The sequence below is a fragment of the Pinus tabuliformis genome, chromosome 3_2, assembly GCF_031772625.1.
Source record: "Pinus tabuliformis cultivar Carrire ecotype Pingquan chromosome 3_2, CPIR1, whole genome shotgun sequence".
Taxonomy (NCBI): domain Eukaryota; kingdom Viridiplantae; phylum Streptophyta; class Pinopsida; order Pinales; family Pinaceae; genus Pinus; species Pinus tabuliformis.
The window spans coordinates 1050503747-1050647925 of record NC_142302.1 but is presented as its reverse complement, the minus strand read 5'-3'; the positions used below and the strand labels follow the sequence as shown (position 1 = coordinate 1050647925).

The 144179-nt window shown below is 37.0% G+C and overlaps 1 protein-coding gene and 1 pseudogene across 1 annotated transcript; both read left to right on the top strand.

Moving 5' to 3' along the window:
- The first annotated feature begins 67979 nt into the window (after positions 1-67979).
- On the top strand, positions 67980-128024 carry LOC149184207 (ABC subfamily C protein). The gene is given in 6 exon segments (XM_089415267.1): positions 67980-68190; positions 95936-96006; positions 127529-127599; positions 127601-127643; positions 127646-127692; positions 127694-128024. Coding segments are annotated over 6 exon segments (774 nt in total).
- Positions 128025-128160: 136 nt separating this feature from the next.
- LOC149184206 (uncharacterized) lies at positions 128161-131743 on the top strand (annotated as a pseudogene).
- Positions 131744-144179: the final 12436 nt, after the last annotated feature.

Sequence of the window (144179 nt, the reverse complement as noted above, 5' to 3'; positions counted from 1 at the left end):
AGGAAAAACTTAAAGGAGATAAATAACTTGAAATGAACTGAAAGCAAAGAACCACTTTCTAATGGCATTAGTCACTACTCATGTTGCTGCAAATAAAAAGATAAGAAAATCACTTCAAAGACCAATGATAATGTTTATCTCTTCCTAACTCTCTGCTTCTAACACATAGTACTGTGTAAAACACGATTAGGAAGTAGCTAAAGACAAATCTAAGAAATGATAAAGCTCTAAATGACAAATTATAACACTACTATGCCTTTCTCCAACATACTGCTTCCTACATACATGGTTATGTGTAACAAGTGGAAAAAGAGTTAGTGTTATAAGCCAAGACTACTTCAAAACAAGCTGTAATTCATTAGTATTCTGCTCTCTTAAAGATAAACAATTCATGATAAAGAGACCATTAATCAGTTAGCATACAACTTGTGAAACTAAACTAAAAGCTAACTAGAAAACAGAGTAAAAGGGCAGCACTATGAATATGACAACTACAACTACCACTAGATATAAAGAAAATACACAAGCACACACACAATCCCGGGTTAAAAACCTGCAGAAAAACAAATCTGATCAGTCAAAGTAAAGGCTGCAAATGAAATAGAAATAAAAATAAATCAAGCTGTACATATTTCAAGAAAAGGAAATGCTGAATGTAAAATAAGGAAATTGCAAGAATATAAACATGAAATACTATACAAGGGCTGTCATGAACGGGGGCCCTCCATCCATAAAACCCAAAGAAGACTCAGATGCTTGAAAACGTCAACACAGCACTGTTTTCTATTACTCCATATGCAGAAATATACAGTCAAGAGTGCTAGAACAGCACTATAAAAACAGAGTCTTGAGATGCACTAAAATTATAACAAGTACATAAAACAGAGCAGCTAAAAAGTAACATTAAGCGTACGCAGACGCAAGTTTTTATAGGCGTCTGAAAGATGGCCTAATGCGTAAAGCTAAAACTGAAAAATAACTAATCTGTCATGCGTAATAAAGGTTCAGCAACACGTCATAAGCCTCGTGGATGAGCTGGAGGTTCTGGTCGTCATGGGAATTGAATCCAGAGTTGGATTATGTCCCCCACAACCTGCGTAACACGGACAAATCACCGTTTGCACTGACGTGACCCAACAGCTTACGCATCACCGTTAAGCTGCCTTTGTTGACCGTGGCTTGACCCTCGTTGACCGGAGGTGTAGATGATGTGGCTGGCCGAACCAATAGCACAGGAACCTCGAGCACCTTTATTCCCACGTGCCCATGTGGTTCGTTTTGCAAAATGACACGTGGAACCTTGAGATTAACAAAAAGGCTGCGGAATCATCAGATGGCTGCGGAATCGCTGAATGGCTGCGGAATTGCCAGACAGCTGCGGAATCTCTGTAAATATGTCAAAATCTAAACAAAACAGTCACACATTAGCAAAGTTCACTTGATCATGCTTAAAGACATCTAATGTAATGATCTGGGTAGGTTTACAATGAAAATGAGGCAAAAGAGAGGGATAAGTGAGGAAAAACTGTAGGTAATAATGGATGATGAGGTGCAAGTTAGAGGCTCTACAGATGCTTCAATGGGAGGCATTGCTAGAGCACATTCCTCGCTAAGAGGGAGTGTTTCTTTCTGGTAGCATCAAATGTGCTCGAAGTTTCAAATTTTGCAAGGAGGCTTGGGCACATGTATTCCAAAGAACCCAGAAAGCGTTTTTGGAAATTCCACCCGGAGACAGTTTTATTAAAATAATTAATTATCTTCAATGGGTCCCTAAGTCTAAACTTTGGAAATTAAAATAATTAATGGGTATTAATCTAACTGTGGGTGTAACTTCTAGAATAAGATGAGGATCGAGAAGAAATGATATTAGCCATTTATTAGCTTCTAATATGGGTTGTTGAATGTCAACGAGGAGATTATTTAAGGAGGCTTGAGGGTCATTTGGAAGACACAGAGAGAGTTGATCAGTCAAATAGAATTGTTGAAGCTAGAGGCAACACAGTGATTTGTAGTGATCACACAGAGAGGGGTAGACGGAGTTTTGGCTGGAGGATATTCTCCAAAGAAAGGTATAATCATAAGAGATGAAGAGATACACACAAAGGAGGTATCGCATAGGGTAACGAGGGTGACGTAGAGCCATAAAGGGCTCACGCAGGCCCCACACAGAGCAACGTAGAAGTTCAAGTTTGTTGAGGAGGCTGGCGTTTCTGAGCCAAAAGGGCTGGAAAAGGCTTCTGAGGGAAAATTTATTCTCAATTGAGCTAACGCAAGGCTTTAGAGGCTAATCCAGGTCCCACGTAGGGGCAACGTAGAAGTAGTCAGGGAACTTGTGTAGCACTGTGCAACTCACCTTTGAAATTTTCTCAAATTTGCACCTAACTCATGACTTTCCTTCTTCGATGTATTACAATTCCCTTAGATCCTTGAGAATGGAATTTGGAGGTAGGGATATTGTATATTCCTTTATTTAAATTGTTGTGGAAAATTGCTTCTTTCCTGCAGAATTAGGGTTTACTATTTGCAAGCTCTTATTTCAGTAGTGTTTTTGCTTTCCTTGCAAGTTAGAATATGTGTGCTTTCAATTCATTGTAGATAGAATAGTTTGCCTTATTTATTTCACATAACCTAGGATTTCTTTCTATTTTGCATTTCCTACAATTTCATTTCTTCTTGTGCCATAGAATAATTATATTGGTCTGTGTACAACTAGATTTCACCTCAATACTTCCACTTGCATAAAATTCAACAAAGGGAAGAGATAGTTCGTGTTGCACATATAATTTTGACCCCTCTTAATTTTTACAAACCTTGGGTTGATAATTAAAGTTGAAACCTTTTGGAGTTGCAACATTGTTGCTACAATATTGAGGGTCACCACTTTTTGGCGCCATTGTCAGGGAGGTGTTAAAGTATGTATTATCTTTTTCTTTAGTTGCTATTCTCTCTCTCTCCTATAAAAAGGAAAAAAAAAGCTACTAACATCTTATTTTAAAAGAATATTTACAAAAAATAAAATTTACAACTCTTTCTTTTTTTCCTTGAAGAATTAGGGATAAAACATGAAAAATATTACCTTCCACTAGCGTCCAACCTCTCTTGGTTGATTGTATCCTCTTGCCCTATCCACAACGACTAGTGAGTCCCTTTTCGGTGAGAAAACAAGGATATCTAAGGAGCTTGAAAAAGGAGAAAGACCTTCACATTCCACCAATACCATGGGTAACAACAGAAAACCAGAAGTGTTCAAATTTCCCATCAGAGAAATAGATGGAGAATCTAAAATGAAAAATATTAGTCCATCTATCCTACCACACTTCTCTAGTTTGATTTCATAAGATCCTCACACTTTCATGTTTGATTTTTTTGTAGCATGTGGAGATTATGACTATATAATTGATGAGAAGAAGCTCAAGTTTTTCCCTTCTACCCATAATTATGTAGCCCTTTGATGCATCATGAGCTTATAAGGAGACATCATCACCACATGGGAGAAAATGTAAAAACATTCAATAACAAGTACCAAAATTATTCTATAGAAAGGGATACCAAAAAATAGATATTCATAAATCTCCTTCTTTTCCCTTCCAAGACTTGCAATATTTCTTCAGGTGTCCTTTCTTCCCACATTTCCAGCACACTATCCCCAATCTGGACTTGGATCTGCCTTTTCTTGACTTACTGCGATATCCTGGGCTCTTTCCTCTTTCCATTTTTCTTCCCCTAGTCTCTACAGTCAAAGCATTACCTGATGTCTCACCGGAGCTTTTCCATCGCATTTCCTCGCTAAGGATTGCACCGACAACATCATCAAACTTTAAAGTACTAGATCCAGAGACAGAGTTACTAATGGCCATAACTAAACCATTCCAACTTTCTGGCAATGAGCATAGAAATAACAGAGCCCTAACTTCATCATCAAAAGTTACCCCTACAGAACTTAACTGACTTGTAACTATATTAAAATCATTTAAATGATCAGCAACATATCCACCCTCTAACATATTCATATTAAATAAACACTTCATAAGAAATACCTTATTTGAGGCCGAGGGTTTTTCATATAGTTTGGTCAATGCTGAAATTAAACCCTCTGTTGTTGTTTCCTTTGAAATATTAAACGCTACCGACGCCGCTAGGCACAGCCGTATTGTTCCAAGTGCCTTTCTGTCGAGAATATCCCATTCTGTGTCTGTCATACTCGTCAGCTTCTTTGTCTTTCCGCTCAATGGTAGGTACAGATCTCTCTGATACAGATAATATTCCATCTGCATCTTCCATAGCTGGTAGTTTTGGCCATTGAATTTTTCGACCCTAAACCTACCATCTTCCGCCATTTCTCCCACTCGAACCAGGAACCCTTCTCTCCTGCAAGTTTATCAGCCAAATAGACCTTCGGCTCTGATACTAGTTGTTAGAAAATTATATATTACAAAGCAATGGAACACATAAAATATCACAGAAATATAAACACAGAAAACGCATAAAATAAGAAAGACAAAGATATACGTGGTTCACCCAGTTTGGGCTACGTCCACGGAGAAACAACCAATCCTTCTTTCATTATATTATCCAGCAAACTGAAGAGATACAACCTACAGCAGATCCACTATAACTCCCTCTTCGCTCTCAATCTCCTCTCTTTTCTTCACTCCGAATACAGATACACATAGATGCAATACAATTCCCTCATATATAGCGAGGAGTTTCCTTCTAGGGCAAAAAACCCTAAATTAAACATAACTTCTACCGTCAGATCATCCGCCTAATGACCAGCCCAGATTGACTAGAAATTACTATACTTTTACATGGGAATTTTAGATCTATTTTTAGCTTCGGGGGCGCTGCCCCCGAACCCTCGTCGGGGGACCGCTGGCCCTTGCACCCCCCCCGTGTGGAGGGGTGTACAGTCTTCTGGGGTATACATCCGGCTGAAACCTTTGAATACAGAAGATAATCAGGCTCCACACCCAACAACGACTATATAATTGATGAGAAGAAGCTCAAATTTTTCCCTTCTACCCTTAATGGTGTAGCCCTTTGATGCATCATGAGCTTAGAAGGAGACATCATCACCACATGGGAGAAAATGTTAAAACATTCAATAACAAGTACCAAAATTATTTTATAGAAAGGGATACCAAAAATTAGATATTCATAATGTTCCAAGGAGAAAATGAGTCTCTAGAATATTTTGAGGAAAGATTCCAGATGAGTTACAGAATGGCACATAATGGCACCTTGGATCTAGACTCCTTAAATAAAGCCCTACTGCAAGGACTCAGGGAAGAACTAATGAAAAAAATCAACCTACTAGACAATGAAGACATAGAAATTTTGTTATGATGATATCAAAACGATATCAAAATCATTCAATCGTTCCTAGAAAAAGAGGTAGAGTAAACAAAAGCTCAGTAAGTCCCTCTTCCTCCTCCTTAATTACTAAAAATGGGATAGGAGGTATGCTAGAGGATTTGAATACCAAAATATTTCATACGTTTTCCATGTACATGGACACCCTATGAATAAAGAGAAAACAAGAGGAAGCATAAAAGGCATTAGCCATATTCTATCCTCAATCCACTAAAATTCATATTAGGAAGGAATTTCCTTTGAATATCATATAAATATGTTATGTATGTGAGGAAAATCATTCCATTGATGAAGTGTCCATCATTGTTGGGTTTGAAGGTTATATACTAGGGAGCATAAGGGAGCATAAAGTAGTTATGCTTTGCCAACCAAAAGAGGCCACAAGCCCCTAATTATATATAACAAAGTATCGACTTCCCCTATCCTTTAAATGCTAATTTCGTTGCTCATTATCAACCTTGGTATCCTCCTAACCCTTAAGCTTGGCCTATGCCCACTCCTTATCCATATCCTCCTCAAAATGTTACTCCTACCTTCTAGCCATACCCAACAAAACCTCCTTAGTGGGGTAATCCATCACAAGGATGAAGGTCTCAAGTGGCCTAACCACCTACTCTAATTCCTCCTCAATAATCTCAGGCACCCAAAATCATTCCTCCAAATAAACCATAGATGATTTCCCAACCCCTTGAAGGCTGGAAATTATTTGCCTCAACATCGGGGAATACCACCCAGTCGGGAACTTAAGACAACTATGTTTCCGTTGGAATTGGTGGCTTCAACTGGGGATAAAGGGACCAATTTCCCGTTAAATAAATATAAATGAATAATGAAAATAAAATGAGAATAATGGAGTGATTTAAAACTAAATATGATATTAATAAATAAACTTATTCTATGTATATCCCAAGAGAATATCTCTTTATATGTGATTCATAAAAAGATTTCACAAAGCATGCAACAATATAGATCATTAAACACTTTATGAAAAGAAAACAGATAAGATAAACTAAATTAATTAAATAGTTAATTAATTTAGTTGGTTAAAACTAATCACATATAAGATCTCGTTATTTCATATACAATCACAAATGATACAATCCTACACATCAATAGTGACAATGTCTGATTGTTTGCAAAAGCATACATATAATGAAACAACTTATAAGAAATTCACTATCTATCTCAATGAAACATAGCAGCAATATAAAGATAATAGTACCTGATACATCAAGACTCTACTCATGAAAAAGATAGCTTTCGGTTCAGCTTCTTCAATTAGATAACTTTGGAATAAACAATAGTGCAAGTTCAAAGTTGTCTATAAAAAATTCAGAACCCCTTTCTAAAGACATGAGAGGGGTTTAAATAGTCTATTAATATTACAAAATAGTAAAATAAAAATAAAATTCTTCAAAAAAGATCCAACAAACTAAGCTAAGATAAAGAAAAGATAAATATAGCATTATGCTGTAACAAGAAATTCATGACTGTGCTGCAGGCTGATTCTCCATTCGTTTTGTGAGTCCACATATGTACGTCATTGGCTTCAGTTGGGTGGATGAATCGGTTGCATGCGCATCTGCGCTGTAAATACTACATTGCTAAGTGCTGGAAGAAGTTGAGCTGTTGCATTAGAAAGACACCTTAACACAAACCATTGATTATGTGTCTTTATCAAGAAATGCCAATAACTCTAAAGGTTTACTTTTGATAAACTTTGGATGTCTTCAACCTTTTTCTTTTATGTTTCCTGCCATGACTTCTTTAGAGTTTTGACATTTGGTAAGGTGTCCTTTGGGCATTCTTGTATTAGATTGGCCTGCAATAAGTTATCGCTGATATATTCAGTGAAATTAGAAGAAATATTTTTGGCTCTGATGATAGCCATTTATGCTTGCTTCATCTTTATGTCCCAGTCACCGAAAACGATATCTTTTTGAGATTCTTCAATTTGAGGAAGATCAGTTGATCTTCCTTCAGCACTATCTTGCCAATCTATATGCTCAAAGATTTTCTCATCAACTTCTTCATAGAATTTCCTCAGATCGGACAACTGGTTAACCAAAGAATCACTGGTCTTACACAAATCATGAATTAAAGTTAATTTATGACAAAAGATAACATGTTGTTTAGAAAGGAGTGTATCCAGTTCTCCTGCTTCTTTTTGAACTTCATTTATTTCTGGGTTTTCTTTCAACTGGTTAATCTTTTGTTGTAGTTGTTGTACCTGTGCATCTTTATCTTTGATTTCAAATTCAAATTGTAGTTTCAAGTCATTGAAACTTTTTTGTAATTCGGCAAGGTTTTCTTGCCATTGTTTCTCAATCACTTGCCTTTCATTATGGAGACTTTGTTCTAATTGAACAATCCTTTGGTCCTTTTCCTTCATAAGAAGTTGAATTTCTACTACTTTATCAATAGTAGCACTAGCATAAGCTCCTACAAACTGTGAAAGTCTGTTTAATTCTTCATCAGGGGTTGTTTGGGCTCCTTTCCAGAGAACTTGAAAAGGAGTCTCGTTTGAAACTAATGCTTGTGCATGTTCCATGTTCTCTTCTTTCTTGACCTTCTCATAACTGCTTTGTGTTTTGGACTGTAAAACACATCCAAAGGAGGGATTTCTTCAATTTTTAGAACTATCTCTCGCATAGGAAATATTGGGATAATTTATATATCTTACACAACAATAGTTTTATCGGGAGCCTCAATAGTGAATGAGGTTGTACCTTCAGTTTGTGGAATCTGCACTGTTTCTTTGTTGATTGTAGTGTTTACATCCTGAGTTTCCATTAGGAAACCAGCTCACAAAAAGATAGAAAAGATAGATCAAAGCCTTAGAATTCAGCCTCTTCGAGGGGACAATCTCCTTTACATTACACAAATGAACAATTCTTGGATGATACAAATGACAAGACCTCCTTTCTATATATAGGAGTCTAAGGGGTCATAATATAATCAGGGACGACATAACAATAATAATGTAAGGGCACAATAATAACAATAAGGGATACAATGACAATAGTAATGGGGGAATCACTAGTATTATAGGGGCCTAACATGCCCCTCTCCTTCCGAAAAGCGTTGTCCTCAACGCTTGAGTAGTTCTAGATGCTTTTGTATAAAATTCTCGTCCTCCCATGTGGAATCTTCAGCGGATAAGTTCTTCCACTTGATGAGATACTCCAAAATTGATCGATTTTGTAGCTGCCGCGTTCTTATTTCTGTCACTGCTTATGGTTCCAATATGATTTTTCCTTCCTCGTCAAGTTCTGGAAATATTGTTTGAACTGGGAGCTTGTCACCTATAACCTTATTTAAGCATGAAACATGGAAAATTGGGTGCACTTGGGAAGCTGCAGGAAGCTCCAATTTGTATGCCATAGTACCAATCTTTTGCAACACCTTGTACGAACCATAATACTTTGGTGATAATTTATTATCCTTCTTAGCTTGCTTGAGGGACATTTGTTTATATGGTTTTAGCGTAGGAATACCCAATCACCTACATCAAAACTTCTTTTGCTGCGATGTTGATCTACCTGTTGTTTCATTCTATTTTGCGCCAATGTGAGGTTATCCTTTAAGAGTTGGAGAACTTGTTGTTGATGCTCGATGTGATGTTCCACTGCTTGAACCTTAGGATTTTCTCTTAAATTTGATGTGATGGATGGTGGATGATATCCATAAAGTGCCATAAATGGGGTAATTTTTGCTACAATATGGAAGGAAGTGTTATACCACCATTCAGCCAGAGGCAACCATTTGACCCATTGTGTCTGTTTATTAGATACAAAGCAAGGAAGATATCCTTCCAAACATTTGTTTTCTATCTCAGTTTTCCCATCAGATTGAGGATGATGAGATGAGTTACTAGCAAACTAAGTACCGAGACAAGAAAATAATTTTGTCCAAAAATTTCCAGTGAAAATGGGATCTCTATCACTTACAATAATCTTTGGGTTTCCACGTAGCTTTTGAATTGTTTCCAAAAATGCAGTAGAAACTGTACTGGATTTAAATGGATGTGATAATGTACAAAAGTGTGCATACTTGGTAAGTTTGTCAACTACCACCATGATGACACTCTTTCCTTCGGACTTAGGTAAACCTGTGATAAAATCCATTGAAACTTCCTCCCAACTTGGCTTGGAATGGATAAAGGTTGTAATAGGCTGGGGTCTTAATTGTTTCAATTTTATTTTGTTGGCAAACCAAACATTCCGCCCCAAACTTTTGAATATCTGATTTAAGGCCATCCCAAAAAAATTCCTTCTTAACCCTGTGGTAAGTTTTTAAAAATCCTGAGTGCCCTCCTAAGGGAGAAGTGTGCAATTCCATAAGAATCTTTTGTTTGAGTTGGGAATTCTTACATAGGTATAAGCGATCTTTGTGCTATAACGAATCATTTTTCCAGCTAAATGTATAAGATGTATTGGGATCTTGCTGTAGCTTTCGAATGAGTGCCCACACTTCTTCGTCATCCTTCCATTCCTCCCTTGCTTAATTTATCCAATCTGGTTGGATAATAGAAATGGCGCACAACAATGCTTCTACATCCTCATCCTTTCCTGAGAGTGCATCTACCACAACATTTTGCTTCCCTTTTTTGTAGATGATTTCAAAGTCATAACCCAACATCTTTGTGATCCATTTTTGTTTCTCTTTAGAGGATAATCTTTGTTCTAAAAAGTATTCAAGACTATCATGATCCGTTTTTACCTTGAAGTGTCTTCCCATTAGGTAAGGTCACCATTTCTTAAGTGCATGTAGTATTGCCAACATTTCCTTCTCATAAATAGCTTTGTGTAAATACTTTCCCTTGATTGGACGACTTTAGAAAGTAATGGGTCTTTCATATTGCATTAAAACAACACCAATTCCATTTCATAAAGCATCACATTCCACAATAAAGCCTTTTGTGAACTTCGGCATAGCTAAGACCGGTGCTTGGCACATTGCCTCTTTAAGATGTTCGAAGGCCTTTGTTGCTTCTGGAGTCCATGAAAATGCATCTTTCTTCAATAATGTTGTTAGAGGTGCTGCTCTTCTCCCATAATTCTTAACAAACTTGTGATAATACCCCGTCAACCCGAGAAATCCTCGCAGATGCTTTATGGATGTGGGGATTTTCCATTCCTTAATGGCTTTAATTTTGCTAGGGTCTACCTTAACACCTTCATGAGATACAATATGACCCATATATTCCACCTCTTGTACTCCAAAGAAACATTTGGAGCTTTTTGCATATAATTGTTTCCCCTCCAATAGTTTGAGCACCCTTTCAACATGTTCAACATGATCCTTCCAAGACTTGTTGTAGATTACTATATCATCAAAAAATATTAACACAAATTTTCTAAGGAAGGGTTTGAAAATGGAATTCATCAAACCTTGAAATGTAGAAGGTGCATTGGTAAGGCCAAAAGGCATGACCAAAAACTCATAATGACCCTCATGAGTTCTAAATGTTGTTTTCGAAATGTCTTCAGTCTTCATTCTGATTTGATGGTATCCTAAACGAAGACCCAACTTGGTGAAGCAAATTGATCCATGCAATTTGTAGGAATTTACAGGGTAAGTTCCTCATAAAGAATACCAAAAGGACACCGCTCACAACCAGATCTCAAATCAATACACCAGTATTTTTGACGTGGTTAAAACCCTCAGAGTGCAAGGAGGGAAACAGTCCACGGCCTGTCCCAACGTGGGTACAGACAATTTATTAATCAAAGAATGAAAATTTACATAAGCTTCTCTCATGCACGGATTACCCGAACAATGACCCTCCATGCGCTTTAAATAGAACTCATGGACCAATCGGGTGTCAAGCCACGGATCAAGTGTCGGTAATACCGAGGTGAGAGTGAACCGTCGGATCACTACATATCGTGACCGTCGGATTGTAAGTTACAAAATGTACAACGGTAAAGAAACACACTTTACCTAACTCTAACCTAACTCTATACTAGACCAAGTTGAACTTAACTATATCCTATGTGTCGGAATATCCTAACATCCCCCCTTAAGAACAACTTGGGATAGGATTGAAGGATTTACAAATATGACACAATAGGAGAAGGAAGGAGGCACTAGAGCCTATCCCCCCTTAGTGACAACTTCCTGAACTCCAAGCATATATCGAAGTTTAGTGAACTTCGCCTCTGTGAGAGCCTTTGTGAAGATGTCTGCAACCTGATCATCTGTTGGACAATATTGCACTTCAAGAACATGGTCATGAATGAGCTTTCTGATGAAGTGCATGTGTAGTTCAATGTGTTTGCTGCGCTGATGCTGGACTGGATCTTTGCATAGCTGAATGGCACTTTGATTATCACACCAAAGTGTGGTTGGATGCTGCTGCTCAAAGCCAAACTCTGATAGGATCTGACGAAGCCACAAGGCTTCCTTACTAGCTTCCACGGCACCACGATACTCTGCTTCTGCTGACGAAAGAGAAATGGCAGCCTGTTTCTTACAAGCCCATGTAATAGGTCCTGAACCAAGAGTGAAGACATAACCGGCAGTAGACTTCCGATCATCAAGGTCACCAGCCCAATCAGAATCAGTGAAACCAACTAACAGAGGAGCTGCTTTGGCACTGTAATGAATCCCAAACTGTACTGTACCTCGAACATAACGAAGTATTCTTTTAGCTGCTTTCCAATGACTTTCACGGGGGTTTTGCATAAAACGAGCAACAAGGCCAACAGCAAAGGAAAGATCAGGACGAGTATGGGTTAAATACAAGAGTTTTCCGACAAGTTGACGGTATAAGGTAGCATCAACTTCAGGAGAAGTACAAGAGACTGAAAGTTTGACTCCAGACTGAAAGGGAGAAGGGGCTGGCTTACAGTCTTCCATGTGAAAATGACGAAGAATATCACAAGCATACTTGGACTGGGAAAGGAAAATACCCTCTTGGGATTGCAAGACTTGAAGACCGAGAAAATAGTGTAAGTGTCCTAAGTCTGTCATTTCAAATTTCTTTTTAAGGCTGGACTTCACATGGTTTATAAGGTTGGGATCACTACCAGTAAGAATAAGATCATCAACATAAAGAACAAGGATGATAAGAGAGTTGCCCACTTTCTTGGTGTAGACAGTATTGTCAGAATGACACCTAGAAAAGCCAGATTCTAAAAGAAAGCTATCCATTTTGGCATACCAAGCCGAGGAGCTTGCTTGAGGCCATAAAGGGATTTCTTAAGTCGACAAACGAGGCTGGAGTCTGTTTGTATGAAGCCAATGGGTTGTTCCATATAGATTTCTTCCTGCAAGTCCCCATGCAAGAAGGCAGATTTAACATCCATTTGATGGACTTCCCATTTTAAAGAGGCAGCAAGGGAAAGAACAAGGCGGATAGAGTTCATTTTGGCAACTGGAGAGAAGGTTTCAGTGTAGTCAATGCCTTCAACCTGTGAAAAGCCCTTAGCAACTAGACGAGCTTTATGTTTATCAACTTTCCCATCTGGTCCATACTTGGTTCTGTAAACCCATTTGCATCTAACAAGTTTGCGTCCCTTTGGTAGAGGAACAAGATCCCATGTATCATTTGTCATCAATGAATGATATTCTTCATTCATAGCTGCTTCCCAATGTGGATGGCCTGAAGCTTCTGCAAAAGTGTCAGGATCATGATTTACTGGAGCTTGAGCCAGTAAAGAAGAGGCTCTTTCAAACTGAGAACGTGTACGTCGCTGATCTGTAGGATCACCGGCAAGATCACCTGCTGCATCCCGAGTAGCACGGACCCATCTTGGAAGTTGAGGATCCTGAGAAGGTGGGGAGGATTATCATCCTCGCTTTCATCATCAGAAGAAGAAATGTTTTCAAAGATAGAAGAGATAGGAAGAGGTGGCACATCCGCCGGACTAGGCTCGCAGGCCGATTTATTTTCATCAAATTTTACATCTCTTCTAATGATAACATTTTTGGACTTAAATGGAATAAGTCTATAACCTTTTACATCTTCAGAATATCCAACAAAAGTACATTTCTCACTCTTAGGTTCTAAAGCTTTATGCTTTTCATCTGGAATATGGGCCCATGCTTCACTTCCAAACACACGAAAGTGACTTACATCTGGTTTAATGGAACTCCAAGCTTCTTCTGGAGTGATATTCTCTAGAACCTTAGTAGGAGTGCGATTGATTATATAATTTGCACAATTAATTGCTTCGGCCCAAAAACTAAGACTGAGTCCTTTAGATTGCAGCATACAATTAGCCATTTCCTTTAAGGTGCGATTTTTCCTTTCAGCTACACCATTTTGTTGTGGAGTGTATGGAACAGTATGTTGCATTTGAATTCCATTTTCGGTGCAAAAGTTGATGAATGCATTTTTAACATATTCTCCACCATTATCAGTTCTTAGCTTAAGAATTTGATGTCCAGATTGTTTTTCAACAAATGCTTTGAAGGCCAAAAAGGTGGTAAATACTTCGCTCTTGAGTTTTAAGAAGTATACCCAAGTGCGTCTGGAGAAATCATCAATGAAAGTTAAGAAGTACTTGCAGCCAGAGAATGAAGCAACAGGAAGAGGACCACATAAATCACTGTGCACAAGCTGTAAAGGGGCTGAGGCGTGCCAAGAGGCACGTTTGTCAAAACTGTCCCGATGATGTTTTCCGAGTACACATCCGGAACAAACACCATCTTTGCAAGATACCATAGGAAGACCTGTCACCATATTTTCTTTACATAGATGCTGAAGGGAGCGATAGTTTAAGTGACCAAATCGCTCATGCCAAAGTTTGCTCACTTCATCATTATGAGCAACAAATACTGAGGGAAGATGGGATGACCCAAAGTTGTGAAACTTATACAACCTTTTGGAATCATCAGCAAGACCAGTAGCTAGAATCTGTTTAGGATCTTTTAGATCCTTGATTACAACATCATGAGGTGAAAATTCAACAATTTTACCTTCACCTGAATGAGTTATCTGATAGACAGATAGAAGGTTGCAGGATAAGTTTGGAACACATAATACATCATTAAACTGACCATTGTCTAGATGAACAGTTCCAGTCCCTACAACATTAAGAGATCTATCATCACCAACATATATATTTTTGGTGTTACAATCATTTAAAGAAGAAAACATGGCTTGGTTTTTGGCCATGTGACAAGAGGCTCCAGAATCAATGAGCCACTCATGAGAATGAGAAGAAGAAGAAGATACATTTAATGCATAACCAGACTGAGATGATTGACGATGACATGCAGAAAGTGCCGTTCCGGAAGTTGAAGTTGAAGTAGGCTCCACATGGATGTTATGTTTCTTCATTGCGGCTTCCAAGGCTTCCATCTTCTTAAAGCATTTAGATTCTAAGTGGCCATCTCGATTACAAAAGTTACAATGTCTATCAGTCTTCTTCCATTTGTTTTTATTGGTCTTATCATTTTGCTGAAATGATCTTTCATCTTGAGGCTGAGTTGGTTTAGGACCATTCCTTTGAGGATAAGACTTCTTAGGATTCTTTGAATTTGGTTGCTGCTGGGCGGCTAACGCTTTCGTGGAAGAGTTTCCAAGATTAAGAAGACCAAGGTGTAAGAGTTTTTCTTGTTCTCTTATTAAGGAATCACAAAAGGAGTCAAAGGAAGGGGGCTTGTAGTCTTTGCCTTGACAAATGAAAGCTTCCCTGTAGAATGGAAAGTGGAAACAAATACAGAGTAGGCTGGTCCCAACTTAGTAAGGATGGAATAAATAAGGTTACCATCTTCTTTCTTAACTTTAACACCTTCCAAGAGATATCTAAGGGTCTTGAATTTGGACAAGAAATCTTCAATGCAAGAAAAATTATTAGGATCCAAAGTAAGCAACTCATTTTCAAGTTGATGGGCTCTAATTTCATTTTTAATCCCAAAAACTTTAGCAAGTTTTTCTAATGCTTCATGAGGAGTTTCAATTTCTGCAATGTGGAATCTAAGATCAGGAGAAACAGACATTCCTATCAAACCACGTGCTTGATCTTGTCTATTTTCCCATTTTTCGGCCTTGTCTTCATCTTTGGGTTTCTTCTCTTGGTCTGTGGCTATTCTGAAGAGACCTTTACTTCTAAGTAAATCTCCCATGTAGGCTACCCATTGGAAGTAGTTAGTGCTGTCAAGAATGACTTGGCATGGACTTTCCATTTTTTGAAAAACAACTGAAGCTGAAGATGCTGAAAGTAAGTGGTCCAATGGATAGATCTCGAAAAAATAGGCGGTTTTAAAAAAACGGCTCTGAAAAAGGCTTCCGGATGAAGAAGTTATGGCTTTTTGAAAAAAAATTGTTGACGTTGCCGGCAAAGTGCGCGAATGTGCGGGAATGAAAAAATCCGCCCCCACAAAATGGAGACTTGAACCCAAGACCTCTACTCTCTTAAAAGGTCTTTGAACCAATTGATCTATACAAAATATTTGAGAGAGAGAGAGAGAGAGAGAGAAGGGGGGGGGGGGGGGGGGGGGGGGGGGGGGACCTCGATTTGCGTGCTTGCCTTGGGAAGACTTTTTTCCCTCCCGATCTGAAAAATGACGCAGCTAGGGCTACCGGAAACCTTTTCGCGTGAAACGAAAAGGGGTTCCTCACTGAAACAGATGCTCCGAACGCAACAGAGCAGTCCTCTCGGCCCGAAAGCAGTCAGAAACAGCAGATCTAGGAAACGACAGCCGCATGCAGTTCTACCGGCTTCAGATTTGGATCACCAACGGACGCGGCCCTCAAATAGCTCCGATACCATGTAGGAATTTACAGGGTAAGTTCCTCATAAAGAATACCAAAAGGACACCGCTCACAACCAGATCTCAAATCAATACACCAGTATTTTTGACGTGGTTAAAACCCTCAGAGTGCAAGGAGGGAAACAGTCCACGGCCTGTCCCAACGTGGGTACAGACAATTTATTAATCAAAGAATGAAAATTTACATAAGCTTCTCTCATGCACGGATTACCCGAACAATGACCCTCCATGCGCTTTAAATAGAACTCATGGACCAATCGGGTGTCAAGCCACGGATCAAGTGTTGGTAATACCGAGGTGAGAGTGAACCGTCGGATCACTACATATCGTGACCGTCGGATTGTAAGTTACAAAATGTACAACGGTAAAGAAACACACTTTACCTAACTCTAACCTAACTCTATACTAGACCAAGTTGAACTTAACTATATCCTATGTGTCGGAATATCCTAACACAATTCATCCAATAATTCATCAATGACAGGAATGGGAAATTTATCTTTAATAGTGAGCTTGTTCAGCTCCCTATAATCTGGACACATGTGCCATGATCCATCCTTCTTATGCACCAATACTACTGGAGCAGAGAAAGAACTTTGACTAGGTTGAATTATACCAGCCTCTAGCATTTCTGCAACCATACTTTCAATTTCACTCATTTGGGCATAGGGATATCTATACGACCTGATGTTTGGAGGAACACTTCCTGGAATCAAATGAATAGCATGATCATGATCACAAATAGGTGGGAGACCTTTGGGATTCTTAAATACTTTGGAATGATCGTCCAAGACTTTTTGGAGATCTGGAGAAATAGATGATTTCGATGTGGGAACCTCTAGCGAACATAATTTTGCAATTACACCTCGTTGTTCCTTCTTTAGAAGCTTTGTCATAGCGTTAGAGCTTATTATCTTTCCCAGTTTCCCTATAATACCCCTTAATTCAACTTCCTTTCCTTCCACACAAAATTTCATGAAACTTTCTTGAAAATTAAAGGCTATTGTACCCAAAGATTGTAGCCATTGCACTCCTAGTATAACATCAGCACCACCCATTGGAATGGAAAGCATTGGGCTATTCAATACATATTCTCCCATGGATAGCTTGATATTATGGCACTTTCCAGAGCAATTTATGTTTCCTTCACTTGCAACCATCACTTAGCACTCTGGTGCTAGATATAGGAAGCAATTCAATTCCTTTGCTATCTTACAATGAATAAAATTATGGGTACTTCCCGAATCAATCAACACTATTACCTTTTTCTTCTTGATATGTCCTTCTATCTTGATAGTTTGAGGAGTGTCAATTCCAGCCAATGCATTACAAGATATGGTCAGATTCATTTCTTTTTTATCTAGGGTTTGTTCTTGGAGTATATCCTCTTCTTTTGACATTTCTTGTTCCTTTTCTTCCTCCTCTTCACAATCTATGTAGAATAATTTCTTCTCAGCACACTTATGACCTTTAGTGTATTTGCTATCACAACTGTAACAAATCCCTTTTGCTCTTTTTTCTTCCAATTATTGTGGTGTCAACCTTGTAGGTTGTGGAAGGCTAGGGGCAACAACACTTCCATCTTTATAGTTGTAAGTGGTAGGCTTTCTGGTTGCCATAATTTTGCTTTCCATTTTTCTTGCTAGCCTAGATGCCTTCTCTAATGAATCAGGTTCCCAAAGGTGAACCTCATGTTGGATATTGTCCTTTAAAATCCCTATGAACACATCAATCCTATGCTCCCATGGAATATCTTTTACCCTTATGTTCAATTTTTGGAAGTCCTCAATGTGCTCCATCAATGAACCCTTTTGTTTGAGATTTATCAATTGGCTAAAAAAGGTGTTGCTTTTTGTATCCTCATAATGTGCTAGCATTTCTTCGATAAAAATTGCCCAAGTGACAATTTGTTTACGAGAGAAAAGCCATCCATACCATACAAACTGATTTGGTTCCAAATATAACGTTGCAATCATACCTTTTGTGTGTTTTGCACATTGTGGAAATCGAAAAATTGCTCCATCTATAGTATCCATGTTCAGGGATCCTTGCCATCAAACTTCCTCATATCGATTTTTGGAATATGGTGAGTCTTCAATCCAACATTAGAGTCTATGAAATCCTGATTAACATTTCTTTTGTTCTCATCATGAGTTTCGTTTACTACCCTTTCACCATTAGTGACCATTTCTTGTAGCAACTTATTCAAATTTATCTTCAATTCTTCCATCTTATCATCCATGCCATTAATATTAGCATCCATGCCATCCATCTTAGCTTCCATGCCATCCATCTTAACTTGCATGCCATTCATATGAGCTTCCACGCCATTCATCTTGGCTTCATTTACCTTTAGTGAGAGTGAAATCTATTGTGCTTGGTCTTGTAATTTTGATATATCATGTTGCATTTCTTCTTCTTCTTCACGAGTCATGCTAGAGCTTTCAGGTTGCTTACTAGGTGTTTCCATTTTCTTTCTTCAGGGCATTAATTAATGCTAATAATTCTTCACTATTCCCTTTGAATTTCTTGAAACTAATTTTTCAAACCAATCTTATGCAAAATTTAAAAAAACTACACACCTTTTTTTCACTTTGTAAGAGCTCGACATTGAATATGTTGTATCTCTGTAGCTACGGACCTTGAATATCTGGAAGCTACTCCTATGGTATCCCTTTGAGTCCTCTTCTAACCCCGCAAGTCTGATCAAGATTGGATTCTCCAAGGAAGAGTTATGCCAAATCTCCCACAGTGACCTGATTATAAACTAGCTTAGTAGAGCGAACTTGTACGATGTTCCACGTGTCACTTTTTTGACCTTAGTACCTAAAGCTGATACATAGAAAACTACAGCCCATCTTGTTTCTGAAAATTCTTACGAAATTTCAATCTAATGCTCAAAACAAAAGTTATGACGATTTTCCCTAGGTCATCTGTTTGGAATGTAATTCGGGAGTCTGCAAAAACCCTAACTTTCTCAGATCATATCTCCTCAAATATAGTGTGAAAAGCTCTGAAGTGCGGACCTAAAGTTCAAAAGGATGTCGGCTCAAATGGGTTTTTGTTTTAGCTTCTTAAACGTTGCAGAAAAAATGTTATAGCGAAAATACGATGATGACCCGTTTGGAGCAGCGAAGCCCTAGAATCCAAAGCTCTGATACCAAATGTTAGGAAACTAGCTCACAAAAAGGTAGAAAAGATAGATCAACGCTTTAGAATTCAGCCTCTTCAAGGGGGAAACCTCATTTACATTACACAAATGAACAATTCTTGGTTGATACAAATGACTAAACCTCCCTTCTATATATAGGAGTCTAAGGGGTCGCAATATAATCAAGCCAACATTACTGTAATAACATAAGGGCACAAAAATAACAATACAGGGTTTCTATGGGGCATAATAATAACAATATGGGGACAATAGGGGCACAATAATAACAATAAGGGATACAATGACAATAGTAATGGGGGAATCACTAGTATTATAGGGGCCTAACAATTTCTTCAGTTGATAGGACGCGATTAAATTCCTCCCAAACTTCATCCAATTTATTTTTTTCTTGAACTTTCCTCGTTTTCTCGACAACTAAAGTGGCTATCTCAAAGACTTGAGAAATAATTGGATCCTTTGATGAGGAGGCTGATGTATTTGAAACTTCAAGATTCTGTCAGGAATGTCTTAACAAAACTTCTGGCAAATGGGTTATTCTATGACTACGATATTGATTCAACTCAATCAATTCTTCAGGTTTTAGTCAATTTGCTACTAACTTTTCAACCATGGAATACTCTGGATCCATCCCGAATAAATCATCAAATTTATTAGGCTCGCTTGTGGATTGCCTGATTCTCGCTTGTGTCGTGACATCTTTTATGACCCCATTGGGATCGTATTGTCCATTTGGGATGGTTGGAAAACTTAAAGCATTAATTTGGTCAATTTGAACAAGATCATGTCTGAAATTTTCCAGTGTATATATACCATAAGAGATAGGAAAAGAAGGTCAAGTAGTTTTCTTGGAATCCTTGAGCACTTTATTCAAACCATTCCCAACTATTTGTTATGCAATTTCTTTGGCCAATAATTTATTAAGGACAAAAAGAGGCAAAATATGAGGACTGGAAAGACTGCCAGAAACTCGAATATAAGTAAATGACTCCTCCCCAAACCACCTTCCTAATGACATTAATTCATTATGAGATATTGTAGAAAGTCTGAGCAATGTGTTTCCAAAGACCTCTTAGTGAATGGGGAAAATAATTTCATGACAAATTTTATAAAAATGAGAGTGATACTTGGATTCCCACAAGATATCAAGGTAAACATGAATGGGGGTGGGGTATTGAATTGTCCACTTCCATTCTATATATGGAAAATCATAAGAAAAAAAAAACGTCCATGACATAGGTGCTCATAAAGAAAGGGGGAAGATTTTTATCATTGATATTACGCTTTTGTCTGTAATTGTAGATTTGAGTAGTTAAAGTATTAGATAAATTATTTTCCCAATCCATAATATAACCATCAAAAGAATCCTCTATTAACGGTACCCAATCTTCTAAGAACTTATGTGTATTATGGTAACCGTATAAACGACACATCATAGCAGCAATGAGAGAAAGGGCCAACAATAGAAGCTAATGAATACATACTCCTGTATTTGCGCTTGTGTTTGTTTGGGCCCCTTCTCCATTCTTTGATAAGCTCTGTTGGGTTTTGATTCTCATGCATAAACTTCTGGACAAATTGAGTATCATACTTTTTCTTGCTAGTGGAAAACGATACATTTTCCTCAAATCCTTGACCTTGAATGATCCGATGATTTTCTTTTTCAAAGTTATAAAAGCTTTGTTTGTAATATCCATATGGTCAATGACCCATCTCACCATATCTATATAGGGAAATATTTTGGGACAGGTGGAAATTCTATGCAAAAATGAATTAGCCATATCATTTCATATAGAGCTAGCATCCAGAGTGGGAGCATCTATAGTAGCACTTTTCTTCTCAATTACGTCCTTTGGTTTTTCATCCTCGAATAGTTTGTATACAACCTCCCAAGAGGAGGACCCTGCGTCTGTAGTGTATGTAGTAGCCATAAATAAAGGTGACATCTCGACAACTTCTTCAAGAGGCAAAACTATCTGTGGCTGAATTACAGACTTCTTCTTTGCTTTGATAATCTTGGACATTTCCTTTAAATATTATTTATCGGAATTTACCTATTAAAAAGTAAACAAGGATGAGAGGAAAGAACTCGTGAATGAAAATATTATTTTCAATTGAATGTGAGTTTTAATGAAGAAATGCCTCTACATTACATCAAAATTATAACAAATCGTTTAAAACCTCGAAACTGTAAATCACATAGAGTGACCATGTAATTTTTTAACGTTTGTTCATGTGGCTTTGACACTTGTCACTATATCGGAAAATCACTTTTCGGAAAAACTTTATCGGTGTTTCGGTATCGAGTGATATGAATAGAACCTTGCGACATGCAAACTCCGATATCGCAAGTCATTTGATTGTTTGCAAATCAGAATACGAGATGTCCAATGTCGAAGTGTCAGGACTTGACAGAACACGATATCGGAAATTGACACTTAACATAATGCGATACCGGTTGATGTTACTTGACATAATGAGATATCACTATCGACAAATCACTTATGGTACTTACTTTGAAATCACCGATGTCGATAAAACGATTAGCGTTTCACGTGCGATTTTTAGTGGACCAATTTTTTATAATATTTTTGTTTATTTGTGTAAAAATCCTTTTAAACTTTGATAATTATTTTCAAAGGTTTTATAATAGAAACATAGTTATCGAGGTTTTTTAGACTTTCATATTATTTCCTAAGAAACTATTGAAATGCTTTTAATTCTAAATAAAAATATTACGCTTCGCTATATATACTTTTGAAAGAATTTTTTTCTTTATTTGTTAAAAAAGGTAAAAATATGAAACTTGTCCTATTTTATTAAAACAAGTAAGGATTATTTCCTAAAAATTTAAAGGGTCCCCATTATTTATTCTTCTAAGTCTAAGGATAATGGGGGTTGTTGAGTACTACAACACAACCATATCTTAATCCCAACAATAAGTAGGCTCAACCAGTCTACAATGGAGAAACTACTTACCAAACTTATGTTGTAGAAATATAGGAAATCAACCTTAGGTCTAGGAAGGTCCTTCCAAATGTTCATCCACATCCTCCAATAAATAATCTCAAGGAAGAGAAGGAATAACTTGTACCTCAAGTCACCTAATCAAAACCTCCCTATCATGAAAGGTTGACAACTTGGAATGCACAAGCCCTAGAAGAAGTTGAACTTCTAGGAGAACTAAAAAATCTATGTGTCAAGATCCCTCTCCTTCAATCCATCAAATATGTTCCTATCTACAACAATTTCATTAAGGAGGAATGTCTTAGAAGTATTGGGAGAAAGAAAAAGGATTCCCCTATTATTAATCTCATAAGGAAGCTAGCTGATCTTATGATTGGGAGAGTAATCATACCCAAATATTTAGATCTTGGGATCCCAATAGTAGATGTGCACATTAATGACATTGTAGTTTCAAACACTTTCATTAATATAGGATCCAAAATCAATGTCATTACCAAGGATACCATGCTCAAACTCAACCTCCAAGGATCTATGAGGAGGACCTCTACTATGCTACAACTTGCTAATAGATCCACGGTAGCACCTAAAGGTATCATAGAATATGTAATGGTATCTATTGATTTTTGGAAGAATCCCACTGATATCCTTGTACTTTAACCCAAGAAAAAGTTTAATGGCTACCCACTCATTTTGTGAAGAACCTGGTTAACAATTGTTGATGCATATATCAGTTGTAAGACTGGAAACATGACCATCACAAATGGTCAATCGAGAAAACAACTTGTATTATACCCACCAACTCAACCTCTTGTTGAGGACGAATTTCCTATGTGGGTAGAGGAATAAGGAGAATCTTGCCTCTCATCATCCTACCCTATATGTACATTAGAAACCACCATTAGCAATAGGAAAATTGATGAAGATAATTTAATTGATAAATTTCTACAAAACCAATATATTGTTTCCATGAATATTGATGGCTTAAAAGAGGAATCATATCTATAAGGAAGCCTAGTTGTTCTCAAGATAGTTATTGGGAAAAAAATTAACTATTTGTTATGAGGAAAATAATGTAAAAACAATAGAAATCAACCCCTCTAAAACCTTGAAAATCAACCCCTTTCTCTTAGTTGATCAAGAAAAATAACTTGTCATTGTCTTAAAACAACATATTAATGCATTTGCATGGGACTATAAGGGGATGAAAGGAGTACATCCTTCTGTGTGCACTCACCATATATATTAAGAAGGATCATAAACCCATTTTCTAGCAAGACAAATGAACCCTGCACTAAAATACATTATAAAAGATGAATTACAAAAAGTATTGAATGTAGGATTCATCTATCGAATCTCAAATAGTAAATGGGTGTTTCCCCTAGTTATTGTCCCTAAGAAAATTGGAAAATGGAGAAATTGTGTTGACTACAGAGAACTCAACAAAGCCATTAGGAAATATCGTTTTTTATTTTTCTTTTTTTGATCAAGTTCCTTATGTCCTTGTGAGGAAAATGTTCTTCTCCTTTTTGGATGAGTTCAGTGGGTACAACCAAATCCAGATCAATAATGAAAATCAAGATAAGTTTAGTTTCACATGTCCACATGGAGCTTTTTCTTACATATTTCTCCCATTTGGCTTGTTCAATGTCACTGCCACCTTCCAAAGGGTTGTGCTAAGTATATTCTTTGATCTCATGCATGATTAAGTAGAAATCTATTTGGATGATTTTACACCCTGTTGTCACTCCCAGAGACAACCTCTAGGTTGATAGGAGACCAATGCCTAGGACATATTAATTAGTGTTGTCAAATTTATCTTAAGGAATTGTAGCACCATAGTTTTTACATGTAATTAAAATAATATTGATTCAAACCCGCTCATAAAGATATAATGTATGAACCAACACACACACATGAGTACATAGGAAATGATCCTAGATCAATGGTGGCCAAATCAAATTGAGAGCTTGCAGCAAATAAGTCGTTAAAACATATGTAATGGTAGAGGATAATAGAGGAGAAATCCATCATACATAGCTTAAACATTAATAGTTATGTATATCTAGATTTAGAGAGAAATGAGAGAAATGAAATGTTTATGGAATAGTAAGATACATGGAGCGCTTTTTAAAGACTTAATTTTCACATCAATACAAGCATTATCCATCAATAAACTGATCGAAATGAATCATATACAAGCATTTTTCATCAATAACTTGATCGAAATGAATCTGCATCTAATGAGAAATATGTCCAGCAGCTACGTGACATGAAATTTGTGAAGAATATTTAACATATATGAAAACACAAAGGAAGATGAAGATACTGAAATCCAACAAGTTGGAATCACCAGAAATATCGCATTAATTTTCTGAGAAATGCACATACATCGAGATTCATAACATTACCTTCATGAAACAAGGAAAAGGTCATTTCCAAGAGTTCTTTCCAAAAAATTTGAACCTTATTTAAGTGTTTCTTTCCTCTTTTTATAAGGAGAGGGAGATCTTGAAACACGGTTACAAAATATCTTCATCGAGCTCCAGATGGCTGATCGACTAGTTGTCTTCGCATGCGAAGGCTCTGCCGCCCAAATCATTACAACATATTTAATTCATTTCTTTAAAATACACAAAAGCATAATAATAACAAAATGGAACAACTGAATGATGGCCGAGAAAAATATCTCCATGACATGCCTATGATTACCTCTGATTAGGCCATGCCTTTTACCACAATATTCCTCTTTAGTTACTCAGTCGGTTTGCCTGTCGCTTTCCCCTTAACCGCTTGAATTCCCCACTTTCTAGAGATGGTAGCAATCACATGTGGTGGCTTTAGTGGTGTTCTGGATTCATAGTTGCCAAATCATCCATCTTTTAACACTTTTGCCTTTCACTATCGGAGCCCACTATGTTTGGTAACATTGCCATAATGCAACTTCAGAGTTGCAACTCATCAGAACTTTTCAAACACCAAGTGTTCTAAAGTTTCGACTTCCTCAACCTTCGATATGCCACTATAACTTTATTGTAACCAATCATATGCTACCATGTGTCCTTATTGGAGCCAATCGCATGCTACCATGTGTCTTGCTAGAGGAGAGAGAAAAGGGCCCATCAACCTTTGGCTTCACAATGAAATCCTTCATTATTCCTATATCGATGTTCCCTGACGCTTTCTAACACTATCGACATATTATCATATCACAATTTTTTAAAGGTTCTCACTTTAAGAAGCTATGATTCTAGGATACGCCGATGTTCTAATGTGTTGATGCTCCTCTAACCTCCGATATTGTGATGTGTCGATATGTCGGACCTCCGACATTGCGATGCGCCAATATCTCAAACCTCTGATATGCGATCTCCAACATTGCGATGCACCGATATGCCAGAACTTCAATATAAAACCTCTAATATTGCGATGCGCCGATATGTGACCTCTGATATGTTATCTTCGATATTCCTTCTTTCCTAAGGGTTCAAAACCTTGAAACTTCGGCGGACCATATCTTTTGATCCAGGAGTCCATTTTTGGACTTCCACATATCATTGGAAAGCTTGTTCAGAGCACTTTCTACTAGAGAGGGTCCGATGTAGGCATTGATTCCTTCTATAGCCTGGAAGATGAATGCAATATTCTCTTCTCTTTTGCATTCTTTTGACATCATTTGGCACCATTCGAGCAATTTTGTAGTAAGTGATAACATTGGATCCAATTAGGGACAGTGCCTTGCTAGCAAGGTGCTGAGAACTTGCAGACTAGTAGCCTTATCCATTGGGCATGGATTCATTTTATTCAAGTATATTAAAACAAAAACTTAAACATAGAGAGCTGAAAGTATTATTGATATTTTATAGTGGCTCACCGGTATGTACAATGGGTGAGAAACGAACCTCTTAGTGCTAGAAGTAAATATTGAGGAATTGCCCATTTACAACAATCTCAAACATTTCACCCTCCAAGTTTTCCAGCAAGAAATTATTGTTTCCATTTGCCTCATTAATATTGAAGGGTCCAAAACATAAGGAATCAAATTTGTTATGTTTCCCTTTGTCTTCTCTTCTTACATCCCACCTTGAAACTAGGTTTCCTGACTGGAGAGGTTTTTCCTTAGCCTTCTTATTGAACAAATATTTCATTTTCTATTGGTAGTTGATTAACTTGTGGTTTTAACTTCTCTCTTTTCTCCTTCTTCAACATCTCCATGATACCTTGCACTATCTCTGCATAGTTGGTTATAAATCTCCTAAGGAAATTAATCTTTCCCAAGAACACTTGGACCTCTTTTTTATTTATAGGTAGGAAAATATGGTTGATGACTTCCACATGCCTAATTTGTTAATCATCTTCGAACACCTGCCAGTGTCTCACATTATCAGGCACTGAGGGTATGTACCTAACTTCGACTTCATATCTAAGAAGTGGATTTTGTGGTGGCTTAAAATTACTGGCAGCTATAGCCAAGGAGTCGGCCATTCGATTTCCTTCCCTGGGTAAGAATTAGACATTAAAATACAGGAATAAGTTGTCCATTAAATCCAAAACCTCATTTATATAAGCCCTTAACCTGGGGTGCTTAGTTTGACATTGGTTCTTGATTTTCTTTACCACCAGTTCTGAGTCTCCAAACACAGTCAGGCATTCAATATTCAAATTCCTCGTTGCTTGCAGGCCTAGTAGTAATGCCTCATACTCTGCCACATTATTGGTTTCCACAAGGAATAAAGCTACCCTATGGAGATATCAACAACACTCCCGCTCCATTTCCTTCCTTAGAATTAGCACCATCAAAATACAACTTCCAGACTTTGCTACAATCTCTGAGCTGCTGATCTAATTTGGTTGCTGGTTGTACCTATGTTTCTTCTAAAATAAAATCATCTTCTTCTAGTAGTAAGCAAGAGAGATCCCTTTCTTTCCCATACATAGGAGAATTATTTGGGCAATCATCTTTCGTAATTGTTTTAATGAACCTTGATTCCCTATACAATCATCTTTCTTCTCCACCAAAGATAGGGATGGTAGCATAGGTAAGATCCATCTTGATGGAACCTCCAATCTTTGATCCCCAAGATATGGACAAAATCATACTGAACCTTGCAGGGATATCAGCTACTACAATGTCCATTACTACACTTTTTATTGGGATCTGGGCCAAATTCACCACTAAGTCCTTTATCATTCCCAAGCACTTTACCCTCTTAGAGTCAAAAGAGTAGAGATCTTTGTATGGTCTGGTTATCTACAGACCTAGTTGCTCCATTACTAACAGTGGCATCAAATTATGAGAAGCGTCTAATTCCAACATGCAGTTATGGAGCAAGAGGTCATGTACTACTAGAGTAACATAAAAAGGTGTTGTGGAGGGATCTTGTTCTTCAACATGGGGTCCAAATATGACCATTGGCCTTTCTTCTTGGAGGTTTAAACTATCATGTGATTGGACTGAAGTAGATGGAAACATGAACTGGGAAACTTGGGCCTTATAGGTGGTTTGTTTCAAGAGCCTAGATAACGGGACTGGAATTTTGACTTTCTCAAGCTCTTTTTGAAGATTAAAGATAGCAGGGTCTTTTTCTACAATGCTAATTTCTACCAACTCTTTTTATTTTTCATAGATGGGCCTAGAAGGGGGAGGTGACTTCTCTTCTTTGAGGACTTCGCGATTATGGTAGTTTGGATCTGAGGACTCCTTCTTTAGATATAATTTTTTGGGATTCAACTGCGTTAAGAAATTCATTCATCTATGACCATTTCCATGAGAGGTAGTTGTAACTAACTAATTTCTCATGATTTTTGAATAGTCCACCTAGCACTCATTGCATCAGGTGATGCTCACATGGGTGAAGAAGTTGGATTGAAACTAGTGAAATGAATCACATGTCATCAATCGTCACTTCCGGGGCTTGCACCCGGTAACCAAGACTTCCCGGGAGGTCACCCATCCAAGATCATCTTTGGCTCAAGCACGCTTAACTGTGGAGTTTTCCACACAATCAAGCCCACTTAGCTTGCTACCCCATTTGCAAAACCTTAGCAAGAATTGTGCGTCATGAACCATTCAAGTAGAGCTCCCTTCACTCTTATGTATTTAAGTATTGAGGGTCTTTCGCAGTGCATTATATTAAATATCATTTTTTGGGATTCAACTGCGTTAATAAAGTCATTCATCTATGACCATTTCCATGAGAGGTAGTCGTAACTGACTAATTTCTCATGATTTTTGAATAGTCCACTTAACACTCAGTGGAGCGGGTGATGCTCACAGGGGTGAAGAAGTGGGATTAAAACTAGCGAAATGAATCACATAGCTAATGTCAATCATCACTTCTGGGGCTTACACCCAGTAACCAGGAATTCCCAGGAGGTCACCCATCCTAGATTGCCTCTGGCTCAAGCATGCTTAACTGTCGATTTTTCCCCACAATCAAGCCCACTTAGCTCGCTACCCCATTTTCGAAAGGATGGGGAAACCTACTTGGAAGGATGAAATTCCCCTCCAACCTCAAGTGAATTTCGATCCATTTGAGAAGTGGGTCATGGACTTCATTGATCACATTGGCCTCCCAAGTGAGAAAAATAAGTACATCATCATGCGTACTGACTGCCCAGCCAAGTGAGCTAAAGTGAAGGAAGTGAAAGCCACTTGGAAGGATGAAATTCCCCTCCAACCTTAGGTGAATTTCAATCCATTTGAGAAGTGGGCCATGAAATTCATTGATCACATTGGCCTCCCATCCAAGAAAAAGAAGTACATAAGCATGCATACTTACTACTTGGCCAAGTGAGCTAAAGTGAAGGAAGTGAAAGCAACAACAAAAATAAAAGTGTCGAGTTTCTGAGGGAGAATATATTCTATCTGTTCGGTTATCTAAGAGAGATGATAATAAACCAAGGCTCCTAGTTCACCTCTGATATGATCGAGGGGATAATGAAGTAGCACCACATCTGAAATTGAAAGTCTACTCCATATTACCCTCAATAAAATGGACAAGTGGAGGTTACCAATAGAGCATTGGAGATAATTTTGACCAGGGTAATCAATAACAACAGAAAGGACTAGGCATAAAGACTTGTTGAGGCCGCTTGGTTTTACAAAAGCACCTGGAAGACCACTACTGGATTTATGCCCTATGAGGTAGTGTACGACAAGAAGGATTTTCTCTCAATTGAATTTGAGTATGTTTGGAGGCAAGTTTTGGGTTGGTGGAATTGCAATAGCCCAACATAGGTTTTGTAGCAGGTGTAGGTAAAGGAAGTAGAAACAACATGCTGGAATGCATGGATATGGTATAATGTGCAATGTTAGTATACAAGGGAGAGTTTCATAGTCAACAATGGCACATAATCGAAGGAGCGGCTAGGTGGGAGTTGCTAAGTTCGAAAGTATCAATGCACATGTTTTGATTTTGGCTAGTATAACAATGACAATTTTTATGACCATGGTAAACCATTACCATGGATTTACCTAGGTATTTCCCATGGTATTTTAAATTATGTAATTGAGTATAAATCGACATGATCCAACAAGATTGGGGTTGGTTGGCTCGTTACTCAGTTGGGTATTAGATTGATGATTGTAAATGTGTAATGTTGAACTAAGCTAGTGAGAGGAGAGGAATATTATGGTGAGGTTATATGTATTATATCTAGCACTATTTTTGGTAATGATAATGAATGGATGGAGTTATACATGTTTTTTGTCCCTTGTTTGCATGATTATTTTATTATGAATTTTGAATTGTGTGTTTTTTGCGATATTAATGTTTGAATGGATGTGTTTTCTTTCAAAGAGTAATTAATGCACACCTTTCTTTAAAATTCTCATTGTTGATAATGTTCCACATTTGCTTCAATTATTTGTAAGCAAGTTTCATACGTAAAGAAGAGTTTAGGCATGGTAAAATGATAGCCCAAAATAGATTCTCATTCCCCTTACAACTATTGAAATTTGGTTCTCGCAGTCCCCATAGGTGCCTAGGGTGAGACCTTTGTTGGAAATAATACTGGGGGGGGGGGGTGAATCAGTATTATCAAATTATTTTCAATATATCCTCCTGATTTATACTTTAATTTATTCTTCAGATATTGATCATTAATTTGTTGTCAGTACCATATAATAATGAGAATGAACAAGAAAAACAGATAGTCACACCAAAGAACACCAGATATAAGGTGGAAACCCAATGTGGGTGAAAACCACCTGCTGCAATATGTCTCTATCTTTTTTCAATTAGAAACTTCTTTTACAATGATTTTGTACTAGTGCAGTCCTTTACCAGTACGTAGGCTGCAACTTGCAGAGAGCTACAACTCTCTCTCATTTTCCAGTCTCTCCTGGAAGGGAGCTACAACCCCCTTTGCTCTTTTACTTCTTTAAGGACCACGTTTCATTAATTTTCAGACTGGATCCAAGAAGATCAAATAATCATCAAGTACATGCAAATCACCCAATCTCCTTATACAATCAACCAATGAATCACCCAACTTCTCAGAATGCTGTAAACAGAAAAGTAATACCAAAAATCTAAACCCAGAACTCTGCAGCAATAGATAAAAGATAGCCAAAAAATGTTTCAAGATAGGTCTGCAACTTCACCAATAGAGGCCTGCGAATATCCGCAGCTCTTCTGTGTCTAAACTGCGCAGATCCGCACTGGTCGGTCTTCTGCTCTGCGTATCTCCGCACCACTCGTTCTGCTTCCCTACGTACTTCTGCTCAGATCCGCACCTACACTGTCTGCCAGACAGCGTACCTCCGCAACTGGTTCTTCTGTTTCTCTACGTACCTCCGCACTGTGCCTTCTTCTGCGCTGTGTACCTCGCACCGCACCTTCTGCTGCGCTACGTACCCTCACACTATGCCTTCTCTTGCACTGCGTACCCCCGCACTCACGCCATGAATCGCCTGCGAACCTCTGATTAGGGCCAAATTAACAGTCCTCCAATGTGCTACAGATAGTCAGATCCACAGATCTGATCATGCGCCTGAGAGATCACGACATATCAATAGATTCGCCTTAAGATTTCTCCTTGATTTAGATCTAGCTTTTAAAACCAATCACCCAAAATTTCAGATCTTAAGATATTCAAATTTCACAAGTGTCTAGCCAAATGATCTCCTTTCCTTTTTATAGGCTAGGCCTTTGCTCAAACCATGGTCCAAAACCATCATAAACCAATACAAGGGATCCAAAACAGGGGTTCAATAGTTTAGATGTTATACCACGGGCCAAAACCATAGGATCATGAATGATGGGCTAAATACCACGAGCCAAACATAAGAAACCCCATGTGAGTGCGCTTCTCTGCATTGGAGTGAGTGAACTGGGGGATTGAACCTTATGAACGGATAACCTGCGGGTATGACCGCACTTCCTGGACGAAGAACCTGCGGGCCTGCACCTTTTGAACGATGCACCTGCGAACCTCTTATTTTCCATCATTTTGAGAGCCTGAACAGAGTTTTTCCACTTGAGTGAGTTGCCATCAAGTACAACACCTGTACCATAGAGCCAAACCAGAATCATAATGCCAACAATCTCCCCCTTTGGACTTGATGGCAACCTCAAGATCCTCAACGTCATTCTCCCCCTTTGACATCAAGGGCAAAGGGTTATGCTCCCCCTGAGAACATGCTCCCCCTGACTATAAACCAGATCTGCAAAAGGAAAGAAATTTCTTCAAGAAGAACCATAATCCACCAAACACCATAAATGACCATGAAAGAGATAGAGACATATTGCAGCAATATTCAGATCAGCATCCATGATCTCCTTCTGTACTTCCTCCAAGATCTTCTACCATAATGCCAACAATGCATTATATGCTCCCCCTGAACCTGTGCCATTCGATCTTCGACCAATCCGCAACCCAGCAAATGTACGCGTATACCCCATATGAAACTTGCGTACAACCAACAATGAGATTCAACAACAAGATGATGCATCAACAACCCCCAGCTTTTGCCTGAGGTATTCAAAGGTCTCCCTGGGCAATGGTTTGGTGAGTATATCAGCAACTTGTTCCTTAGAAGGAACATACTCCAACTTGACCTTTTGTTCAAGCACTTGTTCCCTGAGAAAGTGATACTTGATCGGTATGTGCTTGGTCTTTGAATGCATGACTGGGTTCTTTGAAATGCTGATTGCACTTGTATTATCACATAAGATGGAGATAGGTGGTGTACAAGTGATTTGAAAATCCTGCAAGCTCTGCATCATCCAAAGGAGTTGAGTGCAGCAAGATGCAGTAGCCACATATTCCGCTTTAGCTATAGATAAAGCAATCGAACTCTGTTTCTTGCTGAACCAAGATACTAATCTGGAACCCATAAAGAATGCACCACCACTTGTGCTCTTCCTGTCATCCACGCTTCCGGCCCAATCTGCATCTGCATAAGCATGAAGTGTGAGATCTATATCTCTAGGATACCATAAGCCATAGTTTTGAGTTCCTTGAAGGTACTTGAAATTTCTCTTCACTGCCTGAAGATGAGTTTCCTTTGGATTTTCCTGAAATCTTCCAACTATTCCCACTACATGCATGATGTTTGGTCGAGTACCTGTCAAATAAAGTAGACTTCCAATCATAGATCTGTAGGTTGGTTGATGAACTGCTGCTGATTCATCATTTGCACTAAGACTGCATCCTGTAACCATAGGGGTACATACTGGTTTCGAATCTTCCATGCCATACTTCTTCAAAATCTGCTTGAGGTACTTGGTTTGAGACAAGAAGATACCGCCTTCATTTTGTTGGATTTAAAATCCAAGAAAGCATGTCAGTTCTCCAAGCAAGGACATTTCGAATTCTTTCTGCATCACCAAGGCAAAGCTTTGACTCATAGCTTCTTCATTGCTGCCAAAGATAATATCATCTACATACACAACAAGTATTAGCAATTTGTCATTTTCAATTTTTATATAAAGATTGCTATCTGCTGATCCTTTTGAAAAACCTTGTTGATGAAGGTATTTGTCCAAACGGTAGTACCAAGCCCTTGGAGCCTATTTAAGACCATAGAGAGCCTTTTTCAGTCTGCATACAAGATTTGGATCATTCCCAAGAATGAAACCATCTGGCTGCTCAATGTATACTTCTTCTTCTAAGTCTCCATTCAGAAAAGATGATTTCACGTCCATTTGAAATAATTTGAACTTTTGAAAGCTTGAGAGAGCAAGGAACATTCGGATGGCCTCAAGTCTTGCAACAGGAGCAAAAGTTTCTTCAAAATCTATTCCTTCTTGTTGGGCATACCCTTTACAAACAAGTCTGGCCTTGTTTCTAATTACTTCCCCATTTTCATTCAACTTATTTTTGAAGATCCATTTTGTCCCTATGAAATTCTTATCCTTTGGTCTAGGAACCAACTCCCAAATGTTGTTCTTTTCGATCTGCTCAAGTTCTTCATCCATTGCTTTGACCCAACATTCATCTTTGCATGCCTCTCTTACATTTTGTGGTTCAGTGGAGGAGAGTAATGCCAAATAGCTTGAAGCTTCTGCAATTGTTCTTCTTGTTTGTACGCCTGCGTCCTTTTGTCCCAAAATTTGAGATTCTGGATGATTCTTCTGAACATACCTAGATGGAGTCTTCTCTTCTATCCTTATATGTTCCTCTCGTGCCTCTTGAGGCTCTTCTTCATCATCTATCTGATTTGGAGAGTAGTCTTCAGTCTCTTCGATATTTTCATGATTTACCTGCCTAGGGATGTATCCTTTTTCATCAACCACTACATCAATGTTGTCAACAATTCTTCCAAGTCTTTTATTGTAACACTTATATGCTTTGCTATGGGGAGAGTAACCAAGGAGAATGCCTTCATCTACTCTAGGTTCAAGTTTGCCAAGCTATTCATCAGTACTCTTAATATAGCATTTGCTCCCAAAATTTTTGAAATGCTTTACCAAAGGAGTCTCACCATACCAGAGCTCATGCGGAGTTTGAGTGTTGTTCACTTGGACATTTGTTTTGTTGAGAATAACAACCGCAGCAAATGCAACTTCACCCCAGAAGGTTGCGGGAGTTCCAGACTCATCAAGCATAGCACGAGCCATTTGTTGAACCGTTCTGTTCATCCTTTCCACCACTCCATTTTGCTGAGGAGTCCTAGCTGTAGAGAATTCCCTTCTTATTATATGTTTTTCACAGAAATCGAAAAATTCATTTGAGGTAAACTCCCCTCCTCTGTCAGACCTGAGGCACTTAATTTTGTAATCTGATTCATTTTCAACCAAGGCTTTGAAAGATTTGAATTTTTCGAATGCTTCATCCTTGTGTTTCATGAGTCCCAACCAAACCATCCTGGAGAAGTCGTCAATGAATAATATGAAGTATTCTTCTCCTCGAGGTGACCTTGTCCTGAATGGACCACATACATCTGTATGGACTAGTTCAAGAGGCCTGCTGGCTGATCCTTCCTTCTCAGGGAAGTTAGTTCTGGTTTGCTTACCAAACTGACATGATTTTCATATGGTGTTGTCTGGAATTTTGATATCTGTAAGACCACGAACTGCCTGGTATTTGCATGCTTTCCTTATTTGTGAAAAGCTTATATGCTGTTGAGTCTTGAAAATGTCATTCATTTTGCATTATACTTTCACTATTATGTCCATTATATCACCTCCATTTCACCTCCATTTCACTACTATGTCACCACATTCATCCCACTTTCATTATCATTGGGCCACCTTTATGTTTTTTCAATATTTATTATTTCTAAGCCTTTTAAGTGAATTTGTGGTTAAACATTAGAAAATAATGTGCATATGCTTATACCTAACAAATGGGTTGAGGTTGTTGACATGTGTAGGTTGAAAGGAGGCTTCTAGAAGACCCTTATGTGGCACTCTAAGGCCAAATTCGAATTTGGTTGGAAAGAATCATGGGATCATGAGGATATGTGTCACATCTCCTAATTGTATTGTAACTCTAAAAAGACATGTGTCTTATCAGTTCCTATTCTGATTAGGACTCTAGAGGTAGAGGGAGAGATTCATAGATTCTCATTAATGAGATGGCTCTCATCTTTTTGTATAAATATGAGATCTCTCTCCTTCATTTGTTAGTCTTTCCTTTTAGTCTTTTCTTAGTCCTTTTAGCTTGTTAGTCCCATGGCTTTTGAAAGCTTTGGAGAGCTTTGTTGTACTTTGCACTTTTGAAGAAATTGAATAAAGCTTTGATGTTCTCAACATGGAAGGAGATGTGAAGTAGATGTCATGGAGCATATTAGGATGTAAGTAGAGTAGATTTCATTTTGTAAATATTGCTTTGTAGAATGTAAGGTAGATTAGATTTTCATTCATGCAATTTTAATTCATGCAAGTGTGTTTAATTTTGCTTTGATTTCATGACTAGTGGCATGTGTGATCATCTTGTCTATGTTGCTGACCTTTATTTTTCTGTAGTTTGATTTTCATTAGTATCATTTCTTTAACTTGCACTTTACTTTCTGCTCTTAGATATCAAGTTGTTCATCTATTGATGGTTCTTCTTCCATAATCAAATAATTTTATTGGAGCCAAAATATCACTTAGTACAACTTGGTTTAGTTTGCTTTAAGACTCACATTGCTGACTTGTTCATAACTGTTCTCACATGATAAATTTAGCTGAAAGGAAAAAAAAAGGTTAAGAAAAGGTTAAAGTAGTGTGATTTGTCTCCTTTATGTAGTATCACTTAGATTTCACATTTCATTTTCATTTTAAATCAGCAACAGAGATACTGGGCCGATGTCATTAGTCCTTTATTTGATGTCTTTATTTTCCTTTAAGCATTTGATTTCATAGGTGGTAGGGGGCCCCTGCCTTGTATAGTTGTCACTTTAATTTCTTATATTTCTTTTTCTGATTTTCATGTATATTAATGTACAGTTTGAATTACTGCATTTTATTTTCTTTTTAACATGTATATTATTGTACATAAATTGCTTTCAAGTTGATTGTAGATTAGTGATGCACATAGCCTTTTAATGAACTAATGACGTGATAGAATCATCTTGTCCTTTTGCTAAAGCAGCAAGGATACTGGGTCTCATAGTCATTCTCTCATTATTTGATTATTGCATTTTATTTCGATTGAACTAGTTGCATTAAACACTTTAGAAAACCAACAAGAACAAAACCCCAAAAACAACATAAACTATAAAACAACGAAGTAAGAGAAAGGTTAACTAAGCACATATAGTGCACCACACTTCATCAGTTTACGATACCCGGATTGATAATTTATGTAGAGCAATTTAAGACGTTAAATTGACTAGACATTTTGGTGCCGTTGCCGGGGAAGTGTAATTAGGAGACCTTATTTCTTACATCTGAAAAAAAAATTATTAACAATTCTTGAGTATGCTCTCCTCCTGCACTTTGCGTGATCTAGAAGATCAGAAAAAGGATTGTTAAGTAAAAAAAAAAAAAGAGTTAATAATTATTGAGTATGCTCTCCTCTTGCACTTTGTGTGATCTGGAGGATCAGAAAAAGAATTATTATGTAAAAAAAAAAAGAAAAAAAAGAAAAAAGGAGACAAAATAAACTTCAACATTTCAATTGATTCAATAAAAAAAAAAAAAAATGATGATGAAAAAAATGAAACTCAACTGCTTTGATAGGTTCAAATTGTCCAAAATTGTCTGGTTATGCTTTGTAGTGGTCTTCAAAACACTGTATCCTGTTTTAATAAGGTTTTGCAACTTAGCTGCGGAAACTGCCCTGATTCTGCAGCTAGTTGTGAATTCCGCAACTGTTTCAAGGTTTAGCAGGTTACAGGCATCCAATAAAAAAACCGACCACATGGGCATCTCCAGAATTGTCCCGACATGGATCCTATCCTAGTCACCCAGCTCAGATCGATGAAAAACCAGCCTAGGACCTCAGTCAAAGTCTTGTTTTTAGCATGTTTTTCTTGAAGTATTTGCTACCTGAAATTGAAAATCATTAATCCTTTTTATAAAATTTTACAATTTCAGAGAAGAAAAAAAGAGAAAAACAATCTATGGCTATCTCCATTCCTAGTTTTCGCTGTGGCTTCAATAAAAAATCTGCCTCCTTGATCAAGCTTTGGCCTGAAACAAACCTGCAACATAAAAAAAATTGCAGTGCATATATGAAAAAAAAATTAGATTGAAGCAAGGACTTTTTAGAAAAAATATAGTGTCATGCTTCAAAGGGGTATTAAGTGCCTCTGCCGTGCAATTCTCAGGCTCAGGGTATTAATCAACTGATTCTGCATTTCAGTTTTATTGAACAGATCAACCACCATCTTCTTCAGCTTCTCATTCTCATCTCGCACCTTCACAATGCCTTCTTCAACATGAGTATTTTCCCCCGCTCCTGTACCTATTACCTCCCGAGACTCTTCACAGTCCATGCTTTCACCCTCTCCATGCTGTTCAGGGACTTCATTTGTCTCTGCCATGGTGTATCATCATACCAAGTTCTGCTGAAATCTGAATCTTCAACTGGTGAAAGAGATTGTCCTCCTACATTCAATCTAATCATGGTCTCCAATGTGATGCTCGAGTCAATATTGTATGATACACTCAGTCCAGCAAGCATTGGCTGCGTCATGTTGAACAGGTCATGAATAGATACAATCTCAATCCCATTCACAAATGCATAAGATTTGTTGCCCTTCTCTGGAACAAAGGTGATGTTAAGCAGACCTGGAGAATTAGCGAAGGAAAACTCCTTAATGATGTATGCTTGGGTAAGGGCTTGAGCACCACCCGATACTGGAAAACTGTAGGTGGATTCCCCTGTGAAAATATCTCCCTTTTGGACATCAAAATTTCTACCTATGTTGCTGCACAACGCCCAGAGGATATTCTTTTGAGTTGTGGGTATTCAGGGAAGGCAAAGGATGGAGATGGGAGAACCTGGGTTGGAGACATAGGATCCAGATTTGCTCCATCTTCAAAGAATACCCAGCAGGCTACTGCTGCTAATCAGGATCCTAGCCTTCCTTCTGTGACTCCATACAGGCCGAATGCAAATTCATAAAAGGCAGAGATTTCCGTATTCTTTCATACGGTACCAAGGTTGAAGTTTTGTGGGATGAAGTGAATGAAGAAATCGTTTGGGAAATAGCTAGAATGCAGTGTTGGCAGAAGTTCTATAATTGGACAATGACAATCTTGAAGAATTTAAGAACAGAATCCTATTGAAACGATCCAAGGTGATAAGGTACACAGCTGGGTTTGAATAGACACCCGTATTTCCAGACACATCAGTGGGATAAGACACCTTGGATTAGATAAAACACTTTGTTATTGGTGACTCAGTGGAATGGTTATGATTGGTTATAATTATGATAGATATGTGAGGGATATATTTAACTGGATAGCTGGCAAATTTTTGATTGGCAACCATTCTATTGTCTTATGCATCAAAGATATATAAAAGTAGGAATGGATTGTAACAATTTTGGAACTGATTAAATTGTATGGCGGTTGGCAGTGTCTTCCCAGGAGTCCCGTGGGATGAGGGGCACATTTTTTTTTTCTCTTCCACGCACACAGTCACTCCATTTCGCAGCACTTTCTACACTCTGCACTTTCTGCAGCCGATACAGTGTTTCTGCAGCCAATACAACGTTTCCGCAGCTGTTTTGTTAAACTCTAGGTTGCAGGTGTCCTCAAGCAAAACAAGTCACATGGGTAGCTAGGGAAATGTCAGTACATGGATGGTGTCCTATTCATTTGGTCAAATTTGATGAAAAAGACCCCGGTCAAAGGGAAGTCAAATTGTGTGTTATCACAAAGTCGCCACACTAAGTCGCTGCATGTCAAGAAAAAAATAATAATTTTGAATCAATGAAATGAACAAGTTATTTTCTAACTTTTCTGAAGGTATTGATTAATTTTGGACTGATAATAAAAGATGAATGGCTGACTTTTTATTCAAGATTTTTAGCTACAGAGCTGTTCCCCAATTTCGCAGCCAGAAAAACCTCATTGTTCAAATTAGCCTATCTTTCTCATACAAAATCAGATTTTGATGATTTAAATACCATTGGAAAGATCTCAACAAGATCTATACAATGAGAAATATATCATTAGAGTTTGAAATGGCAAAAAAATGAAATAAATTGCTGAAAAGAAGCAACATCAACTTGAGGCACTAATTCCAAAGCAGGTATAAATTCTTTTGATTTTTCCTTTAAGAACTTGTTTCATTAATACAAATTCTTAGTTTTGTGTGTAAATATCATAACTAGAGAGATTGATCACCTCTCTCCTTTGATAATCTTACATTCCATTGCAGAAGAAGTATTAGTTTTTTTGCAGGTTTCAGGAGGAAGGACAAATGACTACAAGAGAATGGTGTCTCTCTAAGAGACCAATTTGTTTCATAAGAGGATGATCAGCAACAAAGAAGAAATATGCTAATGTAAAATCAGATCCAAACACTTGAAAAACTTTCAGATACTATTGTCTCCATCACATCCATCCATCACATCCATACTTCATAATAAACCATTCACCTCATTCCACTCCATATTTTCCATTTACATTCACATACACTTTCCATCTTTTTTTGTCCATTCATAACCCACAAATAAAAGTAAGAGGCTCATTCACATGCTTATTGCCATTGCCATTTCCGTTCTCCATTGCCATCTTCCATTTTCACTTTCCATTCCTTGTCATTTTCATTCTGCAAATAAGCCCTACTTCAATGCAAATTATTGAGTCCATAGTCCTTTGAGTCTAATTTCTTTGTAAAAAAAACACCTTGAGGCTTGCATGCCTTAATGGAAAGTCCTCATGCTAACAAACAATGGGAATACATTAATGTCCCTTGTTCGTTAGATCTTCTAGGTGACTCGACATCAGCAAATTCATTCGTACCTAGCAAGATGTGTTTGGGCATCTTGACTCTCATTGTCATCAATGGTGAGAATTCTCGTGTTGACTAGTGGCATCCATTAATGGCCACTAAGCCAACAATTTCCTACTATTTTCGACATCAGAACATCTTTTCACATAGTAGGAATTGTGCCAATGAGTTTTGAAGACATGAAGACTATTATTTTCAGCAGTTTGGAGCAGATTCAGCAAGTTTTAGTAGAAGCAATAAAAAGTCATCTTATCTCTCTATCCATGACTCCTCTTGATCAACCACTTGAAGAAGAAAATGATCAGAAGTTTTCAACCACCACACATACAACTCATCCATTCCAAAGGGTAAGTGAAGGTACGCCATTTTCTAACTTTTAACCATAGAATTCCATAAAAAGCTAGAATGATAATTGTTGGAAAAACATTTCTCTTCCTCATTTCATAAAATTGCCAATACCATCAGTTGGGGGGGTAATACATTCATATTCATATCTTTCCATGTACATATCATATTCAGGAGCTCACATACTTCCAACATATATTAATTATTACATTTCTATTATGAGCATACAATGGCTTTTGAAAAAGTGCTTAAAGGATAAATTGGATACAAACAAAATCATGGTTGTCACACGAGAACCAACCATCATGCAATCCAATAAAGATATACTTTGCAACAATAATCAAAATATCATTATGCAAAGTTCAAAGATCAAAATATAAGGCAACAAAAAAAAAATGGTTGTAACACAAGAACCAACCATGTTGCAATTCAAGTGAAACACTTTGCAGAAATATGAAGTTATCAAATGATATCATGCAAAGTTAAGCCAAAGCTCAAGGATCAAAAGAGTTAATGTAATATATATTGCATAAGGACATGCAATAGCTTCAGTTGGGGGGTATGTTGAGTCTTGAAAATGTCATTCATTTTGCATTATACTTTCACTATTATGTCCATTATATCACCTCCATTTCACTTCCATTTCACTACTATGTCACCACATTCATCCCACTTTCATTATCATTGGGCCACCTTTATGTTTTTCCAATATTAATTATTTCTAAGCCTTTTAAGTGAATTTGTGGTTAAACATTAGAAAATAATGTGCATATGCTTATACCTAACAAATGGGTTGAGGTTGTTGACATGTGTAGGTTGAAAGGAGGCTTCTAGAAGACCCTTATGTGGCACTCTAAGGCCAAATTCGAATTTGGTTGGAAAGAATCATGGGATCATGAGGATATGTGTCACATCTCCTAATTGTATTGTAACTCTAAAAAGACATGTGTCTTATCAGTTCCTATTCTGATTAGGACTCTAGAGGTAGAGGGAGAGATTCATGGATTCTCATTAATGAGATGGCTCTCATCTTTTTGTATAAATAGGAGATCTCTCTCCTTTATTTGTTAGTCTTTCCTTTTAGTCTTTTCTTAGTCCTTTTAGCTTGTTAGTCCCATGGCTTTTGAAAGCTTTGGAGAGCTTTGTTGTACTTTGCACTTTTGAAGAAATTGAATAAAGCTTTGATGTTCTCAACATGGAAGGAGATGTGAAGTAGATGTCATGGAGCATATTAGGATGTAAGTAGAGTAGATTTCATTTTGTAAATATTGCTTTGTAGAATGTAAGGTAGATTAGATTTTCATTCATGCAATTTTAATTCATGCAAGTGTGTTTAATTTTGCTTTGATTTCATGACTAGTGGCATGTGTGATCATCTTGTCTATGTTGCTGACCTTTATTTTTCTGTAGTTTGATTTTCATTAGTATCATTTCTTTAACTTACACTTTACTTTCTGCTCTTAGATATCAAGTTGTTCATCTATTGATGGTTCTTCTTCCATAATCAAATAACTTTATTGGAGCCAAAATATCATTTAGTACAACTTGGTTTAGTTTGCTTTAAGACTCACATTGCTGACTTGTTCATAACTGTTCTCACATGATAAATTTAGCTGAAAGGAAAAAAAAGGTTAAGAAAAGGTTAAAGTAGTGTGATTTGTCTCCTTTATGTAGTATCACTTAGCTTTCACATTTCATTTTCATTTTAAATCAGCAGCAGAGATACTGGGCCGATGTCATTAGTCCTTTATTTGATGTCTTTATTTTCCTTTAAGCATTTGATTTCATAGGTGGTAGGGGGCCCTTGCCTTGTATAGTTGTCACTTTAATTTCTTGTATTTCTTTTTCTGATTTTCATGTATATTAATGTACAGTTTGAATTACTGCATTTTATTTTCTTTTTAACATGTATATTATTGTACATAAATTGCTTTCAAGTTGATTGTAGATTAGTGATGCACATAGCCTTTTAATGAACTAATGACGTGATAGAATCATCTTGTCCTTTTGCTGAAGCAGCAAGGATACTGGGTCTCATAGTCATTCTCTCATTATTTGATTATTGCATTTTATTTCGATTGAACTAGTTGCATTAAACACTTTAGAAAACCAACAAGAACAAAACCCCAAAAACAACATAAACTATAAAACAACGAAGTAAGAGAAAGGTTAACTAAGCACATATAGTGCACCACACTTCATTAGTTTACGATACCCGAATTGATAATTTATGTAGAGAAATTTAAGACGTTAAATTGACTAGACATATGCCCCAACCTCCGGTGCCATAACCAGTGTTCATCATCCTTGCTCAAATAGCATTGTTGTTGTCCTTCTTCAAATATGTATAGATTATCTGGAGTTCTTCTACCTTTGATCACTGTTTTTCCTGTATCAAGATCACTAACACTACATCCATTTGATCGAAATATTACCTCTGTTTCTTGATCACACATCTGACTGACACTCAGTAGATTATGCTTCAAGCCATCAACATACAAAACATTTCCAGCCTTGACCTTTTCTTTCAACTGAGCAGTGCCTTTTCCTTTTATGGCTGCAGGGGTATCATTTCCAAAAGAAACCTTCTTTCCCTTTTCTAAAGCAGTATATGATTCAAGTTTTTCTTTATCACCTGTCATATGCTTCGAACATCCTCTATCGATATACCATAAATTTTCCTGTCCTTCTGCATAAAAAGCTATCCCACATCTTTCTGGTTTTGGTTCCTTTATTCTCCATGTTCTGGTACTTGAGGCTTGTTCCTTTGGCTGCCAAAACCTGCTCCTGCATTCAGAATCTTCATGACCAAAGTTATTACAAATAGAAAATTCAATTTCACTTTCAAGGGCAGAAAAGTTGTTATAGGTCCTCTTCGTGATTCCAAACATACTTCTTTGTTTTTGAGCTTCTCTAGTCATGATTGTCTTATAGGCAACACATTGAGCTGCTTTGTGACCAAAGTTATGGCAAGAGAAACATTTGGCATTGAAGAAACTCCTGCGATTATCAAATCTATCATCCAACCGATTGTAGTTTCTACTGACATCCATTCTTGAGGCAAATTGGGAAGATTTTACCTGTGGCTAGTTGTAGCTTCTGTTTGTCCTTAAGGTAGCTTGCCCCCGATTTTTTTGATAGTCTTTGTTCGTTCTTGAGTTAAACTGTCCCTGATGATTTCTATTAGGCCTTTGCTCGCTCCTCCTTGCTGCATCAAGATAACTTTTGGAGGTGGATGCTTGAGATGCTTCTCCATTATATCCCAGACCTGTCTTGATTAGTGGAGAATGTTGCACATTGATGATATCATCCAGAGTTTCAGATCCTTTAACAAATTTAAGATTAAGAGATTTTGTTTTCTCAATCTCTTTTCTAAGACCAACAATTTTACATTCCAATTTTTCAAGATGTTTTTCCCTTTTAGCCAGTTGACATTGCAGAGAATCAATAATCACATTTTTCTCTTCTAAGCAAATTTTGAGATTAGACATTTCTTCATAAAAACCTTCTTCATCTATAGCATCCATGTAGTCATCATCTTCAAAAGCCATTAAAAGTTTATAATCATTACCTCATTCATCTTCATCACTATTTGAAAGTCCATCACTATCTTCATGAGTGTAATAACTTTTCTTATTTGCATTCTATTTCTTGTTCCATCTAACAGGTTCCTTCCCCTTGTCATTCTTATCCTTATTAGGACATTTGGCAGCATAGTGACCTACTCTTCCACAAGCAAAGAATTTGAAAGCTATCTTACCTCGGAATCGTCTAGCACCCCGTTGAAGATTTTTGACAAAATTTGATTCTTCTTCTTCTTCAGATATGTGTCCTGACTCATAGTAGTCTCCTTTGCCAGAAGCCTTGAAGGTAGCTTCTCTCCTGTCTGATGGTCCTCCTTTCCTCATTTCATAAGCAGTTTGAATTCCATGCAGCTATGTCATTTTAAGGTTTTGAAGATTCTCTTTTTCTTCTATTGCAGAAACTTTAGATTCAAACCTAGGGGAGAAAGATCTTAGAACTTTTTCAACCACAACAGCCTCTTTTACTTCTTCACCCAAATTTTTCATACAATTAACAATCTCATCTACATGAAGAAAATAGTTAGCCACACTTTCATCATTGTACATTCTGAGATTTCCATACTGAATTCTGAGAGTTTGAAGTTTTGATCATTTTACCTGATCATCTCCTTCATAGCTCAGAACAATCTTGTCCCATATTTATTTTGCGGATTTATACTGCATAACTTTAACAAATTCTGATTGCGATAGACATCCCAATAGAGTATTGACCGCCTTTGCATTTGTTTCATATTTCTTCTTCTCAGCCGGATCTGTAGGAGTTGCTGCTGGAAAAGTATACCCTGTATATATGATATCCCAGACTTCTGTACCCAGAGATTGAAGATAGGCAGTAACTCTTACCTTCCAATATACGAAGTTTGTCCCATCAAAAACCGGTGGCCTGATTGATGCTTCCCTCTCGTAGTTGCTCATGATGAAAAATCTTCCTTCAAGCGATCAAGCTTCTTCAGAAGGACCTGCTCTGATACCAATTGTTGGAAATAATACTGAGGGGGGGGGGGGGTGAATCAGTATTATCAAATTCTTTTCAATATATCCTCCTGATTTATACTTTAATTTATTCTTCAGATATTGATCATTAATTTTTTGTCAGTACCATATAATAATGAGCATGAACAAGAAAAACAGATAGTCACACCAAAGAACACCAGATATAAGGTGGAAACCTAATGTGGGTGAAAACCACCTGCTGCAATATGTCTCTATCTTCTTTCAATTAGAAACTTCTTTTACAATGATTTTGTACTGGTGCAGTCCTTTACTAGTACGCAGGTTGCAACCTGCAGAGAGCTACAACTCTCTCTCATTTTCCAGTCTCTCCTGGAAGGGAGCTACAACCCCTTTTGCTCTTTTACTTCTTTAAGGACCACGTTTCATTAATTTTTAGACTGGATCCAAGAAGATCAAATAATCATCAAGTACATGCAAATCACCCAATCTCCTTATACAATCAACCAGTGAATCACCCAACTTCTCAGAATGCTGTAAACAGAAAAGTAATACCAAAAATCTAAACCCAGAACTTTGCAGCAATAGATAAAAGATAGCCAACAAATGTTTCAAGATAGGTCCGCAACTTCACCAATAGAGGCCTGCAAATATTTACAGCTCTTCTGTGTCTAAACTGCGCAGATCCGCACTGGTCAGTCTTCTGCTCTGCGTATCTCCGCACCACTCGTTCTGCTTCCCTGCGTACTTCTGCTCAGATCCGCACCTGCACTGTCTGCCAAACAGCGTACCTCCGCAACTGGTTCTTTTGTTTCCCTGTGTACCTCCGCATTGTGCCTTCTTCTGCGTTGTGTACCTCGCACTGCACCTTCTACTGCGCTGCGTACCCCCGCACTGTGCCTTCTCTTGCACTGTGTACCCCCGCACTCACGCCATGAATCGCTTGCGAACCTCTGATTAGGGCCAAATTAACAGTTCTCCAATGTGCTACAGACAGTCAGATCCACAGATCTGATCATGCGCCCGAGAGATCACGACTTATCAATAGATTCGCCTTAAGATTTCTCCTTGATTTAGATCTAGCTTTTAAAACCAATCACCCAAAATTTCAGATCTTAAGATATTCAGATTTCACAAGTGTCTAGCCAAATGATCTCCTTTCCTTTTTATAGGCTAGGCCTTTGCTCAAACCATGGTCCAAAACCATCATAAACCGATACAAGGGACCCAAAACAGGGGTTCAATAATTTAGATGCTATACCATGGGCCAAAACCATAGGATCATGAATGATGGGCTAAATACCACGGGCCAAACATAAGAAACCCCACGTGAGCGCGCTTCTCTGCATTAGAGTGAGTGAACTGGGGGACGCACCTTATGAACGGGTAACCTGCGGGTATGACCGCACTTCCTGGACAACAAACCTGCGGGTCCGCACCTTTTGAACGATGCACCTGCGAACCTCTTATTTTCCATCATTTTGAGAGCCTGAACAGAGTTTTTCCACTTGAGTGAGTTGCCATCAAGTACAACACCTGTACCATCGGGCCAAACCAGAATCATAATGCCAACAACCTTGGTTTTTTTGCATCCATTTCCAAAAGGGTTGTTACCCAGTAATAGTTTTGTTGGTCACATCACATGCAATAACCCAAGTCGGAAACTGAAAAGTTCCAACAAGTACAACAACTTGAGGATGGAAAACTGACTTGATATTGATTTAAATAAAGCACGGGATAAAATATTGCAACAATTAAGTGCACTAGATGAATACATAATGCGAGCCTCATTGCACACTGAAGTATTCCAACTGTAAAGAAAAGTACGACATGGAAAGGACATCAAAACCATAGCCTTCTAGGAAGGTGATTGGGCCCTCAGGTATGACTCTAGGTTTAAATACTTAAATGGTAAGCTCATGACCCATTGGTTGGGACCTTATTTGGTTAAGAAGTGCTATGGTAATGGCTTAGTCAAAATCAATACTACTGATGAGAAACAAGTTCCACTCTTGGTAAATGGAAACAGTTAATCTATAAGGCACCCCTTTCCAGAGTTAATTTTATCAATTCAATCAACAAGGAACTAAATTTGATTGGGAGCATAAAGGATCCCAATCTATTCATTCCTTGACCAATAGAGAAAAAAAAAAGAAAAGAAAAAATAACGTCAAGCAAAAACTTCCTTTTAGGCACTTTAGGTAGACTTGTAGGTTGAAAACCTCTATGAGGCAACCTGTAGGTTTGGGAAAAAGGAAAAAAGAAAAGAAAAGAGAGAAAAAATAAGAACCCCATGTGAAAACCTCCTCCAAGGCACTTGGGGTAGACCCACTAGCTGAAAACCTCCATGAGGCAGTCAATAGGCCTAAAAAAAGGAAAAAAAATGATTTTGTTTCACCTTAATTATGTGTCGGTACCATAGGAAAAGAACAACAAGACAAGTTTAGTCTACACATTCGACCCAAGACATTGACTTCAACACTACAAGTGTACCCAAATAACATTCCTGCATTATTGTCCACATAATTTCATCATCCACCATCTCAAACCTCCATCATCAACTCTTTCCTATATGATTTTTCCATCTTCCCTGAACTACTACAAGAAAGCCCTGTAATACTACAAGATGACACAATATTAAGAAAAAATTATAGGTTGAGGAATTTATTTGCACCCGAGCTAGAGGAAAGCACTAAGAGAATATTAGCATCTAGTTCCTCCATCACCATGCATCGTGCTACATTCTCCTTCATGGTTTGTCATTTTTGACCTACAATAGATCAATTTCTTATGTTTCTCCACCACAACCACAACCAAATCCCTCTCCTTCAACATCATTTTCTCCTCCATGAATCATCGATTCTCCTTTTCATTTTAGAATGGTGTTTTAGTGAACATGGGAGACCTCTATGATTGTTACAAGAGACAACATAGTCCCATAGTAGCATGCATAAATCCTATAAGATTGAGTTCAAAGGTAGAAAAAACATTCACAAAGAAGAGCACAACTTCTAAAAAAGGGTCAACAACTCCATAATAGCGGCATCAATACAATCACTCATTTTAGCTTTGACAAATGGGCCTCAGTAGCTATATAGATTCTTGTAATCTACTACAAGACTATTTTTTCACCAACAACACCTTGAAAACACTTGCAAGTACACAAGAAGCAATCTCTAGCATCATGAAAGGGTAAGCATAAGGTATGCAAATCTAGGACACTCACCCTACAAATTCATTTGAAGCAAGGAAACATTGTTTATGAACAAATAGAATGATTGTATAGCTAGATAAACTAACATATGTCTGGGACAACTTGGAAGACAACTCAAATGTCGCAGGATGAATGAGACAAAATCGGTAATATTTTGAAAATGTCATCATTGTTTCTTATCAATGACAAGATAAAGTGGAACTATGTGTTACATGAAGGTTGGTAGGGGTAGGTGGGGGCCAGCCCAATTGTTGCATGCTAAGCTGTCCTCACACGCCACCTGAAATCATCTCCAATTAAGAAAGGCATCAACTTGAGTTCACCACATGTTCCCATTTAACATTTTTCATGCAAACAATTGTTAAAAAACCCACAAAAGAATTTCCATCAGTATAGGAGGGAGTTAGAAGGTACTGAGTCAAGAATTTTAGAGCGATAAGAACAAGTTGTAAATTGCTACATAATACATAGTGTTTTTCTATAGGAGTATATAGCACTACTCGAGACCACTCACAGTGACCCCAAAATAGGCTAAAAGAGAGTGATTTTCTCAAGATATCATAAGTCTAAATTCTTTCCATCATTTTAATCACATTTGGCACCAAGTCTATTGCTTAATTTTTTCAATTTACTAAGTTATCAAATATTCTATGTCAAGGGTGTGAATTAGTAGAGAAGTATTCAGTCAGTTTATTTTCCTCTATACATACTGAGAGGTCTGATCATGTAAAGATAAGACATTTTTTTTTTCAAATTTTCTTGAATACCATGCAAAATATAGAGAACATAATCCCATGTTTCCACAAGAAACCCTAATTCTTGTAGCAGCATAGGAACAACATTTCCCTTGCTATTATAACATCTACAAAACCTCACAAAATTTTTACCCTATATACATAGAAAAATTGGGTCCCCTTGCTTTTGAAAGTTTTCACAGTTATCCCTATTCTATTACATAAAGAAACTCTTTAAATCATTATCAAATACAATCCATGAATAAGTCATTGTTGTGACAGGAAGTTTTTTCTATTCAATCATGTGTATTATCCGATGATACTTCATCTTTCATTCCTAGAATTATATAAAAATTATAACTCATATTCATATTTGAACATGAATTTCAATGCAAATGAAATGCCCTCAACCTCCATCCAGGCAACACTATGTAACCACAATTCAAATTTTGTCGAATAATTTACCAATAATTTCGCGGAAACATTGGATGTATTATTTTGTTATAAAACCCTATAATGTATTCTTCTGTTATCAAACCCTAGCTCATGGCTAGAGCCCACCTACAATTATAAGTAAAATCCTTTTTCAATTTATGTTATTTGGGTTTCAACCCTAGTAAAAAATTAATAAGCAACATATAGTTGTAATCCACAATGAAAGTATCAATTAATGGTTATAGATAATGGGTTACAAAGCACTATTCCCGTATGTCAACACTATATACCATTCCTGCATATAATTTAGACATACAACAAATATCTTTATCTATTATTCTTGTATTTATGGTTTCCATCCTTCTTGCTACCTTATTTAAATTCATATAACAATCAACCTTATCCAAACTTTCTCCAATTAAAAATTTCTAACACCTATCATAACACTTGGTATGCCTGTCGACATACCCGCAATTTCTATATATAAATTATCATAAGTGAACACTTGTTATACTCATCATCACACCTTTGATGACTTGTCATGAAAACTTGCCATAATTTGGTATTCATATGGCCATAGTACCTAGCAAGGGCCTGTGACAACCATGTTGTATACCTATTCATAACTATTAGAAAACTTGTCATATTTTGTATACAATACTTGTCACAAGGCTTGTTCAACCTGTGATAATCCTATCCCATCTTGTTGTAGAACTTCTATAACCTTCTATCATCCTATGATATACTAGTCATAAAACTTGTTATAAAACCTATTGTGATCATGTCACCCATCTATAACAAATATGTGCCAACTATCATTAATCTGCCACTAGGCTATGACTAATTTTCCTGTAATAACTAGATGTATTTTTCATAACCCTTGCCTATGAAACACTGTCACATAACCTACAATACACCTGTCATATATTTGTGATTAAATTTAGTACAACCTGTTATTGCCTTTTGATAAACCAGTCACAAAACTTGTTAGAGAACTTGCTACTATATGTGACTAATCTATCTGTTACAATTGATAAGAAACCTATTGCCAACTTGCGACCAATATACTTGTATAATTATTTAATTTGTCTATTATTCACCTATGACCAATTTAGTGCAACTTGCTTCCAACCTGGTATAAATTGTTATAAATATGTCATCATCCTAACATATGCCTATTATAAAACCCATGGTAACCTTGTCACCCATCAGTTACAAATCTTTCATAATCTTGTAAATATACTTGTCATTTATCTATGCCAGGCATGTTATAAATTATTACACGTGGTATAAACTCGATTAAGGTTCCTTTATGCCATTCCTATTACAAATATGTTATGTTTTGTCACAATCTTATATAAGAAACAATTTTATAGCCATGCATGTTGCCTCTCTAATGCGTACCCTATGAGAGTACATAGGCACACAAATTTCCTCATCACCTTGACCTTCCATTTACCTTGAGCACTTATAGCATTTTGAGTGCTATTTTTACCCAAAATCAAATCCTGAACTTATGACAGCTAATTACAAACTAAACACGCCCATGAAATCAATAATCTATTTGTAGATATTCTATCTCTAAGAAATACAATTCATAATCCATGTATTGATAACACCAAAAAGAGTAAGATAAGTACATGGTAAGATCAATACATATTAGATTATTCCTCATATTTGATATTTCATAAATATTTAAGCATGTGTCCATATAACACATCCACATATGCAAATAGATATACATGATAATAATGTTTTATAATTCATTAGCGAGATAGGGTTTAGAAAAATTGTCCTTCTCCTTTTTCCTAAGGATCATAGAATTCAATCAACATTGTTGTCTTGTTCCATGGTTTTCTTATTATTCATACTCCTTTACCAACCACATGTATCTTGCATTTATATTGTCATCATTGTTGTACCTACATCTATTATCAAGTTATCTTAGCTATCTATTCATCTTAATTCTTTACCATACAAACCTTGTCACCTTGACCTGACATATAGAACCACTTATTATTAGATACCACTTAAGTAGTTATCATAATCTTAATATAATGGCTTCATCACGACACTTTACTTTATTTTATTCACTTTCGATTCTACACTATCCATTGTACCCATTTCAAACCTATGCTTTGGTGATCATGGTCTTGTCAAAAGCTCATCTTGAGCGTATTGTGGGGCTTGTGGCTTCCCTAGAAGATTCTCTTTAAAATTACCGCCCAGATTCAAATTCTAGGATCACCAACATATTATATCAGTCAATGGATTTCTATTGACTTCTCACTCATCAAATTCTGCTACTTGGGTTAAAATTTATGTCCTTCAAAAGTTTAACTTGTTAACCATGATTTTCATTCCTTATGTTTCGTATAATTTTCAATACAGTGTTTGCAAGAATTTTTAGCCTTAGCCCAAAATTTTGGGTTATCATTGTAATTTGTTTGGGATTATCTTTATTTGGAATACGTATAAGCTTCTGAGTTCTAGGTACAAAGATATGTTCATGCAAGTTTTACTCTCTTTCTACCTCTAGTAGAAACTTTACTCTTGGTTTAACTTAGATCTCCACATTTCTTCATTAAAAATAAATTATTATATTGTCTACCTCTTCATGTGGTCAATATGCAAATCATCAATTTGAAAACAGACATGATGATGATGTTGTTATTATTATTATTCCCTGAGCCAAACCAAAATTAAAAGAATGACACACACATGCCCAGGGTCCATGCATTTCGGCCACATCTAACCAAAATGTAAAATGATGTTATATATATACTTCCCCTTTTGGGGTCCACCTACCTAGTGTGTGCATGTTCTCCACCAACAAGCTTTCCACCCTTCCTCGAGGTCCAAGTATTACATAATACAACATACCAAAAGTTTAATTAAAACTATAATCTATATAATGATCGACCCCATATAACCTTTGTGGGCCCACCCCATTGAATCTACGACAACGATTATGGTGGAATATTCCAACGAAGAGAAATAAGTCCACATACCCTATGCATATACCAACCCAGGTTATAAAGACTGCATATATGTACACGTCGACAGATCAACGAACTTCCCAAATAAAAAAGGGAAAAAATATAAATATTTAGAAATGACATGATTTGATTTAAAGGAAATATTGAAAAAACAAATTAAAAAACAATAATACAAACTTTTTTATCAAGGCATTTGATGTAAGGGGAATTAGTTTTAATTGAATATTTGATTTACATTTATTAACTTATTTATTGTTTAAAATTAGATTTTTTTGAAAATATTTGTTACTAGTAAATTTCATTATTACATGTTCTGGTTTTTTCCCTTTTTATTTTTTTTAATTGTTTTATATGTTTTTTTAAGTTGCCATGAAATCATTTTTATTTAATTATTAATCCAAATTATTTCAATAAATTTATAAGCAATCATTCTCTTATAAAAACTTTAGTTATTAATATGAATTATTAATATATCATTTAAAAAACAAAAACTAGGAAAAAAATTAATAACAACTATTTGCAATTTATTTATTTAAATTATGTTATAGGTTAAACTTAACTATATTATATATTAAGATATTATATATTTAAATCTACGATCAACATAAATTCAAATATACATATAATCTAGTTGTTCCTATTTCTAAAATTTTAAATTTTCCTTGTTTTATATATGTCGTAAAATTTTAGATTTTTTAATAATTTTGTTTACATTCTCAGAAACAATAACTAATTATTCATCAGTTTTATATACTCTCACCTTTAATATTTATATTGAATTCTTTCTTTTTGTTTTCTATATTATATTTTATGGTTTAATAATTTTTTAATACAGTTAATAATTATGTTAAAATAAGGTTGTAATTTTGTTTTATATATTTTTCTTTTCTTTTAATTTATTAAAAGATTTATTATTTTTATATAAAATAGTTATTATTATGTTTATGAGAAAAAATTTCGGCGTAAATCATATGATCTTACATTTGTCGACGAACTAATTAGTGTGGTTCATCGTCAGGACAAGTTGAAGAATAAGATCTAGGTTGCATGTTAAATAGTTAGACCAGGACCTCGAATGGCTATATTTGACCAGCAACAGCTCAATTGACCAACTAATGGCTAATCTTGACTTGGAAACGGCAACAACTCAATTGATCAACTAACGGCTAATCTTGACTTGGAAACGGCTAGCAGGACAGGACCAAGGGAAAGGAGAGCAATTTAATTAAAAATTAAAATAAGTTAAAGTTAAATTAACTATTTCAAATTTGTTTTAATTTTAGAGTTTAATAAAAAGAAAATCCTATTGTTAGGATTGTTATAAATAAATTTAAGTTTAATATAATAAGAATTTATAATTTTATTTTATTTAATTGTTTATTTATTTATTAATTTGTTAAAAATAAAAAATAAATAAATAGAATAAATAGAATAAAATAAAATTCTATTGTTAGAATTGTTATTTTTAAAGTTTAATATAATGAGAATTTATATTAAAAAAAAAATTATAATTTTTTTTTTATAAAAAATAATAATAATAATAATAATAATTCTACTCTTAGAATAGTTATTTTAGAGTTTAATATAAGAATTTACATTTTAATTTTATTTAATTGTTTAAAAAAAATATTTGAATATATATAAACAAAGAACTATGGTAAAAGAGATAAGGTTAAAGGATAACAAGGGGAACCTAACAAATAAGAAACCAAAAACAAGCAATAAAAAACGGGAGGGGAGGAAGGGAAGAACACGACTAGGAAGCCAGGGCTGGGACCCAGCAGCTACTGATCTTCCAGTCGTCCTCTCTATTAAGATTGCTCGGCCTTTTTTCAATTTCAAGGGCTTCCCTAAATTTTTGGTGATGGAACTGCGAAACCCTAGCAATAACACTGGCCTCCTCGATACAAACATGATGTTTGGTTTTCTCCGCATGCTCTGCAAGTGCGGAAGACTTGGTTCTCCTATGTTTAAGGTCAGTTGCATGCTCACTAATCCTCTGATTAATAGAGCGCCCAGTTTCACCAATATAGGGGGTCCCACAGGAGCAAGGAATAATATAGACCCCCTTCATGTCCTTGGGGTCGATAGGATCCTTCACTGCTCGGAAAATGTATTATTAATTTTTATTTTTATTTTATAAATTTAAGAGTTTTTTTTATTAAAAAATGTGATTATCTCGTGTTTATTATTTTTTAAAATTTTAATGTTTATTTATTTTTATTATTAGATGTTTTTTTTATGATTTATGAAGTTTACTGGGTATTTTTGGAATTATAAATTTAAGATGTTTATTTTAGATGTTTTTATTGTTTTTTTAAAGTGTATTTTTGGTTTAGGGCTATAAGAAGCTTAGGGTCTTTATCGTAGATTCTTGGGGTGCATTCCATTTGTTATTTTCTTTGTTCTTTATCTATTTTTAAATATTCCTTGTTTATGGCCTTTGCTTCTTTTAGGTAGTTTTTCTTAAACATTTCATCTATTTTATATTTATTTTTTAATTTATGAATTATTTTGTGCTTCTGTTTTAATGACTATAATAGCAATGTTGTCATTGCCACAATTTCTTGTTTTTCTTGTTAATGTTGTCCTCCTATTATTCACATGATCTTGTTCATGTTTCTTAATGTGTATATATTCTTATATGCAATTATATATGGGCTAACCTAAGTTTGCTCTCATGTGGAAACAATCTTAAATAAGTTATATAGATTTACATCTATCTTAATTTACTTCTTCAAATTCATCATTTTAGTATGAAATTAAGCTACAATAAGGCGTTGCCCATGTTGTAGGCCTCACTTTACCACTATAACTAATGTCTCCCTTCAGGGAATCACCACCTTCTATTATAGGTAGCTCTAGGGATGGAGGGAGTGGCATTAATGAAGGTTGAGGTTGATAGAAGGAATTGATTATGTAGGATTGAGTGTCATGGCCACAATAACTAGCCACCATTTTAGACTTATTATTGGAGTTAACAACATTTACTACTTGATTGGCATAGAGGGCCTTGGCTTAATTGACATAATGTGGAAGGTGTAGTTTTTGTCAAAGTTGACTCTAAGCTTAACACCAATTTGTCTATTATATCAACTTGTTGAATACTTGCTTTCATTGTCAAATTCCTTGCCATAATATTAGGCATTTCCCTCCATTTACTAATGTTGACTCCTTTGATATACTCCTCTTGCCCCACACTCCCTTCACACACCTGCTCTCTCCCTGTTCCCCATCCCCCTCCCACCCCAACCCTCCAACCCCAACTTTATGGACCCAAAAGACTTTAACCTTTAGAAAATATGGTGAATCAAATCAAGTTGTTAAGAAAGGAAAAATTCCATGGCTCCCCAATGACTAAGCTAAGGATGCAACTAATGCAGGGCTAGCAACCTCCAAGCTAGACATTTTAATTATGTGCAAAACGCACAATGATTTTCTTGGGTTGTTAAGTTTTATGGTCCTAGTAATTGAAGTACCTAATGACTGTATTTGAGGCTTCATGGGCTACATAATCTGGATTCAAAAGAAGAATAAAAAAGACCAAAGACAATTACCATGGACCAATGGGTTTTGCAAGTGCTAGAGAAGAAAAACATTTTTTCATGTAACTCCTGCTAGTTGCTTAATGGTAAGGATGTGGAGGAAATGGAAGTTTCCATAGAAGGTTACCCTTGAAACTTTCATATTTGAGTGTAAAGGTCCTATAGGGCCACTCAAGAAGATCATGGTGAGAATAATTTGCACATTGAGTTTATATTTAAACATCCTTGTCTATAAGAGGTAAAGGTTATTAGTGTTACCTTAAGATCAACCTTGAATCGTATATGGTCTGACACAATAAATTTTCAAACCTTGCATGAATAAATTCAAAGTTGGTAGTCACTCTTATCTCACCCATCTTCAGAGTATGTGTAATTTATCAAGGTACCAAACCATTTAACAAAGTGGTGTGGGCCTCCTTAAATATGAAGAAAGGTTCCTTCCCTTGCAAATATTTTCTCCACCATTGTGGTGAAGGGATGTGCCTCAAACTAGAATTCATTAGTTGAACACTTGTTAAAGGTCAATTGGATTATCTATAGGGACTTTAACAATGTGGAATCCCAAGTTGACAAAATTAGGTCTAGCATTATTCACTTGTTATCATGAGAGTATAATCCTTCCTAAATGTCCATAAATGTTAGGCTTAATCTAGATGTGACCTTAACCCATTTTGTCTGAAACTTTCTAGTGGTGCCCATATATTATTTAGAGGCCAAAGATTATGAGCCCTAACAGATTAATTTTGATTATATAGCCCTTCATTTCATTTATTAACCATGGCTAAGGTCCTCAAACCTATGACAGGTACATAAAAGCTTCTAATGACGAACACATCCAAAAAGAGGTCAGTAATTTGGGTTTGTGTGGTAGTTTGAGGATTAGATGAAGGACCAATACCCTAGAAACTTCATTTTTTTTCAAACACCAAAGATCCATCTATCATGTGGAAAACACCATACTAGTTTTCATGTCCCAATTAAGAACAAAGATAATTCCTAGAGACATTTTGTGGTGGTTTGAAAAAATGGTCGTCCCATAAAATTACTTTAGAGATGAAGGACCTTATTTCCCCCATCCCCAATCATGGTTAAGGCCCTAAGATCAATCCTTTATAAACAAAAAATTTCTAATGGCATCCCCTTCCTATCCATGTGCAAAAGGTCCCTTTTACAGGGCTTGTGTTGTAGTTCAAGACTTTTATCATAGCCTATTAGTGTCTAATTTCATACATTTCTCCCCTAACCATAGTTAATGGCTCAAGTCCCTTGATCCTTTAAGGCTTCGTCAAGGACCCAACATATCTATTTTCCTCCCTTGACCTTGACCAATGCCTTAAGACAACCATTCTAGCATGCATGACTTCATAATGGTACTCATATTCCACTTTGAGGCCAAGACCACCTCTAAACAATATTATTATGGTTTGAGGTTATGATCATTGCTAATGAGACTTAAAGATCCATTTATGGTATAAGGCCCTTGTCTTCCTTAATTTTGGTTAAGGCCCCCATACCCATGTCCCTATTGTGCAAAAAATTCTAATCATGCCCATATCCATCTTGTATGAAAAAGATACATTTTAAAGTATCTATTGTGGACATGACCTATTAACTCAAGAAACTCAAGTTATGTCCTAATTGCCAAAATTTCTTCTTCGACCATGCTCTTAGATTCATACCTAGCTCATAAAACCTCATATTGGTGCACATACCTCAACAACTCCAAAATTTTGGTCATGTACTCTTCATCTGTCATAGAACCCACCTTAACCTCATAGAAATCCTTCGCCTTTCCATCGTAGTAACTCTTAGATAAGTACTTCTTTCTTAAGAGTCTTTTAAACTCTTGCCAACTCAACTGCTATGTCTTGTTACCTATAACACGCTTCACATCTTCCCACCAGATACCCACTTTTCCCTTGAGATAGAAAATAGCTATCCTGGCTTTCATATTCTTTGAATAATCATGCAGCTCAAAGAACTTCTTCATTCCAAGCAACCATGTTTCTACATCTGTTGGTTTCTTCAGATCTCCATCAAATGTAAGAGGATTTTTTTTCTTGAACTCATATGGAAACTACTACTTCTCACTCCTCTTGTAAGGATGATAGCAGTGATGACCATGATGTCTATTTGAACCAAAACTAGAATAGAACCCATAAACACTACCTCTCATATCCGGTGTATCCATCCATCTGCCACCTTTGACTATGTCATCCCTCTCTAACTTGTGTCCTTCATGAGACCTGCTACCATATGCCCCATTATTTCTCTCCTCGTATCCATAATTGACGTGTGGTTGTCCCTGTCTCTATGAATATGATAAGTTTTGAAGGATAACTGCATTAACCTCTATTTTCTTTTCCTAAGCTCTGGCAAGCCTTTCTTGTGACTGAATAATCCTAGGATTATCTTCCTTGCAACCTATGATTTCTACCTTCATCCTTCTTAGTTTATTTGATATATCAAGAGAGTACTTATCTCCTCGCTGCTCAGTTGATCTATTAGGAGAGTCATGCGAACTATAATCCACCATTTTTCTTGTTATCTATGATATCATGTCATGTTAGATAAACCAAATATAAACATAATCAAAATCATACCTTAGTGCGAAGTTCAGGGGAGGCTTTTTCGTCTACAAAATCAATACATATTAGCACTATATATATATTATCACACACCAACGTCATAACATTCCAACATCATCATGATGACACAAGATTGCAACAATGACCATCACAATGCATGCATAGCAAACATATCGACAACTAACATGCATGCATAATAATCACATCTACCCTAAGGTCCATTGCTACAACTTTGCTTTGATACCATCCTGTAAGCACCCCTCCCACATTTACCCAAACTCACTAGCTTGCCGGAGTAAACATGAGACAAGTGTCACTATGGCATCAACCGACCTCCAATGTTCCAGTTAAGGAAGTGAGGCCTACAAATTGACATCCTAAAGGGACTACAGATCACTCAGGAATTGGACAACCATTTTAGGTGATCAATATCTAAGCGGGAACCCTTTTTCACTGACCTAACATCCCAACCGCACGCATAACACGGAAAGGGTGTGGTTATAGGCCTCCAACTGCACACATAGGCATGCTTCCATGATGTTATGGCTTAAATCCATTAGTTCAATTCCATTGGTCCCGAGATCTAATTCAATTTTCCAGGCTAGCCTCTAGACCACTTCCCATAACTTCCTGTGACTTTCCAAAATCATATTTTACATAATGACAATGCTAAACATTCAAACTTGAAAATAGAACTTGACCTAGATTTCCTACAACACACTATCCATTTCTTCAAACATATGGAAAACATGTAAGTTATAGGTCATAATGTATATCTTATCATAAATTGATCGTTTTCATATGAGAATCACCAAGAGGGCTCTAAGCCCTCTATAGCTAGTTGCAATAGCACTTGCTAGTCCATGCATTCATCAATCATTCAACAACTTATCCAAACATGTCAAGAGCCATATATAGAATACATCATATAACTAGCAAATAACCATCATAGAAATCATGAAAAATCAGCCATAACATCACCATCATCATCAATACAAATGCTCATAGCTCACAATAGGAAAATATCTCATATTTACATATGAAAATGCCAACAAAGTTAGGGACTTCCACGTACCACCCGACCATAGATTGGGCTGAACCAAATCTCTCTTTCAGCCAATCACCTCCATGCCATATTCCAAGAATGAATGTGGGATCTAATGGAATAGACTAGAACAAAACCAAACTAGGGTTTCCAAAGGCCTAACCATCTCAACCCTCAACCATAGTGATTCCACCTCTTTGATCCGAAAATCACTAACATCGATGAGATTGGTCTCTACCCAAGCTATCTAAGGCTCCAAGAACTAGTAACTCAACCCACAAACTTCAAGGGCTCCAAAGTGTTTGTTCCAACTGCTGCTCCAGGGATAAGTAACTCAACCCACCAAGGGCTCCAGAGCATTTGTCCCAGCCTACGGCTTTAGGATCCAGTAACTCAACCCAAGTTGTTCTAAGGCTTCTAGAGCATTTGTTCCAACCCACATCTATAAGGAACCTAGGCACCAATAAAAGAAACAAGTGTAAGAAACCCACAACACCATGGCTATCTATGAAATGGCAAGGCAAGGCTAAAACCCACTATCAATCTAGGAAAATCTCCATGCCAATGAAAATGCATAACCAAATACTCACATGCATATACCATGCATCCAGAAATCAAAAAGGAAATCACACATGCAACCTGTTACCTGTAGAGACATCCAACTGTAGTTATTCATCCCATTATTTCCTTGTGCTTCCCTACTTTACTTTGCATTATTTCTACCAATTCTAAGTGAATTCACAAGTTCTCCAAGAATGCTCCAATATTTCTCTAAGTGTGCAAGAGTATGATAGAATGAGAGAATGAACGAGAACTCAAATCAAAATTGTCAAAAGCTAAACCAAAAAAGGTTGTGAACTGTTTCTCTAAAGACTTTTTATCATTTATGCCTTTATTTTTTTCATTTTCCTTCATTTTCCTCTAGTTTCCTTTGCATGCAAATCTGTCTCTTCACCTTCACTTTCTCTTATTTTTCTTTATTTTCATAAATAAATGTAAATTATTGCCTCTTTTCCTTTGCCAATTCCTTTTCCAATTTCCATAGCCATTAATTAATCTCAAGTGATGCCCACTATAGTGTTTTTACCACCATTCACCTTGGAATACATGTCCTATGACCTTGGTATTATTTTATTTACATGGAAAATCAACCATGGGTTGTTACAAACATGATGACTTCATGAAGCAACACTTGAAGGGCAAAGGATAAGAAATTCCCAATAGTATAACATTATGAAAAATGGAATTTAACTTTTCTTTTTAACATAATAAGTAATTAACTTCAAAAATAAGCATTTTGACATTTTGGAAAGACAAAAGAGTGAATATTTTGGAAAGACAAAAGCATGTAATCACTCTTGTTTTCATAATGACCCTTTTTACGAATGGCTAAAAGAGAAGAAAATAGGACTTTGAAAAGCATGTTGATATAGATCCTCAATTTTGTTGGGCTTAAGTGATATAGAAGATTGCAACGAATTTATTAGCCTACTAGTAGCTTGTTATCCCTTATTTTTAGAGACAAAAGCATGCAGTCACTCTTCTTTTCACAATGACCCTTTTTTCGAATGGCTAGAAGAACCTAAAATAAATGACTTTGAAAAGCATGTTGATATGGCTCCTAAATCACGTTGGGATTTATCCATATAGGGGATATTAGCCAAGTTGTTCACTTATTAGTATATTATTAACAAGTTAGCTTAGCCTTTATCAAGATAGTTAGCATAGTTGTTGATTCTATCAACTATGATCAAACCATATTATTTATCTTATAACTATAGTTGATCTAAAGATAAAATACGTTCTTTTATTGAGACAAAACTTCAAATAATTTTTTGGGCTCTTGGCATCTCTTTCCTGTATCTATTACTAACATCACATGTTTCACTCTTAACATACATATCCCTCACTAGATCAAATTTACATCAACAAAGCCTAGTTCATGTACCACATGATCTTGTGTGCTCCTAACTCTCCATAATACATCTCCAAAGCTTTAGCCTTACTTACAATTTCCTTTTTGCAAATCTGCTCAAGTATTTCCTCATAGAACACTAGCTTTGCAATGCCATACAACACTATGCATCTCCTTTTAGCACATTATTCGACATTCTCCCAACTCTAATGATCACATATTTAGTGAATATTTGTGTGTTAGTTTAAATATTTTAACACCTTGTTGGAGATGCGATATGCTTTCATTTGACAATGGTTCAAAGGATGGTGCTAGAGTTGGTGTGTTACGTCCCTATACTACTAGTGTAACCCCTTATTGTTATTAGTACAACCCCCTTATTATATTGTTGTGCCCGTGTAGTCCCAATATTGTTATTATTGTTCCCCATAGAAGCCCACTATTGTTATTATTGTGCCCTTACATTATTATTATTATGTCGGCTCTGATTATATTATGACCCCTTAGACTCCTATATATAGAAAGGAGGTCTTGTTATTTGTATCATCCAAGAATTGTTCATTTGTGCAAAGTAAAGGAGGTTGCTCCCTCTAAGAGGCTGAATTCTAAGGTGTTTATCTCTATTTTCTATATTTTTGTGAGCTAGTTTCATAACATTTGGTATCAGAGCTTTGGATTCTAGGGTTTCGCTGCTCCAAACAGGTCATCATTGAATTTTCACTATAACTATTTTTCTGCGACATTTCAAAAGCTAAAAAAAAAACCCATTTGAGAAGACATCTCACTGAGTGCAGGTCCGAATTACAGATCTTGTCTTGCTATATTTTTGGAGATATGAGCTGAGGAAGTTAGTGTTTTTAAAAGATTCGGAATTCCATCTCAAATAGGTCATCATTTCAATTTCACTATAATTGTGTGTCTACACAGTTTCAGACTCTGAAATTAAAACCCATTTGAACCGAAAACTTGGTGAAGCTCGGGCCCAAATTTCATATCTTGTTTTGCTATATTTTCATAGATAGAGTCCAAGAAATTTAGGGTTTCTGCAGGCTCCTGAATTACATCCCAAATAGGTGACCTTGGGAAAATCATCATAACTTTCTCTTTGAGTATCAGATTGAGATTTTGTCAGAAGTTACAGAAAGCAGACATAATGTAGTCTTCTGTATATCGGTTTCAGGTCCTAAGGTTGAAATAGTGACACATGTCACTTTGTACAAGTTCCCTCTACTGAACTAGTCTATAATCAGGTCATCGTGGGAGATTTGACATAACTCTTCCTTGAAGAATCCAATCTTGATCAGATTTGCGGGGTTAGAAAGATGACTTGGAGGCATATTACAGGACAAAATTTCGGAATGTGGTGATATGAAATTATAGAGTTATAGCTGTTTCAAGATCGAGCTCCTAAATTCATGAAAAGGTGATATGAGGATGTTTGATGGCAAGGATCCGGTAAATTGGATACTATAGATGGAGCAATATTTTGATCTACATGAGGTGAAATTGTTACAAAAGGTACGTATTGAACCTTGATATTTAGAACTGGATAAATTTTAATGGTATAAAGGGCTTTATTCTCATAAACCACTTGTTACGTGGTCAATTTTCATGGAGAAAATGATAGCACATTATGAGGATACAAAGAGCAATACCTTATTTAGCCAATTGATAAATCTCAAACAAAAGTAGTCAATGGCAGAGCATATTGAGGACTTTCAAAAGTTTAATATAAGGGAAAATGATATTCCAGAGAAGAAGAGGATTGATATCTCCATAGGGACTTTAAAGGATGACATTCAACATGAGGTTCGTCTTTGGGAACTTGATCCATTGGAGAAGGCATTCAGGCAAGGAAAATTTTAAGGATGGAAAATTTTCTTGAAGTTTAAAAACATTGGCGAATCTCACTAATCCCTAATATGCAAATTATAAAATGTTTATTGATATATTTGTAAAATTATTCAAATTTATAATGATTTTATATATATTATATATATAATGTTGGCGATTGTTTAGGTAAAATAATTTTATATTCTAAAATTTGGGCGAATCATCTTTTATAAAAATTGGAAATTGGCAAATCTTTTTTGTGGAAAATCATGGAAAATTAGCCCACTGGGCGAATATTAGCCCCTAAAAGTTTCCATGCATTCAGGTTGGAAGGAAAAGTGGAAAGCAAAATTATAGAAACAAGGATGTCTACCCCTCACAACTATAAAGATGGAAGTGTTGTTTCTTCTAGCCTTCCACAACCTACAAGGTGGATACCACAACAATTGGAAGAAAAAAAAGCAAAAGGGCTTTGTTACAATTGTGATAACAAATACACTAAAGGCCATAAGTGTGCTGAGAAGAAATTATTTTACATAGATTATGAAGAGGAGGAAGAAAAGGATCAAGAAACATCAAAAGAAGAGGATATACACCAGGAACCAACCCTAGAAAAAGAAGAAATGAATCTGACCATATCTTGTAACGCATTTGCAAGAATTACCACTCCTCAAACTCTCAAGATAGAAGGACATATCAAGAAGAAAAAGGTTCAAGAAGTGAAAGATAACATCGATAAAGAAGAAATGAATCCGACCATATCTTGTAATGCATTGGTCGGAATCACCACTCCTCAAATTATCAATATAGAAGGACATATCAAGAAGAAAAATGTTCAAGAAGTAAAAGATCACATCGAGCATCAAGAAATGAATCTGACCATATCTTGTAATGCATTGGAAGAAATTACCACTCTTCAAACTCTCAAGATAGAAGAACATATCAAGAAGAAAAAGATTCAAGCAGTGAAAGATCACATCGAGCATCAACAACAAGTTCTCCAACTTTGAAAGGATAACCCCACTTTGGTGTAGAATCTAATGAAACAACATGCAGATCAACATCACATTGAAAGAAGTTTTGATGTAGGCGATTGGGTATTTTTACAAATACATCTCAAGCAAGCTATTTATGAGAACGAAATGTTGGAAATACTACATGCACTTAAGAAATGGCGACCATACCTAATGGGAAGACACTTCAAGGTAAAAATGGATATACATTTAATAACAAATATTATCTTTAGAAAACAAAAGAAATGGGTCACAAATATGTTGGGTTATGACTTTGAAATCATCTACAAAAAAGGGAAGCAAAATGTTGTTGCGGATGCACTCTCAAGAAAGGATGAGGATGTGGAAGCATTGTTTTGTGCTATTTCTATTATCCAACCAAATTGGATAAACGGAGAAAGGGATGAATGGAAGGACGAATAAGTGAGGCTACTCATTCAAAATTTGCAAAAGATCCCAGTTCAAACAATATTGCTAGAACTTGACGAGGAAGGAAAAATCATATTGGAACCTGGAGCAGTCACAGAAACAAGAACTCGACAACTATGAAATCGATCAATTTCAGAGTATCTCATCAAGTGGAAGAACTTACCCAATTAAGATTCCACATGAGAGGACAAGAATTTTATACAGAAGCATCCAGAACTACTCAAGCATTGAGGACAACACTTTTTGAAGGAGAGGGGCATGTTAGGTCCCTATACTACTAGTGTAACCCCTTATTGTTATTAGTACAACCCCCTTATTATATCGTTGTGCCCATGTAGTCCCCATATTGTTATTATTGTGCCCCATAGAAGCCCATTATTGTTATTATTGTGCCCTTACATTATTATAATGTCGGATCTGATTATATTATGACCCCTTAGACTCCTATATATAGAAAGGAGGTCTTGTCATTTGTATCATCCAAGAATTGTTCATTTGTGTAATGTAAAGGAGGTTTCCCCCTAGAAGAGGTTGAATTCTAAGGCGTTTATCTCTCTTTTCTATCTTTTTGTGAGCTAGTTTCATAACATGGTGTGTTGGAATTTTGGGCATCAAGAGAATAAGGAAAGGGCACTAGGGATTTCCTTGAAGTAGACAATCCTGATAAGAATTTGACGCAGTATGCTAGGTTGCATACAACATGACAAGGGTTGTCATGTATCAATGATGTGGTAGTATACCATGGTGACACATAGCCAAGGGATGTCACATGTATACGACATGGAAGTGGTATGAAGATCATGTGGCATTAAGAAGTCAATCTTTAAGTGGGCATAACTTTGTGTCAAGAGCTCAATTTTAGATAAAATTTATATCATTGGAAATCTTTTGACAACCAAAAGGAAATGCTAATGATGGATATGAGTTTTGAGGAATGTGGAGAAGAGTAAAATTATTATAACCCCATCTCCATAATTTAACATTGGAGGTCAGGTTTGGATACCCTACATCCTTAATCAGGGTTTAAGGGATGGGTATGTTACAACTAATTCTAGAAGTCTACATAAGAATAAGAGATAAAGAGAAATGAGAGTTGTTAGGGATGCATATATATTTATAGATTCATGGAGATATTATGGAGATAGTTATGCATTTAGTTGAGCTAATCATCTAATTATGTTATTGCTTTAATGGTCACCTATTATTATATAAAGGGACTTAATTGTATGATAAAAACACATGGGAATAGTTTATTAATATAATTTACCCTTTTAGGGATTTTGGAGCATATGTTCTCTGGTGTCCCTTGCTTTTGTTAATGTAGTTTGCATATAGGCATGCGTTTAATTTATCATTGTGCACTGTAATTCATTAAATATATGGAAAATTGTTAAAATGGTTTTGAGTTGTATCTTGTTATCAGATAGAAGGAGGATATGTTGGGATTCAATTGAGCTTGAATTCCCTTTGGGAAAATGTAAACCCATAGTTAGCTCCCACTCTCAAACCCCCTCATAATATTTGTGTAACACCTTCCTCCCACATCTACCTAAGCAATCGTCCAATCGGGGTAAACATGCGACAAGAGGCCACTATGATATGATTTGACATCCTAATTCACATTCAGGAAGTGGAACCAATGGAAACACACCATACAGACATTCAACACCGACATTAGGATCCTCAGGAACCAATCCAACACCTCAAGAATCTTATCCCTGGGTCCCACTAAACCTTTGGACAACTTGACCTCTAGATGCTCTCATGCTATGGGCATGCCGGCATCCAAGGACCTCTGGACGCTCTCACAGGCCCACCTTCCAGTGTCTAGGGACTCTTTTTACTAGATCTTTGCTAGCATCCTTGGGAATTAAGCCACATTTTTAGTCCCATAGCCTAGGTCACTGCCCAAATTTTCATGATACCTTCAGAACACTAATTTAACAAGGAAATGATAGTGCAAAAGAAATCACTTGAATAAGGCCTTGATTGGACCCCTACTACCCATGACAAGAATTTCGTCAAACATATCATGAATATGTAATCTATAGGTGTAAATAACAGATCTGAGCATAGGGGTCTCATACTTAGCTAAGAATCGCTAAGAAACATTGATGCCTTAACACATCAACTACAATTTCATCCATTAGGTCATAGATACATTGATCATTCATTTACAAGCAAAAACATGATGAGAGCTATACATAACTTCTGTCATAAAACACATAAATACCAAGCATAATAGTAGCATAAATACTCATGGAATCACAACCATATAAACCACATATAATCCAATATAATACTCATAGAAATAGAAGTAGAAATAACCTCATATTGATGATGCAAAATCCAAACCCGAAATGGGACTTCCATGTTCCACCTGACTGTAGAATGGCTGAGCCAAATCTCTCTTCATCTATTCACCCCCGTGCCATATTCCAAGCATGAATGTGGGATCTCATCGAACACATCAATCAAAAATCATCCAAGGCTTCAAGGGGCCATTCACCTCAACCTATCAAACAATGATTCCACCTCACGGTCTGTTAATTTTAGGTATGTTCTATGCTTAGAGAAATTTATTTCAATTTTCACAGTTAGCTCCATATCTTTTCCATATTGGCAATCACACCAGCATTAAAGTAAGCTATAGATAGAACATAAACATAAATTACAGAAGACAAGCCAAGACAAGAGGACACAAGATTTGGCGCTAGCTAGGGACAAACCCCAATATGGGGAAACCCTTGATCAATTCTTCTTATATGTTCTTCAATAGTTCAGCAGAGAGAGAGAGAGAGATAGTACGTTTACAACAGAAGTCAACACTTTGACTTATCTAGATAAGAGAATAGATCATTTCTAAGAAGATGATACATGAGATTAGTTGAAGACATGCTGTTTCAACTAATTCTCCAAGGTGACTCCTTCACCTGTCATTGTGCTGCATTTCGTCATCATGTTGCACCTCACCGCACTGCACCATGCTGCACCCATCATCACTATGCTGCATCTCATCATGCTTCATTAATCATGACTGTACCCATCACTGTACTGCATTATGTGCCATCATTGCACCATGTTTCCATCCTGACCTATGCGTTGGCTGCACCTTGCTTGCATGTTGTCCCTTGCTTACTTGTTGTCCCTAGAATGCTTGTTGTTGCATGCTAGTTGTCGCTTGCATGCTAGCTGTAACATTGCATGCTTGGTGTATTTGCTGCTAAGTACCATACAACTGTCCCAATGTTAGTTAGTAGTCGCTTGCATGCTGCTCGATGCTCCGGCTATTTCAGCAGTTCCCGGCAGTTCTAGCAGTTCTGGCTATTCTTGGCTGTTCCTGGCAGTACCGGTAGTTCCGGTTGTTCTCGGCAGTTCCGGCAGTCCCGACAGTTCCGAATTTTTTGACAGTTACGGCTTTTCCGGCAGTTCTGACATTTCCGACTTTTCCAGTTTTTCTGGTAGTTCCGGCTTTTCTGGTGTTTCCGGCAGTTCCGGCTTTTCTGACTTTTCTGGCTTTTCTGGCAGTTCCGACTTTTCCGGCATTTCCGGCATTTCTGGCTTTTCCGGATTTTCCGGCTTTTCCATATTTTCCAGCAATTCCGGCTTTTTTGGCTTTTCCGGCAGTTCTGGCTTTCTGCCCTCTGGATCAGGGCAACGTTATTCCTTAGAATCTCTCCTCCTACTAAAATTTTCCAGCTTTTCTGGCAGTTCTAGCTTTTTCGGCATTTTCGGTTTTTCCAGCAGTTCTGGCTTTTCCGGCAGTTTTGACTTTTTCGGCTTTTCCGGCTTTTCCGGCAGTTCTGGCTTTTTCGGCTTTTCCGACAGTTCCGAATTTTTTCCCTCTGGATCAGGGCAACATTATCCCTTAGGATCTCTCCTCCTACTAAAACCCAAAGACAAGTAGAGAGAGGAAGAGATTCCAAGTGTGTGTTGAAATGACTTGAAGGCCACCTCTATTTATACTAAAACGTTGAGCACATGTGGGGTTTATTTGGTCGCTGGCCGACCTTGACGAATTGTCTTATAACACAAATAAATTCATAAATCCATGAATACTTATTGGAATCGGATGATATTTAGATCAATCCTACACCTCTCGATGACAGGGATCCAAGAAAAATATCAGCTACCATAAATAAGATGACCCACATGGAGTTTGGCCCTAGTTGCCAATTTTAACACGGTCGGACATCACAAAACCATCATCAAATTGGTCTCTACCTAAGTCTTCCAGGGATCCAAAGCATTTGTTCCAACCAAGGATTCCAAGACTAGTAGCTCAACCCACGGGTGTCGTCGGGCTTCCAGAGTGTTTGTCCAACCAGGGCTTCCAAGTCTAGTAACTCAACCCACCAAGAGCTTCAAGAGCATTTGTCCAACCAAGGCTTCAAGGACTAGTAACTCAACCCAATCTGTTACAAGGCTTCCAAATCATTTGTCCAACCAAGTCTTCGAGGAACTAATAACGCAACCAAACTAAAGGAAACATGAGAACCAACAAAAAAAAAACAAGGAAATAAACCCACAATATCCATGGCTATCCAAGAAATAGAAAGGTTAGGCAATCCACCGTCAATCCTGGCAATCCTTGATGTCAGTGATAGATCATGACCAAAAATCCACATGCATATGCCATGCATGCCAAAACTAGTGAGGAAACATACGTGCAACTCGGTACTTGCAAACAAATCCCGTTGTAACTGTTGATCCCAATGCCTTCTCCACTTTTCGTCTCTTCCTTTTCCTTCTTGCTCCAAGAATCCAAGTATGCCACACCATCCAAGAGTTATCCAAGAAAACTCTAAGTCTCCAAGAGTATGAGAGAGATAGAGAGAGAGAGAATAATGAGAGAGCTCCAATACTGAACTAGCAAAAAGGTTACCAACTGATCCTCAGAAGCCTTTTTATGAATGAGGCCTTTATTTTCTTGATTTTCCATTATTTTCCTTCATTTTCCTCCTCACATGCAACCTTTAACCTTTCACCTCCTTTTTCTTCTAATTTCCATTATTTTCATAAATAATGTGCCAAAATGCCATTTTGCCTTTCCAAAACCTTAGTCATTGTATTTGCCAATTTCCTTAAACACTAAACAATCACAAGTGATCCCCATCACTAGGATTTTTCCCAACATTCAGCTTGGAATAAGTGTCCCATCAACCATGGTTATTAGTTTGCTTTTATTAAATTTTATTACATGGAATTTTCACTAGGGTTGTTACAATTTGATTCTAACCCCATATATTGGTGTCATGTATCCAAAGGGAGTAAGAGGAAGTAGGTTATGGATTTTCAAGAGAATAACTTGTCTATATTATGTTACAATGAATTCATTATATTAAATTATTTATATGATAGGTTGTTATGAAATGCTTACATGGACATTTGATATAAGTGTTTGATGGGTAGACATGATTGTGCACTCAAATCTTCATTAGAGGTGGTTGTGCTATAGTTACTAGTTAATAGATCATTATTCAACAAGTTAAATAATTAGCGCTCTCATTATGAAAAATGATGATGTCCAAGAAATTATTATCTATTCCATAGAGATATTTTAAGAAGTTATTTTCTAATCTTAACTCAGGAGATGGATAATTTTTAGTTTTGAATGGATTTGGATGATAGTATTATTTTGTAATTTATTTACAATCTTATACATATGAGATGTTAATGGGGCATTATGTTTACAATAGCTAAGGAAGCTAATTTGATTCTATATAATGTTATCGTCTCTTAGAGAATGCATAAAGGGATTTAAAATAAAGAGGGAGGACATAACAAAGGAGCTAGGGAGACTTAAGGGATGTATGTAGGATGCTAAAAGGATGGTGTAAGGATAGAAAAGGACATAAAAGGGATGATAAAGAGACCTGCACGATGAATGGGGACACAACTAGAATGTAAAAAGATGCAAAAAAAGATGTTAAAAGACATGAAGAATGCAAAAATCACACAAAAACATGCCATTAGATGAAAGGGATACATGATAAGATGTGTTAGAGATGAAACATATGAAATTAATGTAGAAAAATGATTTTTTATTTTATTTTATTACATCTCATTTTTTGTTTCCATTTGCATATATATATATATATAAAACAAGCAATTATCAAAAGAAGATGATGCAAATCAACTTATTATAATAATCATCATATAGAGCTAAAATATATAATCTAAAAAACTTGTAAATTAAAATTATTTATTATTATTATTATTATTATTATTATTCTATCTAGAGGAATCAATAACTAGGTTAGTTTGTACTCACATGACACGAGGTTGATTCCAACCACTACCACCGTAACCTCTAGGTGTCTACATATGCCCTATCTGTAGTCACATGTGGATCAAGGGGATTTGAACCTCAAACCTCCTCGCACATAACACTTCATTTTGATGGTCATCACTAATCCCTGGGAGCTAAACAATATTTTTATTATTAAAAATATGAATTTTAGGAAAGATGATTTGATTAAGCTTAAATGTATACACAATTTAATATTTCATGCTTTTATATGTGTGGTACCCTTGATATGGTGTGTAGGAAACCACTAAGGAATAAAAATTTCATCAAGGCCATATATAAACCTATATTTACACAAAAATGATAAGGATCATATCAAGTATAGGTACACATATTACTAGTTTGATGTATGTTCCAATATTTTATGCTAGATATATGTACTCATTATTCTAAAAGAATTGTATATCATTTTTTTTGTTTTCAAATTAAATTAGTTGAATTCAATCATTTATCATAACTAAAAAACAAATTACTAATTAATTAATTGTATACATATAATTATACATTAATGAATTATCATAATGTTGTTTCTGATATATCTATTCTAATTTCGAATTTCAATATGAATTCAAATATATATGTTTAATTTTAGATCTTATTTTGAAGTATGAAACAAAATTGAGATAAAAATGTTTAAAGGAAAAATTTGCCAGAAAATTCAAGGGATTTTTACTTACATTTATGAATAGAAATTTTAGTAAACCCATCAATATAGAATAACATGAGGTGAATATACCTTGATGATTACTTACATTTATGGATGGATTTTTTTAATAAATTCATCACTGTAGAATAACATGAAGTAAATGTACCTTACACAAAATGAATGGAACAAACAAAACTATATGGAATTAGGAAAATGCCCATCAACATAAGCCACCACTGATTGAACTAATCCTTTGTGATTAAAATGTTTAGAATCATTTAGCACAACAACTTTCACAACAATTAAATAAATTAACTCCTTATATTTAAAATGTTTAAAAACACCCTATCATATATGAAAATAAGATTCACTCTCAACTTTAAATTTATTAGATATCTTTAAAAACTTTATTTTATTTTTTTCCAATTAAAACTTAAACACCTTAAAACAAATTTAATTATTTTATAAACATTATATGTATTAAAATTTAGCTTTTTAAAAATTAATTTTAAAAGTAATTTAACTTTTTTTAAAATTAATAATTTGAATTTTTAAAAATACTTTAAAAAAATTTAATGTATTAACTTAAATTATTGCTAACATTGTGGTGATAGTTTATTCATATGTATAAGACATCATTAAAAAAATGTTAAATTTGATTTAATTAAGTATCTAATTTTGGAAAGTAATTTATGTTTAGTAACCTGCAATATCATGTTAAAAAATAATTTACTTATTTAAATAAGATATCCTTTAGATATCATTTTTTGGGATTCAACTGTGTTAAGTAAGTCATTCATCTATGCCATTTCCACGAGAGATCATTTTTTAGGATTCAATTGCATTAAGTAAGTCATTCATCTATGACCATTTCCATGAGAGGTAGTCATAACTGACAAATTTCTCATGATTTTTGAATAGTACACTTAGCACTCATTGCATTGGGTGATGCTCACAGGGGTGAAGAAGTGAGATTGCAACTAGTGAAATGAATCATATAGCATCAATCATCACTTCCAGGGCTTGCACCTAGTAACCAGGACTTCCCAATAGGTCACCCATCCCAGATCGCCTCTGGTTCAAGCGTGCTTAACAGTGAAGTTTTCCACAATTAGGCCCACTTAGCTTGCTACACCATTTGCAAAACCTTAGCAAGTATTGCGCCTCATGAACCATTCAAGTAGAGTTCCCTTCACTACCTTAGAAAGTATTGTGCCTCATGAACCATTCAAGTAGAGTTCCCTTCACTACCTTAGCAAGTATTATGCCTCATGAACCATTCAAGTAGAGTTCCCTTCACTACTTAAATATAAATGAGTGAAGGGAACTCTACTTGAATGGTTCATGAGGCACCATACTTGCTAAGGTTTTGCAAATGGGGTAGCAAGCTAAGTGGGCTTGATTGTGGGGAAAACTCCATTGTTAAGCGTGCTTGAGCCAGAGGCGATCTAGGATGGGTGACCTCTCGGGAAGTCCTGGTTACTGGGTGCAAGCCCTGGAAGTGATGATTGACGCTATGTGATTCATTTCACTAGTTGTAATCCCACTTCTTCACTCTTGTGAGCATCACTCGATGCAATGAGTGCTGAGTGGACTATTCAAAAAACATGAGAAATTTGTCAATTATGACTACCTCTCATGGAAATGATCATAGATGAATGACTTACTTAACGCAATTGAATCACAAAAAATGATATCTAATATAATGCACTGCGAAAACCCCTCAATACTGAAATACAAAAGAGTGAAGGGAACTCTACTTGAATAGTTCGTGAAGCACAATACTTGCTAAGGTTTTGCAAATGGGGTAGCAAGCTAAGGGGGCTTGATTGTGGGGAAAAATCCACTATTAATTGCGCTTGAGCCTAAGGCGATCTGGGATGGGTGACCTCCCAGGTGGTCCTGGTTCCTGGGTGCAAGCCTTGGAAGTGATGATTGATTCTATGTGATTCATTTCACTAGTTGCAATCCCACTTCTTCAACCCTGTGAGCATCACCCGATGCAATGAGTGTTAAGTGGACTATTCAAAAATCATGAAAAAAAATTCAGTCTACCTGCGAAAACCCCTAAATACTTAAAAGATAATCCTCTTACACAGGAAGTTATTTTTAATCAGACTTGATAAGTCCACCTAATATCATGTTGAGTTTCAAAAGTACAGTTTAGTGTTTGGATGTTGGAGCTATGTAAACTAATTTGAATAATTATCTTTCAGCTAAATTTTGTGTCCATTTCTTTGAGCATTTTCTCATGTCTTACATTTAAAATAAAAATATTCAAAATTTATTTTCATGGTGGAAGAAATTCAGAAAGAGGTTTTAATCGAACTGGTTGAACCACTTACCAAAAAACAAATTCCTTTTAATCAAGAAACTAATGTTGTCGTTGATGGGTTGTGCAACCTTTCCAAAAGCCTTCCCATCATAATATGCAATTCAAACAAGGTACATAACAACACCTTGAACATGTTAATGAACTATTTTTTCTACGGCTTCAACTGTTAGGAGAACACCAGATTGACATTTGCCTCTTACTTTTTTATTTTTATTTTTTTCTCCAAAGATTTGGTGCTTGGGTGTATTATCATCATTTTGAATCTCCTTGGGAAAATTGCTCTATTACATTGGAACCACTCTTGAGAGGTGGGGAACCCGTTCCAATGGTTTTCGCACTCCCAGGAGCTTTGGAAATGTATAGTAATATTACCTTTTCAGCGGGAGCTGTAATGAGAGCTGGGGAAATTTCCAGGAGCTTTGAAGACTATTTTTTTTGGAGTTCCAACGTTTCCTATAGTTGGGGAATACAAATCCTATAGAGAAATATGATGAGCTGGCCACAAAACATGAGCCTATGTTGAAACCTTCACAGGAATAAAGGCTACAGACATCCTTAACACGAATATACTTAATTGAGAAACTAGAGTAATCTCTTGATGGTTTAAGGAAGCGTGTGGCACCTCGAAGTAAGGGTGATATTTGGCATGTCATACCGATGAGTATTTCTTTTGTTGTTTATGTATATATATATATAGCAGAAGATTGTGCGTGCATATTGTATGTGGCAGTCAATGCTTAAACATTAGAGTTGCTTTGTTTTTTTCTCTTAAGAATAACTAGAGAAACATATGTAAAATTGTTCCTTTGTATTTTTAAGCCAGATTGTTTCAAAGATTGGTCATGTGTTAGAGAACTGATAATGAACTTGACATTTTATATGTATATATATAAGGGAGAGACTCGGAGAGAGAGACACCTAGAGAATATATCTATATATGAGAGAGATTATATATTATATATTTATTTATATTGATTTCAATATTTAAATATTTTGATTCAATATAAATTTTGATTATTATGTAAATTATATAATTAATTTATTTTTTCTTTTTATTAATATTACCACTCCCGATTAGTCGTTTCCTGTAAATTTTTGGGAAACCTCTAGTTGTTCCACACACCTATAACCAAGTTCCCAGCGTTCCCATGTTCCAGAAACTCATGCAACATAGGAAAATTGTGTCATTGTTAGTTTAAGAACTATTTACAACTGCTTTCAGATTGTCTGTCCCTCTTCTATTCATTTCATTCTGCCAAGGGATTCATGCGACGAATTTAGAGGAAAATCATAGATGATAAGAGTCTATGCTTTTCCTCAATTCTGAGAAGAAATTTACTTGAAGTTGAAGTTCAACTCTCTGTTTTCATGGAATCTTCCCTGTCCTGCACCCTAGATTTCTGATCTTTTGAGGTCATAGATGGAGGCGATTGTTGTAAGTTGAAAGGTGAATACACAGGGATCCACTGAAGCCTAGCAAACGAAGAAGAGTACATATTAGAATTGGTAAGCATTTAATGGATATCACGAATTCAAAGAAATTCAAATTTTGAATTAATATAAGACAAGGAAATTAATATATATGCGTCTGCAAAAAAATTCAGGTTTCAGTAATGAACTCCAACGTAATAGAGACAGAGAGGTGGGCCCCAACAAGGACACAAGAAGACTTAGAGAATCTACAGTCGGGATAAGGGTTGTCGTACATGTTCATCTTGTAACCTTCTTATTTACATCATTGGCACATTGCGAGGCTAAACATACACGAAAATAAAAAAATAAACTTCATCATAATCCCTTTCGAATTTTTTCAGAAGATGAAATTCGCCTCGACATGTAAAACTTATTACACCTTATTGCATCTTAACATATAAACAAGGTCGCATAGCTAGCATTCCCTATAGCTTAGTTTAATTATTGAATTTTGAAAGGTATGAATCAGTTTCTATATTTTAACTACTCTTTCTTAATTTAAATATAGTTAAATTAGAGTGAAAGACAATAAAACCATATAGCTTTATATTAATAAAATAACAAGATAATTCATGATTGCATTATCTACTTAAGCAGAGATTATAATAACTCTATTTGTGGATGATTTTTTTATAAAATTTAATACCATATTTGTTCATTTTATCTATTATTTGTATAGATTTGTATGGAAAATTTATATTTTATTGGACAAAAGGTACAATTGTCTTCTAAGAACGCTCTCATGGGAAAAGACAGATGTATAGTGTTCAGGATACCAAAGTATTTTAGTTGAAAACAAAAAGTTTCCAAGGAATATGGTAATGTCATTGCACCCTTGTTTAACATATATTTCTAAAATTTGCAGGCTATTGGTTTAAATGTGGTAGAGGTCATTTAACAACTCACAAGTTATTAACCATTTGCAGTGTTTCATCCAACTTGCTTTAATGTTAAAACATAAAGGTATAATGTAACAAATGAGATTTAACAAAATCCTATACCATGTTTCAAGTGTGAAAGTGTCATATTTTCACTTCAAAATCTATTATCTACTTTTGTGTAGGGAAATTCAACTAACAATGTTGCAATTGATTGTTATGATTGTGCAAGAAACATTCATCTTTGTTCCAAAGTTGCAGTTACCTTAATAAAAGTTTTTTTGGGAACTTTATCTCAACCCAAAATTATTACGAAATGTTCAAGAATACCGAGAACTAATTAGGGTAACTCTTGATAATATGGCAACAATGTCCCATTTTATGCCTATAACTTTCAATCACTAACATGGCTCAACAATTATCTTGTAATTAAGATTTTTTCTCTAAAAAAATAATCCTTTTTAGAATAAAGATATAACATGCATTATAGTTCAAAGTTAACTTATACTAGCAATGCTAGCAAAATAAAAATAAAACTAAGCTTAATGGCCTTAGTGAAGAGAAAGTTATGTAAAAAGTTCTTTAACAAATGCATCTCATATTTGCTACCTATTTTCATTTATAGATAAAATATCATAATAGAGAATTTGACAAAAAGAAAATCTTTGATTTTAGATTTGACAAAAAATCTTCAATGCAATATATCTTTATAATCAAATGGAAAATTAATGTAAAATTACTGAAGCTTAGTTTAAATATAGCTAAATTAAACTAAAATTAGTGAATTCAAGTTAGTGTTAAGGTTTACAATCAGGTCAATTTAGGTTTCACAGATTGGTAAATTGAGATATTTTTTTAATTGTGATTATGCATTACTTGCAGGTATGAATGAATTTGTTGCTAATTTCATTTCTTGAAATATGAATTCTGTTAGGATATTCCGACACATAGGAAATAGTTAAGTACAACTTGGTCTAGTATAGAGATAGGTATAGAGTTAGGTAAAGTGTGTTTCTTTACTATGTACATTTTGTAACTTACAATTCAACGATCACGATATGTAGTGATCCGACGGTTCATTCTCTCCTCGGTATTACCGACACTTGATCCGTGGCTTAACACCCGATTGGTCCATGATCTCTATTTAAAGAGCATGGAGGGTCATTTATAGGGTAATCCGTCTATGAGAGAAGCATATGTAAATTTTCATTCTTTTATTAATAAATTGCCTTAAGTGGTCGCATTGGCTCAGGCCGTGGACTGTTTCCCTCTTTGAGGGTTTTAACCACGTCAAAATACTGGTGTATTGATCTGTGATCTGTTTGTGAGCGGTGTCCTTTGGTGTTATGTCTAAGGAACTCACCCTGTAAATTCCTACATGGTATCAGAGCTATTTGAGGGCCATGTCCGTTGGTGATCCAAATCTGAAGCCGTTAGAACTGCATCCGACTACCGTTTCCTAGATATATTGTTTCTGACTACTTTCGGGACGAGAGGACTGCTTTGTTGTGTTGGGAGCATCTGTTCTAGTGAGGAACCCCTTTCGTTTCACGCGAAAAGGTTTCCGGTAGCCCTAGCTGCGTCATTTTTATGATCTGGAGGTATACAGTGTTTATTTGCAGTTTACAGTTATTTTCTCTCTGTTTATTTCGGTTTCGGTTTATTTAGCCTTTTTTATTACCAGATCTATACCTTCCATTTCTGCGTATGCTCTTTGCCCTGCGACTTTGTGCGATCTGGGCAAATCAGAAATTGAAAGGAAGGATTTTTCGTATGCGTATGCTCTTTTCCGCTACGCCTTAGTGTGATCTCGGAAAATCAGAAACATTGAGGAAAATATTTAGTTTCCGGCTAAAGCTAACTTCGAGCCGCAAGGTTCGTTTTTTAAAATATTTAGTTTCTGGCTAAAGCAAACTTCGAGCCACAAGGTTCGTTTTTTTTTGTATGTCCGTGTTGGGTTTTGTGTTTTTTGTTTTGTAGGGAAAAAGAGCTTTCTCAAAGCAAGCACGCAACCCAAAGCATCAACACCCCCCCCCCTCTCTCTCTCTCACAAACTTTTTGTATAACTCACTTGGTGCAAAGCTGATTTATGAGAGTAGAGTTCTTGGGTTCAAGTCTCCATTTTTTGGGGGTGGATTTTTCATTTCCGCACATTCCCGCACTTCGTCGGCGACTTCATCAATTTTTTTTCAAAAAGCCATAACTTCTTCATCCAGAAGCCGTTTTCAGAACCGTTTTCTTTGAAACGGCCTAATTTTTCGAGATCTTTCCATTGGTACACTTAGTTTCAACATATACAGCTTCAATTTCTGTTAAAAATGGAAAGTCCATGCCAAGTCATTCTTGATAGCACTAACTACTTCCAATGGTGGTCCTACATTGTGGATTTACTTAGAAGTAAAGGTCTTTACAAAATAGCCACAGGCCAAGAGACCAAACCGAAAGATGAAGACAAGGTAGCTAAATGGGAAAATAGGCAAGACCAAGCACGTGGGTTGATAGGAATGTCTATTTCTCCAGATCTTAGATTCCATATTGCAGATTTTGATACTCCTGATGAAGCACTGCAACAGATTACTAAAGTCTTTGGAATTAAAAATGAACTTAAAGCCCATCAACTTGAAAATGAATTGCTTACATTGGACCCCAATAATTTTTCTTGCATTGAAGATTTTTTGTCCAAGTTCAAGACCCTTAGACTTCTCTTGGAAGGTGTTAAGGTTAAGAAAGAAGATAGTAGCCTTATCTACTCCATTCATACTAAGTTGGGACCAGCCTATTCTGTGTTTGTTTCCACCTTCCATTCTACAAGAGAAGCCTTCATTTCTCAAGGACAAACCTACAAGTCCCCTTCCTTTGATTCCTTTTGTGATTCTTTAATAAGAGAACAAGAAAAACTCTTACACCTTGGTCTTCTTCATCTTGGAAACTCTTCTAAGAAAGCATTAGCCGCCCAGCAGCAACCAAATCCAAAGAATCCTAAGAAGTTGTATCCTAAAAAGAATGGTCCTAAACCAAACAAGGGTCCTAAGCAATTTCAGCCTCAAAATGAAAAATCATTTCAACAAAATGATAAGACAAATAAAAACAAAGGGAAGAAGACTGATAGACATTGCAACTTTTGTAATCGAGATGGCCACTTAGAATCCAAATGCTTTAAGAAGATGGAATCCTTGGAAGCAGCAATGAAGAAGCATAACATCCATTTGGAGCAATCTTCAACTTCAACTTCATCTTCAGGAATGGCACTTTCTGCATGTGGTTGTCAAGCATCTCGGTCTGGCTATGCACTAAATGTATCTTCTTCTTCTCATTCTCATGAGTGGCTCATTGATTCTGGAGCCAAAAACAAAGCCATGTTTTCTTCTTTAAATGATTGTAACACCAAAAATATATATGTTGGTGATGATAGATCTCTTAGTGTTGTAGGGACTGGAACTATTCATCTAGACAATGGTCAGTTTAATGATGTATTATGTGTTCCAACCTTATCCTTCAACCTTCTATCTGTATATCAGATAACCCATTCAGGTGAAGGTAAAATCGTTGAATTTTCACCTCACGATGTTGTAATTAAGGACCTAAGAGATCCTAGACAGATTTTAGCTATTGGCATTGCTGATGATTCTACAAGGTTGTATAAGTTTCACAACTTTGGGTCATCAAATCTTCCCTCAGTATTTGTTGCTCATAATGATGAAGTGAGCAAACTTTGGCATGAGTGATTTGGTCACTTAAACTATCGCTCTCTTCAGAATCTATGTAAAGAAAATATGGTGACAGGTCTTCCAATGGTATCTTGCAGAGATGGTGTTTGTTCCGGATCTGTACTCGGAAAACATCATCGGGACAGTTTTGAAAAACGTGCCTCTTGGCACGCCTCAGCCCCTTTACAGCTCGTGCATAGTGATTTATGTGGTCCACTTCCAATTGCTTCATTCTCTGGCTACAAGTATTTCTTAACTTTCATTGATGATTTCTCCAAACGCACTTGGGTATACTTCTTAAAACTCAAGAGTGAAGTATTTAACATGTTCTTGGCCTTTAAGGCCTTCGTTGAAAAACAATCTGGACATCAAATTCTTAAGCTAAGATCTGATAATGGCGGAGAATATGTTAAAAACACATTCATCAACTTTTGCACTGAGAATGGAATTCAAATGCAACATACTATTCCATATACTCCACAACAAAATGGTGTAGCTGAAAGGAAGAATCACACCTTAAAGGAAATGGCTAATTGTATGCTTCAATCTAAAGGACTTAGTCTTAATTATTGGGCAGAAGCAATTAACTGTGCAAATTACATAATAAATCACACTCCTACTAAGGTTTTAAAGAATATCACTCCAGAAGAAGCATGGAGCTCAAACAAACCAGATGTAAGTCGCTTTCGTATTTTTGGAAGTGAAGCATGGGCCCATATTCCAGATGAGAAACATAAGGCTTTAGAACCAAAGAGTGAAAAATGTATTTTTGTTGGATATTCTGAAGATGTCAAAGGATATAGACTTATTCCACTTAAGTCCAAAAATGTTATCATTAGAAGAGATGTAAAGTTTAATGAAAATATATCAGCCTGCGAGCCTAGTTCGGCGGATGTGCCACCTCTCCCTATCTCTTCTATTTTTGAAAATATTTCTTCTTCAGATGATGAAAGCGAGGATGAAAATCCTCCCCCACCTTCTCAGGATCCTCCTTCAGCTCCTCAGCTTCCAAAATGGGTCTGTGCTACTCGGGATGCAGCAATGATCTTGCCGATGATCCTACAGATCAACCACGTACACGTTCTCAGTTCGAGAGAGCCTCTTCTTTATTGGCTCAAGCTTCAGTGAATTATGATCCTGACACCTTTGCAGAAGCTTCAGGCCATCCAGATTGGGAAGCAGCTATGAATGAAGAATATCATTCATTATTGGCAAATGATACATGGGATCTTGTTCCTCTACCAAAGGGACAAAAACTTGTTAGATGCAAATGGGTTTACAGAACCAAGTATGGACCAGATGGGAAAGTTGATAAACATAAAGCTTGTCTTGTTGCTAAGGGTTTTTCACAAGTTGAAGGCATTGACTATACTGAAACCTTCTCCCCTGTTGCCAAAATGAACTCTATCCGCCTTGTTCTTTCCCTTGCTGCCTCTTTCAAATGGGAAGTCCATCAGATGGATATTAAATCAACCTTCTTGCATGGGGACTTGCATGAAGAAATCTATATGGAACAACCTATTGGCTTTATACAAACAGACTCCAGCCTTGTATGTCGGCTTAAGAAATCCCTTTATGGTCTCAAGCGAGCTCCTCGAGCTTGGTATGCCAAAATGGATAACTTTCTTTTAGAATCTGGCTTCTCTAGGTGTCATTCTGACAATACTGTCTACACCAAGAAAGTGGGCAAGTCTCTTATCATTCTTGTTCTTTATGTTGATGATCTTATCCTGACTGGTAGTGATCCCAACCTTATAAACCATGTGAAGTCTAGCCTTAAAAGGAAGTTTGAAATGACAGACTTAGGACACTTACATTATTTTTTCGGTCTTCAAGTCTTGCAATCCAAGGAAGGTATTTCCCTTTCTCAGTCCAAGTATGCCTGTGATATTCTACGCCACTTTCACATGGAAGACTGTAAGCCAGCCCCTTCTCCCTTTCAGTCTGGAGTCAAACTTTCAGTCACTTGTACTTCTCCTAAAGTTGATGCTACCTTATACCGTTAACTTGTAGGAAAACTTTTGTATCTAACCCATACTCGTCCTGACCTTTCCTTTGCTGTTGGCCTTGTTGCTCGGTTTATGCAAAACCCACGTGAAAGTCATTGGAAAGCAGCTAAAAGGATACTTCGTTATGTTCGAGGTACAGTTCAGTTTGGGATTCATTACAGTGCCGAAGCATCTCCTCTATTGGTTGGTTTCACTGATTCCAATTGGGCTGGTGACCCTGATGATCGGAAGTCTACTGCAGGTTATGTGTTCACTCTTGGTTCAGGACCTATTACATGGGCTAGCAAGAAACAAAGTGCCATTTCTCTTTCTTCAGCAGAAGCAGAGTATCGTGGTGCCGTAGAAGCTAGTAAGGAAGCCCTATGGCTTCGTTAGATCCTATCAGAGTTTGGTATTACCGACACTTGATCCGTGGCTTAACACCCGATTGGTCCATGATCTCTATTTAAAGAGCATGGAGGGTCATTTGTAGGGTAATCCATCTATGAGAGAAGCATATGTAAATTTTCATTCTTTTATTAATAAATTGTCTGAAGTGGCCGTGTTGGCTCAGGTCGTGGACTGTTTCCCTCTTTGAGGGTTTTAACCACATCAAAATACTGGTGTATTGATCTGTGATCTGTTTGTGAGCGGTGTCCTTTGGTGTTTTGTCTTAGGAACTTACCTTGTAAATTCCTACAAATTCATCCACCATAAGTGAATTATAACCTAAAACTACTTTTGATTGGTTATTGGCTTGTCTTCTTTAGATTTGAGAAAACATGTGAATAACCCACAACCCAAAAGCATCTGACATGAGTGAAAGTTCACACGCTTAAAAACTGCGAACAAGCTATTTTAGGTGGTAGTTTTGTATGTGCTTGCACATGCACATACACATAACCAACATAAAGCCATGTTAAACCTTGATTTATCAAGAACGTAGAGAGATCAAATCTTTTGAGTTGCAAACCACTCTATCTATTTTACATTGTTATAAGTGGATAAAATACATGCAATTTTGTTATGAGTAAAGTGGATAAAAATTAGCTTTTATTTTTTAAGAATTTTGTATAAAATATAATGTAAAGTTTTGAAAAAATTGTATTATAGTGAAATAATAAAAATTATATATATATATATATATATATATATATATATATATAAAAGTAAAAATGTAATAAAATAAATAAGAATTATTTTTAATCAAATTTATTTATAAAGAATTGTAAAAATTAAAACCACATAAAAGTTCCAAATATAATATAATATTAAATTAAATTAAAAATAATAATGAGGTACATTTTTAACAAAGTTATAATTTTGTTAGATCTAAGACTTTTGTGATCCATCAATTTAGAGAAAAGTCTTCCGGATTAATCACATCGTAAGGATTGGGTCGACGTTTCGAACCAACTAATGTGGTTCATCCTCAGGACAAGGTGAGAAATCAATCGATCTGAGAGAATAAATAGCATGGATGCATCATTGTCTAGTGTTAGCCGTTGGTGAAATAAAATCAATTGGTTAAAAATTCAGCTGTTATGTAATAAATAATTATTTATTATTGAAATAGTCGCAACTTATTAATTAAATAATAATATAATCTAATAGAATAATATTAAAGGCAAGGGTTGACCTAGTCAATGGGACTTAGGAAGAAAACTAGCCATTGAATAGTAATATTATTAATTTTACCTAATATTATTATTATATAAATTAATTATTTACTATAACGCCTAGTTTTCTACATAATATTACTATTCAACGGCTAGTTTCTTCCTAAGTCTCATTGACTAGGTCAACCCTTGCCCTTAATATTATTCTATTAGATTATATTATTACCTAATTAATAAGTTGCGACTATTTCGATAATAAATAATTATTTAATACATAACAGCTGAATTTTTAACCAATTGATTTTATTTCACCAATGACTAATTCTAAACGGCTAACACTAGACAATGATGCATCCATGCTATTTATTCTCTCAGATCGATTGATTTCTCACCTTGTCCTGAGGATGAACCACATTAGTTGGTTCAAAACATCGACCCAATCCTTACGATGTGATTAATCCACAAGACTTTTCTCTAAAGTTGTAATTATTAATATGATTAAATATTTATAGTTACACTTCCAAAGAAAGTTAAACCAATTTTTTTATTATTAAGAATATAGATTAGATGAATCTTTCGAATAAAACAATAAAATATGGAAATAAGAATTTTGGTTTCAAAATTTATGGGAAATATTTTTAGTTGTTGAGGTAAAAGAATAGGTTTCCTAACCATTCCCCACCATTTTCAGATTTAGTGCTTCTAAATCGTAAAATTCTTGATATATTTGATTTATATATTATTAAATATACTTTTGGGCTAAATTTAATCTTAAATTTGTCCAAATTACTCTCACAAATTATTTATTTACCATAATTAAAAAAAATCACTTAAATAATGATTTGAATGTTCATACACAACATTAAGCCAGTGATATCATTTATCATTTTTTCGTGTCCTCATTAAAAGACAAAAAAGTAATGTCAAATCTGTCAAGTATCTATGTAAACTAAGTTGTCAGGTATTCGATATTTTTAGAAGACATAACTAAGTTGTGAGGTATTCGATATTTTTATAAACCCTATAGGAGACCAATTGTGTAAAGCCATCAAAAAGTTTCAATATACTTCTTTGAGTTTACTTGGTCACCAAGCTAACCTACAAGGGGACATGTTTTTGTTATTATTTTATAGTTAGTCCATAACTTTTACTTATTATAGTCGAGACTTCAACCAAGTGAGAGCATCAAGTTAAAAATTAATTGGTAATTGTTCTCTTCCATGAGTAATTTAAGGATGCATTGGTGTTGCTCATTTTTAATGAGTAATGATGACCTTTTTCTGGTAAAGTATGCTAATATATTATAGCTATATATTTTTATTAACTTTTTTTTTAAGGTCTTGTGCATTGTTATTATAGCATGTTAAAAGTTTCTTAATCTGAATATTAATATAGTAATGGGTAACAATGTTAATAGTCCACAATGCATTCTATTTTTCACCTCATGTATATAGTTTAAGGTACTTGGTATAAGAATTAATTAGTTTATAGTGAATCAATTGTATCAATAAAATTGGGAAATCGAATAAATTAAAAGAGAAGAAGTGTTTGAGCAAACTCTAAAGTAAGAAAAGTGAGTATTTTTATTCTTCGTTTGAAAAGAAGATAATAAAAACAATGACATATTATTGAATTCAAATAGAGTTATATAAGGAGATATGTGAATAAGAATACATCTTAACATTTTATGTTGATAAAAATGAGTAATATATTATAGTGATTTTATGTTGTGAGTCATTTAAACTCTATATTTCAAAGGAGATTTAATGTCAAACATTCTTGTGAAAGCTTGTAGGATCTATGTGTCTCTTTTTATTCTCCCAAATAACGAGTTAGTAAAACAAAAAGTCTTCAATGCAAGTAGAACTCAATTAAAATATATGTTTCTTTTGTAAATAATTTTGAATATAACATCAAATCAACTATCATAATGAAAGTTATGTTTTTGATGGTATATCCAAAACCATGTTTACATTATTATACTAGTCAATATTAAAGATAAATTATACATGAAAGTGTTCTAAAGAGTTTCTTCATAAATGATATATTGTTATGAATTTATATTTTTAGCATATTAAGCTAGAATATGCATTTGGATTTAAATCCTTTCTCACTCTTAATTTATGGGTATTGCCATATATTTTGATATGTTTGTTATGTGTATATATGTTTTCTATGCATTTTTCTAGGATGATTTATGAACTTTCATGTATTTGGGAGTTGACTTGTGGAACCAAATGTTGTGAACGTTTTAAGGAAATTGTATTTATAAATCCTATTGCATAATAAAAGACAATCAAATAAGAGTTGGATATTGTATTTTAAATAACTTCATTACAATCTTTTAAATAATTTTAATAACAACGATAACCTAAAATCAAGTATCCATCATGAAAGTCAAATTCCCATGGTATGCCAAAAGTCATGGTCTTTAATTCATGAACTAATCATAAATGAAGAGTATGAGATGAGTATCTAATCATTTTGTCTCTATGTTGAAGAATTTCTTTTGATATTATACATCTATAAGTAAAAAGTAGAAGTCTTTAGATGTCAAACTTGATTCTAGTTAAAATAATTTTGATAGCAATGATAACGTGAAATCAACTACCCACCATGAAAGTCAAGTTCTTTTTATTCACCCAAAATTATGATATAATTTGTACATTAATCATAAAAAAAAATGTATTACAATATGAATATGTAATCATTTTATTTTTGTATTTGAAAGAGCTTCCTTCACAATTATTAAAAATCTATTATATATCAAAATTTAAAAGTAGCAAGATTATATTATTAAAAAAGTGATAACATGAAATTGACAACCTACCATCAAAGCCAAGTTTCAATAGTATACCTAAAACTATAGTCTAAATCATTAATGAAAGTACATTACAATATAAATATGTAATCTTTTTATCTTGTAATTTGTTTATGAATGGAAAATAGTTTCCTTCAAAATAATTAGATATCTATATTAAAATTGGAAAGAAATGAAATTATAATATCAAAAACTTAATTAATTAGTTAAATAACATGATAATATTCTTTTATTAAAATTAAATATTTTTATATAATATTTCATGATTTTTAAAGTATAAAATTTCTTATTATAAAATCTCATATTTATTACGAATGATCTTTATATAATAAAAAACAAGTTATATTCTTTTATTCACATGTTTACATTACATTTTAAAAATCTAAAATATAAAACCAAGTAGGTTAAACACAATATAAAACTCCCATACTTAATGAATACATTGTACATAATGACGTACAAAACTCTTGGACTTGGTAGCCAAGTTAGCATCTCAAAAAGTTTTCCAGAAACACAAACAAATTCGAAGTAAACATACGAGAACTACTTTCGTTTGGATTCCATTGGAGCATGTTGTTTTAGTAGTATTGTTAGGGGATAATCAATAGTGTCTTCCAATGACAAAGTGTATATTGAAATACTATAAATTTAATGTGGTTTACCAATAGCTCAATCACCATTGGCAAGTGGTTGGATGATGGTTTAGTGCGCTATGGATACAGATTGTGATGCAGGGGCTACTTTGCGTATACCCACAGTATGCATGTACAATGCATAATCACATTCTTCCCAAGAATTTTTAACTCTCTGTCGAGTTAAATCCTCATTGCTTATATGGTTAAGGCTCTTTAATAAATCTCATGCGGAAATGATTTATTAACTAATCATAATTTACCCTTAATCCATCCTTTCATTACTATCGGAACTTTATGCACCCTCTTCATTAATCCTTCGATTAATATTTATGCCCCCACATATATAACCAAACCCCACTCTTTATCTTTGGTTATATTGGACTTAAACCACATAACCCTTATCGGCGCTATTTCTATTATAATGTTTATATAATAGAAATCACATAAACATACCTTTCCACTTTTACCGAGACTCCCTTTATCGCTATCGCAATCGCCATCCTTCGCGGGTCTCATTAACACATTCTTTCTTCTCCTCCGATATGCGATTAACACAACCTTCCGAACTTCAAATATATACACCGCATTTATAACCTTATCGGGTCCACCCCATATCGCTTGTCGCATTTGTTTAAGTCCGATACAGCACCACTAAATATTTGCGATGCGATCACTTCATTAATCGCATCGGAGCAATCACATATCACAATCACTTGTGGCCGAGGTTAGTTCATTCATCAGTGAAACATTCCGATGCGAAATTAATCTCCATCATTGATCTTCTTCTTGATCCAACGGTCCACGCTTGATATCGCTTGATCGCAATCGGGCTTTGCTTAAGGCTGGGTTTCATTCACTTAATAAGTTGCGATGCGCTTCCAACTATCTGATCTCTGCGATCTAATTTCAACCATTGATCTGTTGGATCCAACGGTCCCTGTGCACCGATTCTTCAACTCTTCACTACTCTCATACTTGGGTTTTTCGTTGTTCTTCAATGTCTCCTCTGTGTTTCGGGTTTCTTCAATGTTCTGGGTCTTCCGCTATTCCGCTGCGCATTCCTCCTGAGCTTAACTTTTGTGTGATTCTTCCATCACTGTACATCCAAAGCATTTCTTTGAACCTTCCTTCGAATGGATTCAATGATCCATCATGATCCTCTGCCTCACTCTCCTCTTCTCTGTGTTTCGCCGAATCCTGCCTGCACACATCTATTAACAGAATTTTGATTCACTCATCACACATCGTTCAATATTCGAAACACACTTATACAGTTCTAGAATAAACCTCTGTATATATATACATAAACAACTGATTACACATCGAGACTCTCTGTCTCTCAGGCCTGATCTTCAATATCAGTGGCCTCTGTTTCACACTCTGCCCGTAGGCTTACAGTCACACTCTCACTTGCTGACTGGCTAGCTGGCTGGCTAACTAACCTCTCTCTTTTTTTTTTTCAATACATTATTAGAAATTTCACAATTGAGGAATTTTTCCTCAGATTCCATATGATCACAAGGATGCTAGTTATTTAGCTCTTGCTGTATCTCACATGTACTCTTTATATTGTCTCAATATAATACTATATAGATTTTTCTCTCTGAAAAAGAGGAATTGTTCCTCAGTTACTTTTCAGTTGCTCAAAAGTTTCTTCAAACTAGTTCCTAACTAATCCTAACTTGATCTGCTTGCCTAATTTAAAACTAATAATCGCTGAGTCAGCCTTAATGTTAAATGAACCACTAAATAGATTCCCTATATACGCTTGCTAAGAAATAAATATTGTTTTACATGAAATTTTACAATGGCCCCTTCTTGGCTAACGTCTAGACCCTTAGGTCCGACTAGATACTACGAGCTTGATCTTTGAGAGCCAATGCTCCTGCATCAGATTGTGTCAGCTGAGACTTGGTACAAGCTAATAATTATTAAAGAGCAGACAGATTGTGTCAGTTGAGACTTGGTACAAGCTAATAATTATAAAAGAGAAGACAAGCCAATTAAATTTACAAAAATTAAAATAAATAAATTTAAATATTAATAACTTTGAGACTTTGCTATGAAGTGTATGAGCTGAAAGCGATAACGATAATCTCTTGTTGGCGGAAAATCTTGTTAGTATAAGCTTATAATGATTACTCAATAAGACAGAGTACTAAACAACCAATTAGGTGCAAGAAAATTAAAATAATTTATTTTAAAAAAATAAAATAATTTTATTTCTTAAAATTAACTTTAATAAATATGATTTAATTTTTAGTTAAAAATGAAATTAATTGAGAATCAAACTATATCCACTGCTGCAACAAGGATAATAAACTCAACCTCGTTGTCACAATTTTATATTACTAATTTGATCAACATAATAATGATGTTTACCTTATTTTCATGGAGGAAAAAATGATCATATATATATATATAACATTGTTATTCACATTGAGATATAACGGCCACCCCATGCTCATTACACCCGAAATTAGTCCGCTTGGAATTTGTAGTAGCTACAAGGAATTACTCACGATTGCTTTCCAAAAGTGTCAATACTTTAATCTTCTCTATTATTAGGTAGTAAACTACATGAATTGCATTATCCATCCTTGATAAAACTATAGTGGCTCTCGGGGTGAGGCCTACTTATGAGAATTAGTAATTACAAGATGACAGTTTTTGACATGTTGCTTCCACAACATAATCATTTTACTTTGGATATCACGAGAGATATCCATTGAGAACATGGTGTCACACTCCACATCATGAACATGGTGTCACACTCCACATCATGCTTTAATGGATAAGAAACGCTTTCGTGCAGATCAACGCATATTCAACTCTCTCTTTTACATGTTGCCACAAAGAAATTCCTTTCACACCCTTAACCTCACTTTACAACACCACAATATTTCTCATATCGGTCCACAACCATCCCTAGAGGCAATTTGCGCATCTTTTTCCTTAATATTCAAAGTGTTTTCAAGTTATTTATTTAATGACACTGACATTCTATCACGAAAGAGATTACAATATACCAAGTAAATTATAGGCATGAACATAGAATCATGAACTAGGTTTCTACAAATTAATCTCAAAGTCACGTGTGCAAAACTAGTAGTAAATCTACAATTAATTACATAGCCTTGAAACTAAAGTTTATAACATAGCATTGCACATAAGCATAATTTAACATGACATAAGCAAGAATACTTACCTATATGGACTCTCCACATTCTTCCTTTCCATAGACCATGGGTTTCATCCATTTCAACCATGGGTCACCCTTAAGCCAGCGTTTCAACTCCATGGGAAACAATGACCAAATATAACAATACATCCATGGCTAGGGTGCCAACCCAACAACCATGTTGTCTAGGTCTCTAGGCACCCTCGAGGCTAACTGTCAAGGTGTCAACCCATAGCCATGCGACTCTAGGGCTTCAGTAACCCTCCAGGCCATCAAACTCACATATCCACTTCCTTCGAACTTGTACCTAAATGATGTCTTATGGCCATCCACGAATGTCTCAGTTGCTTCCCCCGAAATTGCGCCCAGGTGGCACCTTACAACCCGCCAGGAAGGCCAAACCATCATAGTAATAATGAGTAGTCATAATGTTAGTTTTTGTAGCATCGAATGTGTTCTAGCCACAAAACTTGGTGGGTAGGCTAGAATACATAAGATCTCCATAACCCATAAATTGTTTCTGTAAATTCTGTCTAGAGATGGTTTAATTAGATTATTAGCCAATTTTTAAAAATTTCCTAAATCTAAACTTAGGGAATATGGTTAATTTATCATAATTAATTAATTCAAGGTGAGAATTCTCTAGAAACTCACATGGATCAACTCTAAGATAATCCTAGCCCTTGATTATGTTTTAATCTTAGTCATTGGTGCTCCAACAGAGGATTATAAGAAGTTGTCGATGGGCACTTAGAGAATACACCAGAGACACTTGGATACTTCTATTTTCCAGAGTAGCAGCAGTCAATTGCTGGAGATTTCGAGCTTGAGTGAGGAAACAAAGACGATGAGGGGCAAAGATAGTGAGGCTGGAGGAAATTTTACAGATCTAGTGAGTGCATTTGCATATAGGTCGAGATTACTTCAGGAGACTGTGTAGAGGCAGCGCAAAGCCTCAAGAAGGAAATTTGAGTTGTTGGGAAGGAAGATGTTTTCAATTCCAAAGGTCAAACAGAGTTTCGAGAGCATCCAAGAGAGATTTTCCCAATTAGCAGCAGGGAGGATGGCTAGAATAGTAGTCAATTCGAGAAACAATTGCAGTAGGCAACATCAAGTTGACATAGAGCTTGCGTAGATCTAGTTGGACGACTTGTTTTCCATAGGTAGTCTAGTGCCTAAATTACTAGAGAGAGGGTAAATTCCCTCTAGATATTTTAGCCAGTATTTTCTCTACAAGATAGCTAGATTTTTGCACCCTGATTATTGTACTCAGAATTTCTCACTGCTGCATAATAATAAAAACCCTGAGTCATTGCACCGGTTTTCCCAAGTTGGGTTTTTCTGGGGACATTTGTCCAAAAATAACGGTGAAAGTTTTATGTGTGTGTGTGTGTGCTAGTATTTTTTTAGTTTCCAATGCTATTATTTTTTTGCAATTTATTTGTGAAGGTTGCAGCGTGATTAATTTTGTATTTGTCGTAGCAAATAAATTGTTAAATTAATTAACGATTAGAAGAATTAATTCCAGTTGTTGCAATAGGATTTTAGGTTTGAAATTCACATGGTATCAAATCGTGAATGATCAGCTAGGAATCTTAGAAGAAAAGGAAATAACTTCGCTACTCAGAGGGAGCAGGCTGGAATTCTTAGAGTTAGTGCAGTGCTCAGACAGTCAAGCTGAATTGCTCAGGCAGAAAATTGTTTTTCAGTTGCAGGCCTCAGAAAATTCAAGTTGCTTGGGTTAGTGATTCTAGCAGTCAAAGGGAGCAGTAGAAACTCAGATTTTCACTGAGCAGATTCCTTGGTTGGGCATAGATGGTTTTGCAGCAGTTACTAGAGTAGAATTTGTACCAGGTGGAAGAGAAAAGCACACACATCAGAGGGAAAATTTCTCTCAGGGGATCTCAAGATTTAGAGATCTAATTTGTTTTCCAATTACAGATTAGCAGTAGTTGTGAGCACATATTATCACTCAAGAAGGGAGTGAAAGTAGTAGATCCAACAACCGAGTAGCGAGAAAGAGGGAGATTTTTTGTTCTATTTTCTCCAGTTTTGAATTTCACAGGTTTTGAAACTTTCTGGGGATGACCGTACGATATTTCTAGAGGAGGAGGTGCGAGTTAGCCAGAATGTATATTTGGGTAGTAGTTCAACTTCTAGTTGTTGGAAATGAGTGTCAGAGGAAGTGTGACCTCTATAGTGTGAGTTGCAAAGAAAGGAAGGGTCCTAGCTAGGGACTAAGCTTGGAAGGAGATAGCCTGGTACCAAATCCAGAAGGAGGAGTATGAAACTCCAGTGTGCTGAATGGGCAGGGTCCAACGTAGTTGCAACAAGGAGATCAGTCAAATCAGTTACAGATTCTTGCAGCGGGACCATCACCTTTTCTACAGGAGCCCACAGTTTCATAGTAGCAAGTTTAGTGTTAGCAAACAAAATCTGTCATTAGACAGATGCAAAGCTAGTTGTAGTCACTACCCAAGAGTTAATTGTAGAACTAGTTGCATTGAAACAAGTAGTGTGAATTGCCTAGTTGCAGTATGCAGGTGCAGTTCCAACCAAAATATTCCCAGTGTAGAGCTTTGTAGTCCAATTTCTAGTGCAAGAGGACAGTGCGAGTTGTCAGGAGGGAACAAAGAGATTTCCCATAGGGAGATCGAGACTTAGAGGGAGTCTAGTTTCATAGGGAGCATCCCTACGGAAGCTAGTACTTCAAGATATGGGGAGACCATACTCATTATTGCAGTAGTTTCAGCAGTAGTGTGGAAGCATCGACAAAGCAGTAGCAACAGTAGTATGAGTAGATCAAATTTCACCATGTTTGCAGCCATACCTCCTGGAGTGATGTGGGGTGACTTGGCATTTTAGCCCCAAAGAGCTACAAAGATTGGGCAATGTCCATTGAGGATTCCACCTCGTGGATCAATACCTAGCTACGGGGGCCCACAAAATTCAGTAGTAGGATGGATCAGTGGCATATGATTGTTGAGAGATTAATTTGTCTGATTAAATCTCTTAATATTAATTGTCAACCCGAGGTTTGTAAGCATGAATTGCCTTGCGCTTCTCAGTTCAGGCTATGTTAGAGTTTAATTGTTTCCTTATTAATGATTTATGAAATAAATACTCACAAATATTATCGTCTAATGAGAAAACCCAACAATCAAATTTAACCTAAAATCTTCACAAATTCCAATATTCAAATCTGTACTTAACTAAGTATTCCTAGTGGCAAAAACAAACTTCTATTCACACCAAACCCTAATCAAACTTTGCATGTTGGTACCAGACTCTATATGAAAAATCACTCAATCGTTTTCAACAAGCATTCTATAATGACAATTCTTTGAAAGAAATCAAACAACCCTATGATAATCACCACTCAGCTTATTAAACTATTGATGCCATAATCATTCGTTACCAGAGAAAATAATGATAACTAATCTATAACAATCCAATTACTAATTCAATGAGTGATCTATCATGTTAATGCTTCAATCAACCAATTATTCTGTACTTAAGGGTTTATGTTCAGATCAAGGTTTAGGGTTCAAGTATCAATTGGAAGAATTACTCTATTTTGCTTTATCTTGTTGTTTTGCATTCAATGGATCACTTACAGGATTTTAATAAATGAAAACAACTATGATACTTATCTCACTTAATGCTCAGCTATCAATCCTGAAGGCTATACCTAATTCTATGCTACAATCAAACAAATCACTATGTTGTTGTAAGTCAGAACGATGATCTATTCATGGAGTAAACACCCTAATGTATGAACTGAGAAAGGAGCCATTCATTCAAAGGAGACTGTCTTTTGTATAGAAGTGAAGATGATCGTTTTGATTTATCACCAGTATTAGTAATTGAATGAACAAATGAGATAAATGGTAACTATAGAATGGGTCTTTTGAAAATGCCCCTGTAATGTTTATACCAATTTACAATGCATCAATCCACATTGAAACAAGTCAATTAATCATTTGTGCAACCCAGACATACTTGTATTAAAACTACCAGTTCAATAATTTAATTAATTTCATTAAGTCTCTCGAATGATCTAGCTAGTGCCAACCTCTCTTCAAACACCTCTGTAATGCTACAATTGGGATTGATTTAAGTCAATTCTCTTCAATGAAATAGAGGTTGATTTAGGGAAAATAGACAATGCCTATTTGATTCAATTGAAATCATTCTTCATCTAGAGCTATTTGAAAGAGTTAGGGACTTCGATATCCACTATGGGTGACAATTCCAATCAATATATTAATGACCATATAATGCGTTCCAGGTGAGGGAAAACAAAGCGATGGGGTGGCTCTGGTTCGAAAGGCACGAAATCACACCAAAATCCAATTGTGATTCATAAAAGTGACAAAGACTTCTACAAGCATAACTAGTAATCAATCAATCAATAACAATCCACGCAACAGACTTGTAAATGGAAATGGAAATTGAACGAGTCTAAGTTTGCAGTGCCACTGTTGATTCAAATACAAACAATCCCAGATGGGTGGGCCCAGCCACACCTGGGGCTGATAACCTACAGTAACTTAAATGATTTGGTTCACAATCAAAACATAAACTTCATTCCAATCAACGCATCTGAAAACAACTTCAGAACAAGATCAGCATCACGATTATATTCAAAATGGTTGCGATCATACAGTAAAATTCTTCATAATTTTGGTGCGCCTCCCCCTGGCATACATGCAGAGCTTTGGCTTTATACAGAGCTGTTGATGAAAAAAACATGACTATTTGCCAAAAAAACATAACAACAAACTAAAAGATGTAATATTTAATTCTTCTGGAGAGCCTTCAAATAGCTAACAGTTGATGTTGATGTTGATCAATGCATGAATGGAGGACAAGAACTTATCAAACCGTAACTGTGGCATCAAAATAGGCAAATCCGAATTTGACTGTTAAGTACAAATCTAGACATTTTATATAAATTGGCCTCAGAGAACTCCTCATATCTTCCAAACCGTAAGGAATTTTACAAAAATGTTTGAGGATTAGTAAATTGGTTATACTGGGACCAAAACCCATGTTCCAGATTTTCCTCATTCTCCTTCACTGCACGGAAATCTAGGCGGAAGTTGGCAGTTTGAAAATTATTGTAGATTTGGGAAAATTTATGAATTTCCTTCTAGAGACCCACATGAGTGACCTAGGTGCAATCCAAGTTATGGAAAAGTATTACAACATCATTTTTTACAATAAAATCTCTCGGTTTCTCCGGAAGCATGCTAAAAGTGTCAAAAGCCCCAAATTGGCCATTTCGTACTCTACTGGCTCGTGAAGAAACTTGGTGATGGAACCCTGTGAAAATGTGCTTGGCGAAACCGTCATTAGTAAATCATGGAATAATCATCTTTAATCATAGAAAAGCTAATAAAACTAATGATAATCAACCACAAGACATAGGATGTGTTTTGGCGATAAATGATGGAATTAGGGTACGGAACGGGTTAAAGACCTAGGGTTTTAGGGTATGAATGGTGATATTGCATGATGAAAACATGGGCATTTTTGAGGCCCATCATCCCCCCATGCCTGAGATTTTTCATGTCCTCATGCAAACAAATACTTGCTCATTGACAGATTCTTGACATTGTTTTGTAGATGTTGGTTCTTGTGGGACAACATCGCTTGGGTATTTGAAGGTGCTGGTTCTTATGGAGCAGCACTTGAATGTTTGGAGGTGTTGGTTCTTGTGGTGCAACACTCTTTATACTTAATAGGTCACACTAATTTACTGAGCAATACCAATTGAGGACAAGAAAGGGACGAGTGAAGGAGAGATGAGTGATGAAGATGGTGAATGGGCGAATGATACTTTGTCTTCGTAAGACCAATGTCTATAGGTGGTTTCCTTTATCATTTAATGGCAGTAATGACTTCATCCTAATTTTTTTCATCATGGTAGGAGAAGACATCATAGAGGCTGCTTTATGAATGCATGACAAGGGTTTTGCTTTTAACATGGTCTTGTAATAAGAGTATATGTGGAGTGAATGGAAGGATGAAAAAAGGATGATGGTTTATGAAAGATGAAATGCATGGAATGAGAAGTGGTGAATCATTAAGTTTCTTTCACTTTCTAATGAATTAGAGAATCATAAGCCAAATTTACCTCAAGTTTTACCTTTACTTTTGATGTACTTGCTGAAGTGGAAGATGAACCGGAACACGGCTAAAAGTTGGAGTTGGAATGACTATTGCTGATGTGTATATGGATTTGCTGAAGAAGGCTGAACTAGAGATAGTAAAGGAGGCTGAAAAATGAAGGTCCCCTTCTCCCCCCCATGCCTGAGGAGTTGTATGTCCCCAAACAAAGAAGGAAGATGACTGCTGCAAATGATGATCAAGCTGCTAAGATGACTGCCACAGGAAAAGAAAATGCTGCTACAAATGTCCACACTGCTGCAAATCTGTACTGAGATCACAAAACCATATAGTCTTCAACCGCTACACACCATGTGCAATCCTGCTTATGTGAATAAATGGTGTCGATGTCAAACATAAGCAAGAATCATTGGATTACCGACCATTGAGGAAGTCATTAACCAATGCGAGATATCCCACCTGTGATGACAATGGGAATCAAGGCACTAGGTACATTCTACTAGCCATGAATAGATTTTTCGAAGTCGAATGGACTGCAGAATTCATCCACCAAGAAACATTGATGTATTTCCTTAGTAGATGACAAGGATACTTGCCATTAAGGCATGCAGGCTCCTAGGTACCTTATCTAACCCTAACCTTGGTCCCAGATGATGTGCTGATGTCAATGGGACAAGGCTTGTTGGCAGGTGGGCCTTAAGGAATCCCACATCAACCAACTCGAGTAAAAACATAATGACATGAAAGATAAATGATTTGAAGAACTCATACAAATTTACAAATTTTATTGGGAACCTTGCCCACCAGTTACCTGGTTTTCAAGCAAAGTCCCTGTCTAGTTGCACCAGACACGCTAGTTTTCACAAAAGGACTTATTTTTCTCTTTACTATTTTATTTATTTATTACAATACTGACTTTCCTACTATACTAAAGAGAAGACATCCTCCTTCAAGTGAAAGAGAACTTCCAATGAAGCCATGTGCGAATCAGGTACAAAGATATAATCATGCCCAGATTTAACATATAAACTTTAGATGGTACATGAGCACGAACAGTCAGCAACTTTGAAAGATATGATGCAGAGAGTATTTGAAGATGAGAGTGGTACTTTGACTGAATTGTAACCTCAAAACAATTCTCGATGTAATCTTGGTGGATTGGCTTATTTATTCATTTGGACCACTCTGAATGTCCTCCTCGGTCATGCCAGAAAAACTTGGAGAATCGGTCTCTGGAATGCACACAAGGCTTGTTGCTGGGCATGGTGAAATCTCTTCGATCTCAGGTTCAGCTGAATGCTCCCCATCAGATTTGGTGCATGGATCATCGATCTCCTTGGTAGATAGGCAAGAGTACTTGAGGGAGCTTTCCAAATCCTGTTCTGGGTGTGGAGAGGCATATAATTTCCTAAATGCAGTCAGGATAAACTCTTCCTGAGAAGAAGATACCCCAACTACTGCTAGGATTTGAGAAAGTGCTTCGAGGGACATTCTTCAAGCTCTGAATCATTCTTGAATTTCTCCTGCTTGTTGATGATCCCTGTTTCACAACATGGATTAGTACAAAAGAGGGCTCTTACAGCACCCCAAAAATGTTTTGTCGTTCAAAGCTTGAATTGTTAATCTAAATGAATTAAAAACTGCTAATTGCAAGAAAACTAGCACTGGAAATGAATCTACCTTTAATATCCCTAGGTCTATATGTACTCCTATGCATAAAGATAAAGGAAAATATAAATTCAAGAACAAGTAGTGATCAATCAAACTTTGGAGCAACCCCACAAAAGTGGATGCGTGGCTCTTCACTCACGTCTTACCGTACTCTCTCCACCCTCTAACAATTCTACAAGATCCTGAAACTCAAATGATAGTGATTACCTGAATAAGAAATGACAATCTCCCCGGCAACTGATCCAGGTACAAGTGTGAAGAAGGAGCCTTCCAAGACCTTTTACTTTCGTGATGTGTTAAATTGCATTTTAAAAGAACATTAATGAATCCATTTGCATGCGGAAAAGAAGAGGAACATATCAATCATCAGCACATGAAAACATAAGTGTTGATAATGGAGTTCATCCAGCAGGGACTACGTCTCTAGGTCCCGGTGTCAAGATGGTGTAGGCCACTGCATTAAGTGTTGTCAATAATGGTGATGTACACAAGAGATGATGTCGCAATCATACAAGGAAAAATTCCCTCACGCAGGAGTGGCTCTAAGAGATGTTCCACAACTATAACTCTCAATTAAAAGACTCCTATCAGTATGACACAAAAAACATGCATGATGAGCATCCCACCAACATGGCACAAAGGGATCTCATTGACAAACAAAACATGCATGACGACAACAAGAGTATCCCAACAACATGCAACAAGGGATCTCAAAACATAACATGATGAGTTATGACAACAAGTACATCACTTAGAAGATTCCGCATCAAATCAAGCAAGGAATCATGACAACATGTACTAAACAAGATCCTACATCAACATCAATCAAGGATCTGTACAGCATAATGCATAAAGAAGAAGTACATGAATACATCATATACCTCACAACAAAGGGGCCATCTGAAGCTTGATGTCCATATCCTTAGCAAAAACAATCCATAATGAATAACGTTTTTCACATTGTCGATGCGTAGGCATGGCCCATTACCAATTCGGACTTTGGTTCCCCTTGCATCGATAGTTTTTTTGGCTTGTCACAATCAGGGGCATCTGAAAAAGACATTGTTAACGTGCTGAAGCTTACTGAACCATTGACCTCCCAGCATCGATCGCAAGAAGAAAACTGCTCTAGACTCCCTGGCTCTCTAGCTTTCTGGCTATCTAGCTCTGTAGTGCTCTGGCTATGCCGCTGCAGCTCTGCAACTCTGCCTAACCCTCTGGTTCTTTGGTTCACCTTCTCACGCTACCTCGATCAAGCTCTGTGGCTCTATGGCTCCATAGCGCTCTGGCTTTCACATGTTTTGGATTTTCAAGCTTCTCTGAATAACTCGCGGGCACTGTCTAGCTATCTCTGGTTTTGTCTAGCCCTCTCGTTTTGTGGCTCTCCGTCGAGCGCAGCCTCCTCCTTGGCTCTCTGGCACTTAGGCTCTCAGGCCCTCTCTAGCCTCAGCTCTCTGCATTCATCATGTTTTATAACATGTTTTTGTGACAAGGTTACTTAAAACATGGAGTTTGTTGGTTTAGAATAGAATCCGTTTGAACGGAAGGTTCGATTGGTGCAACAAAACTCCAAAATGGCCTTTTTTTGTTAAAAATCAAAATACACAAAAACATTGAAAAATCTGAAAAACCGGACTTCAAATTTTATGAAATCGGGCTTATAAACCCATCGGGTTTGTGCTATATCACAATCGAATATCGCTCTGTCAATGGCCTTGTATATCAGGGAATCGTCGATCGCTGATACGCTGATCCGATAATCGGCGATATGCCAATTAGCTCTAGACCATTGATCTGTTCCTTGATCGAACGATCCAGATTGCATCATATGTCACTATCGCATCACCCCTTGGTATCTGGAATCGCCGATCTCCGATATGTCGATCGCCGATCTATCGATTGCTGATCGCCGATAAGCCGATTAAATCTGGACCATTGATTTGACTTCCAATCTGACAGCTGAGATCGCATCGCATATCGCTATTGCTACAACCCGGGGTTCTTCGCCGATACATTGGCATACGCTAACGCCAATCACCGATGTCGATCACTAATATCACAATCGCAAGTCGGCTCTGCCCGAGTCCCAATATCGCATGCCTGCCTTCCTCCGACCCGATATACCAAAGATCACTGATCGGGGTTCTAAAGGCCTGGCCTTAAGTTTTCCCTTTAGACTCCTCTGATTGCGATTTTCCTTATAAGGCTTTTAGACTCATTTTTAGAGGAAATGCCTCCTTTTTCAAAGGAACTAAGGCAAACTCTTTTCACAACAACTTCATCATCCAAACTCGGATTGGGGTGTCATTCGCACCGTTGGAATCAAGACGATGAGATCTATGCTCTAGTCCTAGGTCAACATCATTTTGAACACTTTGAGTTTTGAGCGTTCATAAATCCTCTCTGTCCCATGTGTCTTTCTGGAGCCATCTAGATCAATCCTCCCCACTGAGGAGCTTTTGGTCCTCCAAAAGCATGAAAAATAATTTGCAACTTTCTCTATACCTTGCCTGCATCACAAGCATCCTGAAAAGGTCTCGCTTCCATCTCCTTCACCTTTGTTCTTCGGAGCCTTAAGCGACGAATCGACACCTGCTACCTCTACATCCTGTAGTACATTGTTTTGCAAATTACATGCTTGAATGACATGACCAACTAATGACCCAAAACGTCCCATAATTGCCACGAGTTTATAACACACTCGGTGGTCAAGTTTACAACAAGATGGACATAATATCCCAGCTATGACAACAACGCCAACCTATCATGGTTGCTTCAGCAAGTGATGGAAAACACATCATCAATGCAACACATGATTTACATACATAAGGTCAAACACTATTGTTTCGAAAAGTGATGGAAACATAACATCACTTTCAAAGTGTAAAATATGACTCAAAACATGACCAGACATCATTGTTGCTGACCAAGTGATGGAAAACATATAATCACTTTTACATTTTAAAATGAAACAAATGATTTACAAAAGAATTACCATGAAACGACAACATGTCTAGAAACCATTTTTCACTTATCATGGTGAATGGGTCACCTCCTTATGGTGATTTTGCTTGTCGAAAAACTACTCTTCCTGGTTCACGCACCAACGTTTTGTCTTTAAGGCACTACTCTGGATGGAGCCTCCAACAAGTGGCTCATTGATGGCCATTTTTGTCGCAATGACTGCAATAGGTTTTCTTCCTCCATATCTTCTTAACCTGTTTCTTTTCATGTTGTTGAGAGGGTCTTTCACGCCTCATGAGTGCTGCCATTCTTTTCCAACACTTAGAAAAGGTATGGTTAGGTAACCCACAAAAGGTACATGTTTTTCGATGCCTTGATCTTCGTTCATCATTAACAACATGATCATAATCAAAATGAACATTCAAAGATCGAAAGTGATTATACCTTCCTTTGTTGTCTCTAAGGTCAGTATGGCGATGAGAGCTTGCCTCCACTCTCTCCCTACAATGGAAACTACCATGGGATGATGGGGATATTTTCCCATCATTCTCTTTCCTCGACGATTTCAATGATGTCTCGGATGACTCTGACACCTCGAGCACTCTCCTTTAGTGTATCTTGAGCCTGCAAATTGATGTTCATGTACAACCTCCAAAGGTTGAGTGACGCCTTGGTTATTAGCACCAAGTTCTTCTTCTCCTTGTGCCTCATCCTTGTAAGGAGCCTCATGTTTGTCCCTGTAATTGGGATCTCCAAATTTCTAACAGACATCATACTATGAGATGATGAAATTGAAAGGAAATCAACATCTTTTACCTCTTATTTTGATTTGGAAAGATCTGATGAGGTTTCCTCATCATCCTTTGTTGGTGGTTCTCTCGTTCTCTCTCTCTCTCAGTGCATTCCCCAACTTCTTTTCTAACATACCTAAGTCTTGTTCGACATGATAATTCCCCTACTTTGATGGGATTGACAATGCCTTGGCCATTAACGCCCAAGCCTTTTCCTTCATACCCCATTCTCTTTAACAGTTTGGAGCCAATTCCTCTGGTGTGATTTTAAAAAATAGTGAAATCATCATCAGGAAACATACATGAAGATGGAGAACTACTTTTTACCTCACATGGGTCTCGTTGCATCTTTTCCAAGGCCTCGTCCTTGTTAGTAAATTATATATTACAGAGCAATAGAACACATAAAATATTGCAGAAATATAAAAACAGAAAACGCATAAAACAAGAGAGACACAAATATACGTGGCTCACCAAGTTTGGGCTACATCCACGAAGAAACAACCAGTCCTTCTTTTATTATATTATCCAGCGAACTGAAGAGATACAACAAATATGCTATAACACCCTCTTCGCTCTCAATCTCCTCTCTCTTCCTCACTCATAATACAAATACAATATAGACATAATACAATTCCCTCATATATAGTGAGGGGTTGCCTTCTAGGGCAAAAAACCCTAAATTAAACATAACTTCTATTGTCAGATCATCCACCTAATGAACGACCCAGATTGACTAGAAATTACTGGACTTTTACAAGGAAATTTTACATCTATTTTTAGCTTCGAGGGCACTGCCCCCGAACCCCCTAGCTAGGGGGGATTAGGCCCCCCAGACCCCCATAGGGGGACAAGTCCCCCCCGCCCCGCATGGAGGGGTGTACAGTCTTCCTGGGGTATACATCCTACTGAAACCTCTGAATACAGAAGATAATCAAACTCCACACCCAACAATCTCCCACTTGGAGACTGATTATAGCAACTCCACCGCTGCTTCATTTGCTAGACAATGACTCCACTTTGGACCTAGCTGTTTCTCATCTTCTTCATCATACTTGAAGACCAATTAAAACTAAGCAGATTCTCATTTTCTCCCTAGTTACAACTTTTGTTAACATATCTGTAGGATTCTGGCTAGTGTGTATCTTTTCGAGCTTCAACTGTCCATCTTCCAATGCTGACCATATGAAATGGTACTTGAGCTGTATATGTTTAGTCTTGGAATGAAATGAAGAGTTCTTTGCAAGATGTATCGCACTCTGGCTGTCATTGTATTAACTGCCCAACTCTTGCTTCTTACCCAATTCATCCAGAAACCTTTGTAACGAAATCATTTCTTTACTAGCCTCTGTAGCAGCAACATACTCTGCTTCTGTTGTTGAAAGTGCAACAACACTTTGCATTTTTGAAACCCAACTGACAGCTGTTCCACCTACAATAAATACATATCCTGTAGTGCTCCTCCTGTTATCTCTGTCACCTGCCATATCTACATCAACGTATCCCTGTAGAGCAATGTTTGAACCACCAAAGCATAATGTTTGATTTGGTGGTACCTCTCAAATACTTGAGAATCCACTTCATCGCCATCCAATGTTCTTTTCCTGGATTGTTCATGTACCTGCTTACAACTCCCACTGCATGTGCAATATCAGGCCTTGTGCAAACCATTGCATACATTAAGCTTCCAATTGTTGATGCATATGGAACTTTTGACATATGAGCCATTTCTTCCTGAGTCTTGGGACACGCCTCCTTACTTAATTTGAAATGGCTAGCCAAAAGTATACTAAATGGTTTTGCATTCTGCATATTAAATATTTTCAACACCTTTTCTATGTACTCCCTTTGAGACAATGTTAATTTGCGATTCTTCCTATCTCTAGTTATTCTCATACCAAGGATTTTTTTTGCAGCACCCAAATCCTTCATTGCAAATGAGTTTGCCAATTTCCTTTTGAGCACATTTATTTCCTACATGTTAGAACCTGCAACAAGCATGTCATCTACATACAATAACAATATAATATAGCTGCCATCATTTTTCCTTTTGAGATAAACACAATGATCAGAGTGACATCTAGTATAAACTTGTTCAAACATAAACCTGTCAAATTTTATATACCACTGCCTTGGAGCCTATTTTAAGCCATACAAGCTCTTCTTCAACATGCACACTAGTTTCTCCTTCCCTTTTACCTCATATCCTTGTGGCTACTACATATATATCTCTTCCTCCAAATCCCCATGGAGAAAGGATGTCTTTACATCTATCTGCTCAAGATGCAAATCTTCAGTTGCTACTAGACTTAAAATAGTTGTGATTGAAGTCATTTTCACAACAGCAGAAAATATCTCATCAAAGTATATACCCTTTTTCTGTGCAAACCTCTTCACCACAAGTCTAGCTTTGTACCTTTTTCTACCTCCATCTTCTTCCTTTAGCCTATAAACCCATTTATTCTGCATTGTTGTTTTACCTGCAGGCAACTTGACTAAGCCCCAAGTCTGGTTATGTGCTAAGGAGTCCATCTCTTCTTTCATGGCTTGCTCCCACTTCTTCCTGGTTTTTACCTGTACTGCTTCTTCATAACATTCTGGTTCACCAAAATAAGTCAAAAATACATAATATAATGAAGGAGAGTATCATTCAGGGGGTCTACTTATCCTGGTAGATCTTCTAACACCACTTTCAGGTGTTTGAGGTGCTTGTTGCTGTTGTGGTTGTTGTTCTAGCCGTTGATCATTATGATTTTTAGGCACCATCACTTTTCCTATGATATCATCAAGCACTGTGTATTCTCTGTTTTCTTTTTCCTGTTTCTTTTCCTGCAACTGATTCTTATACAAGACCTTTTCATTGAATATTACATCTCTGCTCCTAATGATTTTGTGATTTTCATAATCATATAAGCAATAACCAAAATCATTAACACCATATCCAATAAAGGTACATTTCTTTGATTTTTCCTCAAGCTTTGTTCTATTTTCTTTATTAATGTGGACAAAGGCTTCACAACCAAAAGTCTTTAAAAATGAGTAGTTTACTTTTTTACCTGTCCATGCCTCCTCTGGAATACCACCATCCAAGGAACTTGAAGGCCTTCTATTTATTAGATAAACAACAGTGTCTACAGCATCTGTCCAAAATTGTAAAGGCAATCCTGCATGCAATCTCATGCACCTTGCATGCTCCATGATTGTCCTGTTCATCCTTTCTGACACACCATTTTCTTGTGGTGTTCCTGGAACTGTCTTCTCTCTACAAATTCCATTCTCTGAACAATACCTATCAAACTCTTTGCTGCAATATTCACCTCCATTATCTGATATGAGACACTTCAACCTTTTCCCTGTCTCATTTTCAACCAAAGCTTTCCATTTCTTGAAAGTATCAAATACATCATATTTATTTCGAATACAATAAATCCATGTTTTTTTGGTTGCATCATCAATAAAAGTAACATAATAACGAGAGCCACCGAGAGATGATACCTAAGCAGGTCCCCATACATCTGTATGCACAAGCTCTAATTTTTCGCTCTTCTTTTCTTTCACAACTCTAAGGAATCTGACTCTCTTCTATTTTCCATAAACACAATTTTCATAGAATTTTAAATCAACATGCTTCAAACCTGGCAGCAAATTTCTTGAGTGAAGAATATGCATCCCCTTCTCACTCATGTGCCCGAGCCTATGATGCCAAGCCTATGATGCCACAATGTCGTATCTTCTCCTGTAGAGGTTAAAGCATTAACAGAATTAGAAATACTATTGCATAAGTACAATGTACCAACCTTTTCTCCTTTTTCTATTACCATGGATCCTTTAGTGACCTTCCAGGTTTTATCTGTGAAAGTAGTTACGCAACCTTCACCTCCCAACTGCCCTGTTGAAATCAGATTTTTCTTTTGATTTGGAACATGCCTTACCTCCTTCAATAGCCATTGATTTCCATTCTGCTATTTTATGAAATCTGTACCCATTCCAATGATTTTATAGGGTTTATCATCACCCAATCGAACCTATCAAAAATCTCCTTGAACATAATCATGCAAATGTTTCTTATCAGGTGTGGCATGGAATGAGGCCCCTGAATCTACCACCCAAGCATTAATAATATTTTCTAGTGAAAGAATCAAAGCATCTTGCAACACATCACCTTTTACATTCGCTTCAAGATTAGTTTCTTGTTGCGTGTCACCTTCTTTTCCCTTCTGAGACTTGCAGTCTTTCTTCAGGTGTCCTTTCTTCCCGCATTTCCAGCACACTATCCCTAATCTAGACTTGGATCTGCCTTTTCTTGACTTACTGCGATATCCTGGGCTCTTTCCTCTTTGCATTTTTCTTCCCCTAGTCTCTGCAGTCAAAGCATTACCTGATGTCTCACTAGAGCTTTTCCGTCGCATTTCCTCGCTAAGGATTGCACCGACAACATCATCAAACTTTAAAGTACTAGATCCAGCAACAGACTTACTAATGGCCATAACTAAACCATTCCAACTTTCTGGCAATGAGCACAGAAATAACAGAGCCCTAACTTCATCATCAAAATTTACCCCTACAAAACTTAATTGACTTGTAACTGTATTAAAATCATTTAAATGGTCTACAACAGATCCACCTTCTGACATCTTCATATTAAATAAACACTTCATAAGAAATACCTTATTTGAGGCAGAGGGTTTTTCATATAGTTTGGTCAATGCCGACATTAAACCATCTGTTGTCATTTCCTTTGAAATATTAAACGCTACTGACGCCGCTAGGCACAACCGTATTGTTCCAAATGCCTTTCTGTCAAGAATATACCATTTTGTGTCTGTCATACTCATCGGCTTCTTTGTCTTTCTGCTCAATGGTAAGTACAAATCTCTCTGATACAGATAATATTCCATCTGCATCTTCCATAGTTGGTAGTTTTGGCTGTTGAATTTTTAGACCCTAAACCTACCATCTTCCACCATTGCTCCCACTCAAACCAGGAACCCTTCTCTCCTGCGAGTTTATCAGTCAAATAGACCTTCGGCTCTGATACTAGTTGTTAGTAAATTATATAGTACAGAGCAATAGAACACATAAAATATTGCAGAAATATAAAAACAGAAAGTGCATAAAACAAGAGGACACAGATATACGTGGTTCACCCAGTTTGGGCTACATCCACGGAGAAACAACCAGTCCTTCTTTTATTATATTATCCAGCAAACTAAAGAGATACAACCTACAGCAGATCCGCTGTAACACCCTCTTCGCTCTCAATCTCCTCTCTCTTCCTCACTCAGAATACAGATACAATATAGACACAATACAATTCCCTCATATATACTGAGGGGTTGCCTTCTAGGGAAAAAAACCCTAAATTAAACATAACTTCTATTGTCAGATCATCCGCCTAATGAACAGCCCAGGTTGACTAGAAATTACTAGACTTTTACAAGGCAATTTTACATCTATTTTAGCTTTGGGGGCGCTGCCCCCAGACCCTCGTCGGGGAATCGCTGGCCCTTATACCCCCCAACCAGGGGGGATTAGCTCCCTCGGACCCCTGCAGGGGGGACAAGCCCCCCCCCCCCCGCACCCCTCTGCGTGGAGGGGTGTACAGTCTTCCTGGGGTATACATCCGACTGAAACCTTTGAATACATAAAATAATCAGGTTCCACACCCAATAGTCCTTTGCTTGCAGCTGTCATAGAAAACATTGTTTTTCCTCTTTCTCTTCATGTAGACGCATCTTCAATTCATCATTCTCGATTAAAGATTATGTTTGTTTTGCTTTAATTCTTTCATGGCCTCTTCTGTGGCTTGCAACTGAAGCTGCAATCGCTCCTTTTCCTCTATCTCTTTTTGTAGAGTTTCATACACGATCTCCACTCTTTTGGAAATGTTGACCATGGTCTCGTACATTATTCTTTCATTGTCTGTTGCTGCACATTCCATTGTTCACACTGCAATTCACATCAACACAAAGACCGCTCTAATACCACTTGATCCAGGTCCAGGTGTGAAGAAGGACCCTTCAAAGACCTTTTACTTTCGTGATGTGTTAAGTTGCATTTTAAAAGAACATTAATGAATCCATCTGCATGCGGAAAAGAAGAGGAACATATCAATCATCAGCACATGAAAACATAAGCATTGATAACGGAGTTCATCCAAGAGGGACTACGTCTTCGAGCTCCGGTGTCAAGATGGTGTAGGCCGCTGCATTAAGTGCTGTCAATAATGGTGATGTTCACAAGAGATGATGTCGCAATCATACAAGGAAAAATTACCTCATGCAGGAGTCACTCTAAGAGATGTTCCACAACTATAACTCTCAATCAAAAGACTCCTATCAGTATGACACAAAAAACATGCATGATGAGCATCCCGCCAACATGGCACAAGAGGATTTCAATGAAAAACAAAACATGCATGACGACGACGAGAGTATCCCAACAACATACAACAAGGGATCTCAAAACATAACACGATGAGTTATGACAACAAGTACATCACATAGAATATTCTGCATCAAATCAAGCAAGGAATCATGACAACATGTAATACACAAGATCTTGCATCAACATCAATCAAGGATCTGTACAACATAATGCATAAAGAAGAAGTACATGAATACATCATATAACTCACAACAAAGGGGCCATATGAAGCTTGATGTTCATATCCTTAGCAAAAACAATCCATAGTGAATAATTTTTTTCACATTGTCGATGCGCAGGCAGGGCCCATTACCAATCCGGACTTTGGTTCCCCTTGCATCAATATTTTTTCTGGTTTGTCACAATCAGGGGCATCTGAAACAGATGCTATCAACGTGCTAAAGCTTGTTGAACCATCGACCTCCCAGCTTTGATCACAAGAAGAAAACTACTCTGGACTCCCTGGCTCTCTAGCTCTCTGGCTATCTGGCTTTGTAGCGCTCTGGCTATGTCGCTGCAGTTCTGTGGCTTTGCCTGACCCTCTGGTTCTTTGGCTCACCTTCTCGCGCTGCCTCGATCAAGCTCTATGGCTCTACGGCTCCACGGCGCTCTGGCTTTTCAAGCTTCTCTGAGTAACTCGCGAGCACTGTCTAGCTATCTCTAGTTTTATTTGGCCCTCTCATTCTGCGAGTCTCCATCAGGTGCAGCCTCCTCCTTGGCTCTCTGGCACTCAGGCTCTCGGGCCCTCTCTATCCTCGGCTCTCTGCATTCATCATGTTTTATAACATGTTTTTGTGACAAGGCCGCTTAAAATTTGGAGTCTGTTGGTTTAGAATAGAAGCCGTTTGAATGGAAGGTTTGGCTAGCGCAACAAAACCCCAAAATGGCCTTTTTTTGTTCAAAATCAAAATACATAGAAAAATTGAAAAATCTGAAAAACCGAACTTCAAATTTTATGAAATCGGGCTTATAAACCCATCGGGTCCACACTATATCGCAATTGCATATCGCTCTGTCAATGGCCCTGTATATCGAGGAATCGCTGATCGTCGATCGCCGATACGTCGATTTGCTGATCGCTGATATGCCTATTATATCTGGACCATTGATCTGTTCCTTGATCGGACGGTACAGATTGCATCGCATGTCATTATCACGTCGCCCCTTGGTATCGGGAATCGCCGATCTCTGATATGCCAATCGCCAATCTGCCAATCGTCGATAAGCTGATTAAATCTGGACCGTTGATCTGACTTCCAATCCGATGGCTGAGATCGCATCGCATTTCGCTATCGCTACGGCCCAGGGTTCTTTGCTGATACGTTGGCATACGCCGACGCCGATGCCGATCTCTAATATCGCAATCACAAGTTGGCTTTGCCTGGGTCCCGATATCGCGTGCTTGCCTTCCTCTAACCCGATATATCGGAGATCGCCGATCGGGGTTCTAAAGGCCCAGCTTTAAGTCTACCCTTTGCACTCCTCTGATTTCGATTTGCCTTATAAGGCTTTTAGACACATTTTTATAGGGAATTCCTCCTTTTTCAAAGGAACCAAGGCAAACTCTTTTTGCGATAAATTCATCATCCTGACTCGGATTGGGGTGTCGTTCACACCGTTGGAATCAAGACGATGAGATCTACGCTCTGGTCCTGGGTCGACATCATTCTGTGAACTTCAATTTCCGAGCGTTCATAAACCCTCTTTGTCTTGTGTGTCTTTTTGGAGCCACCTGGATCAGCAACAACGCCAAAATGTTGAGAGATTAATTTGTCCAATTAAATCTCTTAATATTAATTGTCAACCCGGGTTCGTAAGCACGAATTGCCTTGTGCTTTCTCAGTTCAGGCTATGTCATAGTTTAATTGTTTCCTTATTAATGGTTTATGAAATAAATACTCGCAAATCTTATCATCTAATGAGTAAACCCAACAATCAAATTTATCCTAAAATCTTCACAAATTCCAATATTCAAATCTGTACTTAATTGAGTATTCCTAGTGGCAAAAATAAACTTCTATTCACACCAAACCCTAAGCAAAATTTTCATGTTGATACCAGACTCTACATGGAAAATCACTCAATCGTTTTCAATAAGCATTCTATAATGACAATTCTTTGAAAGAAATCAAACAACCCTATGATAATCACCACTCAGCGTATTAAACTATTGATGCCATAATCCTTCGTTACCAGAGCAAATAATGATAACTAATCTATAACAATCCAATTACTAATTCAATGAGTGATCTATCCTATTAATGCTTCAATCAACCAATTATACTGTACTTAAGGGTTTATGTTCAGATCAAGGTTTAGGGTTCAAGTATCAATTGGAAGAATTACTCTGTTTTGCTTTATCTTGTTGTTTTGCATTCAATGGATCACTTACAGGATTTTAATAAATGAAAACAACTATGATACTTATCTCACTTAATGCTCAGCTATCAATCCTGAAGGCTATACCTAATTCTATGCTACAATCAAACAAATCACTATGCTATTGTAAGTCAAAATGATGATCTATTCATGGAGTAAAAACCCTAACGTATGAACTGAGAAAGGAGTCATTCATTCAAAGGAGACAGGCTTTTGCACAGAACTGAGGATGATCATTTTGATTTACCACCGATATTAGCAATTGAATGAACAAAGGAGATAAATGGTAACTATAGAATGGGTCTTTTGAAAATGTCCCTATAATGTTTATACCAGTTTACAGTGCATCAATCCACAGTAAAACAAGTCAATTAATCATTTGTGCAACCCAGACATACTTGTATTTAAACTACCAGTTCGATAATTTAATTAAGTTCATTAAGTCTCTCGAATGATCTAGCTAGTGCCAGCCTATCTTCAAACGCCTCTGTAATGCTACAATTGGGATTGATTTAAGTCGATTCTCTTCAATGAAATAGAGGTTGATTTAGGGAAAATAGATAAAGCCTATTTGATTCAATTGAAATCATTCTTCATCTAGAGCTATTTGAAAGAGTTAGGGACTCCGATATCCACTATGGGTGACAATTCCAATCAATATATTAATGACCATATAATTCATTCTAGGTGAGGGCAAACAAAGTGATGGGGTGGCTCTAGTTCGAAAGGCACGAAATCACACCAAAATCCAATTGTGATTCATAAAAGTGACAAAGACTTCTGCAAGCATAACTAGTAATCAATCAATCAATAACAATCCACGCAACAAACTTGTAAATGGAAATGGAAATTGAATGAGTCTAAGTTTGCAGTGTCACTGCTGATTCAAATACAAACAATCCCAGATGGGTGGGCCCAACCACACCTAGGGCTGATAACTTACAGTAACTTAAACAATTTGGTTCACAGTCAAAACATAAACTTCATTCCAATCAACGCATCCGAAAACAGCTTCAGAACAAGAGCAGCATCACGATTATATTCAAACTGGTTGTGATCATACAGTAAAATGCTTCATAAGTTTGGTGCTGCCTCCCCCCTGGCATACATGCAGAGCTTTGGCTTTATATAGAGCTGCTGATGAAAAAAAACATGACTATTTTCCAAAAAAACATAACAACAAACTAAAAGATGCAATATTTAATTCTTCTGGAGAGCCTTCGAATAGCTAATGGTTGATGTTGATGTTGATCAATGCATGAATGGAGGAAAAGAACTTATCAAACCGTAACTGTGGCATCAAAATAGGAAAATCCGAATTTGACTGTTAAGTACAAATCTGGACATTTTATATAAATTGGCCTCAGAGAACTCCACATATCTTCCAAACCGTAAGGAATTTTAGAAAAATGTTTGAGGGTTAGTAAATTGGTTATACTAGGACCAAAACCCATGTTCCATATTTTCCTCATTCTCCTTCACCTGCACGAAAATCTAGGCAGAAGTTGGCAGTTTGAAAATTATTGCAGATTTGGGAAAATTTATGAATTTCCTTCTAGAGACCCACATGAGTGACCTGGGTGCAATCCAAGTTATGGAAAAGTATTACAACATCATTTTTGACAATAACCTCTCTTGGTTTCTCCGGAAGCATGCCGAAAGTGTCAAAAGCCCCAAATTGGCCATTTCCGTACTCTACTGGCTCGTGAAGAAACTTGGCGATGGAACCCTGTGAAAATGTGATTGGAAAAACCGTCATTAGTAAATCATGGAATAATCATCTTTAATCATAGAAAATCTAATAAAACTAATGATAATCAACCACAAGACATAGGATGTGTTTTGGCAATAAATGATGGAATTAGGGTACGGAACAGGTTAAATACCTAGGGTTTTAGGGTATGAATGGTGATATTGTGTGATGAAAACATGATCATTTTTTAGGCCCATCAATGATGTAGTCAATACCAGAGTGACAGTTGCAGACAAGTAGAAGTCTGAGGCTAAGGAGCGTAGTGCAGTGTTAACAGCAGAGCAGGTGGCTCAGTGAAGAGTTCACAGCAACACAAATTCTTCAATGACAGTGTAGATGCTAGTAGTAGTTAACACTCAAGAGACAAATGCTTCATACTGAACATAATTGATTTAGTATGTCAGATGCTTCTCAGTTGCAGTGGTTGAAGTTGCAACTACAATAGATGGGAGGGAGTTGTAGTGCAGATGTAGAGTTGGTAGCAGTATGGAAGTGTCAATAGCAGCATAGATGCAACATTAGAGTTGTGCAATGGTTGGTGGGTAGAAACATCCATACATCAGTAGCGTGACAAAGGATGATACCAAGACAAAGTGTTGTGGTAGGGTGTGCAACACTAGAACATAGTCCTCACTAAAATGGAGTGTTAGTTTTTGTAGCATCGGATGTGTTATAGCCACGAAACATGGCGAAGGTGCTAGAATACATGAGATCTCCATAACCTAGGAATTGTTTCTAGAAATTCCACCCAGAGATGGCTTAATTAGATTATTAGTTGACTTTTAAACATTTACTAAGTCTAAACTTAGGGAATATAGTTAATTAATTAGAATTAATTAATTCAAGGTGAGAATTCTCTAGAAACTCACACGGATCGACTCTGAGATGATATTATCCCTTGATTATGTTTGAATCATTATTGTTGGTGCTCCAATAGAGGATTGTAAGAAGAATTCGATGGGAACTTGGAGAATACACCAGAGACACTTGGAGAATTCGATTTTCCAGAGTAGCAGTTGTCAGTTGCATAAGAGTTCGCGCTTCATTAAGGAAGAAGAGACAGTGAGGCTAGAGGAAGTTTTCCAGATCCAATGAGTGCATTTACATATAGGATAAGATTACTGCAGGGGGATGCATAGAGGCATCACAGAGCCTCAAGAAGGAATTTTGATTTGCTCGGAAGGAAGATGTTTTTAGTTCCAGAGGCCAGACAAAGGTTCCAGAGTATCGGAGAGACGTTTTCCCAGTCAGCAGCAGGAAGGACAGCTAGACTAGCAGTCAGTTCACCTAACAGTTGTAGCAGACAATATTAAGTTGACACAGAGCTAATGTAGGCCTAGTTGGATGACTTGATTTTTAGAGGTAATCGAGTGCCTGAATTGCCTGGAGAGAGGGTAAATTCCTTCTAGATATTTTAGCTAGTATTTTCTCTGCAAGATAGCCAGATTTAGGCATCCATATTATTGTACTCAAAATCTATCACTATTGCATAATAATAGAAACCCTCAGTTACTGCACCAATTTTCCCAAGTTGGGTTTTTCTGGGGACATTTATCCAAAATAACGATGTCATTTTAATGTGTGTGTGTTTGCTAGTATTTTATTAGTTTCCAACACTATTATTTTTCTGTAGTTTATTTGTGAAGGTTGCAGTGTGATGAATTTGGTATTTTTCCATAGCAAATAAATTGTTAAATTAATTAACAATTAAAAGAATTAATTCCAGTTGTTGCAATAGGATTTCAGTTTTGAAATTTTTACATGATATCAGAGTGTGAGTGATCAACCAAGAAGCTCAAAAATAGAGGAAATAATTTCATTGCTAAGAAGGAACAATCTGAAATTATTAGAGGCAAGGTAGTGCTCAGACAGGTAGGCCAAATTGCTCGTGAAAAAAAATCATTTTTTAGTTGCAGGGCTGCAGAAAAATCGAGTTGCTCAGGTTAGTGATTCTAGTAGTCGGAGGGAGCTGTAGCAGCTCAAATCTTCGTTGATCATATTCCTTGGTTGGGCACATAAGGTTTTGCAGCAATTGCTAGAGAAAAAAATGTATTGGGTGGAAGAGAAAACCACACACACTAGAGGGAAAATTTCTCTTAGAGGATCACAAGATTTAGAGATCTGATTTTTTTTCCAATTGAAATTTGGCAGTATTTGTGAGAATATATTCTCACTCCAGATGGGAGTGCAAGTAGCAGATCCAGCAGCCGAGTAGTGGGAAAGAGGGAGATTTTTGGATTTATTTTCTCTAGTTTTGAGTTTCACAAATTTTACATCTTTACAAGGATGATCATACACGATTACGAGAGGAGGCTCTATGAGTTAGCCAAAATGTAGATATGCGTAGCAATTCAACTTCTAGTTTCCGGAAATAAGTATAGGAGGAAGTGCGATTTGCAAAGAAAGTAAGGGTCCCAACCATGGACTAGGCTTGAAAGGAGGTAGTGGGGCACAAGATCTAGAAGGAGGAGGAGTATGAATCTCCTGCATTCCAAATGAGAAGGGTCCAACACAGTTGCAACAAGGATATCAGTCAGGTCAATTCTGGATTCCTATAGCGGGACCATCACCTTTGCTAGCCCACAATATCATAGTAGCAGGATCAGTTTCAACAGACGCAATCTGTCATTAGACAGTTGCAAAGCTAGTTGTAGTGAGTACCCGAGAGATAGTTGTAGAACTAAATGCAGTGACCTAAGCAGTGCGAATTTTTGAGTTTTAGTATGCATGTGCAGTTTGAGCCAAAATATTCCTAGTGCAGAGCTTCACAGTCCAATTTCCAGTGCAGGAGGACAATTCGAGTTTTCAAGAGGGAGGAGAGAGATTTACCATAGGGAGATCGAGACTTAGAGGGAGTCTAGTTTTAGAGGGAGCATCCCTCTGGAAGCTAGTACTTAAGGATCTAGGGAGATCAGAATCATTATTGCAATAGTTGCATTAGTCGTGTGGATGTATCAATAAAGTAGTAGCAACAACAATATTAGTAGATCATATTCACCATGTTTGCAGCAATACCTCCAGGAGTGAGTTGGGGTGACTTAGAGTTGTAGCCTTATAGAGCTACATAAATTAGGTAGGGTCCATTAAGGAGTCCACCTCATGGATCAATACCTAGCTATGGGGGCCCACAATATTCAGTAGCGGGATGGATCATTGGTGCATGATGCAGTTAGTATCAGAGTGACAGTTGTATACTAGTAGCAATCAGAGGCTGAGGAGCACAGTGCAACATTAACAGTAGAGTAGTTGGCTCATTGTAGAGCTAGAAGTGATGCAAAATATTCATTAATAGTGAAGATTCTAGTAATACTCATGAATATGTAGACAGATGCATCGTATTGAACACAATTCATTCACTGTGTCGTATGCTTCTTAGTTGCAATGGTTGCAATTACAACATTAATAGATGAGAGGGAGTTGCAATGCAGATGTAGAGTTGGCAACAATATGGCAGTGTCAGCAGCAACATGGATGCAAAATCAGAGTTCTGCAGTGGTTGGTGGCCAGTAGAAGCCAGACATCAACAACATGAAAAAGGATGATACATAGACCAAGTGTTGTGGTAGGGTGTGCAACACTAGAACACAATCCTCGCAAAGAGGTAGGGTTAGTTTTTGTAGCATCATATGTTTTCTAGCCATGAAACTTGGTGGAGAGGCTAAAATACATGAGATATCCATGACCTAGAAATTGTTTCTGGAAATTCCACCTAGATATGGTTTAATTAGATTATTAGCTGATTTTTAAATATTTCCTAAGTCTAAACCTACGGAATATGGTTAATTAATCAGAATTAATTAAGTCAAGGTGACAATTCTCTAGAAACTCACACAGATCAACTATGAGATGATCCTAGCCCTTGATTTTGTTTTAATCTTGGTTGTTGGTGCTCCAACAGAGGATTATAAGAAGAAGTCAATGGGCACTTGGAGAATATAACACCAGAGACACTTGGAGAATTCAATTTTCTAGAGTAGCAACAACCTATATCCAGAGAGTTCGAGCTTCAGTGGGGAAGTAGAGATAGTGAGGGGTAGAGATAATGAGGTTGGAGTAATTTTTATAGATCCAACAAGTGCATTTGCAGAGAGGAATATATTACTCCAGGAGATTTCCCAAAGGCAATGCAAAGCCTCAAGAAGTGTTATCGGGAAATCTAGTGTCTATGCAGAGCTGCTAGTCCCACTAAGGATGGTAGCTACCTTAGAAACAAACAAACTAAAACCGCTTTCGTTTTGCTTTATGAGAAGTAGATAAGAGGGGAAAAAAGAAGACCAAACTCTGTCTTGCGCTTGGTTCCTTGCTTGATTCCTCTCCCTTCCAATAGATCTTTGCCACTCGCTTCCTTGTCTACCCAGCTTCAAAGAGCACCTGTAGAATCAAAGCAGCATAACACTATCCAAGAACATATATCTACTATCATAAACAATATAGGACCAGATATATATTGACCACACAAATGCATATATCATCAATCATACAAGAATGTGGAGGAAAACTTGAATAGCTTTATTAATAATCAAGAATAGCAAAGAGGATTACAACCAATTGTTCTGACCTAGCGTCATCCTCTTAGCAAGAAAGCCCTTCTTCACCTCATGAAAAGCTTAGATCACCCAACACTATGATGTTACACCAAGAAACCAGCAGCACTTCCTTACAAGATACAAAATTCCAGCCTCCCTCCTCTGGATCTCTGGGATGAGAGATCCATATATAGATGTTTGCAAGGGGGGTGAGTCAGCTTCTGAGATTTGATTAGTGTCCTCTCTCTGATAGTTTTGATTCCACTTGGAGATTGATGATATCTTACTTATCCCTGGGCAAATGCAGAGAGGCAAGTGTCACAAGAGAAGTTTCTGGAAGATTCCATGATCCTCCACCTCACAGATTGACCCTGCCATTTGTCCATTCTCGCCCATCGCACCCCATAGAAGGGCTTTCCAGTATGCATCGCACCTCCCGTGTGCATTTAGGTGGGATGCAGCGCACTTTGACCATGGAGCAGGTGAGATGGTCCAGTTTTGACCAGTTCTGAGTAGTTTTTCATGGAGAACTTCTGGGAGATGCTGTAATCAGTTGACCTTGTTCTTTTAGGGGTTGGAACAACACTTTTAGGGACTTAGGAGCCCTTGGTTTATGGACATTTATGATTGGGGTTGCAATGCCCAAAAATGTCTATAACAGTTTCCCCCTAAAGCATGAGGTCGTTAATCTTTTGATGTCGGGTGAAATGCTTTATCATGAGGATCCGAAGTTTTTTCAAGCTAGAAGGCGACCTGTAATAAGATACAATACAATACATTATCTTCATAATATTTTCATGATCTAGCTGAGGCGGGCATTCCCATGCTCAACTTTATAAATTCATTTTCATGTACATAAGACAGAAAATCGTCTGAGTGCAGACTGATGATTCTAGTAGAGCCATCATCCCTTGGATTGGATGATTATCTGTGCAGTAATGATGTACATTTGATGTCTTTATTTTCCTGAATATATATCGCAACCCGGATGGATGAAACTAGATCCGGGGTCTTTAATCTCGTTCGATCTTCACTCAAAGTACAAGTCGATCCATGTGAGAGATGTCCTGGAGTCGAACATGGAAAGACATCGCCTGATTACCAGCCAATGATGTAAGCTGTTAACAGGGGCGAGAGGAATCACCGATAATGATGATGACCCTCAAGGTATCATAGTAAAATTCACGTGGTGTGAATAAGGGACTTGGTGTCGAACACCACGCAAAATCTTTCAGTCGAAGGCCATTGATGTAAACCTGTCGCCGGAAGTGAGAAACTTGCCATTGAGGCATGCAATTTTCAAAGTACTTAAAGGGTTGTTCCTAGATTGACTTCCTCGATAATGAGTTGATGTTGACAAGAAGCAATCCGCCATAGGAGGGCCTTAGTGAATCCCACATTAATGACACGGAACGGAGCAAATGATTTTAATGGAGGTGAAAACGATCTGATGACATAAGGTTCAGGGTGGCGGTCATGAAAGTATGGAGCGTAAATGTATTGCAGTGGATGAGACACAGGTGAATTCTCTAAGTGACTTCTCTTGAACATATCGGCGACACTGACATGATCGATTGGTAGAGTTAACCCCAAATGTGGATGGTGCGACGGACCCATGGCGATATGACCAGTGAATGGAACAACCCAACCCGACTCGGATGCGGAGTGAAAGTGTCATGTTCAAGAGCAACTTGCTACCAATAAAGTTTCTTCAAGTTTTCTTCCCAATTTTTCCCCAGTCATTGCTGACCAGTAACTCTTTATTTTTTTCAAGCTTGAGGAGGATAACATATGCTTGTTCTATAATTTTCCCTTCGGGCAAACCCATCGCTATGTTTTAACGAGCCTAGCGATAGTGAAACTCGTTCTTGTCTGTATGGACAAGTTTGTCGCTATTCAGTTTTAACGAGTTTAACAACAAAGATAACTCGGTCCTTTTCAATTTTAGAGAGTCTGAAATGGGACGTAAAGAAAAATCTGACAATCCTTTTTCGTCATATAATCCCTTAAGTCTGAAAAAGTATAAAATAATACAGAAGGGATGAATTTTCAGTAATTTTAATGAGCTAAACAAAACAAGCGCTCGATCTTTTTGTGTAATAATCCCTCAGGTTCAAAAAGATTAAAATCTAAAAGAGGGATAACACTTTCGGTCACTTTAACGAGCTGGAGAGGCCAATTACTCGGCAATCTTTTCATATTTTACGAGTCAGTTGAAAAGAGCTTAAAGGAGACTCGTTTTTTGAGGAACGAGTGATAAATTTGGGTAGCAGCTAATTCCAGGTAAGGTTTGGAATTTTCCAATCACGGCAGTGTCACAAGGATGGCTAACAGGATCACTCTTCATAGTTGTTCCTCAAAAAGGGTAAACAATCAAATGGAGGTGAATGATCGGCCAAAATAGAGTGGAGGTGATGATGAGAACACGACCAAGGCTTCAAAGGCTGATGATAATACATTCATGATGGTTATTTACCGGAAATTGGTTCATTTTTTAATGAGCTTAAACTCTGGGGGAACATTTTCTCACTGCTTATGTTTACTTTTTAACGAGCTTGAATTCCGCGTTAAAACTGCTCGATGCAGGTTTATTTTTTAATGAGCTTGAACCCTGCAGTAACACTGCTCATGATAAGTTTACATGCCCCTAGCATAATAACACAAATCGAGGTGCATGCCCCCCAAGCTTCATTGCATTCATCTCGGTGGTTGGAATGCAGGTTTACCTTCGAGATCTTCGAAAGACTCGACTTTGATTTTACGAGAATGTAATCAAAGACTCGATTTGGAAAGGGAGTTGTTTCATTTTTTAACGAGGTTGACACAGTAAAAGAACTATCCTCATGACTCCTTGTTTCATTTTTTAACGAGGTCGACACGAGATAAGAACCATCCTCGAAATCCATCGTATTTACAGTATTTGATAGAAAATCAAAACTAAAGGATGATTAAGGTTGCTGGAATAATCTTCGTGGTAATCCGAAAGATGGGAGCAATGGTGGTAATCTCCCCATGGTGCCTCTCCTATCATCATCGATTGAATGATGACTTCATCTGTAGAATGTACATGCGACTAAGGATCTGAAGAGGTGCCATATTCCTTAGACCTATCTATCCAAACACTCGATGAGCGTTGATTTGGGTTTGCCCCCCAAGCCAAGAAAATTGATTGCTACAATATTTCTAAAATGGCAATGATCCATGCTGACAAAATGTTCAGGAATCTTCTGAATCCATTAGATATAGAAGATTTCATATTGCAGGTTTCCACTGTGGCCACTTCCGCCAGATTACTCGGAGGCGGTAGGGCAAAAGTACCCATTAAGGCAGGGTCTTTTAGGAGGCCTACTCCAATATTTTGAAGCGAATGATTGCTTCCATGGATCATTGGAATGCTTCCCATAACTTGTGAACTGTTGGGGAGAAATGTTTGTTGGTCGACGATTGTAATTCCTCCTTGGAAGGGAAATGTAATCTTCCTGAAGTAGGTCGACACAACTGCGGCCATGGCATATATCCAGGGCCTTCCCAGTAGGATGTTGTAATCGAGGTTTCCGTCGATTACTTCAACATCAATTTCTACTGTTTTTCCCCCCAGTTCAACTTGCAAGTTACTCAAAATCCCGTCTGGAGTGTATGATTATCCATCAAATGCTTTTAACATCGTTGACGATCGCGACAAGGGCGGTGAGCCTAAATTTTTCCAGCAACTCATTGACATAATACATGTAGATGCCCCCTCATCAATAATTGTTCGATGAACAGTTTTGTTGAGGGCTTTCACTTGAATAAGGAAAGCTAGTTGAGTTGGTAACTGACGGTCATATCCTTTGTGATTAAAGGATACAAGATTGGAATCCGTTGGGTCAATCCCACCTATTACTGATAATAGATTCTGCTTTTGGGAGGTGAAATTTTGCGGTACCTCAAGTGTTGACATAGCGGACGGCGATTGGGCCAGGTCCTCTACTATATTATAATTTTGTGCTACTTTGGCACGAGGATTAAATGTCGATTTGTGTACTACTCCCTTTGGCGGATTTATCATTGGCTCAGGAATGATGGGTGGCACAACTTTGGTCAAAGTTGTTGTCGAACTACTAGGTTGTTCATTAGCCTTGTTATTCGACAGCTGTGGATTCCCGTAATCTTTATTCCTTGTCAAAGCATCATTTTGCTGCTCTGAGATAGAAAACATTAGCACTTGGTATCAGGAAGCATTTTGATTAGCAACCAGTTTGGTTCCCGTGTTTGGAAACGGATCAGTCAATACTGCTGAGGTTTTTGAACTCTTAAAGAGTTTCTTAACTTCAGCTTTATGTGGACAATCTCTCATTCGATGATCCCCATCACATATATGACACCTCGCAGGGGGTTTCCTTTGCCCAGAAGGGTTTGCAGAAGGTTTTTCAGGAGATGACTCATCCTACTTCTTTTTTCTCCCTTTATTTTTCTTCTTGCCCCCTTGTTGCTTTAGTTGTTTGCCCTTGTCGGTTGACACAGCATTTACGTCCGAGGCAAGAAATTCTTCATTTGCATTTTGATCAGAAATCTTACGGGCTTTCTTAGATGTAGCCTTTGTCGATTTCGTGCTTGTCGTACCTATCACGCCATCGCCGGCATGAGAGTCTTTGTTTGATTTAGGAGGGGGAGGAACGGAAAATTCCAGTCTAGGAGCATCAGGTATTTTATCGTAGAGTGTGCCAGACTGAGTATAGATCAAGTCTAGATATTGTGCACGAGCAATAAATTGCTCTTCAGTGACGACTCCTCCCTTTGCCACATCTTCTGTGATAGAAGGTAATAATGACTTAATAAACCATTCAGCTAAAAGCTGATCAGGAACATATGTTTTTACCATTCTGCTACGACGTCGCCACTCATGAATATGATCAGATGTGTGAGTGGCCGTTGTCTGTTTGAAATTGGTAAGAAGCTCTGTTCCTATTTCGTACCTTATTGGTAACTGAAAATGGGTTAAAAAGGTTATGGATAGGGTGCTGAAGTTATCGAATGAAGCTCTAGGCAATTCGATATACCATTTTGCTGCCGGACCAGTTAACGTTCGCTGAAAAAGGTGAAGCCTAATCGAATCATCGTTTAGAGTGTTAGATGAACACCACAGATGAAAGGTCATCACATGATTCGACGGGTCTTCACCCGGATTTCCATTAAATTTAGGAATATCTGACGGAAGTTTATGTGGAATCGCCGGCCACCAAGGGGCGTAAGCAATTGGATCATTCGTTAGCCAGTTTAGATCTGGTAATTCTAGAGTTGCTACAAAGGGCAACTATTGATTCAGGTTAGGCGAAGCATACCCAGGATAAGATGGAATTGCCTGAGCAGTGGGTCTTTGCATACCAGCATAATGTATTTGATGCTGGTAACTTTGATAAGGTTGATGGGCATAACCATTATAATATGGTTGTTGATAACCGCTTTGGAAATGCAGTTGCCCATTAATTACAAAGACTTGTTGCTCAGGTCCTTGATATGATTGCTGGAATGGCGGTTGTTGAGATTGAACCAGTGATGGTTGTTGGACCATTTGCTGTTGTCCAATACTAGATGATTGACCAAGATGAGGAGTCATAGTACTTGTTTGAGCCTGAGTCGCTCCAGATAAGGAGGCACTAACCTGAGGTTGTGAATGAGTCGTTGAGACAAGAGGCTGTTGTATTGCACCCTGAGAAACTTGGGGTTGACATACAACAGGTAGCGCTTGTACTTGTGATGCAGTCACTATAGCAGGTATAGTGGGAATATTCGACACAGGGTGGACTGGTTGCATTGAATATACAACCCTTGGTTGCTGAGGCAGTATTGGTACCCAACCGCTGGATGTAATTCCAGTTTGACTTGAACTTTGTTGTAAACTCCCATATGGTTGTTCTCCAGGAGGGAACAACGAAAAGGCATACTACCCTCCATATGGTGGCAATCCAGTACTTAAAGGGTAGATTGGCCTTTGAAGACACATTGGATCAATGTGTTGAGTTTCAACATAAGAAATACCAGATGATAATCTGGATGAAGAAATAGGAACTGACCATGTCGTCGAAATAGTCCCTGATTGGACTCTGGCTTGTTGTTGATAACTTGCCAGGACAGAGAGTATACCGGCGAACATCGGTTGAGTAGTAGCAGGAGGTTCTGCCGCTGCTATGTCAGATGACACAGTCCTGGATGTCGACGGTTTTTTAGACATATCTAGTCTATCCAAAAGATTTTCAAGCAATTTCGATTGACTTTCTTCCACGATTGTGGATTAGTCGATCAAATCAAAATAAAAGGGAAAATGGTTCCGAATTAAATGAATTTTAGACGCTTTGACACAACTTGTTTTTTCAATTTTTAAGAGTTGAGAAAAAACAAAAGATGACTCTAGTCGCCTTCGATTTTTAATGAGCCTGAAGTGACAAGTGCTCAGATGGACCTTTTCCTTTAAGGAGTCTGAAAAGGAACGAAAGAGACTACTCTGGAAATCTAGACAAAGGGATTACCAAACCAATCACAAAACTGCAGAATACTTTTTACGGTACGACAGTCAATCTTCCTGAATGTTGTTTTCAGTGCATTGCGATTGATATGGCGGCAGACACGGCTTCCTATGGATAAAGAATATAGCCTATTGTGGTCTCCCAATATATACTCGACGGTACGTGGGAGTACAAGTCCGTACTGGCACTTATTGTCTCAAAGTGGAGGAATCACCCAACCAGCAATGAAAACAACAGTTACCAGGCTTTACGACGTCGGAATACGTCTCTAGCCTAGACTTCCAAATGTTGTGCGTTAGGTTCCAAAGCGTTTTTTAGATTCATTAAATTTATTTTACAGTTGATCTTGCTTAAGAAATTTGCCTTTCAGGTTCACCGCGTGATGTAGATATACAATTCCTAAAATGCAATCTAGGATGATAAACAATCGTTTAATCTTCTTTTTGCAATGAAAATCCTAGCTACTAAGGAAAGAGAGATGATATTCTTTCAACATAGAGCAGAGAGCACACACTATATGCACTGTCCTAAATCAAACCAACAAGCCGTCTAAATGCAAATTCACATGCATGTATTTGTTTTCAGCCTTCTTAATGTGTGAATGATAGAAAGAAAGCTAAGCGTAAATCTGAATTATTTTTCAAAGCGACATTACTAACAAGTTTCTTTTCAAGACAAAATGAAGACAATGACGACACTTTGTTATTTGGAATTGAAAACTTGCTTTCGACACTTGAAAAACTATTAATTCAAATCAAATACAAGAGTAACAGTGTAATCGACTATCAAGAACAATCAAATTCTCTTCTATGACTGAAAATGACACTTGCGACACTTCCAAATCAAGAAACGATAGTTCAATTACGCTACTTCTTTGTAAAAGAGAACTGAAAATGGCTCACAATACATAAAAACATTTACAGTTATTTGCACAATGGAGGCAGAATAATGGCAAGGAAGGGGTTTCCAACAGAGGTATACTGACTACAGACAGCAAAACTCCTGAATAAAGCTGAAAAGAGTGAAAAAACCAAAGTCTGAAGGCAAAATTAGCCCTTTCTGATCAGCACACCTGTTACACAGGGATTCCAGTATGCATCCCACCTACAGCACACGGGAAGTGCGATGCATACTGATATCCTTGAAGAGAGGGTGCGATGGTACAGTGCGAGACTTTTGATCCAGTTCTTGATCACAGTTTACAGCACAGTTCAGGGATTTTAGCCGAGCAAGTGGTAATCAGTAAATAAATCACAGGGGTAGATCTAAGGAGGTTACTAGAGCCACCACAAGGGCAATTAGAGAGCTTGTAAATCGATTGTTCAGTTTATAAACAAAACCCGGAGATAGACTGAAGCAGCATTGATCTACTTTGCACTTGCATAGCAAATGCAGTTCGAAGGTTAGCTGGCTTGACTTCAGGCTCTGTCTGTAAGTTTATAAAGCAAACAAATATAGACAAACAAACAATCTATTTGCTCCCCAGCGGAGTCACCATTTTGTTATCGGGAAATCTAGTGTCTATGCAGAGCTGCTAGTCCCACTAAGGCTGGTAGCTACCTTAGAAACAAACAAACAAAAACCACTTTCGTTTTCCTTTATGAGAAGTAGATAAGAGGGGAACAAAGGATACCAACCTCTGTCTTGAGCTTGGTTCCTTGCTTGATTCCTCTCCCTTCCGATAGATCTTTTCCACTCGCTTCCTCGTCTACCCAGCTTCAAAGAGCACCTATAGAATCAAAGCAGCATAACACTATCCAAGAACATAGATCTACTATCATAAACAATATAGGACCAGCTATATATTGACCACACAAATGCATATATCATCAATCATACAAGAATGTGGAGGAAAACTTGAATAGCTTTATTAATAATCAAGAATAGCAAAGAGGATTACAACCAATTGTTTTGACCCAGCGTCATCCTCTCAGCAAGAAAGCCCTTCTTCACCTCATGAAAAGCTTAGATCACCCAACACTATGATGTTACACCAAGAAACCAGCAACACTTCCTTGCAAGATACAAAATTCCAGCCTCCCTCTTCTGGATCTCTGGGATGAGAGATCCATATATAGATGTTTTCAAGGGGGGTGAGTCAGCTTCTGAGATTTGATTAGTTTCCTCTCTCTGATAGTTCTTGATTCCACTTGGAGATTGATGATCTCTTACTCATCCTTGGGTGAATGCAGAGAGGCAAGTGTCACAAGAAAAGTTTCTGGAAGATTCCATGATCCTCCACCTCACAGATTGACCCTACCATTTGTCCACTCTCACCCATCTCACCCCATAGAAGGGCTTTTTAGAATGCATCGCACCTCCCGTGTGCATTTAGGTGGGATGCATCGCACTTTGACCATGGAGCAGGTGAGATGGTCCAGTTTTGACCAGTTCTGAGTAGTTTTTCATGGAGAACTTCTGGGAGATGTTGTAATCAGTTGACCTTGTTCTTTTAGGGGTTGGAACAACACTTTTAGGGACTTAGGAGCCCTTGGTTTATGGACATTTATGATTGGGGTTGCAATGCCCAAAAATGTCTATAACAAGAAGGCAGTTCAATTTGTTGGGAAGGAATACGTTTTTAGTTCTAGAGGTCGGATAGAGGTTCCAGAGTGCTAAAGAGATGTTCTCTTAGTAAACATCAGGTAGGATGGCTAGACTAGAGGTCATTTCGGGCAAAAATTGTAGCAGGTAGCATCAAGTTGACGTAGAGCTTGTGCAGGCTTAGTTGGACGACTTGCTTTTCAGAGGCAGTCTAGTGCCAGAATTGCCCAGAGAGAGGGTAAATTCCTTCTAGATATTTTAGCTAGTATTTTTTCTGCAGGATCGCTAGATTTCGACATCTAGATTATTGTACTCAGAAATTATCACTATTGCATAACAATAAAAACCCTCAGTCGTTGCACCAGTTTCCCCAAGTTGGGTTTTTTCGAGGAAATTTGTCCAAAAATAATAATGTCGTTTTTATTTGTGTGTGCTAGTATTTTCTCAGTTTCCAGTGCTTTTATTTTTCCGCAGTTTATTTTTTAAGGTTGTAGTGTCATTAATTTTGTATTTTTCGTAGCAAATAAATTGTTTAATTAATTAACAATTAGAAGAATTAATGCCAGTTGCTGCAATAGAATTTCAGTTTTAAAATTTTCACACATAATGCTTGGGGAAAGTATTTATATATACTTTTCCCACTCCATGGCTCTCTTTAGCATGCGGCGCTTCTTAAGCCACATGGGCCCCAAGTTATCAATTTATCAACTTCTATTGCTAACACACCATTTCCCGTCATTGTGGAGTTGTGCACCCTTCATACTCCTACCATGGAGTGGGCTCAATAACCATTTTTTTATTATTATTAAAATATATGAATTACAGCGTATTACAAATCTAGGCCTTCTAGTCACTAAACCAACACTGGAACCTATGCCTGGGCACACTAGCCCCACAATATCTAGCATAGATATATGGCATGCAAGCCACATATCATAACCACCTACACATGAAATCTTGCAATATACATCCAACTCACTAGCCTAATATCAATTACATCCATTTACATCATAAATGGGCAAGGGTATTACAATAGGTGTTTGAATTGTTAAAGTCAACCTTAAGGACAATGACCATGGTTCTGTGAAACTACGTTGGGGACTTTCTAGCTGCACTGAGGCCATTTAGAAACCTCTTTATGAAAAATGTTTAAAGAAGAGGAACAACTCATTGGAATACAAAACCAAGCAATGCAATCAAGCTTCCAATGGATGTACTAGTGGAATCTTGGTGAAACCTAAAGCTTTTTGAATGGAAACTAATTATTAGGTCCATTTTCTAAAGAGCATGGTTACCTTCACTATTTGATCATATTTCAAATTGGTTAAAACAACATGTTGGAGGCAATACCAAAGTCCTTTGGAAACCTACAAAAGGCATTACACATTCGTACGAATAATAACTCACCAAGTGTTCAAATAACAAAACATATTTCCAAACTTCCAAAGTTGATTCATTTTTATTAGACACCAATAGCTTAACAAATAGTGCTAGAGTTGATGATCCACCCAATTTCTTCTACAATTTCCTAGAAGTATGAAATGGATGACTGGAAAACAACAATTAGTAAAGGAAATGAGTGCCAGCAAGAGTCGCAAAACGAATTGGTGGATGGATATTGCATATGTTTTGTTCATTGGCCTTTAAAAAAAAAAAAAAAAAAAAACGAGGTGTTGGGAGGGTTATATTCTCTAGACTTACCACACCATTACTTTCTAGGACCATGAAAATGATAGAAAATTGTGCTATATCCTTCAATCACATTATATGGAATTTGGAGATGCTAATGTCCATGTTATTCCACTCTCTAGTAAGGAATTTTATGACAAAGCTATATCAACAACCTGTAGGGTGACTGTTACAAAAACGGGTGAGATTTAAATTCATATTGGGTAGCCTGTTGAGGATGTAGAAAGTAGGATAATTGAGATTAAGAGTGTTGTATGTAGTGAGAAGAATATTGGAAACCAAAAACCTCACATTAATTCCTATAATGGCTTTGGCAATAGATCTTTCAGTTATTCATAACATTCAAAACAATCACATTGAAACTTCATGATGCCAAAGTGCAGCTATATATCAACCCTTCAATCTAGTTTCAATAAAGTAGCAAAATTTTGGCTAGTTTGGTCTAACTTCAACTTAGCCTCGAATGTGTAAATTCATGGAAAGCTATTCTTTTTCAAAGACTATTTCTGGTGGATATCAAGATGAAAATCATTCTAGTGGTTGGAAAATATATTTTTGGGTTGCACCTTTCCAGCCTTAATTAATGCAGATACCTCTAATGTCTTGGAAAGGATTCAAGATTAGCTTCTTCCATACAAAGGCACATTTTTAGAGAGGGCTGGTCGTAAACCATATTTATATGACCCGTTCTAGATTTACAATACTTTGATACTTGTCACTGCGACATTGGGGAACTTAGTAGCTTATATATCACAATAAATAACACAAACATTGGGATAATGGAATTAATCAGTTTACATGGTTGAATGGGCTATTTTATGGTCATGTTTCTGTTATACCTAATGCACTCTACTTTGTCCTCAAATATTTCTCATTAACATCGAGCCTTGTAAGCCTTTGGTATTTATATAACTGTTGTAGCATTTTTTGGTTTTGATAAGTTAGAATAAATTAGTCAAAAAATGAAAATATTTTTCAAAAATGTTAAGCTAGGATATGGACAAAAAGAATACTGAATAAAAATGTTAGGAAATATTTTCATAAATATGTCCATATCAAAGAAAATGTTAGGATAGATGCCCTAAAGAATGAAGGAAAAAATAAAATGTTAGGTTAGAAAGAAAAAGAAAAAAATAAATAGACTCTGAAAGTGTGCAAGTCCAAGTGCCACTACTTTTACTTATTATGCAAAATAATGGTTGTGTGCAGCTTGTCATAAATGCCACAACCCATGATAGTCAAACTGTTTAACCTTGACTATTTCATGCTTTAAATTTCAGGTTTATAGTTAGAAAATAAAGATCTAGCCAAACTGTTTAATCTTGGCAGATCAGTAGTTAGGTAGAGAATAATAAGGAGCTCATCAGTTTAATCTGAGCCCTTGGATGTTATTAGGTTAGAATAATGCACTGCGTAAACCCCCATACTTAGAATTATATAGTTTGTTTTTCAAAAGAAAAAGGAAAGAAAAGGGTATGCTAGCCTAAATGCACTCAATTAAGTGAAATAAAAAATGTTAGGATAAGTAAAGGGTAGGTACAAGAAAGGTTACAAAAGTACAAAGTTGATTGAAGCCTAAGCACATTTATCATGCTTGATCATGTGTTTCAGTGTGCAGGAGAAGTTTTGAAGTGAAAATATGTTCACAAGTTGATTTGGCTAACTCCCCCATCATTTCATTTCATTCCCCACTACATACTTACTAATATCCCCTTTTCCCTTCATTTTCACCTTTGCCCTTTGGTTTCACACAATTTCCTAGCAAATAACCCTCCAAAGTCATTTCCCTACTTAAAATACCCTTTGCCCTAGTGTGAAACCCTTTCCCCATGGAAGAAATCACTTTCCCCTTGCAATTTTCCTAAAAAACCCATAAATAACCCTTTACCCTAAGTATGTGGTTAAATAAAACCCACCGCAGTTAACCCTGGTCCCACTCCTAAACCCATCACGATCTGTCTAACCGCCACTTTATTCATTAAACTAATTACAAATCACTTGTAATTAACCCTCGGGCTCGCTAATATCTGCCCTATCCCCTCTGTGAAACTCCACCGTGCAATAGCGTCCGATCATTCGCTCCCAGATCTAACGACCCACAACGATATCGCGCGCTCCCAATATCCGAACTTTACCCACTCGAGAGCATGTGAGGTTCGTGGTTTTGCTTGGGCCCCTTGTGGTTATGTGTCATTCCCACGTTAACTCGCATGCCCTCGGAGAAAAACCACCCCACGGCCAAAAGCGGTGTGATGAGCCTCCGAAACCACTCCACACATATGATAAAACCATCCATTGTTCACTTTGCGCCAAATTAAAAAAAAAAAAAAAAAGTTAACCGTTTACCATTTAAATGCCCAAACCTTCATTTTTGCTCTTTTCACCCGTTTATAGTGTAAAACCCTCCTAAACCTTCCTGCGACACCATGAGCCTCTGCAACTCATTTTGACCTCCGATTACCGTGCAAATACTACCAGGACTCCATCCAAACACATGCGCCATGCTAAAAAGCCATTGTCACCTTCCTGCAAGCCTCTGTTTTTCTTAACAAATTGTTGTATTTTGCAGGTGATCAGCAGAAGACCAGGAGACTGGATAAACGATTTTTATACATAGAAAACTTGTTTGTTCCAGATTCTCAAGAAATGAATTTGAATGATTTTCCTTAACAAAAGATTCCATGCAGCAGAGCAGAAAGGAGTCATTTATACAGAAAGAAGTCATTATACACAGAGAAATTTACACAGTAAAAGACAAACAGATGATCAATATCCAAACTACCTGATGCTGAGACATGTAAAAACTAAATGATTTACTGTTGAAATACACAGTAAAAACTTGAAATGTATAGTAAAGTAAAAAGGCACAGTAAAGGATATTGACAGGTCATCAAGGTCAAAGAGTATCAGATGAAAGTGTATCAGCGTGAAGATCAAACTACCAAGCAGCTTAAAGGGCAAAATATCAAATACCAAAGCCAACAGAACCTAAATAACAGGGACAACAAGCAGCAGTTCAATAGTTGTCTCTATCTTCTTGTAGGAAGATATTTCCTTTTCCTATTTTTGTTAAAACAGTTTAGGATATTTTCCTAAGTTCTATTGTTGTATAAATAACTCTCTTTATGAGTTATTATGGGTTCATTGTTCACCATTGAACCAGGTTGACCATTGAAGAAGAGTTGTACTCTGTACCTTTGAAGAAGCATTCGTAAACACTTGATGTACTTGACTTTTCTAGACCTTTAATATAAAGCAGAGGATTCTGAATTCAGTTTTACATGGTTTGTGTTTCCTGTATGTTTTTCCAGTTTACACATTATGCCTTTCCTAATATTCTTATGTCTTACAAAGATACCTAGGTAGGAATAATTGTATCTCAATTTACTCCTATAAGCTTCTGAAGTGATAATCATTAAAGAGAATGGATTAATGAACTATCTGTTTAATTAGTTCCCTCTAAATCAATAAATCATCATCACCTTGTTGTAAGCATAAGCATATTCTCTTGAACCTTCTGAAAATCGGTCAGAGGTTTTCATACTTAAGATTATTCAATTATCTGTCTAAAAATTTTCATAATCATATTATTTTTTGTTTCAACTCACCACTATTCAAGCTATTACACTGTGTAAAGTTTTATAGAAGCCCTTTACTTTGGGATTAATATTATTCAAAAGGTTAAACATTAAAGTGTTACATTTGTTTTATTCATTGGTATTCCAAACTTAAACAAAAACCCCCAAAACAATTATCTTAGATGCTTTAGCATTGATAGTTGACCACTATCATCTCAGAGGTACAACAATAACTATTCTCTCTTTGTGTTTATCCATGCTTCATGCCTATCTATTATTCCATTGAAGATATTTAGGTGGGTAGTAGTTGGTGTTGCAGGGTTGATGTCAACAACTTTTCTTCCCATTAATCTCAGAAGTCACATCAAAACTGCCAGTGAAAGATGGTTCCTTATAGTGGTAGGAATATTTTTGTTGCAACTAGGGCTTGCTTTCATATTGAAATTGTATTTCTTCACTATTGTATTGGGGAAGGATTGATTAGACATTGTTATTGATGCTTTCCATAATTCATATTGATAGACTAGATAGACGTGTTGGATTTACTTCTGATGGAGAATATCTTATGGTGAGATATGTTATTTGTAAAATTATTTTTCCCATTTTTGTAGTGAGCACACAATGGGGATAGAGCCACTAGTCAAGAATAAGAACAAGAATGGTGTTGGGTCACTCTGGGCCAGAATCAGGCATTGATAAGGTGGTTAGCACCATGACAAGGAAGAATATGCACTACAGCGATGGCACAATTGATAGTAATAGTCCACATACAAATTGTTGTAAATCACGTTGCACTGGCTACTCGCTCTCCTTATGCTATAGTGTAGCCCGTGAGCCTCGACTACTCTATATCAATACATGTAGCTCATGAGGGAAGTGCGTGATACTGAACAAAATGCTTCAAAATTCTCTAGCATGTACAAGGATCACCACTTCGTTTGGGCTAAAGGTTTCAACAAAGACAATAACATTTTGTATTGATGTTTACAAGGATTTGAGATTAATTTTTTATGCAGTACGTGAATCTAGAATAGATTTGTCTTCTGCAATAATTGTTGGCACTTGAACTGATATCCATTAACTTACTAGAAAGTGTTGGTAATGTTGGGATGTCAAATGACTATGAATGTTTGATTTCCATTGAAGACTCAAGGTTGATTTTAGTAATGAAGATTCAAGTTGATCCAAGGATGATGTGTGAATGAGAGCTTATTACTGTGGATCGAAAGAATGATTATTGTGTGATTCAATGAATGATTACAGTGGTGTGTAAGGATGATTAGACCAAGAATACTATGACTTCAAAGTTAATTTTTTGGTTTTTTTTTTTTTAAACAAAGTAAATTTCTTGATTGTCTTACAAGAAAAGGAGTTATATGGCACATGAGAAATTGAGAACAAGGTCTAGAAAACTTGACATTTCCATTGAATACTATCAGTTTATAGAATTCTATATGATGAGTTTACATATGAAATAAGACACTATATAATGCAATAATATGTGTTGAATGTATATTTCTAAGCCATTTAGTGCAATCATTATTGTTGGCTTGTATTATTCGAATTTTTTTTAATATTACAAAGTCCATTTGTCTTGACTTGATATTCAAATTTGAAAATGAACAAGTAGAACACAAATATCCTTGGAATACAAAAAAGAATACTTTCACTTCAAATTCCTGCATGAAATACAAATAGTTAGGAAGCCTTGTATAAAAAAAGATGCATTGAATTCAGTGAGAAAAAGTTCATGAATTGCATGGTAAGGAGAAAAAGAAAAAGAGGAGTAGAAATGAAGTAAAATTAAGGAAGACAAATAGAGAAGATAACCAGCTAAAAAGAGGAAAAAAATAAAACTCAGAACATAGACAAAGACTAAGTAACCTGTTAGGTGTGTGTTATATTCTTTCCACACATCATGGGAAATTTTGAGCATGGTTTTCGGTTTTGGTCATGATGGTTTTCTGCCAATGGTATTTTTTGTAGATCCAGTCAAGGGAAATGTGACTATGTTCTAATCCAGGGTTAAGGGATTGGGGTTTATGAATTCTTCTACATGTGTGTGTGTGTGTGTGTGTTGTAACATTGAAAGGAATATAATGAAAAATCAATCTGGTTTTCCTGGTTTGGGTTCCAGGAGTAAATATTTATGTATATTTTATGTTCTTGCCATTATTTATTTCTCTGTTTTAAGAATTAGTTTGTAAGTAATTTATATACAGGTTAAAACCTCCATTTGGCATCAGATTTGTTTCAGCTTTAAAGGGACGCCTTTGTTGATGAGCGGTTTTTCTTAGGCCTATGGTAGACCCTATTACGGTGGGAGATCTATGGGATCAATACTTGAAGTGAAAGAATATGATGAGTAGTGGAAATATAGAGATCGATAAATTCAATAGATAAAGTTTTGAGCTGTGGAAGCTCAATATGGAGGATCTATTGGTGGATAGAGATCAATGGATCACCATAGATCCAGGTACAACACCAACAGGAATGTTGGCAGAATACTGGGCGATGTTAGATTGGAAGGTGAAGAGCACAATATGATTGTGTCTCTCAAATTCAATATTGTTGAATGTATCAGGGGAAGCTACGACAAAGTCTTTGTGGTACAAGTTAGGGACTTTGTATTAATCTAAGTCTCTGGTGAACAGATTGTTACTGTGGAAAAGTTGTATAATCTAAGGATGAAGGATGGAGACACAGTGGTAGAGCATATCAACACCTTCAATATTTCGGTAAGTCTGTTGTTATTTTTTGATATTAAAATTTCAGATGAGGATAACTGCATCAGTATGTTGTGTTCTCTACCAGACTCATGGGATAGTATGGTTGTTGGCATAGGTAGCAATACAACTACCTTGAAGTTTGATGAAATAGTCTCATCCTTGTTGTCGAAGGAGATGAGACAAAAAAATATGGAGAAGCCTTGTTTATAAGAGGATGATCCCAGAACCCAAAAAAAAAAACATTCCTCAAGTGGGAGATCTAAATCTATAGGAAGATCTAAATCTCCAAGAAAATCTGTAAAGGTATTCTAAAAATGCGGAAAAGAAGGGCACTACAAAAAGGATTGTAGATCTAAAGCTCCTGAGAAAGGAAAGGGATCTGATGATTCTCCTTTTATAGAGGTGAAAACCACCTCAGATGAAGGTGGGGATGTGTACTTGGCTTCTTCTTCAAATACACATGTAGATCATAAGGCATGGTTGATTGACTCAGGTGCATCCTTTCACTTCACTACCCATAAAGAGTGGTTTTGTGAGTATGATAAATATGATGGTGATAATGTCTTCCTAGGGGATGACAAGAAGGCTAGTATCATAGGACACAAAAAATTGAAGCTGAAGTTACAAGGTGGAAGGATTAGAACATTTCCTGGTATTCTACACATTCCTTCATTGGAGAAAGAATTTTTTTTTTGTAAGATGGATGATGCAGGTATAAAAACAATGTTCGAGAAAGATACATGCAAGATGGTTTTAGGAGTCTTGGTATTGATGCAGGGAGTATGGATTGGAACTCTGTACAAGCTTCTATGCAACACTATTATTGATGGGTGCAATAATTTTGTGGTTCTTGAAAATGGAGCATAAAATATTATAGTCTCTAATGAAAAGAATATGTTATGGAATCAAAGATTGGGACACATTGGAGAGAAGGGACTTCAAATACTACATGGTAATGGTATGGTAGAAGGTATGTGTAATTTTTCTTTGGATTTCGATTTCTATGAACATTTTATATATGGGAAGAAAAATTGGTTGAGTTTCCCCTCTGGCGCTAAGAGGGAAAAAGGGATACTAGAGTTTGTGCATGGACCTGTGTCAGTTCCATCACTGGGGAAGTCTATGTACTATATCTCATTTATATAATAATTCTCGAGGAATACATGGATATATTTCCGCAAGAAGAAATCTAAAGTCTTTGACAGGTTTAAAGAATCTAAATCTCTAGTGGAAAATCAGATAGAGAAGAATATTAAGTTGTTGAGGATAGATAATGGTGGAGAGTTTTTCAAGAAGGAATTCAAATATTTCTATAATAAGTATGGTATAGCTGGCCAAAGACTACTCAATACGCACCTCAGCGAAATGGAGTTGTAGAAAGAATGAATAGGACATTCATGGAAAAGGAAAGAAGCATGTTTAGTGGCACTAGATTGGGGCAGAAATTATGGGCAGAGGCAGTGGACACTGCATGTTACCTAGTTAACATATCACGTTCATTAGCGTTGGAGGATAAGACTCCACATAAGGTATGGACTAGTAAGAAACTCTTTGTCTCACATATCAAGGTATTTGGTTGTGATGCATATGTACATGTTCCAAAGGAGAAAAGAACCAAGTTGGATAGTAAATCCAAAAGGTGGATATTTATTAGGTATAATAAGGGTGGTTTAAAAGGTTATAGTAAATCAATGAATGTTCCAATTCCTGTAGGTGTAAAATTATTTTCTTAATAGTGTCCCAAGACACAAGAAGGGGAAGAGGACATGTTTTGTGTTCCATATGCGAGTGAATTTGGTAGCCTGATGTATGCAATGGTTTGTACTAGACTGAAACTTGCACATGCAGTGGGAGTATTGAGTAGGTTTATGTCAAAACTAAGGAAGGAGCATTAGACAATAGTGAAGCGACTTTTCAAGTATTTGTGTGGAACTAGTGATTATGGTTTGTGCTACCAATGAATACCAATATTGGATAGAGTTTTGGACATGCATGGCTTTGTTGATGCAGATCGAGCTGGAGATATGCATTAGAGAAGATCTAAAAGTGGGTGTATGTTTAACCTATTTGGAGGAGAAGCCATCTGGGTTAGAAAGAGAGAGTCTATGGTAGCCCTTTTAAATACAGAGGTTGAATACATAGAAACCACTCATGCAAGCAAGGAAGCAGTTTGGTTGCATATATTGTGTTCAAGTATGGGATTGGTGCCACGAGCTATAAGGATATATTGTGATAGCCAAAGTGCAATTTTCTTGCAAAGAACCCTACTTATCATTTGAAGAAAAAGCACATTGATGTTCAATACCAGGGATATGGTTGAAGAGAAAAAGGTGTTGCTGGTAAAGGTGGACATTTTGCAGAATGTTGCATATGAATTGACAAACTATGTGAGCACTGAGAAGTTTTGTTGGTGTAGAGAAAAAATGGGCATTGCAACCATAAACAAATGATTATGCACTCCTACGCCCCCCTGTGTGGAAAGAAAATAAGTGGGATAATGTTGGGTGTGTGTTATATTCTTTCCATGCATCATGCGATCTAGGGCAATGCCCTGAAATTTTTTTTAGGGTCATTTTGAGCATGGTTTTCATGCATGATTTTTGTGCACGATGGTTTTCTGCCCATTTTATTGTTTGTGGATCTGGTTAAAGGAAATGTGGTTATGTTCTAATCTAGAGTTAATGGATTTGGGTTTATGAATGCTTCGACATGTATATATATATATATATATATATTTTGCTAAAGCAAGAGTCGGACTTTCTTTTTCATTAATTGGTAAATAAAATACATAGGATATATATATATATTTTGCTAAAGTAAGAGTCGGACCTTCTTTTTCATTAATTAGTAAATAAAATACATAGGATACAACACTCCTCGGAAAGATATAGAGCAAGGAGGAAACTCAACAATAACTAAAAACGGGCCCAAGGCAAATGCCTCGAAACCTACCCCCAAACCTTAGGATGCACAAAAGGAATCCTAGAAAGAGTCGGACCTGAGGCGGAACAAATGTGCCATTCCACAATATTTCGAGTCTGTAAACTCCCAACCTGTATGTCTTTGAAACGTGGGAACAAAAGGGCGAGTCTCTAATACCTGCTACTGATGTTGCACTTCTGTACTCTTAGTAGGCATTAGAAGTAAGTAGAAATAGATCGTTATTGCTTAAAGTTTGTGAGTATAAAATCAGTCATAAATGGTACTTTTATCTCTTGACGAATTTCTGCTTGCATTCCTAGAGTAATATACAGCTGATGTTGCTTATATGTTAATGTATGAATGTGTGGGTTACCATTTGGCACTTTTGTATGGTGGAGTCATTGATTTGTGCTTAACATATGAATAACTGATTATGCGATATGATGTTCACAACTGTTTTGCTTAACTTTTTACGCAGGATGGTTCATCTTAATTGATTTATATTCTTATAATAGCTGAATAATCTTTATTACCAGTTATTATATGAAATCTTTCTAGATCGCATAATGGAAAAAGTTCTACCCCGGGTTAGCGTAGATTAGATGTGTTGTTTTTGTTAGATTAAAATAGTATAAAATTAGTTTAGAGTTTAGAATTAAATTAGCTTAGAAATAATTTCAGATTTAGCATCATCATATTCTACACACACACACATCACCAAACTCTACACACACACACCCCTTAGATTGGGAAGCTGGTCCCATTATCCCCAGTCGGACCCGCTACACCAAACGGGCACGGAGCCGCCAACCAGGTTCCCGACCGGGTGGGTATCCCCCTTGTTGTTGACCCGATTTCAGGGCCCTCAACATATTTGGCGCTAGAAGGAGGGCACGAACTATGAATGGCACCTAAAGCAATATCTAAATACCATTCTGAGAGTAATGCACCCTCATCAACTCCCTCGACTTCTCCAACACGGTTAAACCCGGAATTTGAAGTCACTCGAGTATCCACCGCTGCTACATATTCGAATATATCAGACCAATCTATCATTGAACCCCCTGAAATTCAAACTTCGATTCGTAAACTCCAGGGATTCTCTATTTTTAACCAAAAGTCTGATAAATCTAAAAGCAGCGTGACTTCGCAGTACAACCCTGCCCATCCCCTTACCAGATTAAAGAGTGAAAAATTTGGCATACAACCAAGTGAACTCCCTCTTCCCACCAGGAAAAGAGCAAGGAAAACACCACCAGAGTCTGACAGTAAGACTCTTTCATCCACTTCGTCCATATCAACTCCCTCACCGCGAAGTCAACCACCCACTTTTTCATTCCAACTCACTCACCCATCTTCCACAACCCTTCCTCTTCAAACATCAGAGATCTTAATATCTTCATCTTCTCAACATCAGGGATCATCTTCTGCAATTCCATTGACTAGCAGCTCAACAATGGCCCAGTCTCCATGGAACAATCCTGGGGCGGTTTTAATGCCTCCACCCCTGAGCCCTATACCGGCCCATCTTGAGAAATGGCTGCCTAAATTCAATCCAGAAGCAGGCATGCTAGCCGAAGAACATATCAATAATTTCATGCTTTCTGTTAATCTCAACGGAGTTACTAACGAAGACGCTGTTGTCCGGCTTTTCCCTTATACAATGCAAGGAACAGCCGGGTCATGGTACTTTTCGTTACCTTCCGGATCCATCACAAGCTGGGACATTTTTCAAAGTCAGTTCCTCACCAAGTTTGGTGATGACAGATCCACGGCGACATTGATCAATGACCTATATAATCTTAAGGCTGAGGCTAGAGAACCCATTAAAGATTTTAACTTACAGTTCAATAAGATCCTCAACAAAATCCCCGCTGCTTCACAACCTAGCGAGGAAGTAAGATGTGAATGGTACATCACGGCTTTACCTCCAAACTTGGCTATCTTCGTAGATAGGGCAAACAATACCACCTTAGTTGACAACTTGACAGAGGCGTTAGCAGTGGAAAAACGTGTGGTATCCCTAGAAAAGAGATCTGCTATAGAAGAACGCAAATCTAAGAAGATCTCTTTCAAAGAAGACACCAAGAAGAAGCAAACAAAAGATCCTTTCGATTTGGAAGGATTACAAAAAGTGTTGAAAGCCATGTCCAATGAGATGATTGATATTAAGAAACAAGTAGCAGAGACTTCTTCGAAAAAGCCCTATAGGACTTTTAAAAGAAATCCTCCCATGGAGGTAAAACCACCCAGTGCTGTCTCAAATGTTGAATCTGAAGAAGACGAAGAAGAAGAGAATACCACTGAAGGGCAGACCGACGATCAAGAAGTTGTAGAACTACAAGGAATGTGGGACTTCATCCTCCCACAAGAAGAAGATCAAGAAGAATTTCCTGTTAGCACGAGAAGCAAAAATCAACTTGATCCTCCCCAAACTACCCCAAAACAAAAGGGCGCAAGCCCTGCAACAAAAGATAAGGTCGCAACGAAAAAGACAACTGCTAAAGCGACCCAGCTTAGCCCAGTCCAATCTGATCAAGCACCTCCATCAAGAACACTGACAGTGTCGGATGAAATGGAGTATAACACCATTGATGACATGAAGAAGACTAGGGCTAATATCACTCTTTATGAATTGAGTAAATTGAAACACCAGCAGAAAATAATGATGAAAGAATTACATGCTGTGCCTACTACATCTTTACTTACAGCTGTAGCTTCCCACAATCTGGGAAGGCCTCCAACCAACGCGATCAATAAGATTGATCCAAATGACATCGCCTTGATTGGAGGAAGATCAAGATCTCATACTCCTCCTTTTCTTCTCACCTATGAAATCTTCAATAAAAACGTGCACAATTGCTTGGTCGATTCTGGTGCTTCAACGAATATTTTACCCAGGTCAATTTGTGCCAAATTGAATGTACAACCTCAAAAATCTGCAGTACGTATAGTTCAACTTGATCGATCCCAAGTCGAAGTGATTGGTGAACTTAAGCAGGTGACCATAAGATTGTCGTCTAACCCAAAAGTGTGTCAGGTTATCGACATTCTAGTAGCTGATATCCCTAAGTTCTATGGTTTGATTCTTAGCAGGGATTGGTCGGAGAAACTCCATGGATATTTCTCAACCGACTGGTCGCACATGTGGTTACCATACAATGGTAAACCAAATCAGATAAAGGTTGAACGAGATTTTCACCAAAAATACATAGTGACAGAACTGGAAGGAGAAAATGAAGCCATAACATACAATAGCAGCATTGTAGGCAATTACGCAGTAGATTCTTTCCTCGGCAATTTCAATGCTCATATTTCACCTTACTTAGAGAATTCAGTTTTATCCCAAGTTGAAAATTTCTCCCAAACTGAGGACTCAAAATGCTTTAGTTTTTTAGATAATTCTGTAAATACATCTTTATTTTGGAAATTATATTTTGACGGGTCTAAATCCAATGAGGGAGCAGGAGGAGGATGCGTTCTGATTAGCCCAGACGGGAACAAGATTATGCTCACATGCAGACTTGAGTTCGATTGCACGAAAAATACAGCGGAGTACGAAGCCTTGGTTCAAGGCCTATACAAAGCAATCGGATTGAACGTTAAGTATCTTCAAGTCTTTGGAGATTCTAAGATCGTCGTAAAACAGGTACGTAACACCATACATTGCCTGTCAAGTCATTTAAAGCACTATCAATCGTTAGTTCAAGATCTCACTGCACATTTCATAGCATTCAACATCTCGTCAATTCCAAGAATTCAAAATGCGAGCGCAGACCTGTTAGCTAACGTAGCCTCTAGACTTATTCCTTCCGAAGATTTTAGTCCTTATAGGTTTTCAGTAGAATTAATCTTTAGACCATCCATCCCTGACAACATCACCAATTGGAGAGTATTCAATGACGATCCTGACATCGTAAATTTCCTTACTTCTGAAGGATCCTACTCAAATCAAATAATCGACGAAGACCATCATGATCACCAAATACAACAAAATGGCACTGACAATGCTATACCGAAATCAGTGGTCAAGTTAGAAGATTTATATGATTTGAAAAGTCGGTTTAAAAGGTCCGCCAATGCTAAACTTTACAGTTCTACCCTGAACTATGAGTTAGTAAACCTAGGGACGGATCAGAAGCCACAAAACGTTAACCTAGGCCATGGCCTAGCCCCTGAAGAAAAATCAGCATATATCCGTCTTCTGAGACAATACAAAAACGTTTTTGCCGGGAATTACGACGAGCTAAAGACATACAACACTTCTATCATTCAACACATTATCCCTATGATTGACAATGAAAAACATGTCCAGCAGAAGCTCAGAAAAATACACCCTAATTTAGAAAATCAAATAAAAACTGAGCTTAATAAGTTGTTGAGAGCCAGAATAATTTTCCCCGTCAGGCATTCCAAATGGGTATCCAATATGGTGCCCGTTAGGAAGAAAAACGGAGACATTAGAATCTGTATCGATTTCCGAAATCTCAACAAAGCCTGTCAGAAAGATAACTTTCCCCTCCCACCTATGGAGCAAATATTACAGGCAGTAGCAGGCTCAGAATTAATGTCTTTCCTGGATGGATTTTCAGGATACAATCAAGTACTGGTGCATCCCGATGATCAGTTAAAGACTACGTTCCGAACCAAATGGGGCACTTATGCATATCGGAAGATGCCATTTGGTCTGATCAATGTCGGAGCTACCTTTCAGAGAGCCATGGACATCGCGTTTAAAGGGTTAGTCAATAAATTAGTATTGATTTACCTGGATGATATAACAGTGTACTCCAAAAAACGAAGCAACCATCTCAAAGATTTGAAGCAAATCTTTCAAAGATGTTTGAGGTATGGGATTTCGCTCAACCCAAAGAAATATTTCTTTGCATTAAGCGAAGGGAAATTGCTCGGATTCATAGTGTCGAAATCTGGTATTCACATAGAACCCGACAGAATCAAGGAAATTTCCAAAATATCCATACCCCATAACAAGAAAGCCATGCAATCCTTCCTCGGACAGATCAATTTTGTCAAAAGGTTTGTCCCGGATTTTTCACGTATTATTTTTCCCTTACAAAATATGATAAAAAAGAATTCAAATTTCAAATGGGGTCTAGATGAGCACGAAGCATTCAACTTAATCAAACAAGCTATCATCAATGCTCCATCTTTGGCCACCCCAAACTTTTCACAATCTTTTATTTTATACACTTTTTCCTCAGAGAAATCTTATGCCGCGATTTTGACCCAAGCGAATCAAGAAAAAGCGGAAGCTCCAATCGCATTTTTAGCTCAAACTTACAAGGTGCTGAACTTAATTACTCAGACGTAGAGAAACAGGCATATGCCATTTTCAAAGCGATCAAATATTTTAGACCTTTCTTGCTTAAAGCCCACACTAAAGTCGTAGTACCGTTTCCAGCGGTAAGAAACCTTTTGGTACAGAAGGACGTGGGCGAAAAGAGAGCTAATTGGATTATCGCTTTACAAGAATATGATCTTGAGATCAAACCAGCAAACATCGTAAGAGGTCAAGGCTTCTGCAAGATGTTAGCCGGAGCATTGCAAATTCCTGAGAACTCATCTGAAGAGGTACAAACGTATGAGGTAAGCCTAAACGACGCAGAATCATCATATGCTGACACCATTTATTTTCTTAAGAACGGGTATGCTCCATCACGTCTGGATCATACCAAGAAAAGAGCTCTGAGATTAAAAGCTAAACAATACCAGCTCATAAATGATGTCCTGTTTAAAAGGAATTACGATTCTGTACTTCTTAGGTGTCTTGAGAAAACTGAAGCTGAAAAGGTTTTGCAGGAACTCCACGATGGACCAGTAGGTGGACACTATGCCGGAGATGCGACTGCACATAAAATCTTGCGTGCAGGATATTATTGGCCCACGCTGTTCAAAGATTCACACAATCACGTAAGGAAATGCCAAGTCTGCCAGACTGCTGCAGGAAAACAAAGGAAACCGTCCATGCCGCTACAACCAGTCAACATCGAGCAACCATTCAGCCAATGGGGCTTGGACATAATAGGTGAGATCGTTCCTCACTCTTCTAAGCAGCATAAGTATATCCTTACGGCAACCGATTATTTTACTAAATGGGTAGAAGCAGTTCCTCTCAAGACAGTTCATTCTGAAAACATTATTGAATTCATAGATCAATTTATCATTACTAGGTTTAGATTGCCAATGGCCTTAATGTTTGATAATGCTTCATATTTTTCTGAAAATGCTATGACTGAGTTTGCGCTCAAAAGGGGGTTCAAACTAAAATATTCTGCCAACTATTATCCGCAAGGTAATGGATTGGCTGAATCAACAAACAGGAACCTAATCAGGATTATCAAAAGAACAGTCGACCAAAACCAAAAGAATTGGCACAAAGCGCTGGTAAATGCTTTATGGGCTGATAGAATCACAAAGAAAGCTTCAATTGGCACTTCTCCCTTTAATTTAGTTTATGGGAGAGAAGTGGTTCTTCCGACTCACCTAGTCATTCCCTCTTTGTCTTTAGTGCAATATATCGATGAAGTATCTACTTCCTCTTTACAATTAAGACAAATGGAAATAATCAAATTAGAAGAACAAAGAGAACAAGCTAGGAAAACCCATGCTCATCACCAAGCGCTAATAAAATCCTCTTTTGACTCAAGCATCATAACCAGAAAAAAACTTTCAGATGGGTGATTTAGTTTTGAAATGGGATAAGGCTCATGAAGAAAAGGGCAAACATACGAAATTTCAGAAGTTGTGGCTTGGCCCTTTTCAGATTGTAGAAGTCGTAGGCCCGTCTACATTCGTGTTGCAGGATTTGGCAGGTAGAAGAGATCATGTACCTGTCAATGGACTGATTCTTAAATTATATTTTCCATAGAAGAGAATTCTTCTAATTTTTGTAGGATAGATTTAGTTTTTAGTTTTTATTTTGTTTTGATTTTCTCTTTTTATAAATAAAACCCGTTGTAAATGATCATTTAAAAAGGATTCATGAAAGAGCACGCCAATTCTCTATCAGATTTTGATTTCGCTTGTACAAATAGCAAAATTTTTGAAAATCTGAATTTTATTATTGACAAATAGAGTTAACTTCACCTTGATTACGATGCTAGTTTCAACCTCTAAAAACTTTGACAAAAGCAACCTTTGGTAAAGAATTGTTTTGTATCAGCACAATGAAAGGTATCATCAATAATAAAATAAATATTCTCTGCAAAACTCTTGTTTTCAAAAACTCTATTATTGTCGTCCAG